Genomic DNA, 144179 nt, shown 5'->3' with positions numbered 1-144179 from the left:
GTTTCACACAATAGAAAGAGAAGAAACATTGTCAAACTCTTTTTTTATAAGGCTACAAACCCTGATATCCAAATCACACAAAAACATTACTAAGAAAGAGAACTACAGACCAATCTCCATTGTGAACACTGATGCAAAAACACTCAACAAAATACTGGCAAAGTGAATCCAAGAACACATCAGAAAAGTCACGCACCACAATCAAGTCTGTTTCATCTCAAAGATGCAGGGATGGTTCAACATACAAAAACCTGTCAATGTAATTCACCATATAAGCAAACTGAAAAAAAAAAAACCCACATGATCATCTCATGAGATGCTGAAAAGCCTTTGACAAAATACAACATCCTTTTATGATAAAGGTCTTGGAGAGAGCAAGGATACAAGGAACATATCTAAACATAATAAAGGCAATATACAGCAAGCCAACAGCCAACATCAAGCTAAATGAAGAGAAACTCAAAGTGATCCAACTGAAATCAGAAACAAGACAAGGTTGTCCACTCTCTCCATATCTATCAGTGTAGTACTTGTTCTAGTTAGAGCAATAGTACAACAAAAAAAGATCAAGGGGATAAAAATCAGAAGAGAAGAAGTCAAACTCTTACTATTTGCTGATGATAGGCTAGTTTACATAAGGGACCACAAGAATTCTACCAAGGAACTTCTACAGCTCATAAACACCTTCAGTAATGTAGCAGGATACAAGATTAACTCAAAAAATCAGGAGCCCTCCTTTACACAGATGATAAATAGGCTGAGAAGGAAATCAGAGAAATATCACCCTTCACAATAGCCACAAATAGAGTAAAATATCTTGGAGTAACTCTAAACAAACAAGTAGAAGACCTATATGACAAGAACTTTAAATCTTTGATGGAAAAAATTGAAGAAGACACCAGAAAATGGAAAAATCTCCCATGCTCTTGGGTAGGTAGAATTAACATAGTAAAATGACAATCTTACTAAAAGCAATCTACCGAGTCAATGCAAAGCCCATCAAAATCCCAGTAAAATTCTTCACAGATTTTGAAAGAACAATACTCAACTTCATATAGAAAAGCAAAAAACTCAGGATAGCCAAATCAATCCTGTACAATAAAAGAACTTCTGGAGGTATCACAATCCATGACTTCAAACTCTACTATAGAGCTACAGTACTGAAAACAGTCTGGTATTGACATAAAAACAGACAGGAGGACCAATGGGACTGAAGAGCCAGATATCAATCCACACACCTATGAACACCTGATCTTTTACAAAGAAGTAAAAAATATGAAATGGAAAAAAGACAGAATATTCAACACATGGTGCTGGCATAACTGGATATCAACATGTAGAGGAATGAAAACAGATCCATATCTGTTGCCATGCACAAAACTCAAGTTCTAATGTATCAAAGACCTCAACATAAAGCCAGCCACACTGAACCTCATAGAAGAGAAAGTGGGAAGTACACTTGAATGCATAGGTACAGGAGACCATTTCCTAAATATAGCCTCATCAGCACAGACACTAAGAGAAACATTTAACAAATGGAACCTCCTGAAACTGAAAAGCTTCTGTAAAGCCAAGGACACAGTCAACAAGACAAAATGACAGCCTACACAATGGAAAAAGATCTTCACTAACCCCACATTGATCAGAGGGCTGATCTCCAAAATATACAAAGAGCTCAAGAAAATTTTTGGTCATCAAAAGAACAAACAATCAAAAAAAATGGGGTACAGACCTAAACAGAGAACTCGTAAACAGAAAAATCTAAAATGGCTGAAAGAACCTTAAGGAAGTGTTCTACAACCTTTGCCATCAGAGAAATGCAAATCAAAACAACTCTGAGATTCCATTTTACACCTGTCAGAATGGCCAAGATCAAAAACATGCTGGAGAAGAGGTGGGGTAAAGGGAACACTCCCCCACTGCTGGTGGGAGTGCAAATTGGTACAGCCCCTTTGGATATCAGTATGGCAATTTCTGAGGAAACTAGGAAACAATTCTCTTCAACATCCAGCAAAACCCAAAGGATGCTCAATCGTACCACAGGGATATTTGCTCAGCTATGTTAATGGCAGCATTATTCATAATAGCCAGAACCTGGAAACAACTTAGATGCCCCTCAACCTAAGAATGGATAAAGAAAATGTGGTACATTTACACAATGGAGTACTACACAGCAGAAAAAATAATGACATCTTGAATTTTTGTGAACAAATGGATGGATCTTGAAAACATTATATTTGTGGTATCCGGACTCAGAAAGACAAATATCATATTATTCACTCATAAGTGGCTTTTAGGCACACAAAAAAAATCAGCCTATAATTCACAATCCCAGAGAACCTAGACAACAAAGAGGACCCTAAGAGACACATACATGGATCTAATGTGCATGGGAAGTAGTAAAAGACAAGAGCTCCTGAGTAAATTGGGAGCATGGGGACCATGGGAAGAGTATGAGGGGAGGGGAGAGGAAGGGAGCAAAGAAAAATATATAGCTCAATAAAAACAATTAAAAAAACAAAAACAAAACAAAAAGAATATTTGTTGGCAAATACATGGGAAGTTTTTCACTCACTGTAAAAGAAAAAAAGATCCTTCATCTGATGAGCCATATGGCTGATCAGTTTTTGTGTCTAATTCATCAATTTTCAAATAAGAGTCTGTGATGGAGAAGCATAAATAAAAATAAAGTAAAAAACAAAAATCTGGAACTCCTGGTTCCCTTTAATAATTCATACTGATGGGACCCTGAAGGGTCTTCCTGCCTGCCTTGGAAGCCATATTGGGCAGGCCTTGGAGCCCATTTCAGTACCAGCCACAGCTCTTCTCAGGGCTCAGCAACACTGTGTTCTCTTCTCAGGTCAGCTTGCTATCCTACTGCAAGGGAAGCTAAATGTGGGTGGATTTCAGAACTCACTAGAATTCCCTCCCAATACTATTCTATATGTTTCTCCATTTCATTATTTTCTTTTTTATTATTTATTTATTTATTAAAGATTTCTGTCTCCTCCCCACCACCGCCTCCCATTCCCCCCCTCCTCCAATCAACTCCCCCTTCTGCCTCAGCCAGAAGAGGAGTCAGGGTTCCCTGCCTTGTGGGGAGTCCAAGGACCTCCCACCTCCTTCCAGGTCTAGTAAGCAGAACATCCAAACAGCCTAGGCTCCCACAAAGCCAGTACATGCAGTAGGATCAAAACCCAGTGCCATTGTTCTTGACTTCTCAGCAGTCCTCATTGTCCACTATGTTCAGCGAGTCCGGTTTTATCTTTCACATCTTCATAGTCTTTACTAATATTTTCTAAATCCCCACACCTCTACCCTGGCAAGAGTAATTTTGATGAGGCTGATCCCTAACAAATGGCATTTAATTTCCAACTGCTTAAAATATCCCTGACCCCAAAATATGGTAGGAGTAAGACAAAAAGCCTACATTAACATGATACAAGGAAATGAACAGACCAGTTGAAGGGTGCAGGCTACATTCATAGTTTAACATTTTGCTGCCAGAACAAGTCATGCCTACACTCTAGACCAAAACATTCTGTAGGCAAACCACTCCCTGGGTGGAATCCAAAGTTATCCCCTTAAGGGAACTGGACCCTTAGTTGGATCCTTAGACTTGTTTGGAGTAGAAAAGACCTACTTCTCTATTCCTGGAGTGTAAGGTCAGGATATTAGCCATACCTATTGACAATAATCTTGAGAGAGCAAAATTCTCTGGTCTACATCTAGGTGGGACCTTTGTGGTAAAAGCACAAGGAACTAGAGGTAAGTTCCAACTCTTTGACCTTTGGTCAATGTGGAAATAGGTTCATATTTTAGGGCCTCCACACAATGGACTATTCAGAAAAGTTCTTCCAAGATCAAATCTTGCTTTTCTCTTTCCAAAGCAGTCTCTAATGTCTAAGAGGGACAAGATCGATCTGGCTCCTGGTACAGGGATTGTTCCTTCCTCCTGTCTCACTCCTAGCTCCAGAGAGGCCTCTAGAGAGGAGCCTGCTTGGTCCCCAAGTGTCTCATTTCACCTGAACAATGGGGGAGAGAAGCAGTGTTGACTAGAATCTCTGGGAGCTCTTGGCTATGAAACAAAGCCCTTGTCATTCATGGGCAGGCCATTTCCAGAGCCTTAGGTTTCAGAGGGCTTCAGGACCGGTGAGTAGCATGGGACATGTAGGCCAGGCAGAGTTCTCTTTGGGCTGTAATGTCATGGTCTTCAGAGTCAGAAAGCTACCAGGTGAGGAGGAGGCTGGGTGCGTGAGGAGAGAGAAGCTCTGACATATTGGCATTGCTTCTAGGCCTCAGTGTTGAAATAGGAGCAGCGGGGCTGCGTCCCAGGCACCCGGCCGCCCACATGGCTAGCTTATGCCCGAAATAATTACACAGAAACTGTATTCTTTTAAACATTGCCTGGCCCATTAGTTTTAGCCTCTTAACCCATTTTTAATAATCTATGTAGCACCATGAGGTGCGCTTACCAGGAATGATCTTAACCTGCATCTGTCTGGAGTGGGAGAACCATAGCGACTCCCTGACTCAGCTTCCTTCTCCCAGCATTCTGTTCTGTTTACTCCGCCTACCTAATTTTATGTCCTATTAAAGGGCCAAGGCAGTCTCTTTATTTAACCAATGAAATTAACACAAGCCAGAAGACTCTCCCCCATTACCTCAGTCCACGGACAATCAAAGCAGGCTCTCATGTCATCGCTTCCAGAAATGAAAGACAGAAAAGTTCCACCTCAGTTTATAATCCCAAGTTCTTCTACTCTCTCTTCTTCCCTCGCCTTCCCACACAAAGCTTCCTACAACTTCAGAGCCGAGGTACACCTTTGAAAGGCTTTGGTCTACCAACCCTCCTCATTCTATGTATAGAATACTCATCACACAAACTGCTAGGGTGGTTTGCCCTGTGCCATGCACTGGCAAGTGTCGGGACAATGACAGAAACTGGGTGCCTTGTGTTTCTTTCTCCTTACAATTTCAGGGGCTCCTAACATCAATCCTGAGCATCCAGCTTTCCTTGTCCTTGGCACATCTACAAACACCCATGCTATTACCTAATACTCTCTCTTCAGCCAAGGCCACGTTCAAGCCTAATATATTTTTATAGGGAACCATACAGCGGCAGCGGAAAAAACCACATCACTTGTTCTGAATATCAAAGACTAGAAGTCCCGTGTGAAATGGATTAATAAAAAAAAAATGCTGCGGATCCCCAGAAACGCTGCAGCGGCAGAAATGCTGAAGGTCTCCAGGTGGCAGCAGTGGGCAGCGAGTCCTGAGAGTTCTAGGTAGGGACTGGAGCAGGTCCCCGAGCGGCATCAGTGGGCCATGTGGCAGCAGGCAACAAACAGCAGGTCCCGAGAGCACCCAACCCCAGGCAGGGATGGCACAGTTCTCCGAGTGGCTGCAGCAGGTTACAAGGAGAGACAGACAGATGGGCATGCCATGAGATCATGCTACAGGTCTCCGCAGAAGGTGCCTGGTCCTAGGTAGGGAGACATGTGGCGGGCAAGAGACAGAGACATGGATAGGCATGCCATCCAGACTGAGGTTGGATATTTATAGGTTATGGAGGGGGGAGGGAGAAGGGGAAAAGAGCAGAGAGGCAGAGAGAGAGAGAGAGAGAGAGAGAGAGAGAGAGAGAGAGAGGAGAGAGACCGAAGCTGCCTGTCAGAGAGAGAGACAGAAAAGGAAGAGATTCAGGCTGCAAGCAGGAGGAAGATCTGCCTGCCTCAGTGCAGTGGGGGAGGGAGTGGGAGAGGCTTGTCTTTTAAAGGGACAGAACAGATCACAGTGTACCTAGTTGACAATGACTCAATGACATCATCTAGGTCTTGGGATCTTCTGAGTACTGACGTTTGAGAAGAGAGTGAGGGTTTGAGAACAACGGAAAAGGCATCCCCTGGAAGGAAGAAAAGGAGAAGAAACAGAGCCCCTTTCCCCCCCAAATGTCACTGTCTCTCCACACAGCATTGCTTTTCTGCACACTGTGTGTCTGCTCCTCCTGCTGGGATCATCATCTTTTTTTACACTGCAGGGACACATGTGGCCTGGCCTTGCTCACTACCCTCTTAGGTCTGCAGAAGCTGAAGCTAGAACCCGAAGTTCCCACAGTATGGGTGTGCTTCCTCTGGATGGACAGGGTTTGAATGTTGGCTTTTCTGTCTCTTGGGGAAGGCTTTTTGGTTGAGGACATCCCAGTGAGGAAGGCAGGGTAGTGGACAGGGAATGAGAAGACCCCTGAAGAATAGCTGGGTGAGTTTGTACACTGGATATCTTCCCCTCCACCCCAGCGGGAAACGCAACGCTTCCTATCGATGATGACGGGATAAGCAGAATCTCTGTGGGGGAATATCAAGGTTTACTGCTAGTGTCACCTAGATCTCAGGGCTCTGGGTGAATGCTACTTCAAGGGTGGCCTTGAAACATCCCTGCTTGTGGGATAGCGTGCAAGCGCTTACCCTGGTCACAGAACTAGTGTATTGCAAAGGCTTCTATCCCATCTGCCCTCATAGCAAGTTCATGAAATATTGCAATACAATTCATTCATTAAAAAGGCTAACAAGGACATGCATGATGTATGTACACTAGTTGGTAGTCTGCTGAATGTTCTGGAAACCCAGAGGAGGAGGGAGATGGGATAGCTCGAGGAGGTAAGGCTTTTGTGTGAAGCCCCTTTCTCTGTTTCTTCTCACCCTCCCTCCTCCTCCCTTACCTTCTTCGAGCGCAGGGTTTGCCCTGGTGCAGGGCTGGGGGTTTGGCTCTCGTTCCTGGCTGTGGGCTGATAAACATCCCGGAAGCCTGCGGTGGTGGGAGGATGACCAGGTGGACCGTACCCACGCAACTGCCCTTGAGATCCTTGAAGACAGATTTACCACTTGTCAAATTCTCCTTGTAGCCCACTCTCCCCATTGAGGCGGTGCCCACAGTGTGTGAGGACCCATGCGGGTGGGGAGACAGCTTTGAGGAGGGAGATGGCGCAGTGCTGGAGGCAGGCACTGCTCTGCAGGCTGTGAGGACCCCAGAACCATAGCAGGCATGCCCCGCTCAGGGTCCGCCCTTGGACCAGAGAGAGGTCACCGGCTGACAGACTGGCACTCTCTCTCCATTGAAATCTTCTTACTCTCCACGGTTGTTATCTCGGAGCGCTGGGGTGAATGACATGGTGAAGCCTGGAGGGCCTTGGCCTTGGGACAGCCCAGACTCAGGACTAAGGGAGCAGGTGATTTTCAAACCAGCCAGAAAATTCTAAAGAAAAGCTTTGTGTAGAGACAGAGGGCTCTGTGAGCTGAGACCCCAGGATGCCAGCCACTGGAAGAACAAGTAAAGGCCACTCTCAATACAGAGATGCGGAAGACCCCATGATTGCTCCCACCTACTGGTTGACACCTAAGACACCAGGATGAGCTCTTACTTCACACCAGGTAGACAAAAGGACCTGGCGATGTGGCCCAACATGGTACAGAAAGTTGATACAACCCAAAACTTGAGCCAGATCTTGCTGTGATTTGCAGTTTGCCCAGGGTGCCTTTAGTAAAGGGGAGAGGAGGGAGGGGAAGAAGACAGAAAGGAGGAAACATTCCAAAGCGAGGGAGGAGGTGACAATGTGTGTGTGTGGGGGGGGGGCAGGAATCAGCAGCTGTGAAAGTTTGGAGATGTCTATAAATGTTAAACAAGGGGGAGCACACCTGCTGGGGCTGACCTTTTCCTCTTTGTCTCCTTACTTACCTGGCCCTCTCAACACATTCCAGTCCGACCTCAATCGGCCCTGTCAGCCATTACCTGAGAAACTTATATGTCCAACACAATGCTTGGATCACCAGGGATGTATCCAGGCTGAGCTAGGTTAAACGCTTCTACAGTTTTACGAAAGGCTGCAAAACTGCATGAGGATTTAAATACAGATACAGAAGAAGCATATTTAATTATAACAAAAAAGAAGTAAAACCTTAAAGGAGAGACAGCTCAACAGTTTAGAGTGCTTGGTGCTGCTACAGAGGACCCAGGCTTGGTTCCCAGCACCCATAGCCGGTGGCTCACAACCACCTGTAGCTGTAACTTAAACGGGATGCAGCACTGTTTTCTGGCCTGCTTGCATGCAAACACACAAAACACACAGACACATACCTTAAATAAAGAAGTCTTAAAATGTTTTTAAAGTACTTAGATATCTACAGCAAACACCCCTCAAACAGGAAACTAAGTTAGTCCTCAGTTAACTTTACACACGCTGCTTCCCCTACCTTCTCTTTAATCTCCTCTTCCTGGTACGACACATTTACAAACTTATTTCCCATAGACAGAATGAAAGACATGTATTTTTGTCGCATCTTGTATGCCTGATGGAAATCTGTTTTCAAGGGCAGTGATTAGGGTGTACACACCACATGACTCCACACAGCAAGAGGACCCCCTACATGCCAGGGCCATAAGCAGGAGGAATTCCCAGAGGCTTTATTTTCAACTAACGCTAACCAAAAATGGACAGACACATGGTGTATTGTGGCTGTGTATTTGGCAAGGCTGAGCGTGGCTTTTAGGAGAAAGAATTTCTATTTTGACAAGGGATTGATGAGAATAGACTCTTGACTGACAGCTTCTTACATTTGATAATCAGAGTAGTGGTTCCCAGTTTAGTTTTTGGCTCTTTTAGTGTTTTTTTTTTTTTTTGTATGTGTGTGTGTGTGATTTTTTTTTGTTTGTTTTTGTTTGTTCATTTGTTTTTGTTTGGGGAAGTTCTTTGAGGGTATTTTTGTTTGTTTGTTTGTTTGTCTTTTTTTTTTGTGGGGACAGGATCTGTGCATACTGCATATTGACTTCTGATCCTGCAAGTCTGATCTCAGTACAGGGAGTGTCACGTGGGTTCGGGGTGGGGTTTACACCGGATGTCACGTGGGTTCGGGGTGGGGTTTACACCGGAGAAGTTGAGAACCCTCTAAACTGGTTGCGAGACCTCTTTACTCTATACTGGAATGTCTACAGCCACACCAACATCTGTCCACACACATCAAAGTGCAATGGAAGAGATTTAATGAGACTATCCTCCCACGTGAGAGCATGGTGGAGCCTTTCCTTGACTGGGTCATAGGTGGGCCAGTACAACTGAGAACACTTGAACTCAAGATTGCACGGGTTTGTTGGACATTCTGGCCCTGAGTGTAAGGGGTAGATGATGTCCGAAGTGAATATGTTTTATTCACATGAACATGGTCGTGCCAAGGAACCCTGTGCCTCAGACCCATTGGACTTGAAACCTCCCACTGAGACTAGCTAACCCCTCCCCTGTGCTGGGTATGCCCCGGGTTCCTTGGTTACTGTGTAGTCGATACTCTATCAGGCTGATTACAAATTCTCCCCAAACCCGGCTTTTATGAATAGACATAAAAGCTGGCTGACTTCCGCTTGGACCAACTAAGGGTGGGGACCTCAACTTCTTTTTGCTCAAATTCTTCCTTGTGGGGTTCAGAATGACTTTACTGCTTAGAAGGTCAGGAGGAGGGCAGCAGAAATTGTGAGACAAAGATCTTATGCACCTTTTACCCCGTGTAACCTTAGGTTATCCAGCAGGCTGCTGGGTGTCCCCAGATGATTGTCCTGGTCTCATGTGCCAGAGAGGCGGATCACCTGGATTGTGCTCCAGAGATGTGACTTGGGAGACAGTGACTCCTGTCAAGGCCAAAAACTCTCACCTCTGGGCTTCATAGATGGGTCATCAGTTAAGAGTCCATATTGCTCTTGCAAAGACCTGGAGTTTGCTTTCCAGAGCCCACATCATGTGGTTTACAACCTCCTGTTATTCCAAGGGATACAGTGTCCTCTTCTGCCCTCAGAGGGTACCTGCACTGCACACACACACACACACACACACACACACACACACACAAAATTAATATCTATGTATCTTAGTCTTCAGTCCTGCCTTTTTCCACCTGACTTTCCAGGATCGATCTGCAATCGAAGCATTCAAGGATCTATCAAAAGGATCTGTTATCCATTTTCACACCCATGGACTACAAATTCACTTCAAATTTCCTCCACTAAATGCTGCTCAACCCACAGCTCTCCAACTTCACCTGCTCGTACTTGAACTTATGCCCTTGAAGGGTCTATGTTGCCCCAGCTAAGCTGCCTTCTTGCAGGGGACATCCTGTGAGATATATGTAGGAATTAGGTATGTGGACGATCTGTAAAGGCAAACTCTTGCTGACATTATTAGATGGCACATTACTTTTCTCATTGTATGACGAAAGAATCTGCCGAGAGCCAACATAAAGGGGGGGTGGGACTTTGGCTCATGGCTTGAGGAGGTACAATCTGCTATGCTGGGATAAGAGAGGCAGAGGCAGCTTGTGGCTGTGGCGGTGGGAGATTGCTTACATTTGAGTAGGTAAGGACATAGAGCGAAAGAATAGGCTGGAATCCAGGTTAACAGACCCTCCCTAAGAGCCCATCTGAAGTGACACACACACACTCTGCCTTCTGGACATTCTACAGCCCTCCCCAGCTGAACCATCAGCTGTGGACCAAGTGTGCACACAGACCGAGCACACAGACTTTGAATTTGACTTTAATTCATTCATTTTGTAAATCTGCATACATCTTACCTAGCCTACCTACCTATAGACAATGGCAACCTCTGTCAACATTGTTAACATGGTCTTCAATAAGCTAGTGTAATTTTGTAAACGTGTAGTAGTGTTAGATTAAAATTAGATTCCCCTGCATGTTAAATAACTGAAAAATATATAAGCATATGGTCTAATTTTAATTAAAATTACATATATAAACACATATCATCTCCACAGGAAAAAATTAAACAGTGTCAGCAATTTAGAGAGAAGGAGGTGAGCTTGTCTAGTCTTTTATTTCCGTTTTTTTCTCTAACAGTTGTGTTGCAATTACACTGCAATAAAAATGATCATACTCAAACTGTATGATTAAGAACAATTTTTCAAGTAGCAGCTTTCTTTCACAAGTCAACCAGGTAGAGGATGAGAAAAGAGGCCTGGGATTGGCAGCTGAGAAGCAATGACTTACAAATAAGAGAAGACATGTATCTTTCTGGGGTCATCTCACTTGGTATAATGTTTTTTAGCACTGTCCATTTACCTGTAAATTTCATTTTTCTCCCTGAATCTTTACATGTGGCTATATAACCTGGAGTAACTACAGAAACCTGGAAAGAAAAAAAGGGACTGTGGGTGGCATCTGGGGCGAAGGAGTTTTAGAGAGGGGTCTAGTAAGACATGCGTGCTAGGAAGGGGCATGGGAAAACAGGGGGGCCTCTTAGGAAGGTAGGAAGGAAGGATAAATAACAATAAAAACATTTGAAAAAAAGCCATAAGGAAAAATATTATTTTTACTTAAAATAGCACACACATACACACACATGCACTTGGGGTGATAGTTTTTACTCCAGAGTCATTGGTTAAGAGAGTCCAAGAGACTCCCCAAACAGTATATATTGTTGACATTTCCCTTGGTTGCTCCCAGAACTTGATGTTAAGACCCTAATGCTGGAGACAACACTTACTTTGGATACAGAACTTGGAGGACTGGAGTTAGAACAGATCTGGAAACCTCCCTTCTGTGAATGGACTCGAATAGTATCTGAAGGCACTAGGCAAGCTAGGACAAGAGGAATCCATAGTCCTAATCAGCTGCCAAGCTTTTGAAGCACAACAATGGCCAGGTCAGTAAGAGATTCCCAAGAGTGCAATAGTGGTACTTACATCTCGGGGGTAACCAACAGCTGTCTAGTTGACATAAAGTCTGAGAAATAGGAGGAAATTCATGCCTGTAATATAAACCTAGCCAACTCCCTGTGTAGGGGAAAGTCACAGACCCTAGAAGAGAAGCTATTGCTGCTACTTTCCTAAAGCAGTATTTCTAAACGCTTTCTGAGTACAGACTCTTAAACCTGCAGACGGGCATAGCTCTCACCCTTCCTATTGCAGCATATAAAGACCATTACAGAAATCCATTACTGGTAAAATTGCAGAGAACAGATGAACATGGGTGCCTAAGACTGATCATCTACAACACAATGCCTACATCTAAGGCTCAGGAAATATCACAGAAGAGGAAGCTGAGTGATTATAAGAGACAGAGGGCTAGCGTGTCTGTTGTTAGATGGTTTCTTCTATACATCACGGGGAAGTTGTACCCACAAAGTCCCAGCAATGAGGTCTCCTAACCAAGACCTGCACAATGATAGCATCACTTGACATGCCAGTGTGCATGTGGAAAATCTCACAAGGCCTTTTTCCTAGATGACGAGTTACAGGCCATTAATGGTTGCTGAGAGAGGGAGAATTTATCTTTTCTAGGGATGAGCTACCTGATAGATTATCCAATCCCGATGATCAGCACTAAACATTATACAAATGGGCAACACTAAATGGACTCAGTAGTATGTATTTATGTATGCATATGCATTTCTGTACATAGACATGCTTATCTACTATCTATCTATCTGTCTGTCTGTCTGTCTGTCTATCTATCTATCTATGCATCAATCCATCCATCTATCTCTCCATCCATGTATGATAATAATTAAAGAACAGGTCCTGAATTTCAGAGGGAGTAGTGGGGAAACACAGGGAGATAGTACTCACCTATGAAATTCTAAAATAACAGCAACAACAACAACAATAATAAAAGTTAAAAATGAAACTGACTCAAAACTGGGCTAAAAAGCATGTGTGAAGGAAAGAAAGAGACTCTGTACATATCAACATGGGTGCTAGTATGTGCATGAGAGGTGGGGAGGAGGTGTTCACGGGCATTCTGTCTAGAGGATATTGATATCTAGTTCTTATTATTAATTTATCTGTCCTGTCAGTCACATAAAACCATAAGAAAGGTCTAGTTTGCCTCTTAGTCTGTTTTACAAGTATATTAACCAGCTTTTCTTACTGTAAGAAATGCCCAAGATAAATTCATTTCAAGGGAAGGAGTTTGTTTTATATTGACTAACAGTTTTGGAGGGATTCGGCTTTTTCCCACTGCTTTCTGTACTGTAGGGAAGCAGTGCATCATGGCAGGACAGTATGACAAAGGAGGCTCCTCCCCTCAGAAGGCCAGAAATCAGAGAGAAAAGAAGGGGCCAGAGTCTCAATGTCCTTTGAAGGCCACACCCTCAGAGACCTGCCATCTTCCCATGATTCCACCTTCTGAAGATTTTATCACTGTGCAATATCTCCAAGGGCTGCGGACCTTTGGAGAGCAAACAGTTATAAATTACAGTTCATGGAGAAAAAAGAGAGGTATTTCTCTGAGTGAAAGGGGTTCTTTTCTCCCTATCCTCTCTGAGGGTCTTTCAGGACAGGGTGAATGACAAGATAACACCCTAAAAGAAGATGCAGTTGGGTCTACAGCACCAAAATGAAAGAAAGGCAATGTCTTGAATACCTCAAGCTTTCCCTCTACTCCCCAGTCCACTGCCCCAAATTTAACATAGCCTGAGTGCTGTGGAACAATGGTCTTTTATCCTGTCACTTGGATTATTTTTAATAAAACACGGATTGACCAGTAGCCAGGCAGGAAGTATAGGCAGGGTGACCAGGCAGGAAGTAGAGGTGGGGCAACTAGAATTCTGGGAAGAGGGAAGTTTCAGTCAGCAGTTGTCACCCAGAGAGGAAGCCAGACATAGAGCAAGCAAGATGTGACTGCCTCACCGAAAAAGGTACCAAGTCACGTGGCTAACAAAGACAAGAATTATGGGCTGATATAACTTATAAGAATTAACTAATAAGAAGCCTGAGCTACTGGGCCAACCAATTTATAATTAGTGCAGACCTTGGTGTAATTCTTTGAGACTAAACAGCTGCAGGACTGGGAGGGACAGAAACCTCAGTCAACACCAGAGTGCCTTCCACAGTCCAGGGAAAACATTAGACACTTACATCCCAAGCCTTAGGAACCAGCACCCTGCACACATGTGCGCATACCATCTATCTCAAGTCTAGAAGACCCCCTTCTGGAGGGTAAACTGTCGCCAGACCACAGGGCTGTGGTGTGTAATGAGGATGCCCTCCACCCCTTTCCCGAAATGTTTGGTGTCTGACAGGACCCTTAGAGAAAGGGGAGAAACTGAAAACCCATCTGTATTTGAGGTCAGCAGGGCTTTGAGCTCTATAATGGCCATTTTTGTTAGCCCAAGACAACATTAGGACCAAAGCTGGGTCCACCAGCCCACTTGACATGTTGGCCAGGACAGTCTCACCTAGCCACTGGAGACCAAGGGTTTTTTTTTTCTGCCTTTGAGGTGCTATCAATTGTGACAGGGACAATGGTCTAAGTACAAAGTTCACACAGCTACCTGCTAAGGGTTGTGCTCCTTTGGCATCACTGTGACAGTAACTGAAGCAGCTGGAAGAAAGGCCTATTGAGCTCCTGGTTCCAATGTTATGTTAGGAAAAGCACAGCAGAATTCAAGATGTGAGCATGTGATGGTGGGGTCCTCCTATGACACTGGAGTGGGAAGCTGAGAGCTTAGCACCAGCCAGAGGCTGGACAATAACCTTCAGATGCCAGCCATTACTGAGATGTTTCTGCAGACTTGGCCTCAGCTCCTGAACGCCCCACCTCCTGAAGGCCTCACCTCCTGAAAGCTGCATGGCCTCCCCAAATAGCGGCACTTGCTGGGGACATGTCACGCTAGAACCACAGCCGCTGGGTGTGGCTGGCTAGGTTCAGTGCTGGGAGAGCATCCAATCTGATCAGTCTTTTCTCCGTCAGAGGTGGGCAGAGTTAGCCCATCCATCAACCAATCGGTTTGTACACTTTAGGTAGAAAAACTGTTACCACATTCCTAACCCAGACCAGAATCTGTGCTTGGTTCTGGATGAATCGCAGAAAACAAACATCAGACAGGGTCTACCCAACATCCCTAGGATCTTTATTAGCTCCGTGTGTGGAGGGACACGTGCAGGATGCCCTCGTCCCCAAGTAACCGATGAGTACAAAGTCAGAAGGTTCTCCTGATCACCAACACTCTGGCATGGATGAGGCTGTTTTTGAAAACCACCATTATCTCACTCTTCACCTTGTGCTCCACTGTTCTAGTGTCCAGAAGAGCGCAGGGAGAAAGCCAAGGTTCCTTTCCCAGCATGGGTTACTTGCATGTGGACCTTCTGCAGTTTGACACAGGTAGGTATTTTAAAAGTCCTTTGGTCAGAGATGAAGCCCAGGGCGCTGGAACTGAGTGGGAACAGTGTTGTCCCTTCAGTCTGATTATTTTGAAACCTGTTTTCTCTGGATTGTTAGATTTTGTATCATCTGTAAACTCATTTGTAAAGTTCTACTCCATGAAGAAAAAAGTCTGGGACTATAGTCAGAAAGGAATGTCACTCGCTAATGTTACTTGGGGTACTCTTCCTTCCTGTGTTTGTGACTGAGGTCATTTTCTCAACCTCCCTGCCCTATGGCAAAGGACCCCTCTCACCTCCCCTCTTCATGGCTGAGGTTCTTTCTCATCCTCCTGTCCTTGTGGCTGAGACCTTCTCATCCTCCCATCCTTGTGACTAAGACCTTCTTATCCTCCCTGACTTGTAGATGAGGTCCTATCTCATCCTCCCATCCCTGTAAGTGAGGCCCCTCCTCATCCTCCTTTTCAGTCTCTGGACATGCTGTGGGCTCTTTTGTTTGACTCTATGTGAGCAGGGCAGGTGCTGCTTTGTTCTCCTTCACCCCGTACTCTCCTCCTACTGCAAACCCAAGTCACATTCAGTGGGACATTTATCCAGGGCACCCATCCTTGTGACTAAGACACATTATTTTCCAATATTCAAAGGGAACTGAACGTTTGGATGCTTTTTCCTTCTCTCTCTCTCTCTCTCTCTCTCTCTCTCTCTCTCTCTCTCACACACACACACACACACACACACACACACACACACATACACACACACACACACACACACACACACACACACACACACACAAAACAGGTGGTAAGATATATGGCAACCCTGTTAAGCCATGTGCTTAAGATACTGCATAACCAATATATATTGACTTTGAATAAGTCAGTCTTTAGTTCTCTTTAAATTTCTTTAAAAACGTGTCATTTGTGCATTGTAAAATTCTGGAAACTTCCAGAGCACAAATATGCATAAACACCTGCCACAACAGAACCAACCTGAGGCAGTCACTGTCCCTGTATTCATGAATATGTATGGCTCTTTCGTCCATGCAACATGTGTGTGCAGGAATTCACCAACTGCCTGAATCCCTGCCACCCACTCCCCTGGCTCTCCTTCTGAGCAGAAGTTCTGTTGCTGTCCCCTCCCTCTGGAGACACATGGGGAACACTCACAAAGCTGAGATGACACTAGAGTAATGACGCTGTAGGGTATGTCTTCTTTAAGGGCGAGTTAACAACAAAACCCTGGCCTTTCCAGTAAGTCCATTGGCAGCATGATTGTCCCGACTACCTAGTACATCATCACTCAGTTATATTGTAACTGATTGGTCAATTACTGCCTCTTGCTCACTTAGGTTGGCTTCCAATGGGACTCTGACCACTACTGTAAGGATGATCAACACCAAACTTAGAAACAAATCACTACAATCATTTTTATTGATATTGAATTGGGGGAGGGACAGAAATCTTAGTAGCTACACACATAAGCACGCACATGCATACAACACAGTCAAGTTCCACGATGCCCTCCTTGCATGGAATGGCAGCAAGAATGACAGTTCTTGATCCTAGTGGGCAAAAGCAAAGCCAAGAGACCCTGATTTTGACAGCTATTGCCAGCCACGTGGTCAGTGCCAAGTGCGAAGATGGGGGCATGTGGAGACAGAGTAAGCCTCAGAGCCCAGATGATCAGAGGCTTTCTCTTAATGTCCGTGTTTGAATCAACAGGAAAATGCTCTGCAGGATCTTAAACTTGTGGATTGGACAGGGTTACCGTGTACCTGACCATCTGCCAAACTCTATCAACCAGAGAGACTCTACTTAGGCTCAGAGAAGCCAGAAAATTCAGGTCTTTAGCCCATAGCTCTGGCTTACTCACCCCAGGAATCAGTTTGGGGGAGGCATGTAGCTCCCCATGTCCCCTCTCTCAACCTTCAAACCCTGTGTCTTCTGATTGCTTTACACAACAATGTGTGTGGGATGGGATGATGTCAACTGTATGCCAGGACAGAACAGCACCATAGGGTTACAAAGACATAAGAAACCACTGCTTATATATCTAAGTCTATCAGTCAGCATTAACACGTGAATTGATCTGCAAATGCCTCAGGTATAGTGATACATTCTGCTTTCCTCTCATATGCATCCTTAGAATAGCGCCTGAATATTGTAGGCAGTTGAAAATCATTAGGTCAATAAACACAGGGACTCAGAGAATTGTGTTTCTCAAGGACAGAGTCACCCAGGATGCTCTTTAAAAAGTTCCATTCTAAGATACAACACATTATAAAGCATGCTTAAGTCTGTAATCAAGTGAGCTTCCACGGAACTGCTAAGGCCCACTATCACTGCATCTAATTCTAGAACTTTTTTCTCCTCTCCCAAAGAAACCTTGTTCTCATTGGCAGTCACTCCCAACTCCACTGACCCCAGACTTCGGCTAGCATTCGGCTGCTTCCGGAGCCACGTGGCTTTACCTATCTTGCTTGTTTATATACAAGCAGTCATACAATAGTGCTTTTCTGATCTGTCCCCACGCCCCCACTGAACATAACATTTCTGAAGTTTATCTGTATTGTGGTGTATAGCAGTATTCCATCCCTTTTCATGTGAGTAGAATTCCATGGTATAGATGACCCATGTGGCTTGCCAGCTGTTGGCCTTTTGGGTTGTTTCTGCTTTTTGGTTTTGTGAATAGCGAGGCAGTAAACATCTGGGCACTAGTCTTTCTGTGACATATGTTTTTGTTTCTCTTGGAATCGTCGGGTCACACTGGGGTGCTCTTTCATCCAAGATACAAGAAGCCCTTGGTCAGCTACATGATGCTAAAAAAATATCTACACTTTGGAAGCTTTTGAGGGGAGGATGGGAACCAAAGTGAGAGGAAGGAGGGGGAAGGGACTGTGACAGTCAGGGGCTGAATAGGAGAAAAATAAATGGTCTATTTGCCTAAAATGATATAAAGACATCATTTATTTTCTACACTTACTTATTATCTAAAAGAGAAGCTTAAACATTTTAAAAAGAATATCTAAGGTATATAAATATTCCATGACTATGACCCTCTTCCAATGGGAGACAACACCATGAAGTAGGCAGCCTTTCCCCAGACTCCCTCTAAGGGATAGGCATTGATTATGCCATCTGGATCACCTTTTTTTCACTTTTGATATTGTGAGCATTTTACCTCTGTATTCTGTGGATGGACCACCAATGCTTGTGTGGGGTACTTGTCTATGAAGGCGTTGATGTGTGTGGGTACAGGTATATGTGGTGTGTGTGTGTGTGTGTGTGTGTGTGTGTGTGTAGGAGGTTTAAGTGTTTGGGGTAGTTTTGTACATGTCTGGGGGCCAAAGATCACCCTCATATGTACTTGAACATCATCCACCTTGCCCAGCCATCCTAGGGTCCCACCTGTCTCCACTTCTCACACGCATCACCAAGGCCAGATTTTTACATGTGTTCTGGAGGTCCAACCCATGTCTTCATGCCTGTGTGACAAACAGTTTACCAATTGACCTAAACCTTCAGCAACCTCTGTATTCTCTGTACTTAATGTCTGCATAATTTTGCACAATTTCTATGAACTTCACCTGACTAAACCAACGCCGTTGGGCATGTATCTTGTTCTGGAGAATCTTTGTAGTTAAAAGCAGTGGAGAGAACACATCCTAAATTGATGTTTACACAAATTGTTGGGTATTTTTGCAGACAATGTGAAAATTGATTGATCCTGACAACTGTTTTCCAGAAAGTTCAATCTGGTTCACTAACCATAGAAGGAATTGTTTATTCTCCACATTTCCAGTAAAACCAAATCATCTCAGAAAAACAAAAAGGTACTAACAGTTAGGAAGTAGCATCTTTTAGATGGAGACTCTGCTCTTCAATAATCATGGCTGTTTGTAACTTCTCTTCCAGCCACCTGCTGCTTAAATTTCCTTTGCAAGATACTCATGAGAAGCACTAGGGTCTTCCTTCTCGTCACCCACTCGGCCCATCTTGCCCTGACCAGAAGATCCTATAGTAGCCTATCCCCTCTCTCTGCTCACATCTGGTGTAGTGGGAATGACATGTGGGTTGGTACCACCTGCCTCCATGGTCAGCCCTGGAAGAATAACCTCCAACTGCCCCCAGACAGCCATGGACCCATGAGGCTTACTGTACTGACATCAAGACTCCAGGTCTCCCAACTGCGTCGGGTGGAGTATCACGACCGGATGAAAGCTTAGAGTCTGGGAACTCTATGTTTCCTTCATCAGCAGGACCAGCGTGTGGATGGTGATGAGAAGCTGTTCTTTTTTCTCCTTGGAGTCAGAGGAAAGGAGGTGAGATCAAACTGTCACAGAAATGCCAGTTAGACAAAGAAGGCCATGACTTCCAGCAAACATTGCAGAACACCACACCTAAGAGGACCTTCCGGAGAGGGCATTCTCTCTGGGAGTCAATCAGCTCTGATCTTACCAGAGGCGAAACTTTCTGGCTATTTCATGAGCATCCCAGCTTCTGATGTGTCTGTGACAACCGGGCAGTGTGAGATTCTCTCTTAAAGTTCTACCATAGCAATAATACCCTTTGGGTCTTTTCCCAAATCACGTCTTAGAATGTGATTGTATAATCTGGGTGGGTTTCTAGAACCCATGTTACCAAGAAATGGAGTTAGATTGAAATTGTACCATTAAAGGCTGGCTAGCTGTCAGGTTCTAGACTGGGAGCTTACATTCTTTACAATCTCAAATGAGGAAACTGAGGCACAGAGTGATGTGAGTGGTCCAGGAACACACATTAAAATGGCGGACACGGTAATCACAACTGGATGTGTTTTCATTCCAAGGCTGCTGCCCACCACTGCACTGCTGGCATCCTGCGAGGGCAATTTCATGGCCTTACGGGAGGAGCCATCAACGGACTCACAGCCGGCACTGCACAAATGCCAGGCAATGGCCTTGACTATCTTGTTTGGTTGTTGTTTCCCTAGCCTTCCTGTGCTTTTGTTCCTTCATTTATGAAATGGGACACATGTTTCTTCCTTGCAGTTGAGGTACGAGAATTAAATAATTCACTAAACACTTGAAATAATAAAATCCAAAATAACATTAGCTTCTAGCATTTCAGTGGAAATCGAAACTTGTAGCTGATAGAAAAATACGATGGCTCACCTCAGTTGGTGTTCCTGTTCGAACCTGTTCCTCTCCCAGTGGTCTGATATCTTTCACTTCCTCTCTCCTTCCTCTCTTTCCCTTTCTACCCTTTTTCTTTCAGTTCTCCTGTTCTTCTCTCTTCTCCTTCCCTTCTTTCTTACACTGTTTCCCCCACTTACTAAACATTTACTGGTGTCTCCTTACACACTGGACATTATTCTAACCATGTAGACAAAACTATAGTACTATGAAGATACCTTTCCCTAGAGCCAGGCAAGGCTGGTGTACCCGTGTGAACCCAGAATAGCTCCTCATTTGCCATGATATAAAGTCATCAAGCAGGAGAGATTTGTTAGCATGTCAGAAATACAAGGGATCATAGCTCTGTCTATTCTAAGCCTCTCTTACCCTCACAGATGAGAAAGCCGTGCCCTGAGGTGAATGACTTCAAAATGTTTCACAGCCAGTTAATTAGAGGATCGGAGTGCAAACCTGCGGTTTCCCAGTATAGCACAGTTGCTTTCCATAAACACTGACCAGCAGCTGCACAGATGCTTCAGTGAGCAAGCCCCCCGCCCCCCTGCAGACCGTGCATCTCAGCATCTCATAGGATGTGGTGCTCATAAGCGTCTCCATGCTTGCCTTCCTTCAACATCCCTCTCACACAGCTGTATCCACTAATCATGCTGGCAGGGGTGAGGCATGGGATGCTTGATGCCTGACACCAATGGAATCCTACCTCCAACCTACCTAGTTTCCCCAGTACCTTCAGAGATACGGCCTTGTGTGGGAATGGCAACTTCTCTCAAGTGGGCTCTGGTGTTTCCTGGGACGCTGGCCATCTATTGTCTGTTCTTAGCATCTCAAATCTCACAGGTGAGAAAAGGGTACTCTGAGATGAGTGATTTCAAAATGAAGCTAATGAGAATGGCCAGGGATGGTGATGTACTAGGAAGCCAGAGACGTGCATCCTTATCTTTGGTTAACTCAGCCTTCGATCTTAGCTGTCCCCACTCTGGCTCTTATCAAAGCCATTTTTGCCCAGTCATCATAGTATACTTTCTGTGACAGGTGTGCCTCAGGATATCCCAGTGTGGAAACATCAAACAAGCCCCCTTCTGTGACTCTTAGCACTCCCTTTGGAGCCATAATGGCCAGGTTCTTACAGCCTTAGCATTATATCAGTACCTGGGCCCGACCCAGCCCTGGGGCACACAAGTTGAGCAACTCTCCACCAGATGCTCATTTCTCTAGCCTGTGGCCCTGTTTACAACATCTGGATAGCTCTGCCAGCCTCTCCAGCTCAAAGACAGGCAGTTTGACCTTTTAACATTGAACTCATTGTCAGGTGTTGATTTCCATCTCCATGTGTCTGTCCATGCACTGCCAGATGTGTGAGCAGGACTTTCAGAAATTCTTTGTTGTGGGATACGTGATGTGGCTTATGAGTTTATTGCTTTTCTCTTTGCAACGACCAAGTTCCCTACAAGAAATAGCCTAAATGAGAAAGGGTTTATCCTGCTCATGATTCAGTGCAGGGAAGATACAACTGGGAGGAGCTTGTGACTGTGGCTGTAGGACTAAGAGATTGCTTGTTCACATCTTGGTGGTACAGGAATCAGAAAAGAGACAGGAAGCAGGGATTGCCCACAAAATAGCAAGGCCACCCCTGACCCCCGGCCACCTTCTTCCTCTAGCAAGACTCCTAAAGGATCTCCTAAATGTCAAGACTATGACCAGTCACAGATTAAAAACCCAATGGGCAGCTCATGATCATAGAGAACCTTCCTGTTTTCCTCACCAGTGATATAATAATAAGGGCGGCAGAGGGGCTGCGTCCCCAACACCCCAGCCGCCTGCCCGGCTAGCTTATGCCCCGAAATAATTACACGGACACTGTATTCTTTCAAACACTGCTTGGCCCATTCTCTTCTAGGCTAATTCTCACATATTAATTTAGCCCATTTCTAATCATCTGTATGTCGCACCCCAAGGTGCGCTTACCAGGGAGATTCTAGCCTATGTCCATCCTGGGTCAGAGCTTCATCCCGGGAGCGGGGCATGGCGTCTCTCTCAGGTGTCTGCTCCCCAGAGGAGAGCTGTCGAGACTGACCTCACTTCCTCTTCCTCCCAGCGTTCTGTTCTGTTTTCTCCTCCCACCTATCTTCTAACCAATAAAATGGGCCAAGGCAGTTCCTTTATTAGCCAATGACCTTCCTCCATCACAGTGAGTCACACGGGCTCCTACCAGTGCGTGAACCATGGCAGGAGCATCACAAATGACACCCTAATGAAGACCCAAGGGTTTCCTCACCAACTTCCAGGTTGGAAAACATAGGACTCAGGAGCTGGTGTGACAGGTCACTCAGGTAGAGGTAGAAGAGGCCATGAAATGTTATTAGACACCATGGGGCAAGCAGAACACTCTGCACAAACGTAATGAGAAGGAGATTACATTTACAAAAGATCAGGGAAGCACCTTGACCTCTTGAGGACATCTGGTGAGGATTTCTTGGGCAAGGAGCCGATGACCCCCATCCCACCCCCATTGGAACTGCAGTGGGTAGGTAGGTGCTATCCAGGTGAAGGAGGGGATCAGGAGACAGTTGGGCACAAGCCATTTCAATTCCTGTTTCTCAGGTGAAGGAGGACTCCTCAGGGCTGTTCTCTCAGGAAGAATGGCCTCCACTGAAGGGGAGTCTGTTTTTCTTAGTGATGGCCTGCCTCAGCCCTGCATCCCTTCAATGACCAGAGCTTTACTTCCCATCTGCCTCCCAGAAGCCAGGAGGGTTGGACTGGGCCAGAGAAGGCCTCATTTTATCAGGTGATTTATAGGATCTAATACATGTATTGAGAAGAGCTTTTAACTTGGACACACTTATGCTTTTCTCTGAGTTTTTTAAATTTATTTTTTAAATTCTCCTCTCTCCTCCTTTGGCTTGAGACTGCAATAAAAGGCAAGATTACCTGCAGTAAATACCAGACTGGCTCTGTGCTCAGTGAGAGCGATCCAGGAAAAGATAAAATAGGAGCCAAAACTGAAAACGAGGTGCGAGAGAAGAGAAGGCCACTATCTTGCCTTCACCCGTGCTACGGTCTTTCTTGTCTTTCATCAGGCATACTTCCTCTGGGTGTTCCAACCCTATCTCTTCTTCCTCAGTTTCCTTGGCTCTCTGCTCATTTCTGATCAGAGATGGAGAGCATGCCCTTTAGGGAGCTGAGTACTGCCCACAGCGTGGAACTCTGATCGGGGGCATCTTCCCAAGGCTGGGGATTTGCTTCATTCTCCAGAAACCCTGACAATGGCCCAATGCCAGTGCCCTGTGTGGAATGTGGCTTCTTCTACTTTGGAGCAGGTTAGCTGCTCTCTCCCCCACAGCAGCAGGGTTCTAGGAATGATCGGAGAGAGAGATGGGTTTAAGGACTTCTCAGGGGTCCAGTGCTATTTCACAGTTAATTACTGGGCACTAAGTCTTCCCACTCTATGTCCTACAACTTTGAAAGGTAACTGTCATTGTCTCCATTTTACAGATGATTTTGGACTTGATGGTGAAAACATGCATAAAATACACTCTATACTAAATGCATAAAATTTAGTATGAAACTCCACAGCTTGATTCCCGAAGTTCTACAGCTTATGTTCTGAATGCATATTCAAACTGTATAAAAGTTCACTGAGCTGTATAACCTTTGGGTTTGGTTAATTTTTGTGTGTGATTTTTTTTTATAGTAAAGTTAATAAAATTAAAAAAAATACAGGCGAGGAGACCGAAACTCAGAGAGGTGTGTGACGTTGCATGCAACTCACCAACCAACGTCACAGAGTGGTAGCACCAGGACCGTCTAGTGCAGAAGCCTGTGTTCTTCTTTTATGCCAGAGAGAGCGGGTAGAAAACGATCTGGAGTCCACAGCCATCCTCCAATGGTTCTTGACCCCTTAAGGAAATTGCTGGACCCACAGCTGGGCACCATTCCATCCCAGCATAGACCATCCCATCCCAGCATGGACCATCCATTCCAGTAGCATCACTGAGTAAGGGACATAGTTACGGGTCTGTGACTTGTGCACATGGGAAGGACCTCCATAGCAGAGAACCAGGTTAAGGATGCTTCAGCCAGCAGAAGCCAGAGCAGTCCTGCAAAAGTCTATTTAGGACAGAATGAGTGGGGTGCATCTCCCTTTCTGGGATGCTTGTGAAGCATAAACAGTACAGTTCTGGGAATCGAGCTGGAGGCAATGCAGAGAGAAATGTTCTTTTTAAAGACACAAGACTGTGGAATTCTGAGTACATTTAAGAACAGATTGGAACTGAGGGCAGGATAGGCAAAGTTGTGTTTTGCACAGAATGAAGTCGCTATGCATTCTTCCAATGGCAGCAGGTGACCAGACATGGAAGCAATAACCGGACAGGAATGTTTGTGTAAACAAAAGAAATATAAATAGACAGGAAAGAGTAAACCAAATATAACACACCCCCCTCGAGTTCAAAGTCACAGCACTATTTTCTGAGGGGGTGTGGAAGATCAGGCAAGCACTATTTATAGACAAGAGACTGTATGTAAACTCTGACAGGCCATGACTGCTTTCAGCATTGTGGTACATGGTTCAGCTCGCACTGAGATGGCCCATTGATATTCATCCTCACAGGGAAGATAACAAGAAGGAAGAAAGACCAGGGGTGCTTTTTCTCCCACACACGTGCTTGGCTCTGTACACTCTCTTACTCCAACTCCTTTCTTCTCCACGCTGCCTGTCTGACATGCCTTCTTCAAGGCTCAATTGGCATGACTTTCTAGATCCTAATGTAGGGCCCAGCCCATGGTCCCAGCCGCTCCATAAATGTATACAGCAGGCCATATGATTTTTTTTCTGATGCATTTCTGTCCCTGTAAGGATTACCACCAGCCACTTGATGCTCAAGCTAAGGAAGCACACAGTAGGTGAGCAGATGGGGTTTGCTCACCGCCATAGCTGGATTGTGCAATGTCTTCTATTTGTGAAAGACGACTGCTATTCACTTAATTTCTCACTGACCTAGAGGAAACGTGAGTTTGCATTGCACATGGAGACGTGTTTTTGTTTGACCATTAGGGTGCTCAGGCTCAGTGTCATGCTATGACTTCTTGCTCACAGGCAGGGGCATAACCGGAACACCTCTTAACACCTTCTTGTTTTTTTCCATCTTATAGTAAAGGTGTCCATAATTATGATTATGAATTTTATCCATATTTCCTCTGTTTCCAAATGGCTTCATGTTAAGAATTAGCCTAACCATTCCACAAACATGGATATTGCATTTTTCTCCATCATGAGATTTAACAACCATGTTAATTTAGGAAATCCCTGTTCTTTGAGCCTTCTTTTTTCTCTCTTTTTTCTTTTTTCTGGCTTTGGATGTCTTCCAGCCAGAAGGGGGCAGCAGTCCCTCAATATTTCTTTCCTCTGGTTGTGAAATCCTTTGTAACACTGGAAAGAAACAGAATAGGGGTCTGTGATCCACTGGGGAAGAGGGCCACATGACGAGTATGCTAGAGAACAATGTCTTTGGGGTGTCATTTGTCCGCAGGGCCCAAGAATCTGATTTTATCAGATGACGTTAGAAAGCTCAGGTCTTTGATATGTGAGGACCCACTCAGCATTGGGGGCCCTGAAGCTGGCGAGGTACTAGGCCTGTAGACAAAGGGTTGTCTGGTAGGACAGGCTGTAATGCTCCCTCTGTCTGCCTGGGAACCGGATCTGAAGAAGATCCCGAGGGGAGAGGTGAGATGCTGGTCCGTGTTTTAGAGCTAGGACTGGCACCGAGCTCCACCTGTCTGGGTCCTTCAAGAGCTTTCCCTGGCATTCAGGGAACGGTGATGCCAGGTGACAGATTACAACTGAATTCCCACCCATAGCTAGTTCCACAGGTGACACATTTTCGCCAATTAGTGAACTGTTTAGGTTCTCACCGTTGACTTCGTCCCATCAAACAGCCAGCGGGAAAGGGCGGGTGCCTCATGGAGGGACAGGAGCTGCCCCTTATTCTGGGTCAAACAGGAAGCAGGCAGAGAACAATGGGCTTAAGGTCCCTGGGGTGTGGGGTAGGAGACAAGGGCCTGTGCAATCCCCACTTCCTTCTCTAATTCTACCCAGTTTGAGTCTTTATTCTATAGGGTGGCTTCTCCCCGAAGCAATTGATAGAAAACAAAGGAGCAGGGAGACAGTGGCCTGCAGGGCAAACTCTGTTCCTCTTCTCCGAAGAGACTGAAGTTGGTCAACGAAAGGACGGGGAACAGTACACCAATCTAGACTGGGTGTGTTCAGATACGGGGATAAAATGGGCGGGTAAAATCGCTCCACATGACTAAAGGCCCTAATGGTGACTGCGTCACGTACCGTGCTCATCCAGACTCCGGCTCTGTTCTAGTTCCCTGAGAAATGAAGGCTAATTCAAGGGAGTGCCAGAAATGGCCCTGGTCTAAGCTTAGCCTTAGGTCAACCTCACTGCACACTCTACCCGCGTGGTGCAATGGCCGTGGCTGTTGGGCAAGTGGGCAAAGCTCTTCATTTTTTTTTTCTTCCTTCTCCGGGCACCTTCAAGCTGGAGGCCTCTCTGTGTGCTGGGAAACCATAGGAATTGCTTTCAAGCGCTATGTCCTAAGTCCAGCCCGCATTCCCAGATCGCCTTTTGATAAGCATTTACCTCCTATTGCTCTTCCGATCAGCACTCGCTCTGCATTTCCTGGTCTTTGTGGTTTGTCAGCTCCTTAACATTGCTTGAGCTTAGCTGGCGTGTGTTCGGGTGAATTATGGGAGTTAAAAGCCTCCAGACCTCTGGCATGCTGGAACAGTTCCCTGAATGCGGGTCTATTACGAACTGCTGTCATCGCTGTTTATATCAAAAACATCTCTTGCCCCCGGGACACGACTATGTTTTCAAAGCATTTCTGTCCAAAGTTGCTGGTGCAGATATTTGGGAGAGTGTTTCATCCATTTCTGCCTGGTTTTCAGAGAAGGATTTTTAGCAAGATTTTGAGGTGTATGAACTTCACTCTCTAGCCTGATTCTGAAAAAGAAACTGGAGCTTTCATGGTCTAAACTCTCATTCTAGACTAATAGTCTCGGTAACCTTGATCAGTCACCAAATCTCTCTCACCTCTGGTTTACTTCTAGGAAGCCTAGAAAAGCTTGCACAGAATAGTACAGACTGGATCGGCCTGGAGAATCAGAGATACAAGCTCTGCAGGGTGAGGGAGCCCATAGAGAGTTGTTGCCATTTTGGATGCGAATCTAACTGCCTTTGCTTAAATCTTCACCCAAGAAAGGAATGAAGTATTGGAAAGCGTTTGAAATCTGCCAAGATAGTGAATGAGATAATAGCCAGGATAGCAGGGTAGAGCATACCGTGGCTGGCCATCAAGAGAGCAGCTGCTCTCCAGAATATGCTGTGGGCCTCAACCTGGCGATAGGGCCCCTGACCCTTGTACCCAGCAAGGACCCTGGAAATACCAGGGAAGTGAGTGGACAAGGGATGTCTCTCTCTGGATCAGGCTGGTGCCAAGAGTGGGCATCCAGGGTGCACAGGGGCAAGGGACATGAACAGGAGGGACATTGCTGCTGGTAGTTGATGCTGTGATTGACAGTTTGGCATGCCTGATGCTTGAGCCCGGCAGGAACGCTTCCACTGAGGAGTGCCTGCTCTGGTAGTAGGGAGGGAAACACAGGCCTAAGGAGGCAGCCAAAGGTGTCGAATGGGTGTAGCTTCCACAGGCTTCTTTTAAAAGAGAATCGAGACTCATCTCACACAGCCAGCTGATAAACTGGGAAAATTCTGCCTCTGCCTCTTCTCCCGGGTGTTCTTTGGCTACATGTGTTTTGTTTTTCTCCCTTGAAATAGCTGCGTCCACCTTGTTTCACAATGAAAATGCAGCGAAATGCACATTTGTGGCTGCTGCAGATCTATGAATTCAGCACACCCAGGATCAGCCCACCCCAGCTCTGATCAGAACAGGTCAGTTCTGACTCCACACCTCCCATGCCAGCTGCCATAGTCATTCCGATCTCCAGCCTGTAGAACTACCAGTGTTTTCTATCCACACAGTTTGTTGACTTGGAGATGGGTATATGAATGAAGTCACACAGTGTGTAACTTTCTAAACTTAGTTTCTGTGGCTCAGCATAAAGCCTCCGAGACTCTTCCAAACTGTGCCTACTGCCTATTGGTATCCGTTATCATTGTTTCTTATCATAATGCTATTAGGACTGAGGATCACGAGTCACATGACTTCTCTACTCCATTGATGAAGGGCTTTCTGCTTGTGTGATGGTGGCTGGATCGGGGCTTCAGTCATATGATAAATATGTATTGAGTTCTGCAAGAAACTGCACAACTGTCAGCCAAAGAAGCTGCCATAGTCTGTGTTCCTACCAGCAAGGTGTGAGTCCCAGGTGTATCACATGACAGTGTCAATATAGAAAATACTGAAGCTGGGCATGGCAGTGCACATCTTAAATCCCAGCATTCAGGAAGCCGAGATGAGCGAACTCTGAGGTTGAGGTCAACCTAGTCTACATAGCAAGATCCAAAACAGCCAGGGCTACATGGAGAAATCCTGTCTCAAACAAACACACAGGCAAACAAGCATATAGAAAATACTGGGCCACCCAGGCTCAAGTGGCGACAGTTTATTGTGTTTCATTTTGAATTCCCTTTAACTTCCAACCACAGTGGATATCTTTTCCCATGGTGGGTATCTTTTCCCTTGCTGTCTGATTTGCTCTGTGGAGAATCTGCCACTTCCAGGCTGATAGTCTGAGTGTCGAATGCTCTTTTCAGAAGCCTTATATTAGATTGGGGGGGGGGGGGGGTAAATTTCCTCTTTTAATTTGTCTCATTAGTTTTTCGAAGCATAGAAGCACAAAGTGAAAAAGCTCAAATTCCTGATATTCTGTTTCAGGGGTCTTACCTTCAGTAGCCATCAGAAAAATCCCCAGATCAAAAAAATATTCTTTTCTGCTTCCTTCCAGAATTTTTGTTGTTTTAAATGTTTTCCTTTAGGTCTGTGAATCACTTTGAGTTCACGGAGTTGCCTTGGGTGTGAGCGTGTGGCAAAGTTCCTCTCCTTGGACATTCATGTCCTATTGTCTCAGGACGGCTTGTTAAAAATACCATTCTTTTACCATCAAATTGCTTTAGCACCTTGGCTGAAAATCAGTGGGTCATAGTTGTGTGGGAGTGTTTCTAAACTTCCATTCCGTTCCATTGATCTATTTCTGTGTGCTACCGTAAATACCTATCTCGGTTACTATAGCTCTATTACAGTCTGAGGTAAGGGGGTCAGCACGCCCACATCGCTCTCCTCGCACACATTGTTTTGCCTGTTCTCATTGCATTCTCTTTCCATATGTGTTTTAGAATTAGCTTCTCGGTTTCTATTTTGAAAAACCGCCTCCTGGAATTTGGAGCAAGAGTGACATCTCTACATGATGACGGCATCTCTTCAGCCTCTGAAGTCTGCTGTCTTCCCATCAGCATTCTGGAACACGCCCATTCTTTACATGTGTGTTGGGTTCAGATGTTGTACATACAGGTTAAAGCTATGACAGATAACACCCTTTCTCTTAGACTCGTTTCCCGTTGTTCATGGCGTATATCTAGAAGTGTTGTAGGCAGAAGGCTGTGCTTTCATTTCCCGGCCACCCAGACCCAAATAATCACACAGAAACTGTATTAAGTACAACACCGTTTAGCCCATGTCTCAGGCATATTTCGAACTAGCCCTTACATCTTAAATTAACCCATTTCTATTACTTTATGTATCGTCATGTGGCTGCAGCACTACCTCATTTTCTACACGTCTTGCTTTCTCGGCGGCTGGCTGGCGTCTTACCTAACTCTGCCTTCTTTTTCTCCGTATCTCTGCTCAGATTTCCTGTCTGGCTTTACTCTGCTAAACCATTGACCGAAACAGCTTTATTCATTAGCAATAAAAGCAACACATACACAGAAGGACATCCCACATCAAAGTGTCGTTACGCTTTGACTGTGTATCCTGTAACTTTGAAAAGTTTGCTCAGTAGTTCAAAGACGTTTGTGCAGATGTCTTCCGATTAATCCTTAGAATATAGCAAAACTGGAATTGTTTCCTTTCTTTTAATTCGAATGGCTTTCATTCCTCTTTCTTGCATTACTGAGCTAAGACTTCCAGTACAATGCTGAACAGGACCGATGAGACCAGGCATAGCCTCCTAGTCTGATAAGAGAGAGGAAGTGTTCTGTCTTTCATCATTAAACATTAAATGACTCACAAGGTTTGTGCAGATGCCTTATATCAGCAGAGAGATTTCCTTTGCATTCTCAACTCGCTGAGAGTTTATATCACCAATGGATATTTAATTTTGTCAAATGCTTCTTGGCATTAGTAGACAATGTATCTTGTGGGTTTTCCCCTTTCATTTTAATGTGATGGATTTTACTGACTGGTTTTGAATATTGCATTCTTGGAATAAGCCCCACTTTGTCAGGCTGGGTTTTTCATTTTAAGTCTGTGTTCTTTTTTAACTGCATTTTGGCTGCTGTAAACTATGTGACCTACCTAGAAGGTTAACATGTCCCTTATCTTCATGGGTTCCTTTGTTAGACACAGTCTTCTGAATTCACTATTGAAGGGCAAAGGTAGTCTGCAGTCCACAAGGCCAGACTTCTTGCAGTGTACCAGGGTATCTGAAATGAAGACTCAGACGGTATTGGCTCATACTATTCCCATTCCCTCCTGGAAGGATCTCCTCTCCCTGAAATTCCTTGGAGCAGAGTTAGTGATGTTCATTCTATCATTTACTCAACAGATACTGACAATGTATTATCATGCGTAAGGCATTCTGCTCAACCCCGGAGGCACTAGGGTAAATAAAAATGTAGTGCCCAACTCCAATACTTGAGTATTGGTAGAGGAACCAAATGTCAATCAAACAAACACCCAGATGTTGAGTGGGAGTGCTGGCAATAATTTTACAGTATCCTTGCTGTATGTCAGAGTCCTAAAGTCAAAAATCATATTGTTGGGGCTGGAGAGAGGGATCCCTAGCTGAAGTTCTTGCCTTGTGAGCCCAGGGCCCTGAGTTTGATCCCTAAAATCCATAATAAAACAAAATAAAACAAAGTGTGGTAATATGTGATGCTAATTCCAGCAGCAGGGAAGCAGAGAGAGACAGATCTCCTGGGCTCACTGGCCATCCAACCTAGCCTACTTGGCTGGCGAATTTCTGTCCAATGAGAGACTATATCTCAATAAATAAATACATAAGTAGGTGGAGAGGGAGGGATGGAGAGAGAAAGGAAGGGGGGGAAAGAAAGGAAGGAAGGAAAGAAAAAAGAAAGAAAGAAAGAACCCAAAAAATGACTGACATCTGGGGCTATCTATGATCCTTTAGCACAGACACACACATACACACACATACCTGCAGTAACATGCCATACACAATATACAAGAAGAAGGTATATAAACTTTCACACACAAATATGTACTCATGCCTACACACACAAATACCTACACATTTCCCCATACCTGAATAATACACACACACACACATACACACACACACACACACACACAGAATCATGTCATGTTCTAATTTCATATGAACCCTGATAAGGTCTTATAGACACGCAGACTGCATGTGATATTAGGATTTGAAGTTTCTCTCTGACCTGATGTTAAACTAAGGGACAGGTGATGGCTCCGTGAATTCATGAGATAAACCCTTCACGTGACATCTCATTCAAAAATGAGAATATGTTCCAGAGATGAAAAGTCTAGAGACTGAAGGAAACACAGGGGTGGCCTAGGAAAGAGGACAGAGACATTTTTCAGGGTGCTTAGTCCCTGGAAATTTTATTTCCTCCCCCTCCCTGGGACCCCAAGTTGCTAAGTGACAGAGAAGAAGAACAGTGGGAGGCAGGAAGTGTGTTGAAAATGCAACTTGAGAAAGGAGAATTGGTGACATGCCTCTGGAACTCAGCACAAAATAGATGCCGAGCTAAGTCACCTAAGGTGAACCCCAAGTTACCATGGAGGTCCTAGTTGTATTAAGCACTGTGACTCAGAAGCAGCTACTCTTCCAAGAGGCTCATCAAAATGAGCAACTTGCGATTCCATGGGAGACTATGCTGTAACCATCACAGTAGTTGGGAGTGGAACAGAACCCTGCCTCCCAGAGAAGCCTTTGCAACTCTGTCCTTCACTGATGAAGGTTGAGATCTCCTCATGGGGCCAGAGTTATGGAATCATAGGTGTGGCATAGTCTCTGGGTGCTGACGAAGAAAGGAGGATGCTGGGAAAGATAGCCTTCTCCAGTCGAAACTGAAAATTCAAACTGCTCACATTCCATTGGCAGGATGACAGCTATAATCAAGGCTGGCTGAGTCCTTACTCTGTGTCAGGAACTGAGTTACATACATACATCAACTGACATGGTCTTCTTTTCTGTGAATTAGACGCATTGGTTCAACTTTATAAATAAAGAAACCAAGGAGACAGACTAACAAAACCACAGAGCTACCTAAGTTTTTACAAAGCTGGTGTTCTTAATTTCAGACCCAGACAATTAACTGCGCAGACTAAAACATGTCACAGTGGAGAGAGCCAGTTAATTCCTTCTGACCGTAGTCCTCCCTAAAAGTGAGCCCCAGTTGCTAGCATCCACTTGTTACCATCTCTAGCAACCTAGTGACTACACATTAGAAAATCCAGCATGCTGGTGTGTTAGAGAAAGGCTTTGGAACAAAAGCTTGTGGTTATCTTAGGAAGGAAAAGGCCTGACTTTTCTAAAAACCTGCTCGTGCTGAAAAGGCTGACCACTGACCCCAATTAACAGTTTTCCTTCCCCCACTTACTCTACTGCCCTGGGCAGTGTGCCAGAGTCCAAAAAGCAACCTCATTCCCAAATCTCTTACAATTCTGGTCCGTCATTGTCAGCCTTCTGAGTATTACGCAGTGCCCATAAAGCAAATTAAATTAATTTCCTCTGCCTCACTTGACATTTATATTTGAGAGATAACACTATGATCAGGCAGGGAGGTGCCTGATAAAAATGCAAACTTCATATCAAGTGAAGGGCTAGGTTCTGGCTTCTTTCGGTCACACTGCACAGCGTGCATGCTCATTAGCTTGTCTGATTGGAACTCTTTATGGTCAGTAGGGTTGCAAGCTAACTGCTGGTGCTGGTTAGTTTTTCCCACTTAAACTAGAGTCATCGGGGAAGGGTGTTCTTCGATCAAGGAATTATGGCCATTCGATTGGTCCATGGGTGTGTCTGTGGAGCATTTTCTTCATGAATAATGATGAATGCGAAAGGACCCAGCCCACGTTGGGTAGTGCCACACCTGGGCGGATGTTTCTGGATTATGCTGAGTTAACCATAGAACAATATTTCATCTTGGTTCCTGCTTTGACTTCCCTCAGTGGTCGACTGTGATCAAGACTTTTAAGCCAAATAAACTCTTTCTTCCAAGAGTTGCTTTTGGTCAAGGCATTTATTACAGAAATACAACACAAACTGCAACACTTCCCCTTCTGGTGTCTAAAAGAGGATGTGCCAGAGGAGATAAGCTTGGAGATTTTCAATCCTCATCTCCATGCCCCTATTCCTACTGAACTCTGGCAGGTGGGAATTCTTCACACTGCCTCCCACCAAGTTCGAAGGAAACAGAAGAGAAGCCATGTCAGTCATTAATTGTGCCATGTAGCTTTTGTGTTTTGCTTCACAGAACTGCCACTTTGACTTTATTTCATGGAGACTGTGGTGGTTTGGTAAGAATGCCCACATAGGCTCAAATATTTAAATGCCCAATGCCCAGCAGTTGGAATTGTGTGGGAAGGTTTAGAAGCAATAGCCTTATTAGAGAAGGTGTGTCACTGAGGGTGGGCCTTGAGGTTTCAAAAAGCCCATACCATTGCAGTTAGTAGCTCTGATTTGTGCTTGTGGATTAAGATGTACACTCTCAGCTACTGCTTCAGTGCCCGTTCTACTTGCTGCCATGCTCTTCATCATAATGGTTGTGAAACTATAAGCTCCCAATAACGTCTTTCTTCTATAAACTGCCTTGGCCATAGTGTTTTCTCCCAGTGTAGGAAGAGGCACCTTGTTCATTCTAGCCACCCAGAACCAAAATAACCACACAGAAACCACATTATTTAAATCACTGCTTGACCCGTTAGCTCTAGCTTCTTATTGTCTAACTCCTACATATTAATTTAACCCATTTCTAGTAATCTGTGTGTCACCACATGGCTGTGGCTTACCTGCTAAAGTTCCATCTGGCTCTGGTGGGGCTGCATGGCTTCACTCTGATTCCACCTTTTCTCTCCTAGCATTCAATTTAGTTTTCCCTGCCTAGCTCTGTTCCACTATAGCTCTGCTATAGGCCCAAAGCAGTTCCTTTATTAACCAATGATATTCACAGCATACAGAGAGGAATCTCACAGCATCCCAGCAATAGAAAAATTATTAAGACAGAGACTGTGTTGTTGGCTTCATCCTTCTGAATTTTTCCCATGAGGCTGTGCAAAAGAAAGAGCTCATGAGGCCTATACTGGAATATGACTGCAGATGGTGAAAATAGCTATAAGAATTCCAATTTCTTATTTTTTTCCTAAATTTCAAAGTATTTTTAAATTTACCATGTATTGGGTTTATAGCAGCAATACAAATGAACAAAGGAGTTTTGGTCTCAGGAGCCTGGTGGTGAAAAGTTGTCTCAGGTGCTTCTCATCAGCAACCATTGGGGAGACTAGAACAAAACCACCAGTCTCTTTTCATGGTCAAGATGAAGAACCCATAGTTGACAGATGTTTGCCTGAGTGTGCAGGGAGGGAGAGCAGCAGAGCCCTGGAGGATGTAGGCACCCATGTCCTTGCTCAACATTCTCTCTGCAGTACCATATTGCCTTGAGACTGCACAGTGAAGACTGGGTAGAAGCATGACGTCATCTCACTCTTCAACCTTTTTTCTCCGTCCTCTGACTCAATCCTTGTACAGGAATCCCAGGTCAAGACAAGCAGGTTCCACCTGCTCTTAAGCCATGCACACATTCATTCCAATGAGCCACAGATCCGACTGTCCTGTTATGTCTCTAATTTTCATCCCTGTGTTATATGTTTAACTCTTCAATCTTCTTCTTTCTCCCAGGACATGACGTGATGCATCTTCTATGGTTCTTATCAGCAGTTTGCCCTAGAACCATGGACACATTTCTGAGTTGAGTTCCGAACTCTCTGGTCTCACCCAATGAACAACAAAGGGGTTTAGTCATCATCTTTCCTTTAGTTATGTATCATTAAAAAAAAAACTGCTTTACCTGTGGGACTCAAAGGCAATATCCAAAACAAGATTTAAGAAGTGACAAGGTTCAGGGTTGGGGGTAGGGCTTCATGATGTGCAGTCAGAACAAGATTTTGGCAGGCTTCAGCTCACTAAAACGGTCCTTGAAGAGAGAAAATGGACTTAGAAATGTTCAGTGAAGGTTTACCATAATGGAACCAGTCTGAGATTTGAGTAAACATCAGAATCCATCTCGGCTCTGCTGTTTAATCAGTCCATATCTCGGGCCAGTCATGGCCTCTCTGAACATTCATCATCTTCACCCATTAAAGGGCGCACTAATGCCCTGAAAGGCTTTTGTTAAAGGAAATGGTGGGGTGTTTGTAAATGGGATTTCTCAGCTGCGGAGTGCCATGCATATGTTAGTTATTACCGTTCCGCCCACTATCGTACGGGGCTGGAGAACAAGGGCCCTACAGATGCTGTTCTGTTACATGTCTCCTACCAATGATTCTGCTACAGTCTCTGGGCCGGGCTATGTTTGTCTTCCACCTCCAGAGCGCTGAAGTTGGTCTCCCAGTCCTAATGCGAGAGCTGACACCTGGCCCATTTTTCACGCAGGGAGGTCTGAAAACGCCACTAGACTTCTCCATGACAACAGAGATTGTTTTGTTTGCCCGGTATCCCTGGTACTGGGAACAGTGTCATTCTTATAGCAGGCACCCAAAAATATGTGTGTGGGGGGGGCGGAGAAAAAGATGGAATAGCTGAGCAGATTTAGTATAAGGCAAATAACTTTCTTTTTGGTGGAGTAGTGGTGCCGAGGTCAGGCTGGCAAACCATAAAGGGCGGCCCCGTGGACCAGAGGAGCCACGAGGCAGATTGGTCCCTCGGTTCTCACAATAGCTGGGACCTCGTACCATCTTGCTGTATGATCCTTTGACCCCAACCCGGTTGATCCTCAGCTGTGGAAAAGACAAGGGTAAGGCCAGAAATGGATGACAGTGAAGAAGACCAGCAACCGGATTCTATGCTTCTAGATTCCAAAGGAGACGCTCCTTGAAAAATATTTGACTTATTTTTTTTTTCTTTTTGGCTTGATTATTTGACTTTCCATTGCCTTGCTTAGTTATGGGGAGAAAACGCATTTCTCTGGAAAGGTAGTAGTGGCCTTGGATTTTAGGAAAATGCCTGATCACTTCGACATAGACTTCTGCACTCGCTGGCTCCGCTACCCATGTCACGTCATTAACTGCCGCTGACAGTCAGACTCCTCACCCAGCCCATGTGTGGTTCTCATTCCCTCTTGAAATTGTCAACGTGACATAATTGACTAAGCTGTTAGCTAAATACATCACTGGATCCCAGGGAGAATTTTTACTGAGACGTCAGTGCCCCCGCATGGCACCGCATGAAGGACTGTCAACACCACACGAGAGATGCATGGCAAAAGATTCTGTCTGGAAGACAGATCTCTCTCTCTCTCTCTCTCCTTCCCTCAGCATCAAAAATGGCTGTCAGGCAAAAGAACAGATGCCAAGGAGTGTATGTGAGAAAACCGTTAATTCTTTGGAGTCGTTCAGTCGCACATGGTTTATGGAGTCTGAAACGGTTCTGTAAACAGGAGGTGGGGAGGTCAGGAGTGGACTCAGAGAGAGCAGCATTGGCCTCCAGCAACTCTGCTAGCGTAACAGACATATTAGCAGATACACATGCCCTGAGGCAGGCAGAGTCAGTGCCTGCAAGAGTGTCAACCTTTTCCTCACTCCAAGGTAGGTGGACACACTGTCACCATTTTGCTCTTATTTTTAAAAAGACATTATTGATTTTTAAAAAGATTTTATGTGTATGTGTGTTTTCTCTGCATGTGTGTCTGTATACCACATTTATGCTTGGTATGTGAGGAGGCTAGACTCAAGCACTGGATCCCCTGGAACTGGAGTAGCAGATGGTTGTGAGCTGCCATTGGGTGCTGGCAATTGAACCCAGGTCTTGTGCTCCTCACTGTTGAGCCTGTTCTCCTGTCCCTGTTCTTATTAAGAATATACTTGTAACTTTTAAAAGTGGACACGGGCTTACTCCATTGTCTTTGTTTGTTTGTTTTTTGTTTTGGTCTCACTGGTCCATGACTGGGTCACTGGATAATAGACAGCAAGTACAGCAGGCATCCTTCTGCTCTCCATCCGCGATGCTCTGGATTCTAGCAGAATGAAGATAAAGATAGACAGGGGCTGTGGAGGAGAGCGCAAGTGACACCGTCTGTGAGCTTCGTCAGATTGCAACACTGAAAGTAAACATTAAGCCTGGGGTGGTCAGCCCGCCAGGGGAATCCAAGGCTGCTTCTCCACAGCGGGAAATGACCGGCTGCTCCCACCTGCAGTTCAATTAGGAGTGTGGCTAAGGGCCAGAAACTTGAAAGAGAGATTATAGATTCATTAATTAAGGTCATGTTTACACCTCAGTTGTCAACTGTAATGATTTGTTTAACCCAAGGTCTCCTTAGTTTATTATGATCATTACTGCCTGGCTCAGGTCTCATGGTGAAGAATGATGAAGCCATACATGAGCCTGTGCTTTCTGACAAGAAACATGGGCCCAGTCTGCCACTATATTTTCATTGCAAAAATTTCCCCCTAAATATTGCTTTATTCATCGGTCTTCTTTTATTTCAGAGCCAGTGGACTTGTTCTTGTTGTACTTGTTTACTGATGTTATCCTCCTCATCAAGGGCATTGACAATGGCCACCCCCTCCCCCATCTCTTTCTCTCTCTCTCTCCCTCTAGCTTTCTCTGCAGGGCTGGGCTCCCCAGTGCCTTAAGCAGATCTTCTTCCTGTGATGAACTTGGATTCCTTACATCTTGTCACCAGAGCTGCTGCTCCGAAATCCTTGGAAAATCAGAAAGTGAGTGTGCGTGTGCGTGTGAGTGAGAGAGAGAGAGAGAGAGAGAGAGAGAGAGAGAGGAGAGAGGAGAGAGAGACAGGAGAAAGAGAGAGAGAGAGAGAGAGAGAAAGAAGAGAGAGGAGAGAGAGAAAGGAGAAAGAAAGAGAGAGAGAGAGAGAGAGAGAGAGAGAGAGAGAGGTTCTGGGGACAAGCCTAGAGGTAACATGTACTTCAGGTTCTGTTCTGAGAGCTTCATTTTTGATGTGAACACACTATGTTGCAAGCTCCTGCTGCCAACAAGTTGAGCTGTTCCAGCCATTGGGCCTTCCATACCATAAGAACTGATAAACTTTTAAAGCTCCGATGTAAAATAAACCCTCCTTTCTTAAGTCACTTCTGTTTGGAATGAGAAAGCAATCAATTCACTTATCCCTGTGCATGTCCTAAAGAAGGAACTGTAGAAATTACCCCCTTTGTAGCATTCAAAACTGTGTTCACCCCCTACCAAGAGCAACACTCAGGAGAGCAGGCCCTCCACCTCAGCGGGGCAGCACGATGGAGCCCACCTTGTTAGTGCAGGTGTGGTGAGCCAGCCCTAAAGATGTAAGCATGGGAGAGCTGTCCCCATTTTACATCTGGCAGGCCAACCCTACAGACCAGACCCAGACCTGACGTTATGACTTGCCCGGCCCCCTGATCCACCCCGTCTATGATCTGCTGGAGCATGTGAAGGGACCTCCCCTGCAGACCCAAAGCTGCAGAATCTCCACAACACAGGGCAACAACAGGACATCCAGGGGGAGCCCTAGCAATACTGTAGTTCAAACCAGAGGCTTTGAACCAGACCAGCGACTCTTAGCAATGAACACTTGTACGTAAGCTATATGGACAAAGGGTTTACGGCGTGGCTCGCTGTGTCATGCTGCAACTTCCCTTAAGTTTTCCCTTTTATTCTCTTTCCTTTTTTTCTCTTAAATTTTGTTTTATTTGGGAAATGTGCAGGGGTGGAGGGCAGTTGTAAAGGGGCAGGGAAATGAGTGGGATCAAGACATGTGATGTAAAAGACACACTGAATAAATAAATACATTTACAAGAACTTGGGTCCACAGTTCTAATTGCTGAAGTTCATTCTGGGGTATGATGCTGTGACTGACCCAGTATTCTCATGAGGAAATGGAGCACCCAGCACTGCCATTTGGCTTTTTCTCTGACTTAATGGTTCCTATAATAAAAATGCTCATTTCATGGTTTGGGCATGGAACCACTACTGAAGACAGGTTGTTGTCATCTCAGAAACCAGCAATAAATATAGTCACGTATCACAGCGTGACACTTCAGCCAGTGATGGGCCACATACACAATGGTGCCCCACAAGATCACATTGCCTAGTGATAGGGTAGCCAGCTTAGTTTGTTTAAGTACATTCTATTATGTTTGCACAATGGCACGCTTGCCCAAGGATGCATCTCTCAGAACACACCCCCATCATTAAGTGAAACATGACTATACTGGATCCTACTAAGACAACCAGGAGTCTATTAAAAGAACATGAGTTGAATCTATTTATTGTGGCAAAGCTGTGCATGTTATAAAATTGCCATTTGAACAGTCTAAGTATGAAGTGTAGTGGCCTTTATTACATTCATATGATTTTACATCTATCACCGAGTAGTCTTTCTTAGAACATTTTTATCTTCCAAAACTGAAATTCCCTACCAATTAAATAATACCTAGCCACTGCCCTCACTCCAAGGACCAGGAACCTCCATGTTAGCTTTTCTCCCTATGAATTTTCCTGTTCTTAGTGCATCATAGAGTGGAGTCATGTAGAAGTTGGTGCTTTGTGACTGGCTTATTTTACTTAGTAAAATGTCCAATGCTCATCCATGTTGTAGATGTGTTCAAGTGCCTTTTCAAAGACTAAATGCACATAATACTTTATAATTATAGTTATATGCGCACACAGTATCTATCTACCTCAAATTCTGTTGACTCATCTGGAGAGGATAGATTGTGTTGCTTCTATTTTTTTTTAAACCTCTGTGGCTAAGTCTATTACAAACAGGGATTCACTCGTGATCTGTTTGAATCCCTGATTTCAATTCTTCTGGTTTACATGCAGAAACGGAATTGTAGAGTTTAAGATAGGTCTCTTTTCAAGTTCTTGATGAGCTGCTTTGTCTTCTCATAAAATGGCTGCACCATTTTACTTCCTACTTGAAAAGCTAGGTTAATCTCACTGACAAAGGGGAATCTTAGTTTTCCTATTACAATTTCAAAAAAAAAATGAATGAGAGAGAGAGAAAAAAGGAAGGATGCAGGAGAAAAGAAAGAAGGAAAAAACATAGGAAGAGAAGGAGAAAGAAAGAATGCAGTTTCCACAAAGATGGTTTCTTAGGGTTCAATCTCTGGAAGAACATTCCGTCTATTAAAAATTCATTTTTATAATGTTATAGTTCTTAGTTCTTGCATTGCTTGCTTAGCAAATAGATAAAAGATAGGTAGGTAAAAGACAGGTAGGTAGATGATAGATAGATAGATAGATAGATAGATAGATAGATAGATAATGATAGATAGGTATAATCCTGAAGATTTCTCATTAGATAATTATGGCTCCTTTCTAGGTAGAATATCTTCCCTCTTTTTGTCTCCTGAACAAATGAAAAAAATTAAACAATAGCTAAGACTTAAGGAAGAAAATTATAACTTAGATATAAGTCAATTTTCATAGGTAACAGAAAAAATGTAACTAGAAATTAGTGTTTCACCTTTCAGTGATTTGACTTCTTTAAATGTGGGGTCGCAGAGTCACAGGGGACTATATACTCATCTTTGCTTTCCTAGTGTTCAGCAAAGCACTAAGCTCAAAATATGTCATGAATAAATGGATGTCTTCAAGATGTGTCTGCTGTTCCTCACAACCTCCCCTTCTTGCTTTCCTTGTAGTAGCCCAAGTTAGCCCAGAACTAGACAACACTATAGTATACCAGACAAGCAATTAGTCCCCACATGGCTCGATTTGATGAGGGTCCTGCTAGATATCTTGGGACATCAAGGGGACTGAAATTTTTCCCCAAGGAGTGTATCTATACCAACCAGCTTGTTAACCTAAGAGTAATTGCATAGGACCCAAGACAGGTGAGTTTTGGAACAAAGGCCAGAGGAGATCTGCAGGCTGTTTGTACTGGTCTGTTCACGAAGGCACAGCAGTCACCACCTGGGAGGCTTCCACCATGGGATCCACGTGGTTTCTGAAGTTCTGGAAGCAACAAACCCAAAATCAGAGAATCAGAAGGGCCACTTTCTATGAAGACATTCTTTCTTGCCAATGATGATCTTCTCATTGTGTGTGTGTGTGTGTGTGTGTGTGTGTGTGTGTGTTAATGATGCATGTGTTTGTGCATGTGTGTGTGGGTACATGTTTGCACTAATGTGCACAGATCAGGGATTGGTGTTGTTCTTTGTCTTTCTTTATCACCTTCTAGCTTCTTTTATGAGGTGGAATTGCTGGACTTGGAGCTCACTGATTGGCTAGGCTGGCAGGGCAGCAAGCTCCAGGAAGCTGCCAGGCTCTTCAGTGCTGAGGTTACAGCACACACATCCACACTGGCTTTTACATGGGTTCTGCGGATCCCAGTTCAGGTCCTCATACTTTTCTAGCAGTACATTCTTGGCTTTTTCCTGATGTGTGTGGAAAGAGAGGCAAGAAAGGCAAGAGAAAAGGAGAGAGAGAGAGACAGGCAGACAAAGGACAGAGGAACAGGGGAGGAAGAGGGGAGAAAAGGACAGACAGGAGGAGGGGAGCATAGAGAGGGGAAAGAATTGGAGGAGAGAGAAAAACACAAATAAGTTCATTTTCTGGTGCCTCTTATTAGGAATTCCAGATCAAGGCATTATCCATGACCTCTTTTATCCTTACTTTCTCCGAGGTCCCATTTTTAATACAACCACACTAGAGGGTAGTACTTACTTCAGCTCCCCTGAGCTCTAGAAATCTTTCTGGTGGGGGTAAAAGCTTCCCTGATCTGGAAGGAGCTATAGATATTTTCCAGTTTTCAGTGCTAAATGCTCAACTTGTTAATCACTGACGCCCGCCCTTGGAAACCAAACATTTAGCAAACAGGAAGAGGTGATGCCTAAGACCTCAGGCCTCATACATGACTTTTCTTGTCAGCTTGTCTTAGCTTTTCTACCTGCCCTGGGAGGGAACGGGATTTCCAGAGCTAGAACAAAACTTCCAGCTACCTTTCCGTGGCTCAGAGGGCTGCCCCTGCCCACACCCCAGGAGACTGGAGCAGGAGCACAGTCTCCAAAACAGGACCAGCAGGCCACTGGTACGGGTCTTTCACTTCTTCACAGGTAAAGCCTTGGAATGCTATCCTTCTTCTCTATCCTCTTCTATTCTGGTCACCCAGTGTCCCATAACAACACCGTCCATCACCAATCACGCATGCTCTTTGTTTCAATGTCCATCTTAAAATAAGAGGTGTTTTGCTCTCTCAAAGTTGGGCTATGGAATCTGCAACCAAACTGGATGACGTTAACAATGCCTAGAGAGTCATAAAGCTTTTAAAGTGCAAACCCCAAACAAACGCAGGACGTGGAGATAGTCCCAAGCCCTCTGCCTCAAGCTGGCTCCATTCTCCCACAGTGTACACTGTGGTCTGGAGTAAGAGGCAATGCAATCCCTCCATGACATACCGCAGTGGCCACCAAGGCAGCCAGAGGGATGGTCTCTTGAGGCCTCTGAGGGCAGCAGCGTGGTTTAGAGTTCCTACCCCAGACCTCTGCAAGGGAGCTGGCGTCATTGGGAGCACCGGTCACCTTGGCATTAATCCTCTTTGTCCAATGTCAGATGAGTGAGCACTCGAGGCCTGCAGGGAACAGAGAACTAAAGCGACTGTGCAGGCAAGCACAGAAAGGAGCATCAGAGCATCCACTTGGCTGGTTCCATGGGCCCTGATGTTAGACGCTATTAATGAGGACCCCACTGGCACTGAACCAGATGATAACAGGAGGAGTGGAGAAATGCCTGAGACACTTGAGAAATGGAGGGAAAGCAGAACCAGCAAGAGACGTGTCGCGCTGAGACGGGGGCCAGGCTGAGCCAGGATAATAGAACCTTATGGGGCCTTGTGTGACAGTTGGAAATTTACTCCAGGCAAAGGAAATGGGAAAAAGTCAGGTCTTAGCATGCCAAGGTATAACTTCGACCTCCTGCTAGAGAGGTGGAAGAATAGAAGTAGGAACAGCAGCTGTAAGGACAGTGGCTTAACAGAGATGAGAGATGACAATGAGTTTGAGGAAGTGCGATGACGGCAGGAAGCAAATACATCTAAAGTGTGTTCTGAGTACAAAACCAACAGGTCTTTTTAAATTTTTAAACCTAAATCAATACTGTTTTATGCATGGTGGTGTTTTGCCTGTATGTTCCTATGTACCACACGCATGTCTGGTGTCCGTGGAGGCCAGAACGGGGGGGGGGGGGGTTAGATCTCCCGAAACTAGAGTTAGAGACAGTTGTGAGCCACCGTATGGGTGTTAGGAATCAAACCCAGGTCCTCTGGAAGCTCTTCCAGGGCTAACTCCTGAATTGTCTCTCCAAGTCTCTCAAGGATGGATGAGATATCACAAAGGAGAAAAGGCGAACACTCAAAAACCTCCCCTCGGGTAAGAGGGTAGGTAGCTGATAGTAACATTCACTGAGATGGGATTAGAGCAGTCGAAGCAGAAAATTCAACAGTTCATTGTTGAAAGAGCGAAGCGTAATCGGCGTGTGGAACAGCCTCAGGAGGTGTCAAGAAGAGAGTCAGAAACACATCTCAGGAAGTCGGGGGTGAGGGGGCAGGAGGTGGGAAAGCCATCAGCAGCCTGCAGAGGATCTTCCGAGCCAAGGCACACATGGAGTGACCCCAGGGCAAGAACTGCAAGAGTAGAATGCACACCTAAACGGCAACAGATTGAATATTTAAATGGAAAGCACAGCAAAAAGACGGCACAGGTACTGCTATTTTCTTGCCCTCGTCTAGACCAATGCTTCTGATGCACTGTGGCCTCTTCCTCCGCACCGAAGCACAGTTTGAGTCATTCCCAACACCACACTGGTGAAACTGCTGCCAATAAACCAGCGCTGGCAAAGGGGCTGGAGCCTGATTGGCTTTCTGGCTTTTGTTCAAGGATTACTAAAATCTTCTAAGAGTGAGGATTTCTTTTCAACATCAAAATATTTAAACAAGCCCACATAATGATAGTTTTACTTGTATTTATCCAGCCAATAGACTATACTCATTGCTCATAAAACACCACAGCAGCCGAGAGGCCCCACGTCCCCCAGTTAGGATTTGCTTGCCCAGAAAGGGGGATGCTCCCAGTGTTAGCCCTGAACATCTGTATCAGCATTCCCCAGAACTAGTTAGAAATGCAAGTGCCCAGTATTCACCCCGGGGCCTTCCAAGGAAGAATCTCTCCTATAACAAGCTCGGCAGGTGATTCTTGACACAGGAACCAATGTTTGAGAACCCCATGCTCTAGGTTTCTAGAATTAACTACTGCATCTTGTCAGAGTCGGTTGAATTCTTCAATTTTACTGAGTTGTTTCTTTTCCTTCCTTTTTTTCCCGTTTTCCTTTCTTTTCATTTTTTTAAAAAATATTTTGTAAGACTAAGGGAGACCCAGGCAAGCACTGTACCCTACCCCAGCTTTATCCTCAACCCTAAGACATTCTTAGTTTAAAAATTCTTATTATCCATTTCTTTACTTATTTACTTACTTGCTTATTTAAGTGTGTGTGTGTGTGTGTGTGTGTATGCGTGTGTGCATGCATGCGTGTGTGCCTCCTGCCTATGCCGTGGCTCACATATGCTAGTCATTGAACAATGCCTGGGAGTTGGTTTTTCCTCTCACCCTGAGACCCAGGTATCAAATACAGGATATCAGGCTTGCGCAGCAGGAGCTTTTGCCTCCTGAGTCATCTTGTTAGACCTGGATCTGGGTTTTCAAAAGTGTACTGAGTGGACTAGGGAGGCATCTCGGTCTGGAAACTGCTTATCTTACAGGCGTAATGACTGAAGGCCAAGCCCAGATCACCCATGAAGAAACCTAGGGCTGTTTTTTTTTTTTTTTTTTTTTTTTTTTTTTTTTTTTTTTTTTTTATCTTTCCTAGTACTGGGCAGACTGGAACAGGTGGATCCATGGAGTTCGCTTACCAAGTAGACTACTTGACAAATTCCAAGTTGGTGAGAGATTTTGTTTTTTTTAAAAAAAAATGTGCACAGTGACTGAAGATGACTGAAGAGCAGTGTTGTACTCTGGCCTTCCCTAGAGGAACAGAGCCAAGGGGATGAATATATATATTCATCAATTCATACCTGAGAAGCAAAGAAAGCAAAGAACCTGGTAGTCACTTAGTCATATAGACTGAGTACCTCAATAGTCAGCATAGTCCTACATAGTCAATCTCTCTCTCTCTCTCTCTCTCTCTCTCTCTCTCTTTCTCTCTCTCTCTCTCTCTCTGTGTGTGTGTGTGTGTGTGTGTGTGTGTGTGTGTGTGTGTGTGAACAACCAGTAGTTACTCAATACGAGAGGTAGGATGCTTCCATAGTACTTTTCTTGGGCTGGAATCCTGGAAGTTTCCTGGAGAGCCCCTGGGCCCTATTTCATGATGAAGTCTTGGAGACGCTGAGTCTGTGCTCCACGAAGGAGGAGTCGGCCACAAGTAGCAGCAATGGAACAGATCTCAGCTGGAGATCCTGAGCATTCACTGCTGTGCCCTGTGCAGAGTAACCAAATAGGGTTGAAAATAACACATTGGATGTGTGAGACCAGGTCTACTATTGGCCCAGCATTCCCTGCCTAGGCTAAGCTGGTTAGTCAGAAAGCCCAGCCTTTGCCTGCTGGGTTCTGGGGTGGCAAGCATGCACCAGAATTCCTAGTTTTTACATGGGTTCCGTAGTTAGGGCTCTGGTCTTCATGTTTGTTTGCATGATGAGTGCTCTGTTGACTAAGTCATGTTCCTAGCCCCTGTCTAAAACAATGTCTTAAATTCTCAGGGTCCACAGTTTGGCTTTTGTAGGGTTCTGTGTCTTATTTCTTCACTATGTTTGTTCCCTTTAAAAACGTTTCCTTTCCTATTCCTGAGGGCAGAAAGTATTCCTCCATGGATTACAATTCTCATCCTCCCTTCCTCGGAGAGGGTCCATGACTCCTACTAGGTCAACCAGATTGGAGGATCTCTCTCTCATCTCGGAGTCGTCACTCTGTAAATAGCAGCTTTTCATGCTCCTCACCTCCTTTAAGGAACGAAAGCAATTGGGCGACTGGAGAGATGACGTCTCAGTTTGGGTTTCTGTTGCTGCAACGAAACACTATGACCAAAAAGCAAGCTGGGGAGGAAAGGGTTTATTTGTTTACACTTCCACATCGCTGTTCATCACTGAAGGAAGTCAGAACAGGAACTCAAACAAACAAGGTAGGATCCTGGAGGCAGAATCTGATGCAGAGACCACGGAGGGATGCTGATTACTGACTTGCTTATCATGGCCTGCTCAACCTGCTTTCTTAGAGAACCCAGGACCACCAGCCAAGGGATAGAACTACCCACCGTGGACTGAGTCTTCCTCCGCTGAGTGCTGACAAAATACTCCACAGCTGAATCTCATGGAGACATTTCTCAATGAGCTTCCAACTAATCTCAACGTCTCAAATGAGGCTCCTTTCTCGCTGATGACTCTAGCTTGGGTCAAGTTGACACACTAAAACAGCCAGCACAGATGGCTCAGCACACAGAGGACCCAGGTTCAGTTTCCAGCATCCCGACCCAGGGGCTCACTTGATCATTCCAGTTCTAGGGGGTTAGACATAATCTTCTGCCATTCTAAGAGTACCTGAGTTAATTTACATATGCACATGCAGGCACATACACATAAAATAAATAAATATTTGTAAAAGAAAGCAATCAGAGGAACTGGAGAAATATAGATCCCCAGGTCTTCTTGTAACTTCCCAGAGCATAGGAGAACCTGCTTGCCATTTTATAATCTTCTCCATCTGGAATTCAATTGTTTTGTATTTTTGGTGATTTGGTGACCATACTTCCGGTGGTCTTCTTACTGCTCTTGATGCGTTCTGCCTTTAAATCTGCCAGTTGGGGCTGCCCTCCACACTTTGTGTGGTGTTCAGGTCCTGAGTAGCCCAGTCACCAATACTCTACCTTTTGTTCCCTTCCCCGACTCTCCTCCACGCTCCCCATTTTTCTTCCATTCCCATTCTCTCCTTGTTTCTCCTATCAGCCCAGTAGGTTTGCCTTGGTGGTTCTTAGCTCAGTCAGGCCACAGTCTCTTTCCTTTCCTTCGGATAGTTAAGTGGGAGCTTAGCCCAATGTCTTAGTAAATAATCGAGACAGAGTTAAAATTCCTTATCCAAGACTATTAAATGAAGATCAAGAACAGAATTCCAAGAATTTGCATGAGCCATTGTATTATTTCTTTGGTTAGGAACACTAGGGTTCAAAGTCTACATTAAGCAAAGGTATGCTTACAATTTTTAGATCAAAGACATCATCAGCTCTATTGAAGACTTCCAACTGCCTGTCCCATACCTCGTCTTCAGCATGCTGTAGGAACATGTCCTACGTAGCAACTCTGTCTCTTTTCCAGTGGAATAAAAGATGGTGTCACCTCCGCTCAGCTTTTTCATTTCCAGTCATAGCATCCACTCATCTCAAAGGACGGCCATACGTACGGCAAACAGTTGCCAGCAGTGCAGGCTGAGGACGAGGTGTTTGGAGGTATTCAATGTCTGGGAGTCAACGACTATTTTCTCTTCTTGTTGAGTCACATGAACAGCTGGGTGGCTACAGGTGTGGATAAGGGAGCTAGGAGGGATGGTTCGCAAGGTCACACAGTGGACTGAGGATAGTCTCCAACGCAGGGCCTTAGGATAGTATGCTGATCATTGGGAGGCCATGAAGATTGTTCGCTCTGTCTAGATAAAACTGTATATACCACAGCCAAAAGCTTAAATGAACAGCTGCTTCTTTTCTTTTCTTTTCTTTTTTTTCTTTTAACAGACAATAAAGGAAACACTATGGTACTCTTGCTGGTTCAAACCAACTTCCAACAGGTCTGCTAGAAAACGTCTTTACGCGACTTTCCTAAATTTCTCTTGCTATAAGATAACCCTTCTATATTGTTCTCTGGGGAGGTAGAACCGGCTGGTTCTGGGCCAGCTTTTAAAGGCAGCTGTAAATACCTTTTGCCCTGCCCTGCTTTATCGTCTCTGTGATGGAAAAACCACAAGGTATTCCCATTGTCCCGCGACCTCTCACACCCCCAGCATGTTTTCCCCAGCAGATTGAGCTCTTTGGAGAGGATTTCCATCCACTGTTTTTGGAAGCTGATTTTGCTCCATCACTGCTAACATTCGCTAGCCTGGTAGCCCCAAGCGGAGCTTTGCTTTGATATCTGACTACACGCTTCCTGGCCCCTGGCCTTTCCTCTCCCCACCCCTCTTTTTTTTTTTTCATCACAGTGTTTAGCAATGGTTGCTAGGCAGTCATTCGTGTTCTCTTCAGCATCTACCAGAGCTGGATCTCTCAGTCCCTTGTTAGGTGGTTATGGACGAGATTGCTATTCCCTAAGATCTACCTGGGTTGTGGCTGTTGGGCTTGCCATGTCACTGTGGCCCCGAATAATTTACAATCTTTCCGAACTCCTTAGCCCACACACTTCATAATAGGAATGCCTGCTGTACTAGTTGTGCCTCCACATATTCCAGGCCAGAGCAAAGAAAACAAACAGGGTTATTTTGTTTTGTTTTGCTTTGTTTTTTTAATCCTGGACCAGCGCTGTATAACTAGTAGGCACTGCATAAAATGCTAAGATGAGAAGGTTCTGAGGCCCGCATCTCAAATAAGAGACAGTGCGTCACATTCTGCTTAAGGAATCTGCTGGAAGGACAAGAAGGTATAAAGGGGGGATATGGACTGGGCATTTTCCACCCATGTTTTGAGGTCTTTCGACTAGATTCTATGGAAGGCACCAGAATGAATGTCTTTTGGAGCTTCCCGTGTTAAGCTTAAGCAGGTTCTTGATAAATATGGATGTACTGTCTAGTTGACATTTATGTATGGGTGAACACTGTCATTTAATGTCAAGAGAATATGGACCAGTCGAGTGACAGCAAAGAGCTTTGCCAAACTATTCTGTCCCCGTGGAGAAGAGGGTTTCCTTCTGTGAGATGGGAAGGGGGCTGGTTGTGAAACGCATCTCCCCAGTCTCTACCGCAAGCATATGGGGACCGCAAAGCAAGGCCTTCATTCTTGCCCCAGATTTCTTGTGTGCTACGTTTTGATTCTTTTGCCTAGATTCAGAGCCAAGTTGTTGTAAGCTTAAGTTATCCAAACAAAATGTCAGAAGTCTGCGTATCAGAGAACTTCAAGTGCCATCCTTACAAACATACTATCATGAGAGTCCTCTCTGAGCCTCTTATCGACCGGTGCCTCTGTCTGTTCTGCTACCTTCTCACTCCCACGGTCTCTTTCCTCCTCCTGTCTTTTGAGGACTCCCTCTCTTACTATTTTCCTCTCCTTTAACAACTCAGTCTTAGCTCTCGTCTCTTCAATATTATTATCTATCGGGGAGAAATAATTATCAACACACAGTCCTGTTTCCAAACCCCCTTTAGCATTTTAACAGCCATAAGTGCCAGTTGAGGGTGAGGCAGAACTGCGAACAGTTGGCAAAGATGGCAAGAGATAAAAGTGAACTATTGGCCACGTTCCTCCACCGAACAGAGGGGGCGATTGAAGTTAGCTTGTTCTGTGCACAGTTCCATGTTGAGTATTTGGAGGGTAAAGGGAAGAAAATGAGAAGCTAATTTCTAACTATGGGAAGACTATTATACTGGCCTAATCAGATCCATGGAGTGAGGGAGCCATGGTTTCTCCCAGAACTGCGATTAAGGTCTCTAGTTGGCAAAGATTGGAGTAACTGAAAGGTTAGGAATCATGCTCTGTTCTGCAGTCTATCTGACTTTGAAGTTTGCTGTGTGTGACCCTGTAAATTATACAACCTCTCTGAGCCTCGATAGGAAAGGGAAGTATTATTAGTACTTTCCTTAAGGAAATCTCATGAAGATTAAGGAAGATGTATTGTGGTGTTGTGTGCAATGACTAAAGAGTTGTAGTTGGGTTTTTTACTCTTTACTCTTTGGGGGCCACCACCCAGCTCCCAAATAAATACACAGAAACTTATTCTTTCTTATGAATGCCTGACCTTAGCTTGCCTTATTTGTAACCAGCTTTTCTTAACTTACATTATCCTGTCTACCTTTCTCTATTTCTGTATATCTTGTCTTTCCTTCTTATTCCTTGTCTGGCTGTGTGGCTGGCCCCTGGAATCCTCCCTCCTTCTCTTCTTCTCTCACCTCTCTCTCTCCTATTTATTCTCTCTGCCTGAGAGCCCCACTCATTTCTCTCTCCTGCCTAGCTATTGGCCATTCAACTCTTTATTATTAGACCAATCAGGTATTTTAGACAGGCAAAGTAAGAAGCTCCACGGAGTTAAACAAATTCATAATAGAAGAATGTAACTCATCTTTGCATCATTAAACAAATATTTCACAGCATAAGCAAATGTAACATATCTTAAACTAATATTCCACGACAAAGAGGAGTTAGCCTTTGTTATGGCTGTTCAAATGACTGATGGTGACTTGTGAATCTGTAGTCAGACATCAGTGACATTAGCAGCTCGTGTCGATATTAGCAACTGAATCAAGGTGCCTTATACTGGAAGTTCGCTGTTGAATATGGTCACTGTTAGCCTGAGCTCGACATCCATCTTCGGTGAGGTGCAGAACTGGCTCAGAACTCCTCCCCACTTCCACAAGGGTTTCCAACATGTTTCAAAGTAAAGTTAGTGCTAGGTGCCAAGTCTTCACCTTCTCTGCAGATCTCCTTTATTCCACCCTGAGAAGAGTTTCCCTTGGTCTCTCAAATCAGACATCTGTGCCCTGAAAGACAGGCTTTGTCTCACTTGGAGGTGTGACTTGGCCGGGAAGCTCTTGGATGGAATGTGTGGGCTCAGGTGCCTCCATTTCCCTAAAGCAACTGTGTCTGTCACCCTCACATACACACACCTCTCTCAGTATTCTAGGTGACACCGCTGCATTTTTAAGCAAATGGAAGACGTGGTGCTTCCAAGTAACCCTCAAGGCCCTCTGACCACGAAAAGACATGCTGCACCACAAGGAAGGAGGAAATTAGTCAGAAACCACAGAGCAATTAATGCCTGGATGAACCTGAATAAAATGCTGCCTAGTAGACACTTTGCTTTACTGTAGCTCGGTAGGAGTGTGCAGAGAAGAAAGTGTACTGTAGTTTCCTTATTTAGCCAAAATGAACAAAGTCCATTGAGAGAGAGAGAGAGAGAGAGAGAGAGAGAGAGAGAATATGTGTGTGAGAGAGAGACAGAGAGGAGAGAGAGAGAGACAGAGAGAGACAGAGGGAAGGGGAGAGAGGGAGAGAGAGACACAGAGAGAGAATGTGTCAGAGAGACAGAGGGACACACACACAGAGAAACAGGGAGTCAGATAGATGCACAGAAAGAAAACAAGTTTCTATTATTATATGTGGCACTGATTTTTCTCTAGTGAGGAAAATACACACAACGCCCTAGAATAAGTGACAAAGGATATCATTTTCATAGTAAAAAAGAAAAACCTACGTAAATATTTGTCATCTGTAAATGGCTGGTTTAAGCATCTGCTCATGTGAGGACAGGGGTCATGGTCAATCCATCCTCAGTTGGCGGTTCTCTCTGCCTGCAGTGCCCATGCATTTACCACCCATGGAAAGAATCCACTCACAGGACCCATTGGAACTGTCAGAGTCTCCTCCGATGAAGCCTATTCCTCCCTCCAGGCAGGAGAGACTGAGTGAGGCGAGATGCATGAAGGCACATGCCACTGGAATGTGGGTCTTCCTCTGGGCAAATATCTTGGTAAACCCCAAGCAGCAAGCTCTACAGTATGTCTTCAGCTTCTGAGGGGACGTATCCAGCAACCCCACCCCTTTCCTCCACCCTCAGCTTCCAGGGTGTCCCTCAGCACGGTGTCTGCTCTGATCTGAATCTGCTTGGCTCCAGAGAGCGCCACATATTCCCTTAATTTTAACAACAATGCTTTTGGCTCCTTCCAGCCCTGTGCATGCACTTGCGTTCGAACCGACAGGAGAGAATTACGTAAGTTTGATGAAGTTCTCAACAAGCCATACTGTCTCCATTTGTCAACCCTCAAATCTCTGCTACGGAAAGTACACGTGATAAGGCCACCCACCTATTTTGTACATCACTTATTCTTCAATGGGCCAGAACACAGAGTCTTGGCATCCTGACATTTCCAACCTCAAACCCAAAGTCTGAAAGAATTCACCAGGCCGTGTGACAGCAGCCTTCAAGGACGTTTTCTTTTCTCTTTTTTTCCTTTTCCTTTCTTTTCTTTTCTTTTCTTCTTTTCTTTTCCTTCCCTTCCCCTTCCTTCCTTTCTTCCTTCCTTCCTTCCTTCCTTCCTTCCTTCCTTCCTTCCTCTCTCCCTTTCTCTCTCTCTTTCTGAGAGAATCAGTTACTTCTCTCCATATTCACCTTTCTGTGCAGCATCTTGAAATGGCCATTGAAAGATTATCACAGTATCCTCACTCAGCATCCTACTGTAGGTGCTATAGGAAGACTTGACCAGGCCCAGGACCACAACTCAGGTTTGTGACTTTTTTCCTGAAGCAATTATTTAATTAATCCTGTGAACCCAAAGGCCATTTTCCATGTTACACCTGGCATATCGGATGCGGCCTTGTCAGGAAGAAAACCGAGAGCTTTTAAGTGAGGTCGACCAACCTCACTGAAAAGCTCTCGGTTTGGTTCAGTGTGGTGTAGGCTCTGCAACTTAACAGAACTAGAAACATGGGAGAATTGGGCTCTCACAAGTGGTCTGAAATACAGGGCTTCCCAAGTTCACAGTAGGTAGGAGCCTGGTTGGACCTGTGTCTCCTGGTTGTCAGGATCCAATACAAAGCCATCCTTTGCCTTAGCCATTGAAGATTGGAGAAAATAGAACATACGACCCCCCCCCCCGCCGCCGCCGCCAAATTATCAGGGAGAATGAAAGCTTGCTTCCAGGAAGGTGTCAGTCACGCTTCCTCCAGCTGACTTCTATTTTCTGTACATGCCAAGAAAAATACACCTTGTTCTTCCTCCCCCACTTCTCCATCCATAGCAGAGCACATGCCTAAGTATTTTCCTTGTTACTCATATGCACTAAGCCACTATATTCTTTAACTGATCTGCATAGACAAAATGGTGGGGTATTCTTAGGAAAAAATCTCCTACCTAAAAGGTCCATAAATGTTTCTCCAAAATTTGTGTTTCCAGACAAAGCTAAAGTTTGAAAGAATGAATGGTTTTGCTCGGATAAGAGTTCACATCTGAGTAGGGAGATTAGAATTGAATCATGATACCAAAGATGTCAAAGCGGCTGTTTCTAAAGAGTGTTCCTTTGTAGCGACAGAACTCCGGTGTGGACATTGAGGTCACATGGACACAACACTAGAGTTGTGTCCTAACACAGGGTGTTAGGGTGGAAGTTATAGACCAGATTTTTGCTCTACGTTTGTCATAGAATGGGTAGGTTTTCAACTGACACTAAATGGTTTGGACCCCATGAGTTTGTGGGGCTCCTATCTGCCTTTTGAATCTGTGATGAGCTCCACACGTGCCTCCAGGGACAGGTAAACACACAGGCAGTTGAAATAAAGTTAGTCGATGCTATTCCAACACTTGCACCAACACAAGTGACCCTCTGCCAGCCCGATGGTACAGGGAGGATTCAGAATGAGGATACTCTGGGGGAGGACCCAGAGAGAGCAGGAGAGAGCAGGAAAGAGCAGGAGAGAGCCCGGGGAAGGATGAGGGAGGTTTCAGGTGTGGCACCAAGAAGATGAGAGGCATCTCCGCTCCTCAGGGATGTTCTTGTAACTCAGCTGCAGAGATCTGGGAACAAGAAGGCAGTAGAAGGAGATGGAGACTGGATGGCCCGTTCTCCCTGTTGGAACGGAGCTGAGTGGGCACAGTAACCTCACCGGATAGAGGCAGTGGGCAACTCAAGGTGCAAACCCAAACCATTATGAGTTTGCTTTTAGGCTCACATGCCTCAGGGAATTCTGCAGATTCTTTGCCCAGTTAGTTACAGCCTAGAAGCTAGGGGAGGGTGCAGGAGCAAGGAGCGATTTTTCATCAATGCTCAGGAACAACTTTTAAAAAATCCCCTTAAGACCTTCCCTCCCTGCAGCCCGCTCAAAGTGAGGTGACACGGCACTGGCTGTGTCCTTGTGACTTGGCCTTGCTCCAGATCAAGAGAGCTTTAAGAGAATGAGGTTTGTATCCTACTGGCTACCAGTACATTGGGAAGAAAGAAAGTAGAAGGAACCTTTGGAAAATAGAAGCAGACTCTGGCAGCAGAATTACTTTTGTTTTTTCCTCTAAGAGAACCTGGGACCCGGAAGAAGCAATTATCAGCTAACCTCTGCCCTTAGTGTGGACACAGCTTTAGGGGAATGAGAAGCAATTTGATAACACCCTTTGTGGATGGAAAACGAAGAAAAGAGAGATGGGGATAATGCAGATATTCTTTTTTTTTCTTTAAAGTTCTAGGTTCTGGATTTAACCCCAGCCCCTAAAAATTACCTTATTCTCTACAACAACCTGTCTGATAGGGGGAGGGAAGCTGAAAACGCTGACCACTAGAGGGGGCTCGACCTCCACCCTATGCGAGTGTTGTGTTTGGGGGGGTGTCTATACATGAACTACCCAGTAACACTGAAATTGACTATCGAAGCTTCCTGATGTGAGCCATCACAAAGGGCAGAGTGCCAGGAAAAGAAGGGGGCATCAGACCTCAGAGACCTTTGAGAAACCTCCATGCACAAGTAACGGGCTGTTCAGAAGTTCCCCCAGCCTCCCCCAGCACCCCCAGAGTGCCAGGTTTAGGTAGGAATCCCCAAAGAAGGGTGCACAATTCTTATTTTAAATGGTTCCCTCTAGTATAAATGTATACCACCAAGTCAGCTCAGAAGCGCTGCGCCTCTGTGAATCTCTGCAGGACACTCTGCATCCTCCTTCCCCACATGCAAAGACACTGTCCTTGGGACAGCGGCTAAGAGGTAGCTGGAGGCAGGCGATGATTGCCCCACCATGAGTGCCTCTGCGGAGTTACAGGGCTTATTCCTCTAGGCAAAAGATGACTCGCTGGTGCATGGCAGTCAGAGCCTTGCCTGGTCTCCTGCGCAGGCTCTAAACAGCCTTCTGACTTCAGTTCACCGGAAATGAACATAACCTGATTCCTTAAAAGCGGTCTAAGTTTCATCTCCACTAGAAAATAACAAGGACCATTGGATCTCACTCTGTGGCCAATGACCCCTACCAGAAACTCTCTGTGTTCTTAATTACGGAGAAGAAATACTGGGCTAAGGCATGGAAGGTGTCACCTGCCTCTTCTCTGTGCCCCCATGTGCCCCCATATGTGAGCCACCATCAAGTCTCCACAGGAAAGTGAAAGGGGCTGGTTATTTACTGACACCCAGGGGGTCTGAAGGATCCTGGTGGTCCTTGGCTGCCACTCAGAGGCAATGGTATTGCTTCTGTGTATCCTAGGCAAGGAGCTTTTTTGATGACAGGCCACTGCTTCATGCCCAAGATAAATTGCTTTGAGGAGGGGCCTGCAGTTGTGGTTTTCGCTTCTCCCCGAGGTTCATCCCCAGGTCTCCTGGCACTTTAGAAAATGAGCTGCTGCAATTCCATTCTGCTCACACAGCCTTCCACCGCCTAGCCCGGTTTCATTCTAATATGGCTCTGTCACTCAGCAGGCCAGCCAAGGGGAGCCTCCGAAGTTCCTCCTTCCAGAACCGTGAGGACATTCTGCCTTTCCACCTTCTAAGAAAGAAAAGCTGATGGTGTGGGGTGACACTCACACGCTTGGCGACATCACAGGGACAGAGCTCTGAGCCCTGGGGAGTGTGGGTAAAGAGTGATGCTGTCTACAGTCAGGATAACGAAGAGATACTGCAGGATCTGAGCCTGAAGACCTGTACTTTCCTGGGTGTGGTGCTGGTGGTGGCGGTGGCAGTGTGTGTGTATGTGTGTGAGTGTGTATGTGTGTGTGAGTGTGTATGTGTGTGTAGGTATATTTGAGTGTGTATGTGTGTGTGAGTGTATATGTGTGTGTGAGTGTGTATGTGTGTGTAGGTATATATGAGTGTGTATGTGTGTGTGAGTGTATATGTGTGTGTGAGTGTGTATATGTGAGTGTGTGTGTGTGTGGGTGTATATGTGTGTGAGTGTGTATGTGTGTGTATATGAGTGTGTGTGTATGTGTGTAAGTGTGTATATGTGTATGGGTATATATGTGTGTATGTGTGTGTAAGTGTGTATATGAGTGTGTATGTGTGTGGGTGTATATGTGTGTATGTGTGTGTAAGTGTGTATATGAGTGTGTATGTGTGTGTGGGTGTATATGTGTGTATGTGTGTGTAAGTGTGTATATGAGTGTGTATGTGTGTGGGTGTATATGTGTGTGTGAGTATGTATGTGTGTGTAAGTGTGTATATGTGTGTGTGAGTGTGTATGTGTGTGTAAGTGTGTATATGTGTGTGTATGTGTATATGAGTGTGTATGTGTGTGAGTGTATATGTGTGTGTGAGTGTGTATGTGTGTGTAGGTATATATGAGTGTGTATGTGTGTGTGAGTGTATATGTGTGTGTGAGTGTGTATATGTGAGTGTGTGTGTGTGTGGGTGTATATGTGTGTGAGTGTGTATATGTGTGTGTATATGAGTGTGTGAGTGTGTATGTGTGTAAGTGTGTATATGTGTATGGGTATATATGTGTGTATGTGTGTGTAAGTGTGTATATGAGTGTGTATGTGTGTGTGGGTGTATATGTGTGTATGTGTGTGTAAGTGTGTATATGAGTGTGTATGTGTGTGGGTGTATATGTGTGTGTGAGTATGTATGTGTGTGTGAGTGTATATGTGTGTGAGTGTATATGTGTGTGTAAGTGTGTATATGTGTGTGTATGTGTATATGAGTGTGTATGTGTGTGAGTGTATATGTGTGTGTGAGTGTGTATGTGTGTGTAGGTATATATGAGTGTGTATGTGTGTGTGAGTGTATATGTGTGTGTGAGTGTGTATGTGTGTGGGTGTATATGTGTGTGTGTGAGTGTGTATGTGTGTAGGTATATATGAGTGTGTAAGTGTGTATATGAGTGTATATGTGTGTGTGAGTGTGTATATGTGAGTGTGTGTGCGTGCTGCTGGTGATCAAACCCAGAGCCTTCAGCAACTAGACACATGCTATACTACTGACCCTACATCCCTAGCACTTGGTATTTTGAAACAGGAGCTTTCTCGACCCTCTAGGCTGGCTTCACACTTACCATCCTTGTGCCACAGCCTGAGCCCTGGGATTGTAACCATACAACACCACCCTCCACTGAGTGCCCAAATTTCCTGCTGAAGTCACTTGTTCCCCCACATCCCAACATTTTCAAGGTACCTGCATGTGGTCACTCTAACAATGTAGCTGGACCCTTCCCATGGTGGCTTGGGGTCCAGAGACTAAGCAAGGACTATCAGCGCACAAAGTAGCCCTGCACCACTTCCAACATTGCCTATCACTCTAAATGGTCACAGGCCACCCACTTAAGGGAGAAAGAGATGCATGCCTTTCAGCATAGCTAGGGTTTCTATTGCTGTGAAGAGAAACCGTGACCATGGCCACTGTTATAAAGGCAAACATTTCATTGGGGTGGCTTACAGTTGAGAGGTCCAGGCCATTATCATCATGGTGGGAAGCAAGGCAGCACTCAGGCAGACACGGTGCTGGAGAAGGAGCAGAGAGTTCTTAGTCTTGACCCACAAGCGACAAGGAGTAGTCTGTCTCACTGGGCATGGCTTTAGCATGGATTGGATTTCAAAGCCCACTTCCACAGTGATTCACTTCCTCCAACAAGGCCACACCTCCTAATACTACCACTCCCTTTGGGGGCCATTTTCTTTCAAACCACTGCTCCATTGCCCAGTTGCAGGAGAACTGTGTGATTTGTAGCCATCCCCAATCTGCTATCAGGTCAGTTTATTGACGAAATGATCCATCTCTGAGAATGAGGGTTATTTGTCTTGTTCTAGGCACAACTCCAACACTCCTAACACACACCTTCTCTCGACAGGCCCAAGTACGGGGGACCAATGCATCAAGAGCTGTTTTAAAGCCATCTAAGGAGATGCATGCAGCGATGGGGCATAAATGTAACAAAAATAAAACCACACTGTCTTTAGTATCCATCAGTAATTAGAGTTATGAACACGCTGCCCTGACCCCTATCTGGGGTAGCCAGATGTCCTTATCATAGTTTTACAGTTCGGGTCTTCAGCTAGGTAAGTTGCTTCTGTTATTTGCTTTGCCTGCTTCGTGCCAAGAGTTCTTTTCTGGAGCGAGCCATCTACTTTAGTCATTGATGGGAGAGGCCAATTTCTAGATCGGATACTCAGTTTTTCCTGCTGCTCGGCAGATGCTGAGTGAGTACGTACAATGTGGGTGAGGTTTGAATGTGAAATGGTTCCTTCAGGCGCTCACATTTGAACACTTACCTGCCAGTCCTTGGAAGCATTTTGGGAGGCTGTGGCATCTTTAGGAGAAGGGGCCTATGGATGGAAGTAGGCCTCTAAGGACTGACTGGCCTTTGAAAGCCCTAGGTCTGGCTGGTCTCTGCCCGCCCCACAATGGGAGCAGCTGCTGTCCCAAGCTCCTACCGCCATGAGTGCCACCATGCTTTCCCCACATCTGGTTATGGGGCGGGGGGTCTTCAGAGGGACCGAGATGCTCAGAAAAGCAGATCTTTTCTTCTTTGGGTTGTCTGCACTGCGTGTTTTGGCCACACCGGTAGAAAAGTAACTTTGAAGCATGTGGTGGTCCTGGTGCAAGCTTTTCTTCAGACTGACACATGCCGCTGCCACTCCTGGCTTCAAACTTGGGCTACCGCAGGTGGACCCAGATTTTGCGCACCGAGGGAGCATACTGTGGTAGAACATGTTCCCTTAAAATGTGAACCTCCGAAGCTGAACAACCAACCCTGGGCAGATGGCAAAGGGAGAGAGTATGCCTCCTAATTCAAGTACCAGAAAATACCACCGAGGAGCGGGAGCACCTGGGGAAGCATGCCGCCAGGTGTAGCTCACCAGCCCCGGCAACAGCGAAGCTCTCCAGCAGGCTGCGGGATGTCTCATTGGGGGTACTTGGGCTGGTGTCAAGCTGTCGAGTGACATGGCCCGTGGGTATCCTTGGCAGTTCCATCATAAGTACTTCCAAAGTTCTCTGACAAGGCTAAAAACTCCTCATTCAACCGAAGATTCTTACACATTATTCAAATAGGATGCAAATGCCTGGTCTGCTCTGAGCCCTGGCAGCTCTCAATTTGTATATTTTCAGAACCGTGAGGCCTGCCATCAGTTCACTTGAAGTTCAATCCAAGATGTGCCTTCCCTGACATTTGTTCATTCTTTATGCAGGTAACATTTTGGAGAACTTAAAAAGAAGTCTTCTCTGTGCTCCGTTCCCTGCCGTCCTCCAAAACAACTTCAGAAACTATTTCAGACGTTCGCTGCATGCATAATGGCTAGAGCACGGCTTGTTCCCTACTGCCTGGATTTCCAAGTTGGATTCTACCACCCCTCTCTTTGGCATCCATTTTCTAGTTTTTAAAATGGTATTTCAGTGGCAGGAGCTGCCTGTGTGACCCAAGGGATTAGGCTCATCTGAGCATGAACAGATTCTGTCAGATGGTCAGACCGGGTTGCTGTGGGGATGAATAGAAGGGATCAAGCCCCTCATACAACAAAGGAGGGAGTGTAGACCCAGGCTGCCTCTTCCCTTGGAGAGTTTTTCTTCCTCAGAGTGAGCCTATTCCCTCAGAAGCTGAGCAGGACACTTGGAGCTGATGGAGTCCCTCCTTTGCACCTAGGGCCTGTGGGGAAGAGGAGCCTGTGGGAAAAACAAAGCCACAGTCCAAGAAGCAGAAAAGAAAAGCAGCTCACAAGGAGGCCAATGTGGGCCATGTGCCCCCTCCACAGGATACAGGTACAGCGTAAGTTCAGCTCAGCCTGTATTAGTATCAGTGTATTCTGGTGTGTATACTTGGGTATCCATATAGAGAAAAGTATATATATATATATATATATATATATATATATATATCACATATATATGATAAATATATCACATGCTATCATATAGGTTCTGTGGTATGTATATGCACACAGTGTATACATATATGTGTATGCCTATGTGCAGATATGTATTCTCCCCTTACATATATTCTATGATACACACATTCCTTTTCTATATACTCATACTTTATATACACACCCTTTCCACTCTATGGATAGTTTAGGCAGAAAGAAAATGCATTACAGGCGTGAAGAAGAAGTAGAAAGAAAGACAAAGATGGGGCAGGGACTTAGAACACATGGGATCATTGTCCCTTCGAAGGCTTCTGGACTCATCTACTCGCCACTGTGAACCAGACTCCCAGGTGTCCTGGTGACGAGGCATTGGCCTGAGGTCTAGGTTATCACCAGTGGAGTGTGGCTGAGATTGAGGTGTGTCATCCTTGTCTTAATAAAACGGTCCCTACCCTGTATGCTAGAATACCAACTCAGTGCCATCTCGCTTGTGGTCAGGGAGTGGTGTAAAAGGGAAGGGAGCTGAGTCTCTGTGGGAGCTTGTGGAGCAAGGGGGTCCAGACTGCTGTGGAAAGAACAAACCATGGTGGTTGCAGTCTCTGTAGTCGGTAGTACAGGGTAGCACTTAGAGCCACAGCTTCTAAAGAAGGGACCAGAGGAGGAACTGAACAGCTATGGAAAAGGACTTCATTCATCTTAGTGACATATAATTCAACACAGCAGCCAGGCCATTTCCTATTATGCTTTTAAGCAAAATGGTCACAGTCTCTTCAGTACTTACCTGGATGAATTAAAAATGGTAAGAATTACTAAATTGGAGGAGTGGGTCCTGGTACAAGTAACAGCTCGATTAATCTGCTATCCTGATTGACAGTGGAGTGGGTGGTTCATGAAACACTGAGTGTGCGCCCTTGTGAGTGGGACCTAGAGAGATGGAGTGGACGGGTCCCATAGACATCAGAAAAGGGTTCTTATTTTGGCTCCTATGCCTTTTAGTTCATTTGCTATAGGATCATTTCTAAGATCTTATTTCACTTAAATATTTCCCTAGAAAAAAAGCTTAGAGAAGGAAAGTTGAGCAACAATTTAAGTGATATGTCAGCCATTTTCATTTTGTTTCACTTTCAATACTTGAGTCTTAGCATTGCCAGTAACTAGCTCTGACTTTATTCCCCCGGAGAATCAGAAGCTCATCTCGAGGCTCTGGTCCCCTCCCCCGACAGCTAAAGCAGATGCTGTATGGCACTAACTTCAGTGGAGACTTCAGGTATGCTTCCCGACAGGTTCAGGCTAGCTGAGCGCTTTGTGCTTCCAGACTTGGGAGGTCCCCATTCATGAAAAGCTATTTCTCACTGACATAATCCCAGATGCCTGGCATGCCTAAGGTTCAACCACTAGTGTTCATTCTTTTGTATTTTCCATGGTCCTTTCTCAGTGGCTCTTTGTGAAGATGCTACCACCCTTTGGCAGGCAACAAATTAAATGTTTAAGAGGCACAGAGGGGAGGATTTATAGAGGAAGTTGGCAGTGAAAAAAAAATAAGATCTTGATGGCATAGCTCTATGTTTGCAGCTAACGTCCAAGAGGAGCACAAGGCAGCCCCCAAGAGCTCTTTTTCCCCTTCACCCCATGACTTCAAAACACATTCATCTACAGACCACTCCATAGAAGAGAGCTCATGGTAAGACACGGCCAAGAGAGCCAGCTGGCTGCTTGGCTTGGCCAGACCTCCCTCTCCTTACCTCGAGCAGAGCTGGATCTTGGAGCCCCCACAAATAATCTTTTATCTCTCGGTGTTTGACCAGTTGGCCAGGCTAGCTCGCTCCACTCTTCCTGTGCACAGGTCATCTGAGGAGAAAAGGGACTTGGGACAGGTAGATTTTACTAGGAAGTCGAAGGTTGATTTGGGTGTGGAATGAGCATTCATCTGAAGGGCCAGGCATGAATGGGAGCCTAGAAGGATGTACAATAATAGAAAGACACCAGAGAATGGGCAGAGGGTGAGAATCAGAAACTACATGAAGGACGGAAGTGATCATAAGTGAGCTGTGGTACTCTGGCATTTTGCCACTAGCCTCCACCAAGGAAATTCAAATGTAGAAAAGGTTTATTTGTATATTTCCATGGCACTTTGGACTTCCTGTCATTTTTCTGAGTCTTAGTCTCTGATACTACCAGAGAGAGAGAGAGAGATTTGGTGTAATTCTTAGTCCATCATATTCTAGGATGATTTGGTTCATTAGGCTGCTGCCAGCTGTACTATGCCAGGCGTACACTCGAGAAAGGGAATATAGCTGTAGAATAAAGGAAGGGAGGAGATGACGAGGACTCAGAACAGGAACTGGGACATGTATCCCATGGCAGGGGAATTCAGGTTTGAGATCAGAAACCCACTATAAAAATGCAACTGAGGGTCACCAATGTGGGACCCTTATGATCCTGGCTCTGAAACAAACTTCACTGGAGAAAGCGTCATTAGTAGGATGATGGCTGTGTGTGAGAAGCCCAGAGAATATTCTGCCTTACAGTGTCTTACGGACGTTACTAAACTCACCGCCCAATTGACTGAAAGGTCCTTGGGGAAGAAGTTGAAGGACGTATTCATTGATTCTATACTTAATTCAATATCTTTACCAAAGAGAATGGCAGTGCTGCTTTAGAAACACTTGACCATAGCCCCCTTCATTTCCCAGCTCCTATAATGGTGGTGCTACCTCAATGATCCAATCATTGAGCTGGGAGGTAGGTATAATGTGTAGAGCCTCTGTCGAAACATAGAGGAGTCGGTGGGATACCTTCCAACTACTGCTTTCTCTGCAACCAAAGGTCCTGTGCTCTAAAAAGGTGAGGAGGCAGAATTTCCCTCAGGTCATATGGACAATTGCCACTCATTAACCCAAGCTAGAGATGTAGCTTAAATGAGCTTTGTTTTAAATTTGAGGTTTGGAATGATTTGTTACTTCAGCATAGTGTAGCTGATCCTGATTGCCAGAATATTCAATACATTTTGTGTAAAAAAAAAATTAATGAGTGAATGAGTAGATAATGAATGAATAAATAAATGAAATGACTAAGCTGAACAATGAGAGTAGAATTAACAACACGGGTTCTTGTTCGTATTAACTGCCTCACTTCTCACAGCTTTTTGTCTGTTTTTCCTGGCAAGGTCTCGGTGTTTTGGACCTGTGTCTATTAGCAGTTATCCCCATTCTGTCTTCCCTAAGAATGCTATGGAGCTTTTCAGGGAAAGAGCTAAATCCTGAGCATAATAAAGTATGGCAAACTATACTGAGCGCCTGTCATGTTCCAGGCATTGCACCAGAACTGGAACTACACAACTAGATTAAAATATGTCCCCGGCTCTTGGATGGTTATCATCACAGCAAGAGAGTTTGAATCAACATGCAATTACTTTTTAATAATTACGGTGACTATTGTTAAGCCCAGAGTTCTGATCCAATCAAGAAGAGAGAAAAGGAACAATTTTTTTTTTGATTGGGAATGCCAAGTCATGGAGTACATGAGAAAGAATGAGGTGAGAAAGAACAGGACATACTCAAGAAACAGATAGAGAGGACTACAGAAAAGGGATTATGGAAGATGATTCCAGAAGGGGGAGCAGAGGCCAGGTAATGGAGGTCTGTAGTGCTTCATTTAGGGGGCTGATTTGTACCAGATTTGAAAAGTCATGGAAAGCATGGTCAGAGACTCAGGGAAGAAAGCCATTTGACATGGATGTGAAGGTGACACAGGGCTATAGAAGCATTTGTATGAGGTACCTCTCATCAAAGGCCCATTCTGGCAGTAGCATGGAGCATGAATGGAAGCACAGAATACAGAAGCAGCTGTTAGTTAGCTGATTGTTGTGAAACACTGACTGGTGGTCGGGGACTGCCTTCTACACTCGGGGCCCCTGCGTCTGAAACTCTGGTGGTTCCACCATCTCCGTCTTCCATCTTTCTGGGGCTCAGTTCCTAGGACCACAAACTTTGTGCAATCAGAATCAGTTCCACATCTGCTTCTGTTTCTTGATTGCCAAACTCTTGGCATTTTGGCCTTTCCCTATGAGACTGGCAGAGATACTCATAGGGGCTTCAGATGGTCCCAAGACCCCTTCTATGCCTTCCTCATATCAAGCACTAGAAGAAATAAATGTTGGTAGTTTTCAAACCCCACTCTTCCCTACTTTCTATCTTCTGTGCACAATACAAAACACACAAGCCTCTTAACAGACAGCAGAACTCAATGCACAATATTACACTTCAGTAAGCAATGTTTAAGGAGTTTCAAACCTGGGGAGAAACTGGTATTATATACTTACATACAATTTTCTTGTTTGTTCCAGAACAGGATAAAGGTATCCTTCTATGGTAAGTTGGGTAGCTTTCTAACTTTTCTATATTTGTGCTGCATAGCAAATGCAAAAGTAAATTCCAGATGGATTAAGTAATTAAAAAGTTGTTTTCCTAAGATAAACACAAAGAGCTGGATTCTTCTTTTGACCCACTACCTGTCCAAAGTAGAGCTATAAGAGAACCAGGGTGTGTGTGTGTGTGTGTGTGTGTGTGTGTGTGTGTGTGAGAGAGAGAGAGAGAGAGAGAGAGAGAGAGAGAGAGAGAGAGATAATGCCCTGAAGTTCTGTAGTACTTCAGTGGGTATGTATCTTAGAGGCAGGAAATACCATTATTAGTCATGTAAAAAGAGGGAATGTAAAAGCAGAATGGTCCAGGGATGCTGGGGATAGATTCCGCTCGCTTCACAAATTAGACTCTAAGGGAAAAGCCCAAGGGAAGAGCCCATGTCCCTAGCCTTTCTACTCAGCCCTTGGGCTAGACCTAGCACACTTGTGAGAACATGCCCCTTCTCCTTTCCCAGAGATGGCGAATGTGACTGGCTGGAGTTGAGGTTGGCAGACGCCCTTATTCCTAGCATCATGCCCTGGCAGCCTGGCCCTGTTCTGCAGCCATTGCCATGGAAAGACATAGATCAGGCCCTTTGGAGAGGCAGGGCTCAGGGCCAAGGCATTTACGCCCCCCAGGGCTCCCTTCTGCCATCCCTCCTGTTCTGCACAGCAACAACAGGGAGCAGCGCCTGCTGCCCCTAATTTGACATTGGGGGCTCCACTGGTTGTTCTCTTGTGGGGCTGGGATAGACACCAGGTTGTGTCTGAGGAGATGCTGATGCTGGAAGACGGGAGGGATGCAGGAGGTGGGGTAGGATTCACAGCCTCTCTGCAGGTCCGCAGCTTGGCCAACAGCAGCCACGTGAAAAAACCCCAACAGAAAGACAGGAGGTGGGCTGGCAGGGACAGAGGGAACAGCTCTATATAACAGTCACGGCTCTTGGTGCACCTTCTACACTTCACAATGCTTTTTCATATTTGCTGTCCAATTCCATCCCTGAGACAACCCTGGGAGGCAGGCAAGTGAGGTAGGCATAATTAATCTCATTTTATAGATGATGAAATTGAGGCTCAAAAGGAACCGTAGATAACTGAGAGACTAGGTTCCTAATCGGAGTCAAATATTCATTCTCGATCATGCAAAGTTCATTCCCTACTTTTCCAACACTTTCCTTAAGCAGCCTCCTTTTACCTTGAAATTCGCATTTCCCCAACAAGAGGACTTAGGGCTTTCCTGTCTTGCCCCCAGCCCAGGACACATACTGAATTGTGTGTGGTTTGGCAATGCTACGCTGTTTGGGAGGATTTGTATCGCAACCAGCAGAGAGCAAGCCCTCCTGAAAGGGATTACAGCACTCACGAGAGCTCCACTTGTTTTGAAATCAGGCTTCTGAGGACACGGGGTTGCTTGCTTCCTCCCACACCATGCCCAGAAGTAAATGCTGACCCAGAGTGTGGTTACCATGACAATGACAATGGGGAGCAGCTTCTCTCCATCTTCATCAGAACCAAACAAAAGGTATCACCAAAAACCTTTTAGTTGAAAGACTTAAGCCTGCACAATGAAACTGCCCAGTATCTTAGGAGAGACTTCGGGATGCTTTAGGTAAAGTCTAAGTATTAAAGTCCAGCTGAAGATCACAGCAAGCCTGCACTCTGCCCTGTCTCCTTACCTCAAAAGCCAGGTTTTAGAGAAAGCTTCCCTAAGACTCCTGTCATTCTGGCAAGAGGGATGAGTGGCCAGTGCTAAGCTCAGCTCTGCATGGATGTCCATCGCCTCCTGCAGCTTTGTTCCCTGATGCTCCAGCCTGTCTCTCACCCTGTGCACACTGCTTTAGAGAGCAGAGTTGGGAACTGAGAAAGGGAAATTCCACAGGGTATGAAGGCATTGGGGATGCTTCCTGGTCCTGGTGATAATGGTGAGGGATCTTTTTGCAAAACTTGATTGCTTGGAAAATGACTGCAACTTGGTTTGTTGAAAACTGCCCCTTCTGTTTGTGACTTGGGTTTCCTTTCAACGTGGCATCAAAAAGGTACTGACGATGCAATGCCAAGGCAACCTGCTGGGCCTCCCTGAGTGGGTAGTCTGTGGGTGACCCTGCCAGGTTCCTGCCAGGTGGTAGGCTATCCTGCCTGCACTGTGACATGTGCCATTCAAGAAGGGGTATACCAAATATATTCTGGACAGCAAGTCACAAATGCCTCAGGGTTTTCCAAATGCAGGGCTTCTGGGAAGACTTGTGTTTTAGGATGTGAAGCTATTTATTATGGGCTTGTGCTATGGGTCAATCATTTCCTGCTGTAAAATAACAGAGTGGGTTTGACCCAGGCATCTTGATCTGCAGCCAGGAACAGCAAACAAGACCTTGATGGGGAAACCAACAGTGAGCAGATATTTCGGGGTCCTCTAAGGCATTGCCAACTCTCCAGTTTTTATCCTCCTGAAAAACCCATTTCCTTCCAATCTCCCAAAGCTCCACAGATGCTACGGATGGGGCAACATCTATCCCTGCACAATGCTGTCCTTACCCAGACATCATCGTTCTCGTGCCTTCATTTCTACAAGGAATCTCAACATTTGGGTGAAAGTAGCCTTTGGTGCAAAAGGCAAAAGGAAAGCTCAAGTGTCACTCATGTCCTCTGTCGTCTAGAGCACTTCCCTGCACGGTTGATTGACAGGTATAGTCTGCACAAGCACAAGGTTTTCATTATTATTATTTATTATTACTATTATTTTTACAGAAAACTCTAAGTTAATTGTGGTTAATCACACAGCCAAGGGAGCTTTGGCTTTTCTGATGTCAAATCCTACAATCTAACCATTTCCTGGGAGTCGCAAACTTTATTTCTAACACGTGGCAAGGCCATGAACAGGGGCAAATTGGCTTAGGGCACAGGGAAAACAAGGAGGAACACCTGGGTGAGGTGAAAGACTCCCAAGTCAGATTTAGTGTGGAATGTATAAGGCCTCTGAAACACATGCACTGAGGTTTCTAAGTAGGTTTTGCTTGAGGTTCCTAAGTTTGAATTTAACAGCGGGTATATGTTTTAATTAGGTGCCCTATTGCTGGGACAAATGCTGTCTAAAGGTAGCTTGTGGAAGAAGGAGTTTATTTGGGCTTATGGTTCCAATGGTGTAAGGGTAATGGGAGGAAGTCACATCACATGACAGAAGCTGAGTGCTCACATCCTCAGCTTCAAGCACGAAGCAAAGAGAATGAACGAGTCAGTGAGATGAGGCCATACACACTCAAAGTCTGCCTCAGTGTGTACTTCCTCCAGCAAGGGTCCACTTCGCAGAGGTTCCACAAAACCCCCAAACAGCACCACCAGCTAGGGACCAAATGCTCAAATATCTGAGCCCATGGATGACATTTTCCATGCAAACCACTGTAGCATATAGAGTTTCGCCATCAGTCTGTGGGCTCTGCCATCAGTGTGCCCTGCTACCTTGAGTAAGTTGCCCAAAGACCCCATTGTCTGGGCTTGGGTAGAGGTCAGAAATGACCTGTGAGGCCACTGACCCCTGAATGTCCATAAATCTCTGAGCTGTTGGCTGAGAAGAGGCTTTGGGAGCAGGAATTGGCTCCTAAGCTCCAAAAAGGACAGAGGAAAAAAAGTAAGTAAGTCTCCCTGGTTGCTTTGATGCTCAAGTCCTGGCCTTGGGAGAGACAACCGGAGGCTGTAAATAGCCCCGTGGGTCTCGAGGGATCAGCAAGGACTCCTCCACAGGATCTCTAAATCAAGCAACTGTGGGAGGTCCTGACTCGGGCCCTGCTGGCAGGATGAGACCAGCCTTCAGGCTGGGGAAGGCCCTGTGTCGTCCTTTGGAGGACCATAAGCTCAGATCAGCATCCTTGGTGGCAGGAGGATAGTGACTTTCTACCATGTTTTAAGTGATCTGGTACAGGGAAACCCTCACGGACAGGGAGAGACAGGGGTGGCCCAACACCCTCTCCTGATATCTTGGCTGTTCATTCTCACATGCCTGCACCTCATGTATGTGTTGTAAGAGTTTAGCTGCTTTGCAGGTGGGGGGCTTTTTGGGTAGTGAGACTAACAGTTACCTTCATTCCTTGCAACCCACCTGAAGAAGAGACAAGGGTGTGTCTCGAGATGCCAAAGGCTCCTGCCTGTCTAGCTCCAGATAGTCGGGGAAATCCTCAAAGGCAGTTTTATGAATGTTTTGAACTTATTGAGTTTGCCAAAAGCTTATGAGTACTAGGCACCCTTGTTCTCTCCCTAACTTCTGCAGCTCCCCCAGAAAGTGGCTATTTGTCAGTTAAAGTGTCATAGTTAGCACTTTGTCCTGATGTAGTCACAGAAGGAGTCTTCTTTGTCCAGTCTCGCCCTCCCTATCCCCAGCCTTTTCTCTCTACAACCTCTCCCTTAGACACAGCAGAGCTGAGTACAGCCTCTCCCTTAGACACAACAAAGCTGAGCATGTTGACTTCCCTAATGAAGTGGGCAACTTCACCCTGTCCCTCCCAGTCTGTGAGGTTTACCCTATAACCTCTCATTTAAAATACGGTAGAAGATCACTATCCTCCTGCCTCCATGGTTGCTGATCTGAAAAATCCAAGGAGATGAGGTAGAAATAAGAAACAGACAAACACAGGAGATTATGACCCCCCCCCCTAAAGAATGACACGGGGCCTTATTCACTGTGTTTGCTTTTCCTCTAGAGGAAGGACAGTAGAAGAAGGACCTAACTTCTTGGGGACTATGTTGGTGACTGTAATTGTGATAATATAGAAACAGAATGAGGTAAATATGGTACCCCCGAATGAGTGCTTCCCCCAGCTCTTGGGATCTAGGTTTGGACCCAGAGGAGATATGCCATATCTGCAGTCACTTTCAAAAGTGGGTCCTCTGGTTTCTAGTGTTTACTTTGTCCTCTTTTGTCTTCCTACTCCCCCCCAAACCTGTCACAAGAAGCCAAGGAACATATTCTGACTCTTAGGGCAAACTATGTCTTGGCTCCCCAAAGGCTTCCTAAGGACATCAATTTATAAGTTCTGGGTAATTCCTCCCAACCCATTAAGGAGGAGAGTTGGAACAGTCACTGCTAGAGGTCATGTCCTCTCCAGGTAACCCTCTGATTTCCAACTGAGCAGCAAGTCAGGGCTGGCACAGGATAGCTTAGAGCACTGCACAAGGGAGAGCTTCTTCAGGTCCTTCGCTATGCTCACCCTCACAGCACACACTGCACTCCTCTGAATGAAAGTAGAACAGATGAAGAAGGGTGAGAAGAATAAGCATGGCCAGCGAAGGCAATGAGATCGCACAAGTCCCTAATGCCTCCAAGGAAGCTTCAGAGTAAAAAGTAGCATCTCAGTCACCAGTCTCCAGACCAGAGGAGAATCCTACAGAGAACAGCTATTCCTTAGATCGAGTGTCATGAAGTGTCTTTGTCCTCATGTGCCTCTTGAACAGAAAAGGACATAGGAGGAGTGTTGAAGTTGAGTAGCTTGGGATCCTAAAATGGCCCCTCTCCCTCTTTTGAAAGCTACACTTCTGTTGTATTCATTAGTTTCTATTACTGTGGTACAAGGAAGAATTTATTTGGATTTAAGGTTCCAGAGGGTTAGATTTCATGATGGCAGAGCAGTGATAGCTGGCAGCAGGCAAATCTTGAGCTCTCATCTCAATTCACAAACAGGAAACAGAGAGAGTCAACTCTAATTGGTACAAGTCTTATGATACCTCTAGGCCTGCAGCCAAGAGACATACCTCCTTCAGGAAGGCTATACCCTAAATGCTCTCCAAACAGCTTCCAACTGGGGACCAAGTCTTCAAAGATCTATGACAGATATGTCACTCAAACAACCACTTTCTACTTCCTGACCCCCACTGTTTTGTGGCCATATCATCATGCAAAATGTATTTAATCCAACTTCAAAAGTCCTCATAGTCTTTCAAATATCAACACTGTTTAGAAGTTCAAAGTCTCCTTGGAGACTCAAGACAGTCTTGAGCCTGGATTCGACTGCCTGTAAACACACATAACGGTTGTCATTAATAACTACTCAATAGTGTCAATATTAGGATGATTGAAATGCCTCCTGCCAAAGAAATTTAGCCCATGACATTTTGATTTAACCTCAGGCAAGTTCTTAGGGCAAGGGTAGAAAGCAGTCACATTTTGCCATAATATCACAGGAATAGTTTCTAGCCCAGTTGCTAATATTATTCCTTATGAAGTCTCTTGAGCCCGGACTCCATCATCCACATAGCCCTCAGCACTACTGTTCTCCAGGATTCCACTAGAACAGCTCACTAAGCTCTGTGTGCAGTGCAATGTTCTAGTCCCAAAGTTCTCCACATCCCTCCCAAAACTCAGCATGGTCAGGTTCTTTGTAGCATTAGTCCCTTCTCTAGTGCCAACTTTCTGTTGCTATTATGTAACATCATGACCAAGGGAACTTTAAAAGGTAGAGTTTATTTAGGGCTTCTAGTTCCTGAGGGTTAGAGTCCATGATGGCAGAGTGGAGGTAGTAGGCAGCAGGTAGCTGGGGTAGCAGAGGAGAGCTCAAAACATAAACAGGAAAAAGAGAGAACTAACACCAGATGGCTTGAGTCTTTTGAAACCTCAAAGTCTGTCCCTAGAGGCATACTTCTTTGGGCACAGTCACATCTAATCTTCTCCACACAGTCACCAAATAAGGACCAAGCATTCTAATGCCCCAAAATTATGGACACATCTTATTGAGATCATCATAGCTGGTGTGCTGTCTGCTGCTGCATTACCTACCTAGATAAACATACCCAACTAGGTGTCAGCATAGAAGATGGGAACTCAGAACTGAAGACATAGAAATACCAGGCTCCTTGAATAAGCGTGAGACATTTAAAATGTTCCTATCCTCCTGGGGTAGTACCAGGACAGCTTCTTAGAAGAGTGGCTCAGTAGTCTTAGTTTTAATGATCAAAGTGTCCGTACAAATGCCACAGCAGTGAGGGATGGTGTGCGGGGGAGGAAGGGAGCCTTCCATGGAGTGGGATGGGAAGGAGAAGCTCAAGGATAGAACGGAGGAGATAGAAACACATGGGGAAGACTTTGCTTTCGTGGCTACTGACCTATAGAAGGCCCTGTGTGCAGACATGTTCTGTGACAGGAAATGCGCATCAAAATACTTCAGTTAAAAAGTGGGGACCCGCCCAGCAGTGGTGGCACACACCTTTAATCCCAGCACTCGGGAGGCAGAGGCAGGCGGATTTCTGTGAGTTTGAGGCCAGCCTGGTCTACAAAAGCTAGTTCCAGGACAGTAACCAAAAGCTACGGAGAAACCCTGTCTTGAAAAATAAAAAAAATAAAAATAAAAAAAAAGTGGGGACCCTGAGGATATGGGTGATATGTTAGCCTGGTATGGGTTTTTGGTGATGTCATCAGATGCCACAGTGTCTCACCATATCTCTCCCAGGATCTATCTTAATATTCTTTCTTGGACAGTTGAGATTTTCCCCAATCTCCATCTGGGGTTGATGGTAATTGTGCCAACGTCTAGCAGGGAAGGTGTGATTGTCCTTCCGATTTTTGTTTGGTATCTGCTGTGGTTGTTTGACAGGGATAAGGAAGATGAGAAAAGGAAGGCCGACAAAGGCTAGAAACAGAAACAAGGCACTGGGAAGTAAGACTTTTGTCCTTCTCTGTCTGAGAATGTACTTATTTCTCTTCAGCAGAGGAAAGATATGTGTCTGTTGTACGTACAAGCGGAATGTGTGAACTTTGGGCTTAATGATCTGCAGGCGAATAGCCATCCCTGAGATAATGTTCTTTTCATTTCCCATTTCAAAACTTTCATTGGTCCTAAAGGTCACTGTCACCTCAGTGCAGATCCTTCTCTTCACGTAAGTCTCAGGAAAGCACTTGAAGACATCCCAGTCCAGAACTGGGTTCTTTCAACACATTCCACACTATCCGACTTTTCCCGCATGGGTGGGGTGGACCAGCTGGCTCCATGTAATCGAGATGTGCCAATCACTGAGGAGGGAGGGCCCTCCTGCTGGCAACACCCACACTTGACAGCTGGGCAGAGCCCAGGAGCACAGTCAGGGGCTCCTCCCACATATGGCCTCCTGGGGGGACCCCATCTTGCCATTCTGGTTCCCCAGCCTGCACATTGGCCTCCCTTGGGATGCTTAGACCTTATTAGGACTTACATCTGGGGTTTCCTCTTGGATTATAAACTGGTTGTTAGGGAATAGCCCTTTATTTTATACCCTAGTGATCTAGCTAAGATTTCCAAACATTTTACAGAGATTTTTCCACTGCAGAAAGCTCACGTTTCAAAAGGTCCTTGGAGATGAAAGTCCTCAGTTGTCAAAAGTAAGACCTGGCATCTGAGAACCCCTGGATTTTCAGGCCATAAAAACCCATCTACTGGAACTCAGGTATGGGAGCCCCACTCCATGCCTTGAATTGCACCCACTGAAATTCAGCTCTCCACAGAGAAAGAATTAGAACCACTCTGAGGGTGATCCCTGGATCCTGGAGAATTCTCAGAGCTGCAATAGCTCAATAATGGAGCTCCACCTGCAGATTGTTAGGCAGAAAGTCTACACACCCTGTCTGCAGCCAAGCAGACACAACTCTTGTCTCTGTGGAAGGGAAAGAGACAAGTGCCATGCTGCTTGAGGAAGAAGACAGAAAGCTTGCTTCCTTCCTACTGCTTCTGTTATACCTTTCCTACTAGACATGATATTTGGACAATTGACATCAGCCTCCCTAAGCACCGAGGGCTGGACCAGTCAGCAGGCAGGCTGTCCTCTCTCTTGTTCCTCATTTGTACTGATCAAGGAGCATCGCTGCAGATTGGAGAGTGTCTTTGCCAACTGCCCAGCAGGAACAATCTGAGCTCCACCCCCCTTCACTCCTTGCACCCCTCAACAACCCCTGGCCCTGTCAAGCATGCTGAGTAGTGGCTCAGGGCTGCCAAATGGCCTTGGCTCGGGGCCACCAAGGCTTCCTCTTACAGAGTTTGAAGAGGCTGGCTCTATCCATGACTTCAACACTCACCCTCTCCAAAGAAGGTTTGCTGAATTCTAATCTCATAAGGTGCCCAAAGAATAAGGTTGATATCTAAATTGCAGCATGGGCTCTACCCATTTAAAAATGAGCAAGAATCCTTTATAAATACATCAAGCTACATTTTCATGTGTATGCACACATGTGTATAATGAAGTTAAAAGAAGGCTAGCACAGTAGCAGAAAGTAGTGTGTGGTGAGGAAAGAGGACAAGACAACAGGATGGAATACGAGGGGATGGATGTGGTCAAGGCCTGACTCTGTGAATCCCAATACCGAGGAGGGCGAATACATGACATTAAAAACAGAACAAAAAGAGTGGGGAAGACGGCTCAGGTGGTAAAGCATCACCGCACAAGCATGGGAAACTGAGTTCAGAACCCCAGAACACACTTAAATAGTCAGATGCAATGGCTCTTGCCTGCAATCTTAGCACTGGGGAAACCGTGATAGGCAGACAGACCCCTGGGGTTCAGTAGACAGTCAGCCTAGACTAATCAGTGAGCTCCAGGCTCAACAGAGACTCTCTCTCTCTCTCTCTCTCTCTCTCTCTCTCTCTCTCTCTCTTTCTCTCTGAAAATAAGATAGAGATTTTCTGTTGAAGAGACACCCCAGCCTCTCCCTCTGGTTCCCACAGGCGCATACCCATGCTCAAACCCATGAGCACACAGGATGGTAAAAATGGCTCCCTGGGAGCAGGAAGGAGGCGATTTCCTCTCCCCATGAAAAGTAGGGATTAAAGAAAGATTCAACAGGGCTACTTCCCTAAGCCTGGTATTCCTGTGTTCTCTGTAAATTCAGGAGTATTCGCTGTGTGAATTAATCAATGTGAACTAACTGTCTCTGTGGCAGTCATACAATCTTATATATACTTAGAATTCAAATATGAGGCACATACATCACCTACATGTTTCTATTACATTTTCCCACAGGATTCTATGTCATGCCTCCTTCTTTACGGCTCCCGTCTACAGAGGACAGCGGGAGACAATAATCAAATGAAGTCAACCATCACCATTCAGTTCATACAGAAAGAAGCCTGCTTAAGACCTGGGATGGGAATATACTAGTAACACACTTGTTATTTTTGAAAAGGGAACTTATCCCCTTGTTCAATGTGCGTGAATGCTTGTCCTTCATATTTACAATTGAATTTATGATGAGGAAAGAAGCCAATTAACATACCTATTATTCAGAGTCAGGTTAGAATTGCTCTGACAACTGGAATTTTGTTTTGATTAAAGGTATCAATGCCTGCAGGTACTAATTAAAGACATTATGTTCTACTTTCCTAAGTGTGAATGAACTTGCAAAGGCTTTCACTGTCTTTCCCCTGGTGGTGTAGCTATTCCTCCAGTTTCTATGAAATGTCTCCTCCACCCCTCGGGATAGGACTATACCACCTGGTCCACCTAGATTTGCTTCTTATGGCTTCCCTAGCAACATTCTCATTTCTTTCTTAAATGGCTATGCTGTATTAACCATGCCTTTTATTTTATGCATTTCAATGCATGAACATCTATGGTCTTGTTGTCCTTAGAAAAACAATGCTTCCAAATCCCTATTGTCAACCCAACCATAGCCCACACCCCAACCACCTCACTGGTGGTCTTTTTTTTTCCTGGTAGGCTAATATCCAAATACTCTAATCCCACGAAACTAGCTTCCAGGTGACGGAAGAAAATCACAAGCCCAAGAGCCTGACAAAGTAGCTCAGGCTTGATCTTCCTTGTTTGCCTTGTGTACTCCTTCCCTGGGACATCACAATAAAATGTCTGTCCACCCTCCCTCCTGCTCTGCCTCAGCCTCTGGACTGACCACAAACTTGGTACCCTATTCCTCCTGGGAAGTGTAGGTAAGTGAGTTCCTTTTTGGACAGCAGCCATCTCCCAATCTGTCTATCCTGCCTCGGGTTTTTTACCACTATACTTTGTGTAGGGTACACACCAGAGACCACAGAATGCTGGTCTCGTTTCTCCACCTCTTTTCATCTTCTGACCTCTGCATGCTCCATGCTAGCAGCTCTCACTTCCTAGGCATTCGCTCACTCATCTGTTGTGCAGTTGCCTCTTGGGGCATTGCTTCTAAAGATCTTGTGCAGATACAAAATGCATAGATGCTTAAGTTCCCTATAGAAAATGGTGTGAGTTTTTTATTTTAGCCATTCTGACAGGTGTAAGATGATATCTCAAAGTTGTTTTGATTTGCATTTTCCTGATCGCTAAGGAGGTTGAGCATGACCTTAAGTGTCTTTTGGCCATTTGAACTTCCTCTGCTGAGAATTCTCTGTTTAGTTCAGTACCCCATTTTTTAATTGGGTTAATTAGCATTTTAAAGTCTAGTTTCCTGAGTTCTCTATATATTTTGGAGATCAGACCTTTGTCTGTTGCGGGGTTGGTGAAGATCTTCTCCCAGTCAGTAGGTTGCCTTTTTGTCTTGGTGACAGTGTCTTTTGCTTTATAGAAGCTTCTCAGTTTTAGTAGGTCCCATTTATTCAATGTTGCCCTTAATGTCTGTGCTGTTGGGGTTACACATAGGAAGTGATCTCCTGTGCCCATCTGTTGTAGGGTACTTCCCACTTTCTCTTCTATTAGGTTCAATGAGGGCTGATGAGAAGCCAAGGACAATGGCACGGGGTTTTGATCCTACGCAATGTGCTGGCTTTGTGGGAGCCTAGCCAGTTTGGATGTTCACCTTCCTAGATATAGACAGAGGGGGGAGGACCTAGGACTTACCACAGGTCAGGGAACACTGACTGCTCTTTGGACTGGAGAGGGAGGGGGAGAGGACTGGGAGGAGGGGGAGAGGGATGGGAAGAGGGGGAGAAGGGTGGGAAGAGGGGGAGGGAAATGTGAGGCTGGGAGGAGGTGGAAACTTGTTTTTTTTTCTTCCTTTTCTCAATAAAAAAACATGAAAAAAAAAGAAAATGGTGTGATGTTGGCCTATGTACTTTTACATATTTTAAAAACATTTTTATTGGTGCATACTCATTGTATGCAGTGATAGGCTTTATAAACACAATTTCTTTCAAGTGTATCATATATGTCAGCCATCTTTACCTCGGCTCCCTTTCCCTTTCTTTTTTCTTTCTCTTCCTTGTTCCCTACTAGTCTCCTTCCTGCATCTCCTTTGTCATATATAGAAACAAACATAGAAAGATATAGATATACATGAGTGTAAATATGGTTTTAATCAATCTATATAAAAACTAGGTTTTACAAATGAGGGAAATACGTGACATTTGTCTTTTTGAGTCTGGTTTGTTTCAATTAACATGATCTCCAAGTTGCATATATTTCCCAGCAACTGACATGACTTCCTTCTTTTTATGATAAAATACACACAGAGAGAGACACACACACAAATACCCACTCCGTTGTGTATATGTACCATGTTTTCTTGGTACGTTCATCTGTTGACTGACACCTAGGCCAATTCCACATTTTGTTGTGAATAATGCTGCAATTAACATGGATATACAAGAAACTCTGGTGTAAACTATTAGTATGTCTTCCAGTTATTTGAAGATTACCTGTAATACCCAATACAATGTAAACATTTTAACGATAAAAGAATCTGAATGTAATCAGTATAGACACAGTTTAAACAAAAATTTCAGCCTTCAGTTGGTTGAATCCACTGTGTAGAACCTGCCTATATGGATGTCTGGCTCGAGTCTGTGTAAATAAGAGCCCAGTTCTCCCGTTTAGACTTCATTCATTGACAGGCTGTGGCCAGGCCAGCTTCTAAGTCTTTAGCACAAGACAAAACCTTATAACTAACTACAGTTTGTGGCAGGAACTGAAAGATCGTAAGGACTGCAGTAGGTGCTGAGGCATCGTGCCAGGGAGGAAGGTGTGGGAAGAGAGGCAGGAAGCACACACACGGTTCCTCCTGGCTGGTGGACATGGAGTATATGGTCACGCAGCGGTTGCAGGATGCTGGAAGGGAAAGTTGGGGAGGAGGCAGGAAAGGAAGGAAGCTCTCAGGCTCCCAAGGCCAGCAGGTGGACAGGATGGCCTTTGAACAGAGACCCTTGACATGCATGTAGGGTGATTCTTCTGTTCATCACATGACCTGAGAAGGTAGCTAAAACAAAAGAGAGACTGACGAAGGGGACAACAGAAGCCTACAGCAGCTTTCTAGAAAAGACTATCTGAGTGTTCGTGTTTGGAGCTAGAGCTGGGGTGGGTGAAAGGCTGCAGCACCCTGGGATCAACTACAACTTTGGCACAACTAAGCCCACTCACAAGTGGCTTTATTTCAGGGGGTTTCCCAATTCCTGTCTTAGAGGAAGGTACCTATTGATATGGGATAATGGTGCCAGGAAAAAGAGAGAAGGGCCTCTGTCCTGTTGCCAGACCCCTGCTGGGAAGCAAAGCTGTCAGGCAGAGGGGGCATGTTGGCTGCCAGCCAGCTCAAAAGGTTTGTAATCCCCCACCACCCCGGGAGGAGACCTGACTTTAGCATCCTCCGGTGTCTCAGCCAAGGAGACTCCTCAGGCTCCTTTGTTCTTCTCTAACTCCTCCTGTCCTTTGACCTTGTCCTCTCTCAGTTCACCAGAGCCACTTTCCCTGCTCTTGCTCCCAGTTCTTGACATTTTAGGAAACTGAGCTAGTCTATGTGGCCTTACCTGGGGACATAGACCTCCCTTTGCCTCCACTGCCATCCAAGACTCATCCTCATCCATGTGAGCACGGGGAGACCCCATTGATAGGAGAGATATACCATTGAATGGTCTGCTTCAAAGGGAGCTGGATTTGTGAGTAGAGTTGTTTCTTGGGCTGTGAGTTCAGCAAGGATGGGCCACGCATGATTTTCTGAAGAGCACTGGTGTAGTAGGAGCTGTGGGCTTGCATTCCTGCCACCCAGCTCCCAGCCACCTGGCTAGCTTATGCCCCAAAATAACAACACACAAACTGTATTCATTTAAACACTGCTGGGCCCACTAGCTCTAGCCTCTTAAGGGCTAATTTTCATATTTTGCCTAACCCATTTTTAGTAATCTGTGTAGCACCAGTCTTACCGGGAAAGATTCAGCATGTCTGACCTGGCGGCTTTCTTCATTGTGTCTGCCCGGGAGAGGGGAGCATGGCATCTGAGCTCACTTCCTCTTCCTCCCAGCATTCTGTTCTGTTTACTCCACCCACCTATGTCCTAACCTATCAGGGCCAAGCAGTTTCTTAATTAATTAGCCAATGACCTTCCTCCATCGCACTGGAAACTGAAAAATAATTCAGTGGCTAAGTCTCCAAGCATGAATTTCCTAGAGAGCGCCAGCTAACCAATCTGGTGTCTCCTTTAGTGAGTCGGTCCGTTAGCCTTCTCTACATTAGCCAAGGTAGTGGGTCATTTCTCCTTTCTGTCCACAGTGCACTCCAGGCACATAGGTGAACAGCTCAGCAATGGACAGATTCTCAAGTAATATACAGAATATTAATTGTCCCCTATGGGCCTAGACTTACTGCTGTGGCAACCAGGTTCTTGGAAATATAAGCTAGGTGTGACGAGAATTCCTATTCAGAATTCAGTGACTAAGGCATGGCTGTCCCCCAAGATGGTGGAAAGGAGGAAAACAGACAATCCTCTCCTGTTTGATTCTCAGGTGGACAATTCCAATGGGAAGGTCCTAGCAGGACAAAGCCATGAGCCCTCCTACTGCTTGCTCTCTCAGCCCTGCATACAAATCATTGCTCTCGGTGCTGTTGTTCTGAGTCTGTATTAGAAGAAGAAAAACGGGATATATAGATATTTTCAAAATTCCCACGGAGCCGGATTATGCACTTGAGTTTGCTCAAGGGCACATTCTGACTCTGAAACTCCCCATGGGATGAAAAGTGCTTTTACTTTCATTTCTAGTTGTCTGTCCTGGTTTCTTCATACATTGCCCAGTGATTACAATGTCAAGTGGTTGTGAGTGTTACCTCTCCGTGGTATCTAGGAATATAGGGAAGAAGGGGATCAGGGAAATGGAAACAGCCGAGACATACCACTTTTGCTGGATGGGCAGGCAGTTTGGGGAAAAAGGAACCATAATTAGAGTCATGCTCAACATCAAACTTTGCATCCATATTTAGAAGTCCAAGTCCGTATCACATAGTTCTGTATCACCATCTCCCAGCTTCTGGTCACTTTGACACTGATGTTTTATTCTCTCCTCTACAGGATCATCATTGTGTGGTAGGAGCAGGGAAGGCCTGTGTCCTGACTGGTTTTGTGTGTCAACTTGACACAAGCTAGAGTCATCAGTGGAAGGAGCCTCAGTTGAAGAAATACCTTGATGAGACCCAGGTATAAGGAAATTTCTCATTTAGTGATAAATAAGGCAGGGCCCAGCCCTTGGTGGGTGAAGCCATCCCTGGGCTGCTGGTCCTGGGTTCTATAAGAAGGTTTACTGAGCAAGCCAAGGGAAACAAGTCAATAAGCAGCTCCCCTCTATGGCCTCCATATCAGCTCCTGCCTCCAGGATACTGCCCTGTTTGAGTTCCTGTACTGACTTCCTTCAGTGATGAACAGCAACGTGGAAGTGTAAACCAAATAAACCCTTAGCTTGCTTTTCGGTCATGGTATTTTGTTTCAGTAGTAGAAACCCTAAGACAGACTGGTACCAGTGTAGTGGGGTACTGCTGTGACAGACCTGACCATGTTTTTGGGGGAATTGTAGAAGGACTTTGAAATTTGGGGCTAGAAGAACCATTGAGTGTTAAGATCTCAATGGGATGGTCTTTGGGAGTTTGGAAGAAGAGAATGTTAAAAGCAGCGCAGAAGATGGAGGTCTGGCTTATACAGTTTCAGGGGAAGATTAAAGACTCTATCAGAGTCATTTGTTTTTTTGAATTAAGATTCTGTGGTGCTGGTCAGCTGGGGCTGAAGGATCAGCTGGGATTAACAAGATACCAGAACTAGGGAGGCAAAACTCGTTTTACTGGGGTACTTGTTACTGGTCGACCAGAGCTAAGAAATTAGCAGTGATTAAGAAGAGACCAATATCACTGAGATGAAATCTTCTGGGAAGTGTTTCCTGAGAGCACAAAGCAGTTATGTTCCAGAGGTGGCCAAGGTTGTACCTCATGCTGGCTGCCGGACTTGATAATGTATAAGAGTTACCCAAACGAGCTGGACGGTGGTGGCACACGCCTTTAATCCCAGCACTCGGGAGGCAGAGGCAGGCGGATCTCTGGGAGTTCTAGGCCAGCCTGGTCTACAAGAGCTAGTTCCAGGATGGGCACCAAAGCTACAGAGAAACCCTGTCTCGAAAAACAAAAACAAAACAAAACAAAAAAAAAGAGTTACCCAAACGATGCTGGTTTTGAAGGCATGAAGGGGTCATAGACAGCAACTGAGACTTGGCAGTGTGAGAGACCAGGAGAGGCCATTGGTGAAGGTGCAGCCTCAGTGGCAATTGAAGGCCCAAAACTAAAGGGACCAGTCATGCAAACAAGTTGAAGCTCAGCACCATGAAAAGAGCCTATGAGAGGCTATTGGTGAAAATGCAGCCCAGTTGCAGCAGAAGACCCCAGCATTTTGGAGATGCCAGTACCACGGGATGACCACCAAGAACAGCGGCAGCAATGGAGTGTGGCCAGCCGGAGCCTAGAATACAAGCTGTGTGTACTACAGAGGGCAGAGCCAGAGAAGTGAACCAAGCACTTTGGAGGAGTCCAGTAAATCATGAGTGAATCCCAGGTAAGTGGACATTGAGTTATTTATACTGTTGAAGTTTAATTTTGCTTGGTTCAGATTGTGATGATGCCCTGGTTCTTCCCTTTTAAAGGAGACACTTAATTTTGATTTTTAAAACAATCTGCAGTGAAAGACTTGGACTTTAAAAAGAAACTGGATATTTTAAAGAGATCAAAATTTTAATGTCTTTGAATTTGTAGAGACTGTGGGACTTTTAAAACTGTGATTTTAATGTGAGATCTTGGGGATGATATGAAGAGAAAGGATGTGGCTTAATTGTGATGTGTGTGTTGACAAGGGGTCAGTTTACTGACTGGTTTTGTGTGTCAACTTGACACAAGCTAGAGTCATCAGAGAATAAAGTCTCATTAAGGAATGCCTTGATGAGATCCTGTAGCCAGAGACAGCTTGTTCATTTCCTGGCTGCCTGGACCTGAATAATCACACAGAAACTGTATTAATTACAACACTGTTTGACCAATAGCTTAGGCGTATTGCTAGCCAGTCCTTACATCTTAAATTAACTAATTTCTATTAATCTGTGTATTGCTACTAAGCTGTGGCTTACCAGTGTCCACATGTTCCTCCTTTGGCAGCTACATGGTGTCTCTTTGACTCTGCCTACTCTCTCTCTATGTATCTCTGTTTGGATTTCCTACCTGGCTTTACTCTGCTAAGCCATTGGCTGAAACAGCTTTATTTATCGTCCAATAAAAGCAACCCATATACAGAAGGCAATTCCACATCATGATCCAGCTATTGTTGTGTGATATTTTGATTGTGCTCTGATAAATAAAGCTTGCCTGAAGTTCAAGGGCAGGGCTAGCCACTAGCTGACCATACTCAACCATTGAGGTTTAAAGGACTGAAGACAGAGAGAAGACAGGAAGTAGTATGGCTGGGTGGAGAGGATCTCTGCCCTTTTGGATGGAGGAACTGCAGAGATAGGAAGCCACTGTGACTGCTCCCCTGCTTCTCTGACATTACAGGTTTTTACCCAAATATCTGACTCCTGATTTTTATTAAGATTAATTAAATTAACTCTGCAAACTATAAGGCAATTTCTCAATTAGTAATCAGTGGGGGAGGACCCAGCCTATGGGATTCAAGGTATGCACTATCACTGCCCAGCTCCCAACTTGCCTTTTGGTCATGGTGTTTTGTCACGCAATAGAAACACTGACTAAAACAACCTGAAAGTTTAAAATTCTGTCCCATCTTGACCCAAGAACAGCTTGTAGCTCCTTTCACTTTAGGGAGAGGGAATTATGGGTTACAATGTACACTCCAAATACCTTTTTCTTTTACATGATCTGATTAATGTTGACTGACTAATGCCTACTTGTCTTCCTCTGTTATCAGAATTCCCCAAGAATCCTCTTTTAAATCATCGGCACACTGGTCTTTCTCTCAGATCTGTCTCTTCAGAGCCTTGTACTTGCTACATGTGTGCCCCCATCCTGGCTAAGTGCCAGGGTTCAGTGGCTTTAGATGGCTCACTGTCTGGCAGGCCAAAGAGAAGCAAATAAGCAATTCTAAGGTCTAATGCATGCTGGGACAGAGGCACACATAGAGCAAGTACAAGAGATAGGCTTTGGGCCTATCTCCCCGTGGTCTCAAGAACTGGATCAGGAGTACAAGCGCAGGAGGCAGAGTCAACAAGGCTGCTGTCTGCATTCAGCCTTCATCTTTTATGTGTGGGGTGCTCTGAGTCAAACTGCTTCTGTGAGGTTGTCTCTCCTTTGTAGAATGGGTAGAACACCCAGTAACTGGGCTGTTGCAAGGATGAGATCATAAGTTTTACATTCTTGGTCTAGTTCCAAGCTCATAATTAGTATTCTGTATCAAAAGTTCCTTCAATATAATGTCACACCAGTCGGTGAAGTGGTTCTGAAGGCATACACACACAAACACACACATACATACATGCATGCATGCATGCATGCAGCCTGCATGTATGATGTCATCCCATCTGTTCTCAGAACCATGAACTCTTCAAAATTGACCCCAGCAGGGGGTTCTTCCTTCCCATGCTTTTGCCCATCCTTTGCACCTGAAGGACTGGAGTCCACAGCTCATTTTCCCAAGCTTCCCTGTCAGCAGAGCTTTCCTTAGGCCATCTCCATCATTCTTCTTTACTTGGAATGTTTCTCTGAGAAAGAAAACCCTCTGAGTTTCCCCATATCTTTGCTGCCCCGGGCTCATGAAAAACTAAATCCGGTCTTGGCTCTCCAAAAAAGAATAAATTTCAGCCTGCCCCCAAAGAAGCTGCTGTTGTAATTACATCTCCGTTTGGAAGTAATTTTGACTTAATCGCATTACAGCGAGATTGTACCATTTCCTTGGCCAAAGTTGGTTCCAAATTGGCTTGCTGTTTCCCTCCCGGTCCATAGATACATCTATCTCCTTTTTTTTGGTCATTGTTTGCAAGGAAAATATCTGGCAGTTTGGAAAGGAGATCAAATGCAGTGGCAAAGAGTGGCTCTGACTCCTTCAACAAGGAAAGCATGGTGACTGAGTTGTCATCTGCAGGTACCCTCTGGGGTTGTGTCCCTGGTGCCACTGGAGCTTCTGCAAGGGCTAGAACTGGCTCAGCCACTGCCTCCCAATGGATGGTGTAAGGATTGCAGCTCAACTCAGTACTGCTGTGGTCTCCGAGTTGTCTCCTCTTTTGTATTTGCCTCTCCCATGCCACCAACAGAGTTTTTCAGTGAGCTGCCCTTTGTGTTGTATCTTAAGGACAGCCAACGTGTGCCACAGTACTGATCTTGACATAGCAATGTGTTGGAATATAAAGAGAAGGCACTGCGGCCCTGCTAACTCAAAACAGCACTCCATTCATGCTATAGGAACTCATTCAAAGGAAGGATGTAAGCTGGATTCAGGGTGAAGGCTCCTCAAAGAAGATGGAGGGGCTTCTGGTTGTCCTGAGACAGGAGGGATGAAAGAGAACCATCCCAAGACAGAAATACCCAAGTGTGGGCTTGGCAGCAACCTCTTCACAAAACCCAGGCTGAAGTGATATGAGGTGATCGGAAAGCTTCAAATGCCAAGGCGATACCTGAATCTGATTGCAACTTGTAAGTCCCTTCCGGGGGCATGCAGGATTTAATTAATCAAGAACAGTTTTTAAGAATGTTTCTCCTTCATCCCAACTTCCATCACTAGCACGCAGAAAAGCCTTTGGAACCAGGCAAATGAGCTAGAAATCCATTGTGGGGAGCAAAGGGCTTCCCTGTGCAATGGTGGAGACACCGGCAGACAGTAACCAGACAAAGTATTTAAATTGGAAGAGCATGGAGAACGGGGAAGGTTTCATTATTACTTGTTGACATTCTCTGAAATGTTCCAACAGGCTCTGTCATGCCTAGAATCATCCACGAGTAGCAGGTTAATCCCCCTGCTGGGACCCTTCACTACGTGTTGTTATTTGAGCCTCCCTATTCTTGCAAGGCAAAGCATCAACAAGGCAGAGCTTGCTCCATCTCCATCCTTTTCTTCTTCCTTAACCTGATCCAAAGAACTGACAACACCTTTCGAAGTGATGGCCAGTCTCCAAAATATGAATCCTCTTACGGATCTGTCTCTTTTAACAATTCACCCAATAATAGAAGTTGATGGAAGACCTTTGATATAAAGGAAACTGCACGTGTCCTGTGCTTCATAAGCCACCAAGTAGCAGTTTTCCTTTTAGGACAAAAAATGTCCCCCTTTTCACCCTGGCCAGAGTCTTGCTCTGATCTGTAAAGATGACCCAAGGAAAGGTTCTGGAAGGGTTTGGAAGTGGTTGTTAATGAAGGACAGAGCAGCGATCATACAGATGAGGAAGTAAATGTGCTGAGGGTGCTGAAATGGAGAAGGCCTGTTAATAGCACGAGTGACAGCTCATAGATCACTTAGGGATAGACTGCACCTCGAGCTGGCAGAAGGGATGCAGACTGCATGCTAATCACCCCAGAGGAGCCAAGCATGGCAGAACCAACTCTTCTGGCTACTCACTCCTCAGAGATAGCAGCACACAGCTTTTGTTTTTTAGTTGGTTTTTTTCCCTATCCCAAAGCACTGCTACAGAGAAGAGCTTGCAGAAAAATGAACTACTTTGTATCACCAGTGAGACTCGGAACTATGGTCAAATGAAAAGACCCAATGGACATTGCAAATCATAGACTCTGCAGTGGGCACTGTGGCAGAACTTTTCTGAGAGAGGCTGGCTTCAGACTTCAAAGAAATTGGTGTCAGATACAGTAAGACAATTGAGACATGGAATTGGTGGCAAATAGAGTCGCCCCTCCTCTCTTCCTCTAGGCCTCTGAGTTTTCTTTTTGTTTTAAGAGATGTGTCTGGGATGATGGCTTGGTTGGCAAAGTTCTTGCCCTGTATGTACAAGGCCCTAGGTTCAATCCCTAGAACCCACATAGAAAGTTGTGCACAGCAGTATGTGCTTTTAATTCTAGAGTTAGGGAGGTGGAACCGAGCTGACCCCTGATGCTTTCTGGCCATTCAATCTAGCATAACCAGCAAACCCTAGGCCAGTGAGAGACTGTGTCCCCCTAAATAAGGCAGATGGCACCTGAGAAACAAGGACTGGGGTTGACCTCTGCCCTCCATACACATGACATTTGCACACATACACACAGAGAGTGGGGGAAGGACTTTAGGGGTTTGGTTTGCCCATCAATGGCTTCTGTTTGGGATCCTCTCTGCTGATTCCAAAGGCTTTTCCTCAGGTTCTAGCTTGTACCTGCACCTGACAGGATGGCCTGGTTCCCCTGATGCTCAGTTGTAACATGAGGGTCCTGCTAATTGAGGTTTCTGTTCTGCCCGATACCCCACAGCCAACAAGCCCCAAAGAAAATTACACAGAGATCTCTTTAAGTTATAAAGCTGATTGGCCCATTAGCTCAGGCTACATATTAGCTCTTGTAGCTTATATTAACCCATTATTCTGATCTATGTTAGCCATGTGGCTCAGTACCTTTTTCAGCAGGGCAGAGCACATCCTGCTGCTTCTGTGATCTAGGCAGGAGTGGGAGGAATCAACTTCCTCCTTCCCAGAATTCTCCTGTTCTCATTGCATTATTTCTACTTCCTGTCTGGTTTTCCCACCTATACTTCCTGCCTGGCCAATCAGCGTTTATTTAAAACATGATTGACAGATTTCGAACAATTCTCCCGCACCACTCACTTGACTGACAAAGGGTTGAGGAGTGTCACATAAGCTTGTCTGGGGAAGCCAGAGTCTAAACATGAACTTGAAACAGAAGTTCTAGTTATATGCCAAAAGAAACACCAAATAGATAGCAGAGCTTTGTAGTCCGGCTGCACCAACTCTCTTACTTTCTGAAACCTTCTAATGCCCTTCTAATGATCCTCATAATGAATGTTTTTGATATGGCATCATTGGTATTTTAAAATGAGAAAAATCAAGGGTGCTCCAGAAGATTTTTTTTCATGACTACTTGGGGTTGAAAGGGTGGTAATATTGGGGTGAAGGCATACCCACTCAGTCCCCTCCCATTGTCCCTGGCCTACCCAACATTCTCCTGTAGCTTTGGAGGATTACTGGAATGCCTGCTGTCCAGCTCTTCCAGATCTCCATCCTTTGAAAGGCAGAGTTGTGGATATAGAGGCAGCACCCTGTCTTATGGGTCATTGAACAGGGATCTTTTTTTGGAAAAGGCTTGACACTACCTCTCAACTATGCAGGGATGAGACCTTCATGTGACTGGTCCTCATTCAGCCCTTCTTACCTAGTCCCTTTCCTGTCACTTCTTGGGAAGATGCCCAGCCCTATATCTGTGGGAATCTAGTTTCCTAAAGTGCTGAATATGAAATATGGATGGTAACACAATTCAAGATCAACTTGCAAGTGGATTTTCTGAGCAACTGAGTCAGGGAAGAGTAGGCATATTCAACATTTCTTATGGCTTACCAGACATGGGGGTGGAGAATCTACTGGTATTGATGGACCTGGGGTCCCATCACAAAACCCCACGCATGGAGTAACCTAGAGTCAGCAGAGGTCCATTCCTTACATTCTGGAGCCTGGGAATTCCCTAACCAAAGTGCCATCAGGTTCAGTGTCTGGTGAGGGCCCACTTCCTAGTTCATAGATGGTTGTTTCCAATTGTGTCTTCATGTGGTGGAAGGGGCATGTGACAATTTTGGGGTCTTTTTAGGTCAGAGCACTACTTCCATCATTTAGACCCCCGGATTTAGTTTGTAAAGGCCCCATCTCCAAACGCTGTCACAGCGACCAGTGGAGTTTAACGTGAATTTGGGGCAGCAACATCAATGTTTTCTCTATGACAGAGTCTAAAATATTTTACCTACTTTCATCATGAACCCTGTTGGGTTGGTGTGTCATGGTATCTCACAAAGGAAATGAAGAGTTGCATAGCTTAGCTGATTTTCCCAGAATGCCAGATCCTCCCAGGACCCCAGTCTCTGTGTCCTTTTCACTATCACACTCTGGGATGCATCTTTTTCCTGCCTGCTTTCTTGAAGGAATCCTCAACATTAATGTGTTCTCTATTCCAGTTCAGGGGTGACCACAAACATTGCGTCTGACCTTGAGTGTGTTCATCCAATGATTCCAGAGGGAAGCTTTAGAAGAATAAGGAAGGAATAACCTGGTTTGCACAAGGGCACAAAGTGTCCAGAGAGGAGACATCAGGGGTGCACAGGTCTGCGACTTTCTGGTCCATCGCTTTCCAGAAGAACTGAGGAAGGCACTCTCTTATTTTAGGTCATCAGTCCTGTTCACTTGGGGTGTTCTGCACTGTTGTGGATGTTTCCCAGGTGTCAGATACTCCTCAGGGTCAGGGCAGTGGATGAGCAACTCCCCAAACTACTGTCTCTGAAAACGTAATTCTGTCTCTGCTTTATGGCCCCTGCAGTCAGCATGGGGGATGCCACAAGCTGGGTGACAGATTTGCTGCATGCTCAATGCCCAAGAAACCTCTTAGTGGCTTTGAGTAGCTAAGAGGAAGAATCTTTTCAGGCCTAAAGGGGATGTTACCTGCTGAACCATACGGGAGGATCATTATGGAGTCCTCTTTCCCCTTCCTTTTCAAGACCAGGATGAGCATAAAATTAGGGAGAAAAACTTTCTGGTTAGGATTGACGTTGACATCCTGAAACAGGTTAAGAACTTGTTGCCTGCACTTAAGTACTGGGGACAAGTGGCAGCCTGCCTCTGGGAAGAGTGGCCTGTCCCAAGCTGGGCAGGTAGTATGCCATAACTCTTAATAACATTTAATCATGTCTTTTACAAACAAACACAAAAACTTTCATTCAATGGAAGGTTGTGTTTCTCCTCCTTGGGGGCTTGGCTAGGGCCAAAGACTGTTGCCTTTTAACACTGTGGGATCTTGTCTAGGCAGGAAATCAAGTGAAAGAAAGAAAGTCATGCCACTGAGGCAATCTCTCCAGTCCCCAGGGTGATTGTCCCTGTTGCCATGGGGCTCCTGGCCTCACACTTAGAGAGAGGGCAGACATCCTCAATTAACCTAGCAGTGAAGAATGCCCAGGGTTGGGTTGTGATTCCTTACATCATCTAAAATGGGAAGAGTCACAGACAATATAAACCTGAGTTCCCTTCCTGGTCCTCCCTCTGAGCCTTCCAGCTCTAATGTAGAAGGGTTCAGCCCTCTGCCGGGCATTGGGAGTAGCCACTGAGATCTGGAAGTATATCCATCCATAGGGGTAGCTAGGAATGCCAGGCTGACTGCTGCTTGCCTGCCTGGGCACCTTTGTCTGATAGGTGACCCTGACCATTACTGACCAGTTGGATGGCAGTGCCTAATGCTCTCACTTGGTGCCTCCATTTTCTCTCCTTTTAATAAGAAGAAACGTTAGCCCCGTCTCAACTCTTCCATGTGAATGCCTTTTTGTCCCCCCTACCCTCTTTCCTGGTTAGTTTCATCTGTAGTTTGCAGGATTGTCCTGTGGCTGCTGCCTTGTTTAACAGATCCCTGACCCATGAGGCCAAACTGCAAGGCACTGATGCTGTCCAGTCCTGGTGCCTCCAGCTGCCTCATGATCTATAGACAGGAACACAAATATCAGATGTAGTCATATTCAGGCCTCGGACTGGTCCATCTGCATTTTCTATAATCCTCACTCAGGACAGAAATGTCTGATACTTCCAATCTACCACTCCAGGCTTTGGGCTATCCCTGCCTGAGAAACAAACAAACCCAAACAACAAAATCCATTTCCAATCTAGCCACCCTTCATTTAAGTCCCACCTCTAATATAGTCTCCACTGAGAAGCTTGTCCTTTCAAGGCTGGGAGGGCTCTTATCTCCCTCTTCCTCCAACTGTATAACTCTGCTCATGCGGAGTGGGAGACCTTGTCTCTTTTCTTACCATCTCATCAACTCTGTGAGGACTGTCCAGAAACGGGCATTTTAGCATTACTGTTTGGGAGCCCTTGGTGGAGAGGCCCCCAATACTCATTAGTATTGAGGGGGATGATGAAGAAGAGGCAGGAATGCGGGTCATAGGACCATGAACTACAATTGTTAATGAAAATAGTTTAAAATCTTAATATAGAGTAGAATCCAGAGTCTTTAAGAAAGCACCACAATCAGGAGATCAAAGCCAAAGCGTCCCCAGCTTTGTGTTACTTCATCAAGTGGGGAAGTGGAAGGCACTTACACAGGGTGCTTTCTCAGCTCACGCTGCCCCATAGCACAAAGACAGTAGCCAGGGAGTGTTGATGGAGTCAGGAGGAGATGTGGAGAAGGCAGCAAGGTGAAAAGGAAATAGAGGGTAGGGGAGGACTCGCTCAGGATCCCAGGCAGCCACGTAAAACCTAGGTGTGGCAGCGCACATCTGTGTCCCCGGAGCTGGAAGGTAGAGACCCAAGGAGCACTGGCCAGCCAGTCTATCTAAAAGAGAGAGAGCTTCAGATTCAGTGAGAGAGCCTATCTAAAATGATAATATTAACAATTAAAAGTAATACTAATAAAATAAATAAAAATAAGGAGAGAGTATAAGGAGGATATCTGAGATGAGCTTCTAACCTCCACATGTGGACACACAGGCGAGCCCACAACACATGCACGCATGCATGCAGGGAAAAGTGCACAGAGGCAGAAATCCTACCCAAATGTCCCTGCACAGATCGGTCCCTGTCTGCCCAGAGCATGTTGGCTCAAGGGTTTTACCAGAGCTTATACATTCCGCTCTCCATTTGGCAACCCTTCCCATCCCCCGCCCTGCCCTGCAGCCCCTTCTCTTGCCCACCCTCCTCCTTCCCTTGCTGCCTCCAAAATCAATTTTCAGCAAAAGCAGCAGGTTCTGAGCCATCTGGGGTTGCTGGCAGCCTCACCAGCCCGTAAGCAGCTCAGTCTGTTTGCCATAAACCAGCCCCCGAGTTTCTCTGCCATCCGCAGCCGGCCCTCTCCCCAGCCCCCCATCGTGCAAGAGGTAGGAGGAAGGCTTGGTTCTGGACCAAAAGGGATCTTCTCTTGAGGAGTCACCCGCTCCCAAAGTGTGTCCCTGAGTGGGGTAGCAGGGTCGGGCCTTGCTGGCCCCAGGCAACCAGACGTCAGTCATGGGCCTCTTCCCCACCTGTGGGGAAGGACGGATGCGCTAATTAGCAGGCAGAGCACCGTGAAGGGGAGGCTGGAGCAGAGCCACATTCACAGAGAGACACTTCTCCTTACCTCTGCCACCGGTTCCATCTTGGTGGCAGGGCCACTCCTTGTCTGAAGACAAGGACCGGGGTGAGAGACCTCCCTGTCCCTACGGTTCATTGAAGAACTCGGAGAAGGAAGATTCAGAAGAAGTCCGAGTTGGGCTAGAAGCTCCCTAGTGGGGTACACTCTGCATATGAGGACAACAGCCTCGGAGTTTTTGTTAGACTGAGAATCCAGTCCGTACCACACGGGTGTAGGCATCCTATAAGTCTGTCTTCAATGATCACTTCTCCAAGTATTTCATTGTCTTCTATTCAGAAGGGCATTTTAGACGATGCCAGTGTAAAGACCCTCCACGGGGTCTTTTCATTTTCTCCCCAACACGCGCCCTTAGACCCCATTGTTTACAGTATCTTTGACTGTAGTTTGTAGCTAGCTTCTCTTTTAGAGGCCATTAGCACAGAGAGTGTTCTCGGACTAAGTCGACCCCAGGTAAACAAAGGGAAAGGGACATTGGGAATATGGCATTTCCTCCTAGAACATCCAGGGTCTAAGTGCCAAGAACTCACCCATATCACTTGTCTAATACCCTCCTCATTCTTTTCCAGTGCACTCAAGAGGACTGGGAGGAGAGCAGTCGTAAATGAGCTAGACCCCGGGGGTTGGACGTGACTTTGCCACTACCTGTGACATTGGATAACCTCCCACCTTGAGCTGTGACAGCCTCTGCTGTGAATCAATAGGGTAGCATCAATGGGATTGTGTTGATTTCCTCAGCATCAGGACTCCTCAGCTGAGACGCTAGAATGGCGAAGACTCTCACTTGGGTGCGCACTGTGAAGTGGAGTCTCCAGAGGCAGACCTCTGCACAGTCAGCTTTCACAAGGTTCGGGAAATCCTACTGCATCTCACAAATTGTTTCAGATTCTTTGGGTGATGTGGGGAGACAGAGTCCAAGAAGAGGATCTGTAGGTAACCTACATGAAGGGCCCTACATGGCTGGACCTCCAGAGGTCGCCCAACGAGAAGAAGACCAGGCTGCTCCACACCCTGATCTCCATTTTCAGCCACATGTCAGTCTGTAACAAACACTCGCTGCCTGAGGCGTGGAGACACAGCATTGTGGCCCTGAGGGCTAAGACATCACCAACCATTTTTAGTTTAAGATGGGAATTCCCTTCTGTAGTCATAGCTGTCTCTCTGTAACCAATGCTGCAGGAGAAACAGCGGATGGACCTGATAAAAGCCCCCAAGCTTGCCAGCACAGCCAGGCAGGGCATTCTCTTTGTGCTAGCTGGGTTAGCATGAGAATCTAATGCCTGTTACAGGCAAGTTCCTGGAGTGACTGAGGGAACATTCGGGAACCCCTGTCCATGAAAACATGGCAGTTGTTTGAGAAAGTCCTTAAAGGAGGCGGTACTTGTCTATGGGGAGGAAACAACGCAGGTAGAAAGGATTGGCCAGATGATCCAGAGCAGGGTCTGAAGCCCCTTGGACAGGTTGTGTCCCCAGCACCACTAGCAGCAGAACTCCCATGGAGGTCAGGGTGTGCTGTGACTGGCACCTTCCAGGGGATCAGTAACCAAGCATCTACTTTGGCTTCCCTCTCTCCCTCAGATCAGTATTATATTTGTGATTTTACATTCATGATTAAGAAGTCTTTCTGGCATTCAGTGCTGGTGAGAGACTCATACAACACCCCGAGTTGAGCAGTGAAGAGGAAAAAGCAGGTCAGTGCTGCCAGGGAAGGGCTACTGTGGCTGCTTTGCTGGGCAGACTTGGTGTCAGATGGTCTTCTGATGATGCTTGGTGGCCAGTGCTGCTCTCAGCCTCCCCAGAGAAGCTTCTAGTTGCAGTGTGTGATGGTTAGAGACTCACAGCTGGCCACAGTGTCCAGAATAAGTGACTGTGGAGTCCTCAACCTTCAATAAGACACCTGCATCACCCCCACTGAGGCTCACAGAAGAGGGGGCAGGAGGAATGGAAGGACAGAAGCTGGGGAGGAGTCCTGTGAAACCGTGTCTTCCAGACATGGCCTAGCAGCTGCACTCGCTCATGAACTCTGATGTCACCTGCAGAAGCCCTACACAAGACTGGGCCCATTGCCACTTCATCAGACATGAGGGAGAGGCTTGTGAGGTCCTAGCCCTCACTGGGGGACAATGAGCAGGCTGTGGATGCCTGGGAGGAGGTGTCATTTTCTTTAGTGACATTGCCACTAGTAATGTGTATTCTAATAGGTGGCCCTCCACTCATGCCCATGCAAGCAGCCTTAACTGTGTGGGTGGAAAATAAAACCATCAGAGAGGAGGCTTGTTGAGGAGAAGAGTTTCAGTGGAGGAGAGAAGAGGATGAGAGAGGGCAATGGGAGATGAAAATGATGGTATTTCTCTCTCTGTGTCTCTCTCTGTTTCTGTCTCTCTGTGTGTGTGTCTCTGTGTGTATAAATATATTTGTCAAAGAATTAAAAAAATAAAGTGATGGGCTGTGGAGAGTGGACATTAAAAAGCCAAAACCTAAAAATCACAAAGCTCCATCCCGTCAGAGCCCTTGGACATGTAGACTGGTGTTTGCCCCTCATAGATTCCCTATGTGCAGCAGACAAAAAACTGTCCACATACAAGGGAACTGAGAAAGACATGATTAGTCCAGGTTAGCCCACTAGACAGTGGAGAAGCAAGGGCAAGACCAATCCCGCACCTTTCAGCTTTTATACCTTCCTGATTTGTGTCATGTGATCCTGTTCTCTATAACAATCTTTGCAGTTCTTTGTTTCATGGACCGTATTTATCCATATGCCATGGGATAGAGTTGCTGATAGCTGGTAAGGCTTTCTAATTGTCCCCACACATTTTAACCAATACAGTCTTCCCAGGAGACAGGCTAGATAAAGCTTTCTAAGCTAACCCATGCCAGGTCATGAGGGTACACAGAAGAGAAAATTCTCAGAGCCTGCCCCCTCTCCTGCTTCTATCCAAATGCCACGCTGAAGAGCCTTGGGGATTTGAGTGTCCTGCACTGCCATGCCACCTGATCTTATCAGGGGTTTGCAAGATCCATTCTCGTAGACCCTTTTACATTGTATTCTACTCCCTGGGCTCGGTCCCATGTTAGATGACTGATCGATAACCCTCCTCACTGTGACATTCCTCTATGGACTAGACAGCTTTGGCGATGTGACCAGACTATACAGACATGGCCACTCACCTTTCTGCTTTAGCAGGCTGAGTATTAGAACAGTGGGGGAGCTCTATACCACTTCCCACTTCACTCATGACAGCGTGAGGAGGTTGCATGTCTAAAGTTCCTCATCCCAGGCCAACGGCCCCCTGTGTGCAGTCTGATGCTCAGCCTCTGTCTTAGAGGAAGGTGAATAGGGTGCCAGTACCAGGGCAAAATGGCTGCCTTGCCTTGGTAGACCAATTCATGTGCGAACAGAGTGAATGCCCTGTGGAGGTGGTTAGGATTTGGGCATGGCTCTTCTTCCCAGGGATGCAGAGGAGAAGGCAAGGGCTCCTTCAACTACCCAAGTTCAACAGCTAATTCCCCTGTTAGAAAAGAGACTAAAAGAAGTCTTTGCTTGATTAACTAAGAAAGAATTGAAAGCTATTCCCAGAAGATAGCTTCTGCAAAGGCTATACAGCCAACAAAAAGCACTACCGAAGGGCGTGAATTTCCCTCTCCTTTCCTCATTCTCATTGTTCCACTGTGACTCTTAGGTGTCCCTCATGGACCAAGTGGTAAACGTTTGGTCCACAACCTAGTGCTGTTGAAGACATCAGAACCTTAAGAAGTGCACCCTACCAGGAGATCTTTGGATCGCCAAAAGTGAAAGTGAGATTCAGAGCTAGTCCTTTCCTCTTTCTTTTTCATCCCAGCCATGGGGAGAGCAGTTTTCTTTTGCCACAAGCTCCTGGCATGAAATGGTCATTTCAATACTCAGCTATTTATCCCAGCACGGGAAGGCTTACTAACATCCCCACCTACTCGCTGAGCAACAAGGAAGTCCCTCCAGGGAGCTGAACCAATTCTGGTGACTGCTTTGGGAAGTGGAGAATGGCTCATACTTTGGGATCTTAAGGAAGGAGGTCAGACTTTCCATCAAAGGGGAACATTTGCGACAATAGTGCAGGATCACCTTTAGCCATTTAAAACACCCTGTGGGTTAGCATCACCTCGCTGGTTTCTGAATGAGTCCCTTGAGCTCAGGGGCGGTCTCTCAGACTCCCTCTGTCACTCATCTCATTGGCGCCCATGACTCTTGTGCCGACAGCGCCACACAGATGCTGTAGGATAACAGCCCAGGCACGATGGCCTTCAGGAAGTCTCCTGACCTCATTTCTCCCCTCTGGATATTGCTATCTGGCCATGACTCTCCTGGTTTGGATACTCTTCTTCTCCAGAGAAAGGACAACTCAGCCAGAGAAAAGGAGATTTGTACTGGGAATCCCAGGGGCCATGTGATTTTTGCTTGCTTACTTGCTTGCTTGCTTGCTTGGTTTTTGGGACAGGGTCTCATTCTGAAGTCCAGGCTGTCCATAAATACACTGTGTCTTCCAGGGTGGTCTCAAACTCATGGTAATCCCCTCTTCTCGGCCACTCAAGCACCGTGATTGTAAGCATAAAGCATCATGCCTGGCTTGGGCTCTCTGACTTCTTACAGCATCACCCACAGGCAAGACTTGCTGTGCTGTAGTCTCTTCGCTTGTAAATTAATGGTGGCATCTGTCTTCCAGATTCCAGTGGGATTTATAAAGCACCATTCACATAGAGAATATGAACTAAGAAACTTCTGCAAGCCACGGAACTTAGCTCATGGAGCAATAGCCATCCGCAGTAAGGAACGAGTCCAATGGAGTTTGTATGCGGAGGATCCCACAAAGTTAAAGAACTGCACCCACCAGTTATAAAAGGTAACAGTTTCAGATGGTATGACGTGGGAACGGGCAAGAAACACTCTCCATGTAAACAATGCAAGATTTAGACTCCTTGGCTGCTAATTACACGAAGAGACCAAGACACTTGTAAACCCATCTGCTGCGCTGAGGATAATTCCATACGGTAGGAATCTGACTCTCGCTCTCTGAGAGTGGGTTAAGTAGATGCGGGAGGCCTGGCTGGGGGTGCTCACTGGGCGCATCCTTCACCAGTTCCCAAGCATTTCTGCAAGCATTATCCCACTTAACTTTCATGCCAGGGTGAAGTGGGTATTAGGTTCCTATTCTTCACAAAAAGAAAACAATTGTTCAAAAATCATACAATTAATAAATAATTACACCCAGCACAATTGTTCAGGTTCCAAATTTTCTGCTTCATCCAGACATGAAGAGGAGAAATCCCATCTTGGGCATTTCACTGACTCCACTGGAGGGAAAAACCAGCGCTGTTAGCTTACTGGCAAAAAGGCAGTTTCTAAGCCCTGTTGCATTTAGCAGTAAACTTTGCTGCCTAAACACCAACTTGAAAGACATTTTAAATTTGATCATTCATCATCCCATAGATTGTAACATGGACTGAATGGTGCCTGAATTAGTGCATTAATGTTTCCCCCTCTGGTTCTAGGGTGGTAGAACCAAGGGCCAGCTAAGCAAGGGTTATAGATATGCTCTAACCTGAGTGGAGACTATTGGAATCTAGAGTCCTCTGTGGAAATGAAGTATGTGTTCCAGGATGTTGATCTTGGCCCACAGCAATCTCACTGTCTAAGATGACCAGACAGTACATTGATTACCAACCTGAGATTGTGCCTACTTACTGTGAACACATTTGAGGAAAGGCCTTATCCAAGCCTCAGAAGGGCTATCTGTGTTCTGGGAAACAGGGAGGAATAAATCAGTACTCAGATGAACATCAAAACTTCAGGTCAGGAATTTAAACCAAGCCTCGGGCCTCCTCTTCTTCTCTTTGCCTTACCCTACTGCTGTAGCTCTCGGGGCTGATCTGTGATGGTGGTGGTGGTGGCATTTATGGTTTGTCCACTTTAATTACAGGAACGGCCTAAGAGATCTATTGGTGCATGTTTTATAGCTGTTTCTCCTTAGATCTAGAGAACCCAGTCAAAGTCAAGACAAATTTCATCAAAATATTTTTAAGGACATTTACAAATTTATTTGCCAACCATGGGACACTTTCCATGTTTCTGGGAAGTTTGTCCCTAGCAGAGATTTTTCTAGTCCTTAACACTCTCTGTTGAACCACTTATACTCTCTGATCTGGATCACAAATCTTTTGATCCCCAAATATCTGGAGAATGGCACCATGCCAACTGTCCACTGGGTGACAAACAGGACTGGAGCATGAAATCATATTCTCAGTCACTATTTTTAATTGGCTGTTTTAATTAGGGGGAGAGATCAGGTGTTCAAGCTAAGAAAATGCCCTCCCAGAAACAGTTGTAGGAGCAGCCAATCCACAAGGTGTGTGTAGTTTAGATTCAAGGCAAGACATAGTGTGATGCACAAAAGACATATAAGATATGGCTTGTACACTAAAGCGTTTATGGCAAACCTGTGACGGTGTTCACTCACTGGGCATCTGCAGAGGAATAGCACTAGTTAGCTTTCCTTTGTTTCCTGTCAAGCCCACACTTGACCACTGACGTGAGATTCTACCTTAGGCTAATTCTATCATAGGGTTAATTTACTTCTTCTTCCGTTGCGTCTCTTGTGTCCATCCTGCCTAGTGTCCTCCTTAGTCTGATGACAGGTAGATGATTCTGATTGGCTCTAGCCTGCAGCGGAGAGAATCCTACCCCTACATCCATGGCAAAGAATATGGCTGAAGGTCAGATCCCAAAGCTCGGGTTATCAGCTTCTTGATTCTGAAAGGAACACCTGGCTGCTTGGAAGTATCAGGTGGTCTGGGAGGGAAACGGCAGAATGGAAAGGGTTGGTTTCAGGGGACAATGGACACAGAAGACCAAAGAGCCTGGGAGGCCCCAGCAGGCATGAGAGTAGGCCAACCTCTGTGACACACACCTGGTGTCGTTTTCTACTGGAGATCCCTGATTAGTGGAAGGAGTCACCAGACAGTTGGCAGATGTGGCCTAGGAAGCACTGAGTCTTTCTTTGCGAACTCTTGAACCAGTAACCTCCAATTTGCCGTTTCACGGGTGTTCCCCAGATCTTTTTCTCTTTTCTTTCTTTTTTCTTTTTGTAGGTGGACAAACTGGCTGGGATCTGAGATGTGGTGACTGTACATTTTGCTGATAATATGCATCCTTCTTCCTCCCTTTATTTTTTTTCCAGGAAAGCCCATTCTTTAGAGATGTGTCTGCTCAAATTTCAAGGAAGTCCAATCGACTCTTGATTCCCACTTTGGATAACTGCCTGGTTAAGTTTTCATGTTAGACTACACTGTGTTCAATCCAGTGGCCCATATATTTATAGGACAGCTACCCTGCAAAGAGATAGGCAAGCACCCTGGAAGAAACCACTGTGAATAATGCATGGTGCTGATGGGGTTTGGGGACATGGCTTTCGCAGTAGAAAACAAAGGATTTTGCAATGAGTAGCACAAGGTAGGTTGTATTAAATGCATGTGGCCAGCTCAAATGGCTATGCTGTTCCAGACTGAGGGAGACCTTATAGGCAGAACAATGAGTTGAGCTGGGAATTTGTCAGAGGAGGCAACCTCTAGAAATCTTGAACAGTTTATACATTTTTTCCCAAATAGGGATGGCTTGGTGGCCTTTCAGGTGGTGTAGAAACAGGAGATGTACTTCTATGGGAACCTGGACTACAATATGGAATAAAAGAAAATAAAAGCATTGAGTATGGGATTGGTGGGTCAGGTGGGCGTGGTGGAGATTCTGAATATCAGGCTGAAGCTCTCCTATGAGGAGTTTGAGGGGAGGGTTGGCCTAACAAAAATCTCAAGCCATTCAACTAGAGGCAGGGGCATAATCAGTGTTGGATCTTGACAAAAATACACTGAAATGAGGACTTAAGTTAAAGCAGAGAGCAACAGAAGACCCTTGCAGTGTCAACATGAGAGAGTACGCTGGCTCCTGGGCCAGGATGGTAGCCACTCATTGAGGAAGGAGGTATTAAAAGCAGAGAGTTCTCCATTTGCAGGGCAATCCCTGGGCTTAATGACTCTGGAGTCGGTGCTTAGAAGAGCAAAATGGAATGGGCCAGGCCGTGTCTTTCTGTTGCTGATTATCTGCCTCGCGCACTGGGATGACAAAATTCCATCAAATGCCCGACTTAGGGCAAGTCCTACACTCCCATCAGAGACATCTGGCTCCTGAAGCTGCCTGTCTTGCCAGGCTGCAATCATGGGCATCTTCTTTTATAAATTGCTGAATGAGCATCACACTGGAAGACAGCAACACAGTTAGTGATTTGACTTCAGAGATGAGAGGTAGAGGTAAAGATAAGGAAAAGGAGGGTGGGTAGGAACAAACAGACCTGCTATATGAAAAAGCAATTGCTCTGTTAGTGCAAATAGAAACGTAGGACCATTAAACCTTTGTCTTTGGCCATTTAGGAATACAGACATGATCTGCTTCTGCCAAGGAATGCGCTCATGCCAGCCAGCTCTTTCTGTTGGATAATTTCCCAGTGATGGACACACCTGACAAGACTACTACGTGGAGGGCTTGCATGTTGTACACACATGCACATTGCGTGCGTGTTTGCCTACTTGAAATTATTGGCAAATTCAATTGTCCTTTGGCCCACCATTGCTGATTGTCTAGACCTCTCAAGAACATGTGAGAGGCTCTCCAAATATCCCCTGCCCCTACTTCCCATAGGGGGACTAAATTGCCCTAAGGTAATGATGTAGGGACCTGCTTATCTCCACCATTCAGCCTTTTTTTTTTTTATTTTATTTTATTTTATTTTTTTTAGTTTTTTCGAGACAGGGTTTCTCTGTAGCTTTGGAGCCTGACCTGGCACTAGCTCTTGTAGACCAGGCTGGCCTCGAACTCACAGAGATCCGCCTGCCTCTGCCTCCCGAGTGCTGGGATTAAAGGCGTGCGCCACCACCGCCCGGCACCATTCATCCTTTGTAATGTTTCCTCCATGCTGTGGGTCAAGGCAGTCCTGATATGTGCATGAGTGGGTCAGGAATGAAAAGAGATTATTGAACATAATGATGAATGTATTTTTTCTTTTGCTGAATATGGATCTCAGTGCCCAGTGCCAGTGTTCTAAGGGGCTTGTGTCATTGATATAAACAAAAGGATGCTTGGGCTGGGGAACCTATACCTTAGGTTGTTACCTACATGCACACTCTTATCTACACAGAGAAAGGGGGGGGGTAGGGAAACAAAGAAAAGACATTATGGCCTTATTTGACAGAATCAAACATGAAGTGGATTCACAATATTAAAACCATCTCTTTCTTGCTTACGGCAAAGCCTGCTAACTTCTCTGTTAGGGGGCTTCTCCATAGTGTACCTGCCCCACTCGGTATATACACCATAAGCCGATTTGGCTGAAGAAGACTTGAGGATTACGTAGTGCAGTTCTAAGAGCAAACCTCAAGTGGTTTAGACCATTGCCTGCACTTTACTATCCAGGAATAGATAACTTGAGGCTGCATCCTAATTAATACAAGGGATGCTGGGTAATGAGAACAAGCTCTTGGATCCTTGCGGACATAGACCTTTTGTTTAAACTCTTCCCAGCAGTCAAAGGACAGTCATCTGACCTGTGTGTGGTAGTCCTTGGCATTACCTGCTGTGACCTCTGGATCCCCAGCACTTGTTTTCCCAGTGGGTTCAGAAAGGAAAGTAAGGCGAGTATATTATTAAAGCACTTGATGGGAGAAAAATGTTTACAAATCCTAGTCAGGAATGAAGCTGTCCACACCATGGGGTCTGTGCTTTTAACTTGTGTGCTGGGGGGAGGGGAGCAGAGAGAAAACCCTGGGAGGTGTGGAATGCCAGTGCAGCTGAACCATTGCCTCATTGTGTCCCAGATTCCACATGGCCTCTTTAGCTTCCAGAAGGCCTGTGTGACCTCACTGGATTCCAGGCTCTATATAGGTTCACCACCAGTGTCTACTACTGTAAATAATTGAAAGGAATATAATAGGGTGAGAATTACTGTGGCCTCCCCCCTTCAACTTTGCCTTTCATAAAATCTTTTTATATCAGAGGGGTCTGGCCCCAGCCACTCCTAGCTCTATAATTAGTTCTGGGAGCTGTGAGGACCACGATTTAACTAATGACATTTCATGGTTCAATTTGGGGGACGGGGTCCCTCAGGCCCTTTCATCTTTCTTGGAACAAAGAGCTGGGGTTCCAGGTGACTGGGTAATTTGCACTAATCACATGCCGGTCTGTCGGTGGGTTCCTAAACATCACAAATGAGCAAGTGGACCCCCAAGGCCAGGGTGCCAATTAGAGAGCCCGTCTCAGCCTTCTAGCTCTCAAGCAGACGAGCGCAGTTGAGGACTCATTCTTCACAACTGGCAGGCTTTCGTTACTGTCCCCAAACAGGTATCGCCTCGGCCATTATTCTGCCACCCACATTTTTGAAAGCAGAGGTTAGTCAGCCTAGATAGAGATAGCAGCAAGATTTCTGAGACGCCCTACACAGCAGGCAAACTTGAGGTTCTCCCATGCTGCAGGACACTGACTTCTGAGAATACATCAGGATATCCGGTGGACAATGTTGCCTGACAATCACTTAAGGGACTGGTGAGAATCTTATCCTTGGAATCACTAAGTGACCTAGAAGTCCCTCTCCACCCTGGGCACCTCTGGCCTGGGAACTTCAGTTGCCTTTCACTTATTTTCAGGTTGCTTTGTGCCGGGTGGTTCTCATTCGGCTCATTGTTCCAGGGAGCACAGTCAATCACGGTGGCAGGGGTGGGAGAACCATGATGGAGTGGATCTCTGGAAGAGGAGGTATATGGGTGCTCACATTGTACCCACACCAGAAAGCTGACTAAAGCCAATAACGGGTATGCTACAGCTTTCAAAACCAACATCCACCAGCCACACCGCTGGAGAGTTCTACAATCTCCCAAGAAACACCACCAACTGCAGGAGCCTATGAGGGCGATTTTAGACTCAAATCACAGGACCCAGCAACCTAAGCTTCGTCTTCCTGCCATCAGACTTGCCCTTCACTCTGTGTTGCTCTTCCCTGCCTGCCTGGCTAAACCGTATTTCCCCAAGACTCACGCAGTTCTGTCTCCTCTTTGACGTCTTGGTGAGTTTGCCCCTTAGAGACTGAGCTGATGGTCTTGCCTCTTGCCTGGTTATCGCCCTTCTGCTTAGCCTGGTAACAGAAGTAACCAGACATTCTCCACAAAGCTCTGAGCTCCAGGGAATGAACTTTGTATCATCATCTTAGCATTATCAGAGGCTTGAAGGTTCAGGCACATGGCAATACCACAAGTATTGCAAGTGAATAAATGCATTAAAAATGTTTAGCCTTTATGCTCAGATAACTAAGCATAAGAACAACAAATGCAGAATGCTTGGGATACTTAGAGAAGAAAGAGGGGGCACTAAAAAAATAATATTTGAGACTCCAAGCATCCATATGCGCTTATCTCCAGTAAGAGTGGTGGGGGGAGACGATTACAATCCTATGTGCCCTTCCCTCCCTTCTACCTTCTACACTGGATCAGAAGGTGGGGCAAGAGGCTTACTACAAGGGTGTCAGTAAGGCTGCTGTAAAATAACACCATCTCTGTGGCTGAGAAGACTTGCGGCCAGGATATAAGCCACATTGCACCTCGTTCTGAAGCTATTGTGCTTGGATATTAATAGCTCAGGCAGTACTGTCTGTGTAGGCAAGTGTTGCTCTTTCTGGGCTCTGTAAGCCCCCATCTCCCAGAAACAAAAGGCTCCGTAAATAACCTCGGCATGTTCTAAATTCCTTTGGGGAGGGTGCTTGGAGATAATTAACAGGGCAAAGAGGGTGGGACTCAGGACAGAGAACCCTGCAGGACAGTTCACAGCAGCCTTAGGCTCAGGGTGGGAGAAGCTCTTTGGAGGGTGTTCAAAGCAGGTCAACCCTCCTGGACTTCAGACCTCGTTCGAAAAGAAGTCAGCTGTGGCCCCCCAAAAAAATCAGTGAACATTTTTATAGTCTGTTTTTGTTTGTTTATTTCAGCCTGGATTAAAGTTCTTTCATAGTGTTTTGAAGGTTAATCAAATCTTGAGAAAAACATTTAATCAATTGTAACACAACATTGCAATGCAAGAGGAAGTGATGGAGTAGCAATCCTGGTGGTAGCAATGACATCTTAGGCTGCGGCAAAGCCAGCCACGTAACAGTGGGCCATCTCTGTGGTGACCAGATTGGAAATCAGGAAAGCACGGAAGCTGGGTATGTTATCTGACATCAGCTTCTTGTCACCCTCTCTCCAGGAAAAATGTCAGATTTTCTCAAACTGATACCCTAACTCCCACCCGAAAGACCCTCAGTCACCCCAAGCGTATGTTCTTTCACCACAGCCATTTGTGCCTAGAAACCTTCTCTTTTTGCCAAGAATTAGTTTGAAAGCTTTTGTAAGTGGGCCCCTATTTTACATGCCATTTTCTCAGTGCCATATAATTCTGCCTGACATTTGCTTCACTGTCTAAGGGGTGGTAACTTTGTATATAATATTTTACCCTTTCTGTGACTCAATTTATGAAATATCCACTTAAAACCTAAAATCTACATCAAGGTGAAGTTTAGTGACACTGACGGGTCACATCTTCCCAGTGACATTGACAGGTCACAGCTTCCCCGTGATGTTGACAGGCCACAGCTTCCCAGGGATGTTGACAGGTCATATCTTCCCAGTCACGTTGACAGGTCATATCTTCCCAGTCACGTTGACAAGTCATATCTTCCCAGGGATGTTGACAGGTCATATCTTCCCAGGGATGTTGACAGGTCATATCTTCCCAGTGATGTTGACAAGTCATATCTTCCCAGTGATGTTGACAGGTCATATCTTCCCAGTGATGTTGACAGGTCATATCTTCCCAGTGATGTTGACAGCTCATATCTTCCCAATGATGTTGACAGCTCATATCTTCCCAGTCACGTTGACAGGTCACAGCTTCCCAGTCACGTTGACAGGGTATATCTTGAAGACGGATGCTTAAAAGAAATCCCACAGCAGCTCAGAATTGAGTATAATAGAGGGTTAGTTATTTAGGAGTAGACTCACAGATTACAATTCTCTGCATGAATGGTGAACAGGAACCAAATCACGCCTCCGGAAGAGAGAGGATGGCCACGTGCTTTACATGGGCATATATAGTATAAGAGGCCACGCCCAAGTGGATGAGTAACTTAAAGTCTACTGGCTGTAGAACATTGTAAAAAGTGCACCATTTCAGCCAACCAAGTTGGAACCATCTTGAGCAGCTTGTACCCCAAAATAGGTCTTATAGTAGCACTATCAGCATCATGACATCAACCAGGTGGAGTTGTTGTGGGGCCCCATCTTCTTCCTGGAAACTTCAAAGATTACTGCAGGAAAATTCATCGTTCATTGTGGAAAACTTAAACATTATTTATACAGACACATATATTCAATGAAAGGTACAATAGAGACAAAAATAGGTATGAAGAAACGAAAATTTTTTTCTAAATTCTTTTTTCTTTCTATCCCATATCATGTGTCCTGACATGAGAAACTGAATTTTTATTTTAACAACATACTTGGATATTTAAAAAGGACAGAGACAGTGTCCAACTCCAAAGCCAGCTTTGATTTTTAAGTGAGTCATGATTATTATTTTATTTAGTATTCAGAGATTCTTACCCTCAGATTACAAGTCCTCAGAAGTGATCATTTCTTTGCTTGGTTATCCTATCTGGATAATTATCTTTTCCTCTTTAGGCATCTAGATGTCCAGGGTCTTTAGGTTTTCTGAAGATGAGTATATTCCTGCAAAGACAAGAACAGAACCCTTCCCCAACCCTTATGAGGTTTCCTTACCACCTGATTGGTTGTCACCTCTGTGGATGAACCATCATTTCTCAAGAGGTTTCCCTTTTTCAAACTGAATCTTTATTAATTTTGATGGTATCCATAACTTTCTAGCACATATGGCTTCCATTGTGAGATCAACACATCCTTGAAATACACTGGCTGATTTAATTCAGAAGACTTTTCTATTATCCAGTGTTTCTCTGCTGTTTGTATAAAATATCCTTTATAGTTTGATTTGATCTTTCTATAACTGCCTGACCTGTAAGATTGTGTGGTATACCTGTAATATGGTTTATATTATAATAAGCAAAAAACTGTTTCATTTTCGTGAAGACATATGCTGGATCATTATCTGTCTTTATTTGTGCAGGTATATCCACTATGGCCATAACTTCTAATAAATGTGTGATTACTTAATCAGCCTTTCCTGAGCTTAAAGCAGTTGCCCATTGAAAACCTGAATAAGTGTCAATGGTGTGGTGTACATATTTTAATTTTCCAAATTCTACAAAGTGGAACACATCCATCTGCCAGATTTCATTCCTTTGAGTACCTTTTGCGCTAGTCCCTGCAGGCAATGGTGTTTGATTATAGAAAGAGCAAGTAGGACATCTTTGTATAATCTCGTTAGTTTATTGCCATGTATTAGAAAACTTTTTCTTTAAACCTTTGCTATTGACATGATGTTTCTTTATGAAATTCTGAGGCCTTCAACATGCTTCCAATCAATAATTAATCAATTTCTGCATTACCTTGTGCTAGAGGACCTGGCAGACACATATGAGATCAGATGTATGTTATGTATATAGGACAAAGCCTATTCTTTTTTTTTTATTTGTTCAAGACAGGGTTTCTCCGTAGCTTTAGGTTCCTGTCCTGGAACTAGCTCTTGTAGACCAGGCTGGCCTCGAGCTCACAGAGATCCACCTGCCTCTGCCTCCCAAGTACTGGGATTAAAGGCATGCGCCACCACCGCCCTGCTACAAAGCCTATTCTTGATTATATCTTGTACCTGGATAAATAATGAAGTCAATTCTGTATTATCTGGTATAAATTCCATGGTTTCAATATGCAAGACAACCCTTTCTGCATATTGTGAATCAATAACTATATTAAGAGGTTCATTAAAATCCCTTAGCACCGTGAAAATAGCATATAATTCTGCCTTTTGGACAGAATTATAAGGGCTTTGTTTCACCTTACTTAAATCTTCTGATTTGTAACCTGCCTTTCCTGATTTATTTGCATCAGTATAAAATATAAGCTCTCCAGTTATTGGAGTGTCCCGTATAATGCAGAGAAGGATCCAAATAGTTCTCTTTATAAAGTTAATTTAATCACATTTGGAATGATTGCTATTAATATTGTCTAAAAAATTAGCACAATCTCTTTGCCAAGATTCATTGTCTTCCCATAATTTTTTAATTTCATCAGTAGTAAAAGGCATTATAATCTCTGCTAGTTGACAAAGTCTCAATTTTCCTTTTATAATTAATTCAGAGACTTTTTCCACATAAGTTTTTAATTTTTACTTGGTTTATGTGGTAAAAATATCCGTTCTAAGATAATAGCTTCTCTTTGCATTAAAATTCCTTTAGGGGAAATTCTGGAAGGCGATATGACTAAAATTCAATTAAGATTTGGATTCACATGTGCCTCCTGTAATTTTTCTTCAACAACAATCAATTCCTTTTCTGCTTCAGCTGTTAATTCTCTGGGACTATTTAAGTCTTTGTTACCATCGAAGGTTTTGTTTAAATGAACTATTAGATCAGGTGTTATCCCAACAGCTGGTTGTAGACTGGAAATGTCTCCTAACAATCTATGAAAGTCATTCAGAGTCCACAATTGGTCTCTCCTAATTTGTGCTTTTTGTGTTCTAATTTTCTGCAAACCTATTTTATAACCTAGGTAATTGGCAGAATCTCTGCTCTGTATTTTTTCAGGAGCAATTTGTAACCTCCATTTTGCCAAAACCTTCTTTACTTCTTCAAACATTCTTCCTAAAGTATCTATGTTTGAATCAGATAGCAAAATGTCATCCAAGTAAATGGTAAATTATAGATTTGGGAAAAATTTTTATGTGTTATTTCCAATGGCTGACTTACAAAGTGTTGGCACAGAGTGGCACCATTGAGCATTCCCTGTGGAAGGATGGTCCACTGGTATCCCCTAGTAGGTTGAGAATTATTAAGTAGGCACTGTGAAGGTAAATTTTTCTCTGTATAGTGAAGAAACAACCTTTCAAATCAATAGCTACAAGAAGCCATCCTTTGGTGATAGAGAAGGCAGAGGAATTTCAGATTGTAGAGGGCCCATAGGTTGAATTACCTTATTGACAGTTCTGAGCTCTGTCACCATTCTCCATGTACCAGATTTCTTTATAACAACAAATACAGGAGAATTCCAAGGGCTAGTTGATTCTTCAATATGGTGAGTATCTAGTTACTCCTGTATCAGCTGTTCTAAAGTCTGCAGTTTGTTTTCTGTTAACAGCCACTGTTTAACCCATATTGGTCTTTTTAGTTAGCCATTTTAAAGGTAGGGCTGTTGGTACCTCTAAAGGTTTGTTAGTTGCTTTATGTTCTTGTACAGCCTGCATGGCTGGTGACCTTTGTGTATAGTACCTTATAATATCCTTCCCAGATATAAGTTTCTGGGACTGCAGGAATGTTAATCTGGGTATTCCATTCCTGTAGCAGGTCAGGATTCCATAAATTCACTGCAATATTAGCTGCATATGGCCTCAGCCTTCCCCTCTGTCCTTCTAGTCCTAAGCATTCAACCCATCTTGTGCTTTGCTTCACTTGAGATTGGGTTCCAATTCCTAGTAATTGAACATCTTCCTCTTGAAGAGGCCAATTTGGATGCCAAAATTCTGGAGTAATGATACTCACATCTGTACTCATGTCTATCAAATCAGCAATTACAATGTCATTTATATGCACTCTTTGCTTTGGTCTTTGATCATTTATAGAAGTCTGTCAGAACATACGTTTCTTATTTCCTATTGGAATTTTTGACTTATTCTCCATACTTATTCCATCATCCAGAATAGTATGATTTTTTACAGAAGGCTCTAGATTTTTTAAATTTTCCTGATGATACATGTCCTTCACAGTGACTGTGAATGACTGGACCGCTTTTGACTTGGGGGCCTGTGAGAGGCACCCCCAAGGAGTTTCCTGATGGTATCAGGTTGCCTTGTCTGTGTTTTGTTGATTTGCATTTATTGATCTAATGTCAGCCTTTGCCACACCATCTAAATATACCTTAAGGCTGAGTCCTCCTATTCTTGCCATTCCCAGAGGAGATATTATTCCTAGGAATTCATTGTCTACAGTCCTTTCTCAGATGTCCTATTCTACCACAATTAAAATATTTGGCATGTTCATGTTTCCCCATTCCTTTGGAAATTGTTTCTCCTACCCAATATTCAGTATTATAGTCAAATGTCTCAATGTTCATTATATGTAGAATTCATTTATCCATAGGTGCTGATCTAACCTTTAAAGGCCCAAGTATCTTTTTGCATTCTAAATTGGCATTTTCAAAAGCCAGAGATTCAATAAGCATTCATCTAGCATCTAGTTCTGTTACTCCTATTTGTACAACCTTAGTTAATCTTTGTAAAAAGTCACTAAAGTCTTCTCTCTGGCCCTGTTTAACCCTGGTATATGATTCAATTTATTTTCTTGGTTCATGAATCCTGTCCCAACAATTAAGGCTGCTTTATGTATAGGGACAAGATTTGTTCATCATAAAGAGCTTGAGCCAATGGATCAGCATAAGTGCCCTCACCAAGAATTTTATCTTAAGAAGTCCCAAGTCTTTTTGCTTTTCCCTGTTGTTCTAAAATTTTTGCCTTTTCTTGCAAATAACCTTTAAACATCAGTTGGGGCCCATCATCCAGGACTGCTGAAACTAACTGAAGCCAGTTGTGTTGTGTTGGTTTAATGCTAGAATCCCATGTCTTTACCATCTCCCTAACAAATGTGGAATGCAAGCCACATGCTACAATTGCTTGCTTAATTGCTTTTAGATTATTCATTCCTATAGGTATCCATCTACCTTCTTTATAACCTTTGGGCTTTTAGAACTTGATTCTTTGACAGAATAGATTACAGGGTAGGAAGATAAAACTCTGGTAAGACATCTCTGACAGCTACTGGTGATGTTAAATTCTATACTTGTACCTTCTTTCCCTGCTCATCAACTCTAATAATTTCCTCAATCAGTTTAAATCTTTTTCTACTGTCTTTTGTAAAGCCTGAATCTCCTGGCCTGTATATATTTCTAGTAATTTCATAGAGGCACCTAGCCTCTTGTCCTCATTCTATACATATGATTCCAAGGTCTGAAGTCTTTCCTTTAAAGCTAACACCTCATCCTTGGACATTATTTAGATAGCATGCAGATTGCCTTCCTGGAGAGATACTCTATCTGCTAATCTATCATAACTTTTTAACAAATTTTGGTTGTCAAATTCAACAGTGTGAGTTCTTTCAGGTAATTTCTCAATATCCTTTGACATGGATTGAATTTTGTCTGTCAAATTAATGTTATCCTTTTCAGTAGTATTAATTTTTTCAGGTAACTTTTGATTTTCAATGGTATTAATTCTGTCAGCTAGCTGTTCATTATTAGTCTATAAAGACTGTATCATTTCTAAAAGTGCCTCATTCTTGTCTCTGTTATCAAGCCATTTTCTTAAGGATATAATATGAAGAGAAAACTGAGTCCCAATATCCAATAAATGGATGTATCTCAATAATCCATATAAGTCTTCCAGAATATAATCCATAGTATTAGCAAAAAGTTACTAAAATTTTCCATGGTAACGTTGTCTACCATTACATAACTTTCAAGGTTATTTATTAATTACCTGTTATGAGGTTCAATAAATTGTGTTAGATGTAAAAATCTTAATTGTCCAGCAGATGTCATGGTTGCAGAGTCGCAACTAGAGGTGCAACATGAACAGTCCTGAGCCGCTTTGGTTTTTTCGCCTTGGTGCTAGTTAAATTCTGAGAAATATGCTTTGCTTGACAAATTAAAATCAATTAAATCAAGTCTGTGAATGGAGCAAGAAGCCCAGAACTCAGGAGGAGGGAGTACAAACCAGAAGCTGTGCAAGTTACCATGCTGCAGATAAAGCGGCCATGGGAGGTGTGTGTGTGCATGAGCTTGGGAAATTTCCAAGTCGCTGAATGTAGTTTGAAGGCGTAAGTCACAAACAATGCCACACCAATTCGGGGTTATGATTATTAGGGTGGTATTTATTTAAAGGGGAAAAAACTTACAGATCACTGTCCCAGGCAACAGCCCTCTACGCAACCAGGAAAGGAGTCTAGTCACAGGCGGAGCAGGAAGTGAAGAGAGAGAGGAGAGGGAAGTGGCCGCTTTTTTAAAGGGAGAGAAACCACGCCCCAGTGGGCTGGTACCTCAGCGGTGATAGGCTGGAGGAGTGGGAGGACCTCCCGCAACACCTCCCCCTTTTGTTTAAATAAGAGAGTTCTAAACCTACTATGAAATTATATACAATAAGTACAAATATCCTATTCTAACTAGCTTAGGTCTTGTATAATAAATAACTTGGCCAAGTCATGAGAGAAAGTAACTACATTTATATAGTCTTCAACCCCATCGAAGATCTGAGAAGGGAAATAATGTTACCTGGGTAATTAGGAAGTTCAGTAAAACAACTTCCAAAACATGCAACAAATTACAGAGACAACTAGCTACCTGGGCAATCACCCAAAGTCACATTAGCAGCGTTGAAGCAACCAACTTTGGCTAAGGCCTAACATAACTGACATACCATTTTCAAAGGCAAGCAACTTTTCAAAACTATCTTACCCTGTCTAGGCAGGATATGACAGCCCTGTTTTATCCACTGATGCACGCTCTGTATCTTTGTCAGTCGTTGAGGTATGGGCATTTCTTTGCCCAAAGGCCAGTTCTGCCAAAAAGAAGGCTCCAGGTGGAGTGTCTTTGGTGCTCAACATTCTCTCGGGAATAGAGTGGTGTTGCCAGGAGCAATTGTGTCTCACTACCATAAAACTCTGAGTTAGATTAAAGGCCATTTTCTACAGCTATTTGAAGAAGTTGAAGATTATCTATCTATACTGAGTATAATCTCTATATATCTAAAGAACCTGATTAGTCTATTATAAATGACAAACTTAGATGACTATTAGTCTATATAATTCTCAATATCTATCTAACTTAAAGACTAAGACAATAAACGACTGTGAAACAAATGAGGACAATGACCTCCAAATATAAACAATGTACAAATATACATTGCAGTAGGTAAATATATATCAATACACAGTCATTATATAAGTATCTTAATCAGAGGTAGAAATGTACACTGCAATATGGTAAATATACACAATATATATATATATATCAATACAATATATGTCAATACATAAAAAATGTTTTAAACAGAGGTAGAAACATGCGTACAATAGTCAATATAATTTAACTTTGTATCAATATACAAGAATCTATACCAATGTATTTGTCTAAAAACAGTAACTCACAATTACAAATCTATTATCCCATCATCCCTCTTTTTTTTTTCAAAATGATCCCTGAGCGTATAAAATTCCTCCCCCAACCCTCAATCGTATACTAATTATAATCAACCCCTAAATGATGTCCCTAAACCCAAGGGCAAGTTTTACTGGGAAAGGGGACGTCATCCTCTAGAATTACTTCCAGCTGTCATGGGGGCGACGTTCTTTCTGGGGGATCCTGTGAAAGTGAAATGATGGTTAAATTTCAAGATCAATGTCTTTTAAAATTGCCAATAGTCTCTGAGTATTTTGTGCAGGTCTGGCCAAAATGTTGTTTAAGATGTGCACCATTTCAGCTAACCAAGTTGGAACTGTCTTCTGCAGCTGGTAACAAAAGCAGGTCTTGTAGTAGCGCTATCAGTATCATGATGTCATATCAACCAGGTGGAGTTGTTGTTATGGGGCTCCATCTTCTTCCTGGAAACTTCAAATGTCACTTCAGGAAAAACTCATTGTTCATTATGAAAAACTTAAACATTAATCATATAGACATATATATATATATATATATATATATATATATATATATATATATTCAATGAAAGACATGATAGATATATTCAATGAAAAGTATGATAGATATGAAGAAAAGCAAAGATGTTTTCTAAACTCATATTTCTTTCTGTCCCATATCATGGCTCTTGACATGAGACAGAAACTCCAGAAACTCTGGGTTTTTCTCTTACTAACAGGCGTGGAATTGGAGAGGGACTGAGCCAGAGTCCAACTTCAAAACCAGCTTTATAAATTTAGAAATATGGTTTAATATTACTTACACAACCCATTCAGTTGTCTTGATATTTCCTATTGGGCAGGTATTTTTCCATCTGTTAGTATCCAAACATCCAGGGTCCCTTGAATTTCTCAAAGATGTGTGTTTTCCTGTGGAGATAAGAACAGAACCCTGCCCCAATTCTATATGTTTTTCTTACCACCTGTATGAATATCATCGTTGTGGATGAGTTGTCATTTCTCCTTTCCAAGAGGTTTCTCCTCTTCAAATCGAAACTTTATTAATTTTGATGGTATCCACAATTTTTCTTCTCCTGTGGAAACAAGAGCAAAACCCCTTCCCCAACGTAGCACATCTCCTGGCTTCCACTGAGAGGTCAGCACATCTTTGAAATAAATCGGTTGATTTAGTTCAGCAGACTTTTCCATTATCCAATGTCTTTCTGCTGCTGTCGTTCCTTTCTCATTAGCGTTAAGAAAATTCAAGGTTAATAAAGCATTATGTAATCTATTTCTGGGGGTATTTTCAGTCCCTTTCTGTTTGTTCAGCATATCCTTTATAGTACGATTTGATCTTTCTATAACTGCCTGACCTGTAAGATTATTTGGTATACCTGTAATGTGTTTTATATTATAATAATCAAAAAAGCGTTTCATTTTCTTAGATACATATGCTGGACCATTATCTGTCTTTATTTGCGCAGGTATACCCATGATGGCCATAACTTCCAATAAATGTGTGATTACTGAATCAGCCTTTTCTGAGCTCGGGGCAGTAGCCCATTGAAAACCTGAATACGTGTCTATGGTGTGGTGTACATATTTTAATTTACCAAATTCCATAAAGTGGAACACATCCATCTGCCAGATTTCATTTCTCTTAGTACCCTTTGGGTTACTCCCTGCAGGCAACGGTGTTTGATTATAGAAAGAACAAGTAGGGCATCTCTTTATAATGTCCTTAGCTTGTTGCCAAGTAATGGAAAATTCTTTCTTTAGGCCTTTACTATTGATATGATGCTTCTTATGAAATTCCGAGGCCTGCAACACACTTCCAATCAATAATTGATCAATCTCAGCATTGCCTTGGGCTAGAGGACCAGGCAGACCTGTATGGGACCGGATGTGTGTTATGTACATCGGACAAAGCCTGTTCCTGATTATGTCTTGTACCTGGATAAACAATGAAGTCAACTCTGTGTCATCTGGTATAAATTCAGCGGTTTCAATATGCAAGATAACTCTTTCTGTATATTGTGAATCTGTAACTATATTAAGAGGTTCTTTAAAAATCCCTTAGCACCATAAGAATGGCATATAATTCTGCCTTCTGGACAGAATTATAAGGGCTTTGTTCCACCTTACTCAATTCATCTGACTTGTAACCTGCTTTCCCTGATTTATTTGCATCAGTATAGAACGTACAGGCTCCAGTTATTGGAGCATCACGTACAATTCTAGGAAGAATCCAAGAAGTTCTTTTTATGAGATTAAGTCTATCACTTTTGGGATAGTTGCTATTAATTTCTCCCAAAAAGTTAGCACAAGCTCTTTGCCACGGTTCATTGTCTTCCCATAACTTTTTTATTTCTTCAGTAGTAAAAGGCACTATAATTTCTGCTGGGTCTATACCTGCTAGTTGACGAAGTCTCAGCTTACCTTTTATAATTAATTCAGAGACCTTTTCCACATAAGTTTTTAATTTTTTACTTGGTTTATTAGGTATAAATATCCACTCTAAAATAATATCTTCCCTCTGCATTAGAATCCCTGTAGGAGAAATTCTGGAAGGCAATATGACTAGGATGCAGCTAAGATTTGGGTTCACCCTATCCACATGTGCCTCCTGTAATTTTTCCTCAATCATTGTCAGTTCCTTTTCTGCTTCATCTGTCAGTTCTCTTGGACTATTCAAATCTTTATCACCATCTAAGGTTTTGTTTAAATGAACTATTAGATCAGGTGTTATCCCAACAGCTGGTCGTAGACTGGAAATGTCTCCTAACAATCTTTGGAAGTCATTAAGAGTCTTTAACCGGTCTCTCCTAATTTGTGCCTTTTGCGTTTTAATTTTCTCTAACCCTATTCTGTAACCTAGGTAATTAATAGAATTTCCTCTTTGAATCTTTTCAGGGGCAATTTGTAATCCCCACCTAGGCAAGACTTTCTTTACTTCTTCAAACATCCTTTCTAAAGTATCTTTATTTGAATCAGATAATAAGATGTCATCCATGTAATGATAAATGATGGACTTGGGGAATTGTTTACAAATTATTTCCAATGGCTTACTTACAAAATATTGGCACAGTGTAGGACTATTGAGCATACCCTGTGGGAGGACAGTCCATTGATATCTCCTATTAGGCTGAGAATTATTATAAGTAGGCACTGTGAAGGCAAATTTTCTCTATCCTTTTCTTGTAACGGTATAGTGAAAAAACAATCTTTCAAATCAATAACTATAAGAGGCCATCCTTTTCGTAACAGAGAAGGCAAAGGAATTCCAGATTGTAGTGGGCCCATAGGTTGAATTACTTTGTTGACAGCTCTTAGATCTGTCACCATTCTCCATTTACCAGATTTCTTTTTTACAACAAACACGGGAGAATTCCAAGGGCTGGTTGATTCTTCAATATGGTGAGCATCTAGTTGCTCTTGCACCAGCTGTTCCAATGCCTGTAGTTTATCTTCAGCTAGAGGCCATTGTTTGGTCCATATTGGCTTCTCAGTTAGCCATTTTAAAGGTAGGGCCGTTGGTACCTCTAAAGGTTTGGTATTTGCTGTATGTTCTTGTACAGCCTGAATGGCTGGTGACCTTTTTCCATAATACCTCATCATATCCTTCCCAGAATTATGAGTTCCTGGAAATACAGGAATGTTAATCTGGGTATTCCATTGCTGTAGCAGGTCACGGCCCCATAAATTTATGGCAATATTGGCTATATATGGCCTTAGTCTTCCTATTTGCCCTTCGGGCCCTATGCATTCAACCCATCTTGTGCTTTGTTTTACACGAGATAGGGTTCCAATTCCCAGGAACTGAACATCTACCTCTTGAAGAGGCCAATTCGGATGCCAAGATTCTGGGGTAATGATACTTACATCCGCACCTGTGTCTAATAAGCCTTCAATAAAAGTGCCATTTATACAGACTCTTAGCTTTGGTCTTTGATCATTAATAGAAGTCTGCCAAAATATACGTTTATTCTGTCCTATTGGGTTTTTTGACTCATCCTCCACACGTAATTCTTCATTTAGACCAGTATTACTTTTTACAGCAGAAATTGGAGCTTTTAATTTTCTTGGTGAGGCACATTCTCCACTGTGACTGGGAATGACTGGGCCACTGTTGGCTTGGGGGCCTGCGAGAGGCCCCCCAAGGAGTTTCCCGATGATATCGGATTGCCCCGTCTGTCTGTTGTTGACCTACATTCGTTGGACCAATGCCTGCCTTTACCGCATCTCCTACATATACCTGAAGGCCGAGGTCTCCTATTTTTGTCATTCCCAGAAGAGATATTATTCCTAGAAATTCTTTGCCTGCAATTCCTTTGCAAATATCCTAATTTACCACAATTAAAACACCTGGCAGTTTGATGTCTCCTCATTGCTTTGGAAATCACTTCTCCTACCCATTATAGCTAAATGTCTCAACATTCATCGTATGCTGAATCCATTCATCCATAGGTGCTGATTTAGACTTTAAAGGCCCAATTATCTTTTTGCATTCTATGTTTGCATTCTCAAAAGCTAGAGATTCAAGAAGTATTCGTCTAGCTTCTGGGTCTGTTACCCCTATGTCCAGAGCCTTTATTAATCTTTGCAAAAAGTCAATAAAGGGTTCTCTCTGTCCCTGCCTAATTCTGGTATATGATTCAACCCTTTTTGCTGGATCTTGTATCCTATTCCAAGCATTTAAAGCTGCTTGGTGACATAGACACAGTACTTCATCGTCATAAAGAGCTTGGACCTGTGGATCAGCATATTCTCCTGCACCAAGAATTTGATCTTGGGAAACCTCAATACCTTTTGCTCTTCCTTGCTGTTCCATATGTTTGGATTCTTCTCTGAAATAAATTCTGAACATCAAGGAAGGTCCATTATCTAAAACTGCAGACACTAACTGATGGAAATCATGGGGAGTAGCTCTAGCATTAGAAGCCCAAGCCTTATCATTTCCTTTACATATGCATTGTGCAAGCCAAAATTAACAACAGCTTGCTTAATTTCTTTCGGATCATTCATTGCTATTGGTGTCCATCTAGCTTCTCTGACTCCCTTTGAGCCTTTAGAAGTTGACGCTTTGTCAGAATTAAGTATAGGGTATGTCGCTAGAACCCTGGGTAAGCCAGTTCTAATAGCTGGTGGAGGCATTGTATCCTGTCCTTGTGCCTCCTTACTCTGTTCACCAGCTGCAATAATTTCCCCAATCTTTTCAAATCTTTTTATCATTGTCTCTCTTAAATCCTGAATCTCTTGACCTGTATATATTTCCAGTGATTTCACTGAGGTATCAATTTTTTGGTCCCCATTCTGCACCTGTGATTCCAAAGCTTTAATTTTTTCCTTCAAAGATAACATGTCCTCCTTAAACTTTTCTTGTATATCATGTAGATTCCCATCTTGGAGGTACATTTTGTCTGTTACCTTATCAAAACTTTGTGATAAAGTCTGAACATCAAATTCAACAGCCTGAACCCTTTCAGGTAACTTTCTAATACCCTTGGATATGGAATTAATTTTGTCTGTCATAGTATCCACTTGTTCAGATAACCTCTGATTTTCAATAATTTTAATCCTGTCAATTAGTTGTTCATTATTAGTTCGTAAAGATTCTATCATTCTTAGGAGTGCCATATTCTTCTGTTCATTATTAGTTTGTAAAGATTCTATCGTTTTTAGGAGTGCCATATTCTTCTGTTCATTATTAGTACGTAAAGATTCAATCGTTCTTAGGAGTGCCATATTCTTCTGTTCATTATTAGTACGTAAAGATTCAATCGTTCTTAGGAGTGCCATATTCTTCCTTAATGATAGAATATGGAAAAGAAAACTGAAGCCTAGTAACAAGCAAATTAAGGTATCCCCATAATCATATAAACCTTGTATGATGTAATTCATTGTATTAGTAAATATAAATTTACTAATCCATTGTATTAGTGAAAACAAAGCAGTAAAATTTGCGTTAGAAACAAAAACTGCAATATTACCTATTATCCAGCAGGTGGCGCTGTTGCAGAGTCGCGGTGAAAACATGGTCCTGTTTCAGTGCCTTAGTAGATGTTAAAAACTGGAAAATGCAAGTTTCTCAACAAAATAAATGTAATTAAATCAATTCCGGAGAGGGAACAAGTCACCCTGAGGGGTTGCAGCTTTCAGCAACCACGTGCTCTGGTTCGTGCCACTTAAGAGCTGTACTTGCAAGGGAGATTTAAAAATGACTCAGAAAAGAGCAAACCAGGCGGCCAGAGACTACGCGGGCCTGTGGAGTTTAAATCCACGTGGGGAGTCCAAGGCCGCTGGCGGCTGAGGAAGGGAGGGCTCCCGCCAAGCCGAACTAGAGCCCGCCAAGCCAGTGGCCGCCAAGCTGAACTTGCGCCCGCCAAGCCCGCAGCCGCCAAGCCGAACTTGGGGCTGTGAGTGGGGAAAGGAGAGGTTCTAAAACCAAACGTTGGGTGCCAAAATGAAGGCGTAAGTCACAAACAATGCCACACCAATTCGGGGTTATGATTATTAGGGTGGTATTTATTTAAAGCGGAAAAAACTTACAGATCACTGTCCCAGGCAACAGCCCTCTACGCAACCAGGAAAGGAGTCTAGTCGCAGGTGGAGCAGGAAGTGAAGAGAGAGAGGAGAGGGAAGTGGCCGCTTTTTTAAAGGGAGAGAAACCACGCCCCAGTGGGCTGGTACCTCAGCGGTGATAGGCTGGAGGAGTGGGAGGACCTCCCACAACAGTAGTTAGCTTTTCTGTCGTGGGGTTTTTATAAAACAACCACTTAGGTAAAATCATGTCAGGTGGGATGGGGGGGGGGTGAGAAACTTTCTGGGCTGTGGACCAGTTAGGCTTTTATGCCGGTCCACACAGTAGGTGTGGAGTTCAGATCTACGCAGGGCACCAGATGAAGACGGAGGCTTAAAAGAAATTCCACACTAGCTCAGAATTGAGTATATTAGAGAGTTATTTATTTGGGGGTAGACTACACACAGATTACAGTCCTCTGCATGAACAGGGAACTAGAACCAAATCACGCTGCCGGAAGAGAGAGGCTGGCCTCGAGCTTCACATTGGCATATATAGTATAAGAGGCCAGGTCCAAGTGGGCGGGTAACTTAAAAGCTACTGGCTGTAGAAATTCCTACAACAATATCTTTCCAGTGACATTGACAGGTTACATCTTCCCAGTGATGTTGACAGCTCATATCTTCCCAGAGATGTTGACAGCTCATTATCTTCCCAGTGATGTTGACAGCTCATATCTTCCCAGAGATGTTGACAGCTCATATCTTCCCAGGGATGTTGACAGCTCATATCTTCCCAGGGATGTTGACAGGTTACATATTTCCAGTGATGTTGACAGGTCACATCTTCCCAGTGACATTGACAGGTCATATCTTACCAGTGATGTTGACAGATCACAGCTTCCCAGACTCCTGCTGTGATGCCTCTTACCTCAGATCTGCTGCTGCTGTACATGGATAAATAACTCAGAGCAACATAGGTCCCCTGATGGCCTCTATTCTGAGGAATCAAAACAAACAAAAAGACTGGGGGGGGGGAGGCAAGAAGCCCTCCGGCAACTTCTGATAGCAGATCTCCACACCGCTTGGATTGGCATGGAGGGATTAATCTCTGATCTCTTTTTTATTGAAGCAGTCTGTTGGCTGCTTGGTTGCATTTGGCTCCAAACAAGACTCCACAGCCCAACTCAACGTCACAGGGAGGAAAATTCATCAGGCCCACATGTGTGCTCCAAGAGAACAGGCTTTGTCCTGGGTCTGACAGGACACAGGGACACAAACCAGGAGACTTCAGCAACAGAGATTCACCATCTCTCAGACCTGGGTGCTGGATCCTGGGTCACCTGTTCAATGCCCCTCTCCTGGTTTCTGGGACTCTTGACTTACAATAGCTAAGCATGCTCTCTCTATGATCGTGTCTACTTGAACCCAATTCCCACTTTCTTTTTTATAGGATATTGGTTCTATTGAACTAATTCTTACCCTACTGACCTCATTTTAAGTTGATCGCCTCTGCAAATACTGTGCTGATCAACATTGTCACATCCAAGTTCTTGAGGCTTAACATTCTGTTCTTAACATTTGTTCTTTTTATTAGCATCTATTAGTTATCCATAGTAATGGGTTCTATTGTGACATTTCATATAGTGGTGTTTCATTTGTATTTTTATAAATAAAACTTGCCTGAAGATCAGAGAGTAAAATAGCCCCACTGGTTAGCCTTATAGACCAGTGGTAACACACACCTTTAATCCCAGTAGCCATGCTAGTTTGTCATAGAAACCAACCCGGCAGAGCATGCCTTTAATCCCATTGATGCATGCTTTTAATCCCAGCCCTAGAAAAGATTATAAAATGGGAGGAAACAGCTCTCAAGGCTCTGGATCATTCTGCAATTCCTGAAGGCAAGATCTCCATTTTTGAACTGAGGTCGAGGTAAGAGTCTGTGGCTGACTGCTTTGCTTTTCTGGTCTTCAGGTTGAACCCCAATTTCTGCCTCTGAGTTTTTATTAATTAAAGTTGAGTATGCATCAATTTTGTGCATACTCACACTATCCTATTCTTCTCTCCTACACCCAGACCTCTATTTCCCTTCTAATCTACTTTACTACTTCTGAGCTCTGTTTTTCCTCCCTGACCCCTGGTGCTTTCTTCATCTTCTGCACAGGATCTTGGGAGAGGAGTTGTTTACAGGAACATGGACTCCTTAGTAGTCCTTATACCACTGAAGAAAATGATTATCCCTCCCAAGTGTCTATTTATTACCCATAGATACTCAGGTACTCTTTCAGGACCAGGATATAAAAGTCAATCCATAGCATGCATGTCATTCCCAGGATAAATGGAACTACAGGAAAAGAATGGCTCTCTCTCATTCTATAGACAAAAGACATCAAACCCTAGGGAGAACACAGAAGGAGAAAAAGAGCATGGAATCTCAGCTCTCCAGGATGGATTTCCTAAGTAGATAGACCCACGTATACATTCAATTGGGGCCACACTGTGGGGCCCACATCTATATCTAAGCCTCTGGAAAAGTGGGTGGAGTTCAGATTTCTCCATTTCTCCTCTCCTGGTGATTCTCTGGATGGGATTTCAGCAAGTTGTCATACAGACACAACGGTAACTTGCTGATCACCAAAGTCTGAGAAGTTTCATCGAGTACGAAGACAGTGGCTCTGAGAGAAGTGGGTCAGAGTGCATCAGGAGCAGAGGTTTACAATCCGAGTGGAACTGGGATGGGATAATGGGAGGCACCGAGTCACTTGCTCCCAGCATCTGGTTGCGTGAGAAGCTGTGTTCAGGTCTGAAGCAAAGCCCAGATATTTTCCATCACTGCAATTTTCCTGGTGGCTTATGAATGACAACTGTGTGCAGTGGCTGTGACCACAGGCTCGAACTGGGGTTGGAAGAGTGAGGGATTTGGGAGGACTGGATACAATGCTTATGAATCTCTTTAACCCTCAGATTCTGGGATTACCTCCAGAGCACAAGATAGATGTTAGGATCCTGAGATGTAGTAGGGGAAGCTACTGTTCCAACACTAGGTTTTATCTTTATAAAGATTCTTTTGTGTTCATATTAGCACCTGTGAAATGAATATAAGATAGGTTTTTTTGTTTGTTTGTTTTTGTTTTTTTGGCAGGATGGGCGATAGCTCTTTGGGTAAAAGGCTTGCTGTACAATCATGAGAATCTGAAATAGCCTCCCAGAGCCCATGTAAAAGTGGGCTATGCACCACAAGTGTACATCATCTCATTGCTCTGGCAGAGAGATGAGAATTCATGGATGCTTGCAGGCCAGCTAGCCCAGTACACATAGCGAGAAAGCCAACAATAATGAAAAATGAGAAACAAAATCAAATGGAGTTACCCTATCTTAAACAGGGTAGACAATGAGGAACACAACCAAACATTACCCTTCCAACCTCCCTCCACTAATGTGCCAAGGTATACATGCACACACACACACACACACACACACACACACACACACGCTGTGTTCCTATAATTATTTCATTTTTTCATCTTAAGAACAACCCATTCTAACTGGTACTTTGTGAAAAAGAGATGATCACATTCACACATGAAAGTGTGAGGAAAGAAAGTGGTAATGATTATTATTTGGGTATAAGTGTGTTCAGCCTGAAGCCTGTCCACAACCTAGGACAGCTGAGATGAGGCCTCATACAAAGACACACACTTACTTAAAACATAAAAACAGTTTGCTGACTTTTTTTCTTTTTGGTAATCCCATTGCATGGCTCCTGAGAATGGATTTGAGGTGACAATAACCTGTCACAATGTCAAAAGGTTGGCTATGCCTGAATTTAAATGAAATAGGACAAAGACTAGCTGTTGGTCCCTGGCATTGCAGATATGGTTCTGATAGGCTCCTCTGCCATTTGACTCTTAGTTCACATGAGGCTTCCATATTTCAGGATCAAATCCCAAGAGAACATCACCTAATATAGTGAACAACACTACATTTTTCTGTTCCTCACAAGGAGGTTAGCTCTATTAAACTGAGAGGAAAAAAAAACACCCTGCTATTCAGAAACACTGTAAATTGATATCCTGTAACTGATAAAATCAGATGGAACTCCTTGAAATATTCAGAATGTTGTGTAGACACCCAAGACACATGATAAAATAAAGAGAAACCACCATGGAAACTGGGCACGAATACAACCCTTTGCTTCCATGTGGGTGTTTCTTTTATCTGAAGTAAGGGTAAACAATGATAGTAAGTTTCGCGATGATAGGTGAGTTTTTAATGTGGCAGTAGTAGGAAGAAATAAGTTGGGAACTCAAAGCTTTCCTGGAAAGGAGGGAATGCCCCTCACATGAGTGGTGTGGGGGTGGCTATGTGTTTGCATCTTTGGCTGTGGTGGTTAGGACAACATCTTTGAAGAAGCTGCCTCCTCAGATCTCTGGGTTTGTATGTTTCGTGGTACAAGATGCTCACAGGCTTTCTCTTGCCTTCAGAGGGTGTGAACCGCAAAATCTACTTAGGATCACTTTCATTTAAGTTTGACGAGTCCATTTGACTCCAGACACCAATGGTTGTCAGAGATTTCCCTAAAAATACCAGAAGAAAGACCGAATAATCTTTGTCTTACAAATAGATAGCAGTTTACTCAAAGACACATCATAGATTTCCCACATAAGTTCCACTGTAACAAAATAACAAGGAAAGAGATGAGACAATATTATCTTGTCTCATAGGCCTAAAGATCAAGGTCTCATTGTTATTGGTTAGATCCACAGAGATGCCAACAGAGCTGTGCACTCAAGCATCTATGCCCTTCAAGTGTACAGGCCCCAGTGATTGAATCAACTATGTCAGGAGATTAGTTACAATCCTTTTTCAAACCCTAAGTAGGTAAACATTGTTGAGTTATCAAAAGTAAGGCTGTTCTTGTATGGTAGACTGTAGAGGTGGATTGTTGTAGACTGAAGAGATGAGTTGTGGATATACTAAAAATATGAGTGTGTTTAGACCAGAGTAGTGGATTATAGGAAGACTGCAGTGGTGGATTGTGGGTAAACTGAACAAGTGGACTGTGGATAGAGTAAAGAGGTGGGTTGTAGGTAGACAAAGAGGTTGGTTTATGAAGATGGCAGTTCTGGGTTGTGGGAAGACCACAGTGGCAGGTTGGTAGAATGAAGAGGTGGGTTGTGGGTAGAATGAAGAGGTGGGTTGTGGGTAGAATGAAGAGGTAGGTTGTGGGTAGGCTTGGAGGCAGATTTTGAGAAGGCTACAGGGGTGGTTGAGGGTAGACTCCAGAGCTGTGGATAGGCTGCAGAGGAGGTTTCTGGGAAGACTACCATTGTGGGCTATGGGAGATTGAAGAGGTGGATTGTGGGTAGAATGATGAGGTTGGTAGGAAGACTGCAGCAGTTAGGTTATAACTAGACTGTAGTGGTAGGTTGTATTTAGACTAAAGTGGTAGGTTGTAGCTAGACTGCAGTGGTAGGTTGTATTTAGACTAAAGTGGTAGGTTGTAGCTAGACTGCAGTGGTAGGTTGTAGCTAGAATGCAGCAGTAGGTTGTATCTAGACTGTAGTGGTAGGTTGTAGCTGGACTGCAGTGGTAGGTTGTATCTAGACTGTAGTGGTAGGTTGTAGCTAGACTGTAGTGGTAGGTTGTAGGTGGACTGTAGTGGTAGGTTGTAGCTAGACTGCAGCGGTAGGTTGTAGCTAGAATGTAGCAGTAGGTTGTATCTAGACTGTAGTGGTAGGTTGTAGCTGGACTGTAGTGGTAGGTTGTAGCTGGCCTGTAGTGGTAGGTTGTATCTAGACTGTAGTGGTAGGTTGTAGCTAGACTGCAGTGGTAGGTTGTAGCTAGAATGTAGCAGTAGGTTGTATCTAGACTGTAGTGGTAGGTTGTAGCTGGACTGTAGTGGTAGGTTGTAGCTGGCCTGTAGTGGTAGGTTGTATCTAGACTGTAGTGGTAGGTTGTAGCTAGACTGTAGTGGTAGGTTGTAGGTGGACTGCCAGGGTGGGTTGGAGGAAGACTGAACTGGTGGGTTGGAGGCGAGGGTAGCATTGAATGATCTTCAGCAGCCCTTAGATTCTGCTACTCCAGCAGACTATGAAGTCCTTCTGGGCAAGGCCTCCTTACACTGGCCATTCTTCCCACTGAGCGGTGAGAATGCTTGCAGTCTTGTTTAGACTGGGGCCAAGCAAGGTGATTGATCGTGATCATTATCGGCGGCACTACTTGCAATTAGTAGTAATTGCATGCTTGTTCGGGATCTTTCAGAGATAATTGAATCACACTACTTAGGCATTCAGTCCCTTCTGTTTCTCTTCCTCTTTCCCTTTCTGCCCCACCCTTACCCCCATGCCTGGAAAGGAAAGAGAAGGCAATTAATATTAATCAGCTCATTATGTCCGATTGAGATTTATTGAACCAGGCATTCAAATACATTGCCACATGTTGGCTCTGTGGCTTCCCTGCTGTTCAATGGCACGCATATATTTAACTCTCTGGAACAATGCTTAGTCAGTCATTAACTTCTTCCACCTAAGAACACATTAGGTCTTCAACAAAGAACCATTAGCACAAGAGGCTTTGAGACCACTTAGCCATGAAGGGACCTCACTTAGAGTCACAGAGTTACGTGTTTGCCTAAGCCAGACCTCAACCCCCAAAACTCTGGGCTGTTAGGCTGGTGTTCTTCCTGGGGCAGATGACTACTTTTGCAAGATAACGCTCTGAGTTGCATGTAAGGCTTCCTTTCAGTACTAGGTGTTCTTCTGTCACAGGTGTTGGTGAGGGTAGAGCAACATCGGAGTGCCTCACTGTAGTAACAGCTCAGATGTCTTCCTATCTGTTAGTGTTTGCTTTGAGGTACAAACTCTTCATTTCGAATTCACACATTAGCAAGCATTTATCAAACACCCACTGTTTGCTTCAGTCTCCAAACATGCTCGGCATGCCCACAAAACACCAACTATCCGGCTGAATCCTGGGGCTGAGGGGTTAGGAAGCCCTGGGCTCTGCTCGTGGCGAGAGATATTCATATAGGCAAGCGCAAAGATGAGGGTGGCATCCAGAGATGTGTCTGAAGGTGAACTGTTTTGAACACTATGACATTGGGATCAACTGTGCTTCCAGAAGCAGACAGCTATGGTCGTTCAGACTACCAACAAGTATAAGTGCCAGCTATGCCCCAACTCTGTGATGGCTTCCTGGTGGTGACAAAGGTAGTCTCTACTTGTCCTCACATACCTTATATTGTACTGAAAGAGGCTGATCCTGTGGGAGCTACCTAAGCGATCCATCTACACAGCCAATGGCTTATCTAGTGCCCACCCTCCAGGGCTCTCCTTCTCAATAGGGCTTTTAAATGTGTCTGGGGGTCTGAAGCGGTGGGGACTCAGGAGATTAGTGCATGGATGCATTTGTAACAAAAGCCATGTCTGTCTGTCTGTCTTCCTTGAGGTTTTTTGTCTAGGTCTCTAGAGACAGACAGCAAACACGGAGGTAAATCTGGTGGTGTGCTTGCTGCATGTTGCAAGAACCTGTGAAGGCCAGAGGAGGGCGTGGGAGCTCCTGTAGGTGAAGCTTCAGGCAGGAGGAAACCACCCTGCCTCAGTATTCGGAAGGGAACTCCAAGCCTCTAGAATACCAACAAGTGCTCTTAACTGCTGAGCCATCTTTCTAGCTCCCAGAGCTATGTTTCCCAAACTGTGGGTTGTGGCCCTAAGTAGGAGATGGGTAAAAGTTGTGATGACAGTAAAAGGTGTCTGAGCACCAAACAATCAAACACCAAAGATCTAATGAATCAGAGGGGCACTGGCAGGGTTTGTCCCTGTGGCACCAGCAACTTCACAGGGATGGGTATTTGAAGGATAGGGCCAATAGCATGAAGATGATTCAGTTCCCAGAACAAGAAGGAGAGGAGTCAAAGATAATTTCCCCAAGTCTCTTCTGGGGCACAGGGGGAATGGAGAAGGAGAGAAGCAAGATTTACAAGAAAGCAAGCACATTTGCAAGAGAGAAAACCAAGTCAGCTTTGAATATAGTGAGTTCCAGATTCCGATGAGATCTGCAAGTGACGAGCAGGAGAGAGAATGTGGCTAGCACAGCCACACACACGGGCCTTGAGAGAGAGATGAGGGCTCGGGACTGACAGAAGGGAGATGATCGTGGCTTATGGAGTAAGTAAAAGCAGGAAGTGGGGGATAAAGCAAGAGCAGCCTGCCTGTTGGTTTCATGGAGACAGAAAAAAGGTAGTTTACGTGACTTATTTAGACTTCATTCACAGATGCCAGGTTGTCCAGCCTGTGGTTCACAGGCCAAGTGTATTCTAGATTATCATGAATGTGGCTAAACATATGTGTAGCCATTACAATGTCAAAAGATGGAGGGTGGCCTCTCTAAGAGTCCTTCTCTCTGGAGGAAGGGGGAGACAGGACATTCTCAGCAAGAGACAGCATTCCAGGTAGACTCTATTGTTCTTCCTACTATGCTAAAAGTCAGGTTAGGTCTCGGCATGTTATCTCCATGTCTGTCTTTTTCTGCTACAAGTACATGAAGGCTTCTAAAGGCTGCTCAGTGGGCAAAGTTAGGAAGGAGTATCCTCCACTCTAAACCACCATCTTCTTCTGTAACACTCCTCAATCTCTGAGCCACAGGCTATGCCCTAAGGCAGCTACAGGGCCTCCTCGAGTGAAAACGGAGGTGACTCGCTATGTCCTGGTCTTCGTCTTACCCCAGGTGGAGCAGAATGATCAAAACAGCTGAATTTCCCAGCCAGTAGTGCTTTAAGATGACTTTCGCCTGCCCTTTCCTTTAGGTTTTAATGGTACACTAATGTTGAATTAAAATGGAATTCCTATGGAGATGTACCATGTCTAAATCAATACTTGCTGATTACTGTCAGAAGGATGAATATCAAAAGATATAATAGCAATGGTGAGGCCCAGACCATGGTGAATAAAGCCGCCTGTGTCCATTAACTCAAGCCTGACTAATGCTAAATTACAATAAAATATCTAGGAAATTCTGGCCAGAGCCACTTTAAAGCTCACAAAATGTAGCCTAATTAGCGGGATGATGACAAATGCAGGAAGAATTCATTACGCTCAAAGGCCTCTCATAAATGAGGAGTCTTTTACAAACTCCCCACCCCCTTTTTCCCTAACCGACACAATCCTAGAACACTGTGAGTGGCTGATGTACCACACTGTGACTGCTTCTCCAGGTACAGAGCTATGCCAGGCTTTCTGTGGGCATCAGAGAATGAGAGCAGGGTCCTATTCAGCTCTCCCTTCTCTATAAGGCTTGCCTTTAGTGCTTAGGTCTGGATTTCCATGCTCTGTAGTGTGATGGCTGTGAGCACACACCCTCACGTCAGACACTCTGGGTTTTGATTCTCTCTCTTCCTTTGTTCTTTCCTGCTCATATCACATGCATACCTCAATTGTTTTACACTTAAGATGAGATCAACCACTTATAGTGAAGATAGGATTATCAGTGTGTTAGTATATTCAATGGGTGTTCAATAGAATTTGTACTAATGGTATGTGATAGTATAAACTGGTTTTTCTTCCATTTTTGTGGTACTGGGCATTGAGCATGTGGCCTCTTGGATGTTGGACATTTATTCTACCACTGGGATATATCTCCAGCCCTCCTTTTACTTTTTGTTCTGATATGAGTTCTTACCAAGTTGCCTCGTCTGGCCTTGAGCTCACTTCATAGGCTAGGTGTAATCTGAACTGAGATCCTCATGTTTCAGCCTTTGGAGTAACAAGACAGTAGAATAATAAAGCAACAACAAGAAATGGCAATATTGGGACAAATCTGACATGCCAGAAATGCACAGAAGGGCTCTTATGGAGGGAAAAACCTTTCTAATAAGAAACATGTATAGCCTTGCTTATTTGTAAGTGAAAACCAAGACCTAGGCAGGTAACAGTGATTTTCTGAGGTCATCAGGCATTTCTATTCCTGGTTATTAAGAGCCTTTTGCGACTAGTTTTCATTCTTCTTACTAGGCCACTTGATGAGTTCATCCCTGTGATTAAAAAACTGGCCATGTTGCCAGACAGATGAAGTTTTAACACAACAGACATAGTTATTATTGTTGGGCAATAAGGGTTAGTGAGAGAGAGGTAGCAACCAAATGCAGAGGTTGTGGGAGCAGGGGAGTGACACTAAGTTCAATCTGGAGATTTGAAGACTGAGTTAGGCAGTGAAAAGGAAGACTACATGTTCATGAGCAAAGGCATGCAAGGACAAGGCAAGCACAAGACACCACCAGCAGATTGAGACTATGGGACATGAGACACCAGGACACTGGTGGCAGAGGGTGAGATTAGGTAGACCTTCTACTCCTTGGCAAGGGGAGTTGATTGATCTTTATAGGTAATACATATTCATGGAAGGGTTATGCAGAAGAATGACAGGTGTACATCAACAGGAAATGGTCTCATTTCATCTGGAGAGAGGATTTTGGATATGACTATGAATATTATGGAAGGATGTTCCAAGGTGAACAGGGTAGGAATGAACAAAGATCTGAACAAGGGGTACAGATGCAGAGAGGGGAGATTGAAAGGGAAAGCCTTTTAATGAACAAAATCAGATGAAGTTGATGATATGTTCAATGAAGGAGAAGAAGAGAAAATAAAGAGTATGGGAGGATGATTTCATATTTCTTAGGTATGGGCATAGAGGCATGGTGTTCCTCAACATTCATGGAATGCTCCACTCAGTGAGTATTTGAGTCCTTCCAAAACAGATACAGGAAGGGTGTGATCAGGTCATGATCTGATTCCTAAGGACAGGTTATTTAAGGAGATGCCAGAAGGGATTGCTCTGAATAGGTTAAAGACGATCACCAGTGATGTAGGATCTTCTGTCTATCTGTTGTTTTCATTGGTTAATTAATAAAGAAAACTGCTTGGCCTGATAAGTCAGAACATAGCGGGGAAGACAGAACAGAATTGTGGGAGGAAGAAAACAGAGTCAGGCAGATGCCATGAAGCTCTGGCCCGAGATAGACGAGGGTTAGAATCTTCCCAGTAAGCCACAACCCTGTGATGATACACAGATTACTACATATGGGTTAAAGCAAGATATAAGAGTTAGCCAAGAAGAGGCTAGATATAATGGGCCAGGCAGTGTTTAAATGAATACAGTTTGTGTGTTGTTATTTTGGGTGTAAAGTTAGCCGTGCGGGAGCTGGGTGGGATGAAAAGCAGGCCTGCTCACCTCATCACTACACACCAGAGATATGCAAGCTGAACCAAAAGGCAAATATCTTGACCAAGTAAGAAGCCCATGTTTTCAACATTAAAGGAAGAAGGGATTTCCAATCCTTGGAGGCCTGAAAACACCAAGGTGGGAGGTCAGAATGAGCCTTGCTGCATATTGACCTTGACTAGAACATGTCAAGTATGCCCTGGAAGGATCTTAGGTTGTGAGCAGTTGATATAAGGAGTCTCTTTAATGCTCATTTTCCTCTTGAAGTAATTGGTGCTTCCAGGATCAGATGTGTCTCACTGTGATGAAAAGTTCTAAGTTCTTAAACGTTTTAAATGCCATATCTTGTGGTCTTTGAAAGGTTTAATCTATATCGAGATTGTGTGTTTGCAATACTGTTTATAATACAGATTTCCAATCTTATAGGCAGGCACTCACTTTAGACTCTGTACCAATATAAAATCAGTTGACCACTCAACACAGCTACTTCTTCAATCTGATGGCAAGTCTGGGTGCCTTCACTTCACTCTTTTACCCCCTCTATTGCCACAAAATAAGTACCATCATGTTTAACCAGAAACATTTCTGGCTTTCAGTGACCTGGTCCCAGAACCTCATAGTTGGTTTCTTACAAGAAATTACAGAGGCTAAGACTCATTGAAAATTCATTTGTGAACACAGAGCTGTAATGGTGACCTTTCCGAAATCCAGGAGATACTTGATGGTTTTATATTTTTCACGGTAAGAGGAAAACCTCAACAACTCCCTGCAAAGAGAAATAGACAGGACACCAATAATTGCAATCAGAACAAAGGGCATTAGCTGGAGTGGAAGAGGATGATGGGAGACTAGCAGTGAATCCTCCAGAATCTCTAAGATTTGACCTGATGAAGGGTAGAGGTGCAATCTTAACTCGCCAGTATGTACCTCTGACTTCCATGCCTGTCTGAGCTTAGTGTCAGCTGTAATCTGACTTTTTGTCTTGTCGGTGTCCATTTTGTCAGTGACATTAAGGGTATCCTTTAGCATCTTTGTGCCTATCTGATATTTATGATACTATTTCAGCAGTGGAGTGGCCAAAGTTCTGCTTTGACATTGCGGATTTAGATGTGCTTTTCCAAAATATTAGGGAAAAGTATGGATACAAGAAAAGGTATTTGTGAAGACAGGATGTGTTCTAGTGTTGTCTGATTTATAATAATCAACTGTTCTAAAATAATCATTGAATTTGTTCATGATTGTATGTTTCTGTAATCGTGTAAGGCCCAGCAGAGAAGATCTACTTTATGCATGTCCAATCTGGTGCTGACTAGGTCTCACTAGGAAAACATCTGCAATACCTTTCATGACAACACATGGGTCTGCTGGAATGTCTAGATGTCCTTCCACATCATCTCTCTTTCCATTAGGCAGGGCTTTTCACACAAAGAGTTTCAAAATAGAGCATTTTGTGATTTCCAACATGTTTCAAAGAGGATGAGATTCCTATAAACCTCTTAAGGTGAAAAGTCATAGTTCTCTCTAAACTGCTTCCTGCTTTTAGTTGGGCAAAGTAATTTGGGGGGGGGTAGTCACGGCAAACTTTCGGGGGGATCTAGGTCCTTTAAACCATACTAGTCTGGAATTTATCCACAGGTTCTCATCTTCTATGGAAACAAAAGAACAACTGATTTTCCAAAGCAACATATCCTTAGATCCATATTTTAAAATCAAGACACCTTTACATTATATATGTTGGTTTAGCTTAGTAGTCCATATAATAAATGTCTCTTTGTACTTAGTTCATTCACAGTCAAAAAATTCAAAGAAAACACAATAATATACATAATCCAGACTTTCTGTGTGTTCTCCATCTTTACATGGCTTTATTTGTTTTAAATCTATTATTTTTCAATATTTATTTTATTATCTTTACTCCTTTAATCTATGACTGTACTCTGTCTCTTTAAAGACTTCGTTTTATTTTTTAAAAAAACATTTACTTCTTTTTATAATTCTTTATACTCGTTTTCCTCTTTCTCCCAAGCCTATGTACATTTTTAAACACACTGTGACTCATTTAGAGTCCTTTTATGTCTGAATCTGTCCTATTGTGTATCTCTAATTCTTTTCTGTACCGGAGTGCTTCTTAAAATGCTAAGCAGCAACTAAGGCTGCTTTGTCTTTTGGCTCTGCCCAGTCCAACATGGTGGGGTGGAGGTCTGCTTAGCACTAGTCATGCTCACAGCCCCATTTTCAGGCACACAGTGGGTCTGTGTTGCCATTAAGCAAGTTGTAGCAGTCTGTTCATAAACCCCATTTAAATATTCGACCTCCTGAAAGAATCAGAGTTCGCGCTAACAGCATGGCCCACGGCCAAGAAGCCACCATTTCCATTCTCTGTGGCTGCTTATCTGCTCCCGCTGAACCAGAAAGACCGCTCTTAAAGGAGTCATAGCTGCTTATCTGCTCCCGCTGAACCAGAAAGACCGCTCTTAAAGGAGTTGTAGCTGCTTATCTGCTCCTGCTGAACCAGAAAGACCGCTCTTAAAGGAGTTGTAGCATGTCACCAGCAAGCAAAGTCCATTTGGGGAAAAATGTTGCTAAACTTTGTTTTTTAGTGTCTAGAATTCCTTTTAAAGCCCTCTCAGGTTTTACGTTGATATGGCCAACCGTGTTGGAGTGCCAATTTGTTGTAAGATGGCTGCTTGTTTGTTTCCTGGCTACCTAGACTCCCAAAATAATCACACAGAAACTGTATTAACTAAATCACTGCTTGGCCAGTTACTTAAGTGTATTTCCTACATCTAGAATTAACCCATCTCCATTATTTTATATTTTACCATGAGGCTCATGGTCTACTGGCAAGGTGTCAGCGTGTAGGTCTCTGACGGGGCTCCATGGCTTCTCCCTGACTCCACCTTCCTTCTCCCAGCATTCAGTTTCGTTTTCCTCTCCTAGCTCTATTCTTTTGCCCTATCACAGGCCCCAAACAGCTTTTTTTTAATCAACCAATGGTGTTCACAGCATACAGAGGGAATCACACATCTGATTCTCAAATGTATTATTTTCCTTAGCTCTTGAATGCTTTCTGAGCTTCACCCTTTGAAACATCTTTCATTGTTTTTATTTAAAAAATGGATTGCTTTTAGCAGAGCAGAGTTAGCCCATTTTTTCACTCTTAAGAATCTTGGAGTAGGAAGACATGGTATCTAAAACTGCAATTCCAGCACTTGGGAAGCTGAAGCAACAGGATTTCTAATTGGTTAAGCTCAGCCTGGTTACACAGTGACTCCCTGGTTTTCTTATGTTGGTGTTGGATATCCAAACTAAGGTTCTCAAGCTTCTGTGGCAAAGGCTTTACCAATGAGCCATCTTCCCAGTAATTTAACATTCTTTTTTTTCCCATAAAGATTTAGAGTACATTTTACCCTTCACTAAATCATAATGCTAAACCTTAAGAGATATAGAAAAGCCTTTATTTCTGTGCTCTTGGAGACTTCCATTTAGTAGAAGACACATAGAGTGTTGGGCAGGAGAAAGAAGCCAAGTGGGGGAATCACTGAGTCACCCCAGCCTCCTGGCAGGCACCCAATTCCAGGGATGAAAATCACAGATGAGTAACCCCAGCAACACTTTGTGCACTCATTGAGACCGGCCAGAATTTCTGACCTGTAGAACTGTGAGCAGCAAAGTGACTGCTGATTTAGCCCACCACACTTCAAACAGTGGGCTACAAAACACATGGAATATCACAAAAACAAGCATTAGAAAGCAAAAAGGCAGAAATTTCCTAGAGGCTTCAAATGTCTGTTTTAATATTTTGTTAAATTGTGAATGCTTCACTGTTCAGTCTCACCAAGACCCTAGAATATACTTGACTATAATGACATATCTCAGGCTCACAAAGAATGAAAGATAACATGCATTATCTAGTCATCCCCACCAACAGATAGTGCCTCCAGGTAGACCAGATGTTCCATAGAAGGGCATCAAGCCTCCTTTTGTAGAAAAGTGACTTGGAGAACAATTGATAATTAAAAGATTTCTTTGTGAATTGGCCCTAGAACAAGTGAACTTAAGGAGTAAAGTATCTCAAAGGTTCTAGCTATGGTTAGCCCCTAAAGATGCTATTAAACATCCTAAAAGGAACAGAGCTGTCTTCATAGCTCCCTCCCTCCTTACCATGTCCTCCAGTGTCAATGTTGTTGAAGAACCTGGCTTGTGTTCATTATTTCTAATGATTGATACCAAATTCTTATAGCACAGTCTCATTTTAACTTCTTCAAGTAAATGTAGTATGGTTCACCTATACTCCTGCATATAGGGAATGTCTTGCTCAGTGTTAGTCATTGGCAAGCATTCTTTAAAAATGATTTATTATTTTTAACATCTAATCTGTTATCTGAGTCAGTAATTCATACCCTAGAACACAGAAACAAATTACTTAGCCTAAATTTACATGTCAATGTTTTTCTTGCATCAAAAAATTATGTATATGATATTTTTGTACCTTATATAATAACTATGTGTCACACTTTGCAAATATTTATAAACACAAAGCATCACATTTTCCTATTTGTAATGACAAGAGTTTCAACATTGACTTAAACAATTTTTTGTGTAGAACAATATCTAAGGTTTTTTAAAACAAAGGTTTTATTTTCTTACTATCTTCAAATCTGTCAGCCTTTTATATGGCAAGCACAAATCATGCTGTTGTATGATGACTCTTGGCTTCTCGGGGACCAGAGTGACTGTCCATGATACAGTTAATGCATAAAATTCCAAGGAAAGAATTCTAGATCCTCCAGATTGGATGAGAAGATGAACCCCAACTTTATCTCTCCTCCCGCATTGAGGTAATCTGCAGCATAACCATCCAAGACGCATTAATCGTGACACTTCACAAAATACCCAAAGCACAGGTCAGAATTCAGGGTAATTTTCCAAAAGTTCAGAACTTCATTTGTTCTTCCTCTTCCTCAACAATCAGTATCTCTACCAGGTTCACCCCCTTACATACAATTTTAGAGACTTAGCAATCAAAAAAAAATATGTTTCTCTTTGGCCAGGAATGTACATCAAGTAAATCAGCCCTTTTAAGGTAGATGGCTCGAGGCTAAGTCATGGTTAGTCACCAAGGGAGTATATGGCAATCGGAAAATCATTGAGGCTTTTCTGGAGTGTTTCTCCCTTGAAATGAGAAGAGTAATGTTTTATGTCTAGGGTTTCCACTCCTCAAATGAGATAATACAAGAACGTTCAGTGTGAGCTGTAAAATGCTCTTTAACTCCCCAAGGCAGTTTTACTATTGCTGAGATTCTGTTTGAGTACCGGACCATCTGGTCCACCCAGAATTCACTGTAAGTCATTACACTACGATGACCTGAGCCAAAGAGGTTGACTTCTTCCATCAAACCCTGCTGATGTATTCTTGGACCAGCCCCATTGAAAAGGCAGAAATTTCTCCCTCATCATTAACTCACTGTCAGAGGAGCTCATAGCTCAAAACCACATCTTAGGGATGCTACTGGAGGGTTCTAATTAAGTGTTCTTCTGGAAGGAGGCCTTAAGACTTCTCTTGCTACTTTCTCTCCAGGCTCCTGGAAGAAAAGTAAACAAGTCAGCCAAGGCCTCACCCGACTCATGCTGGAAGGCACACTCTCCAGGAGGTTAACTGTGATGGGAAGCATGGAAGATCCACTGTGTTTTCAGCCATAAGGGCAAGATCACTTTGTTTCATGTGCTAGGTAAAGAGAGGCCCAATCCTAGCCATGATGGGGCAAACTGTGAAGTATTATTCTTTTCTTAAGTACAAAGTCCTATATACCATTTGATCCCTAGAAGCTCAATTAACTGACACAGTTTGACTTTGATGATAGACAGGTGGCCAGGGGTAGAGAAAATTACTGCTGCCTCATAAGACCTCAGCAGAGTACAGTGTGGATTCATCACACCCTTCCCCTGGCACCAGTTTCACAAAGCATGCCACAGGCAGACATGGCTAATCAACTGCAGATGACAGCCAAGAAAAGTATCTGTCATACCAGCCATGTGTGGAGCTTCCTCTAGCTATGACAGCACTTACCACACAATACAACGAGGCCCAGAGATGTATGGCACAAGATACCTAAACTCGCCAGGGAGTGGTGGCACACACCTTTAATCCCAGCACTCAGGGGATAAAGTCAGACAGATGTTCATGAGTTCGAGGCCAGCCTGGTCTACAGAGCTAGTTCTAGGACAGCCAGGACTACTGCACAGAGAAACCCTGTCTTGAAACCCCTCCCCCCAAATGATACCTAAACTCAACACCAGAACTAAAGGCACAATGAGAAATTGGCAGAGTTACGAGTCAAGAACCGTTACTGAATTTACCAGATCTGGCTACATAGCCAAAGCAGACCTGTAGAAAGATCTATCCTCAAAGTTAATCACAGAGAGAATGCCAAGGCAAGTGATGTTCTAGGCATGCCTGGGCTTGGTTTAGGTGGGTTCTGGGAATACCATCTTGTGGTGCTGGTGCCAGTCTGATCCGCATGAACACTCATAGGTTGGTCTACAGCATCCTCTGATCAGAACTGGATGGGAACCTCTCTTACCCATTTTTATACTATCTCCTGCAACTCCATCCACTGATTGATATAATGTTTATGCCCAGGAAATTTTGAGTGGATGGATGAAAAGGAACCAGGAGATGGGAACTCTGTTTTCTAGGTCTCCTCTTCCAACTTCAGAGGGATTATCTTCATTGCTTCTTCTCACCTCCACACAGCGGGGCGAACATAAAAATCACCTGAAGGTATTTTGCCTCAAATGAGTGAACCCTGTGATAATATTAAAGGAAAGTTATTCAAAGAATTATTTTTTCTCTTAATATATCATGGTGCATTATATATCTATGTTTCTGTTCTGTGTCCATGACACATACTTTAAAAAATGTGTTTGTCATAACTACACAATTACAGAAACCAAGTATCACATTACCCCAGGACCTAACATAATGCCTTTAAAATATTTATTGGAAGTTATAGTTCAGCAATCACTGTAAACATGGTCTCTGCTATGCATTGCTGTCTTACTGAGGCACAGACATAGGTTTGTGGCTTCTGTGTTTTTAAACCCCAAACCTATATTCTTCTGCAAGCTGTACCTTGGAAGATCCCTGTGCTTTCTTCACTGAAGACTGCTGCCAAGAACAATATGACTGCCCTCGTCTCATCTTTAGAATGTCACTGTGTACTATCAGAGAGTTAGAAGTCCTCATGTAACCTGTCATGAAAATAGAACCTCACACTATAGCTCCAGAGTTAGATAGGGCACCGAGTTTCATGACCATAAAGTTCATAACTGCACTATTTGGAAAGTGAGCAACTCTCATGGTCATTGGCATATTATAGAAACCAACACATTAACACTGACGTTCAAAGGTACCGTGTGGACATTCATGAACCTTGAGTGAGTGTGTTTGCAGAGCTGCACATGGATGTGTGTACAGGAGCACAGGCTCACAATTGTGTGCATGTTTAGATCAAGATTTTTCCCATCGAGTCAAGAGAGTACATATCTTTAGATCAGTGAATCTCAAAACTAAGCCAGACATTTATGGAGACCTTGACAAAACTTTTTGAATTAAATTAGGACACATTCATGGTGTCCCCTACTGCAGGATGGAAAGCAGACACCTTTTAATGATGACAAAAGGCAACGCGACACAGTGCTGACTGTCGATTTGACAACGGTTTTTCCATTCAAAAGCCACCTTTCCTTAGGAAACATGTAACAGAAACCAGAGGACTGAGTTCCAGAGAAATGCTCTCTCGGACATGTAGTTTAGGCTCAGAAACAGAAGAGAATGGAACCAAGGGTATCCTCTCTCCTACAAGCAGGTCTCTTTTGCCTTCCTGGGGGACCCAGAACTTACTAGAAAGCCAAGAACTCAATGGTTGTTTTTCCATCAAATGGTCAGTTTCTAGGTCACCTAGATTCCTCATTCTCTCTTCAATAAGCGGAACGCTTCTTGCTTCGTCTTGCTTAAGAAAGGTGGAGGCAGTCCCCAGGGCAGGCAGCTGAGCCAGGCTATTGGAGTTGTTCCTGTGACTGATGGAAGACTCTTCAGGATGCTTTTAAGAATCTGTCAAAGTGCTTAAGGCATGAAGACCTGAAGAACCCAAGGGTTTAGTTATTTTAATGAGTGACAGATGCTGCTGATTCCTTTGAATATATTGACTAAAGATGATACTTTTGTCGATGAGATGGTGATATAGGAGCACACAGTTCGGCAATGAGATGCTACAGCTAGCAGAATCCGTAGAAATTTCTTAAAGATTTTCTTATTTCACAGAAGAGAAAGTCGCGGCTCCAACAGAGAGCACTGATTTTCCCTGGGCTACCAGAAGGAGTGGCATAGTCAGGACCCACTGTCACACTGGGTACTTCACAGTGGGAATCTGGGGGTGATGCTAAGAGTTTGGTAGAGATCTCTCTCCTTTTCCTGGTGACCTGTTGTACTAGCAGCCAAAAAAGCTAAATAGGTAGTTTTATATTAAAAAATAAAGTGCAGCCGGGCGGTGGTGGCGCACGCCTTTAATCCCAGCACTCGGGAGGCAGAGGCAGGCGGATCTCTGTGAGTTCGAGGCCAGCCTGGTCGACAAGAGCTAGTACCAGGACAGGAACCAAAAGCTACGGAAAAACCCTGTCTTGAAAATCCAAAAAATAAAATAAAATAAAGTGCAAAGAAGTAAATACAAGCTTTGGCTTGGGTGGGGCTCCGTGATCGCCATTTGTTCTAGGTGACAGAAAGCTGTTTGCCTACAGACCAGGAATGCAACAAGTGTAGACTGACAAAGAGCACACAAAGTAGCAGCCCTTGCCCCGATGGTTGCCTGCTTCTTTGCTGAATGGATTCACGGTCCTCTCAGTTACCCTAAGAGGCAGATGGGAAGATTATGAGTTCATATGTGGCAGAGCTGAGGTTCAGCAGGTTCAGGTCATCCGAACAACAGGTGCCCTCCATGTCACATAGCTGGTAGATGGGAGTATTGGGAAGCAGAGCCAAGTTCCACGAAGTGCAAATAACTTGACCTACAGAAACAGATCCATGCCGCAGAAGCCTCCCAGGGGCCTAGGCCAGCCCGGGGCCCTGATTACATAAGCTAGAAATTCAGTAGCTGAAGAACAAATTGGATGAGCAAAGAGGCATCTGCATTCAGCAGCCTCCTGTGTGGGGTATGTCATATACATCTGTCTGGAGCCCGGATTAATCAGGCCTCAAGACACATAGTTGGCAACCCACGAGTCCTGTTTTACAATGCTCGCTGACTCCTGATGCTTTAGTGTTCCTGGGACTGCAAATCTCAGCACTGTTCAAATACTTCTTTTGTCTTTCTGAAGATCCATTTTGACACATGTCCACATGTTTTCAACGCTCAGCCTGAACACATGTCACTTGTAAGCCCTCAGCTCACACACACACACACCCTGATTTCATTGCCATCACAATATGTGGAGACAAGCCAGAGACGAAGAGTGGCCTCTGCACTAACAATAAATAACTAAATAACAAAATGCAACAGCTCAATAAACAAAGCAGAAAATGTGGGGGTGCCTTTTCAGTCTATTGAAGAACTGGCTGTAAAATCTTCCGGAGATTATTTTACATGTGTTCTGCATTTTCTGTCCTATATTTCCAAATCAAATATTTACTGTCCTGAGTGAATCTAGATGCCCCTGTGAGCTAGCTGAGAAAGCAAAGACCTACTGGCATCAGAAACAGACCGAGGAACGTCAGAAAACACGAGACCAACATAAAGACATCACACCATGTATACACAGTGCTTCACAATGCTCTAAGATCATCTATCTGTAATTGCAAGAGTGAAAATTGTAAAGAACCTATTCCATTCCACTGTGCTTTAAACATTTTTGTTTATTTCACTTGATTCTCACAACCACACTGAGAAGTGTACGTTATTATATCTTCCATACTAGAATGGAAATTGAGGCTCATAAGTTTCAAGTCACTTACACGAGACCACACAGCTAAGACACGAGAAGCTAGGATTCCAACTTACGACCCCAGGGTATGACTCACATCTGTAACAGGCCTGGAACTTGAGTTCTCTGATTTTAGTTCCACAAAAGAGAAAAACAAGCTCAGAACGGTAACATTACTTTTGGTAAGGCCACGAAGCCAACAAGTCGTAGGAATCGAACCCAAAACTTTGACCTCAAGATTACTATCTTCTCCACGCAGACTCTTTAGAGGAGCCCACTGGAGGGTATCAGGAGGGCTTCTTTCTTTTTGTACCAAGGCCATTCAAGTCTACCAATCAGAAGGAACTCCCGCTGGAGTGGTCCCAGCAGTGCAGGGAACTGGCCTCAGGTCATTTGTTGGAGGTAGGCAAGTAAGACACAAAAAGCAGCGATGGAGAAAACCACATTGTCTTTTGTCTGTAGCAGGCAGCTGGCAAAGTGCTGACCTTTACAACTTCAAAGAAGGTATTTGTCCATCCCACATACTCTCCGCCTCCTGGAGATTGGAAAATGTTGATTGCTCCTCTGCCCTACCCTAGCCCTGCTGCGAAGAGTAGCCATAACCGTTGTTGATTTGGCCCAGTCATGCTCCAGAAACTGTGTGAACACCAAGCGACTTTGAGCCCCCACAACTTGTCTGGGAAGAAACAGTTCTACCCTTTGCAGATGAAGAAAGGAGGACCCTGATAGGGGAACTGGCTGGCTCAGCCGTTTAGCTAGGTAGCGGCAGGACTGTGAACCCCTTTTCTGCTGCACACTCCCTCTCAATATTCGTATCCAACTAGGGGAGCCGGTGTTGTGTCTCCCCCCTCCCCAGCCCTCCTGCCTCGGCATTGCAAGGCCGTCCTTCGGCTGCTCAGAATGGACAAGCCGACCTTTCCCTTTCATAGTCCCTATCCAGTCTGGCAGGAGATTCCCGGATGCTGTCTTGACTCATCTCTCAGATTACTGCCTCCCTGGTCAAGGTCTCCATCAGCCCTTCCTAGAGTACCAGAGAAGAATTGTCAGGTCTGTCTGCATTGACATTGCTTCCCAACAGCGTGCTCCCCACCCTCCTCCGCACCGTGTACTCAGCAAAAGGGTCCCATCAGATCGTAAGGCCACTTTCAAGGATTGCTTGTTTTCTCAAAGAGAAAAGCATAGCCAACAACCATCATTCCCAAGGCCTAAAAGGGTGTTCCCCTAAGATCTCTGACCACCTGCTTCAGCTGTTTTTTTTTTTTGCCCTGTTCTTCCTTTCTACCATGCCAACCACTGTACCATTGTCCAAACACACTAGTATGCTCCCAACTTAGAAATACGCCTCCATCTGTTGCCTCTGCCTACAAGGTTGTTAGCCCTGCGTACCTGCAAAGTCTACTTCTCTCCCAGTGTTTAAGTTTTTACCTAAATTCGTCTCTTAGTGAGGCATATCCTAGCTGCGTGCACTTGAAATAACAGTCCTTCTCCCTGAAAGGCTCTGCATCCCTCCAGCCTTGCAGCGTGCAGCATCGTGCAACATTGTATGTGCAGTTAGGATGCTCAGCATCCTCCAGCCTTGTAGCATTCAGTGTCATGCAACATTGTATGTACAATTAGGATGCTCTGTATACCCCCCAGCCTTGCAGTGTTCAGAATCATGCAACATTGTATGTACATTTCTGGAATAACTTAAATGGGAAAACAGGGAACAAAGTGTTCCAGTAGCTAATCCTATGAGGAACATTTTCCATCAAACCACCACATTCCACCCTCTCATCCACATAGGCTCAGGGCCCATCTCATGACACAAAATGCATTTAGTCCAACTTCAGAAGTCTCTGTAGTCTTTAACTGTCTCAGAAGTCTAAAGTCTATTCTGAGAATCAAGGCAGTATCTTAGCTGTGACCCCCCCATAAAATAAAAAGCTTCCAACATTCGGTGGCACAAAGTGTACATTCCAAAAGGGAGGGGTTTGAGCATAGTGTGGAAATACTGTGCCGAAGCAAGGCCTACACCCAGCAGCGCAAACAACTACTGTAGCTCTGCATTTGAAATCAGAGGCCTCAAGATGCTCTGTCCCTCCAACTTTGCTGCCTACTACCGTTTCTTGGTTTTCCTGACTCAGTATTTAGAACCTGAGCATGCCTTAGAAGATACTTGCAGCAGAAGGCAGGTGCCACAAGGGGGAAGGATTTTATCTGCCTAGTTAATTGCTGTCTTTACAAAACTGAGAAATGTTCTTAGCATCTTAAGGACTCCTAAGTAGCAAGATGAGTGACTATAAATCAAATGAGCAAGGAGGAAGGCCCGTACTCTGCTGTGAGGGAGAAAAAGACCTGTTTGAGTGTGTGGAAATGTCCCTGCAAGGAGTCCTCTAAACAAAACCTTTATGTCCTGATACACTGCTGACATCCTGCTCTACCCCAGCCTTTCCAAAAGCCCCATCTAGAGGACCAAGAGTCCAGAGAACATGCTGGAAGTCTGGGGATAGCATAGATCCCTGCGTATAAAAAAGAAACAAAATTAGCTTTTGACAGCACCAGCTGAGGCCAGATTCCCCCCCTCTTTTTTTTTTTTTTGGTTTTTCGAGACAGGGTTTCCCTGTGGTTTTGGAGCCTGTCCTGGAACTAGCTCTTGTAGACCAGGCTGGTCTCGAACTCACAGAAATCCACCTGCCTCTGCCTCCCGAGTGCTGGGATTAAAGGCGTAGATTCCCCCCTCTTATGTGACTCCCAAAGTACTCCTATTTGCACCTGGTGCCATGTCAGAGAAATCGAGGTGGCAGCAAAATACCATTTGTTCCACGGAAAGGGTCTTTCTCAAGGATTGAAGCTTTCTTTAAGATTCTTAAACTGGGATTCACCAGAGGCAGAGTCAGGCCAAGGTGTCTCCCTTAGGATGAGCTAACTACTGGCCAAGTGTAAATCAGGTATCTTTTTGGCAAGGCTGAGGATTGAACCTGTGAACTCGTACTCAAGTGCTCTACCGCTTGAGCTACAACTCAACCCTTGAAGCTTACTTTAATACTGATCTTATTACCTTGCTGATATATGTAAAGCGGGAGATATTTACATTCCACTAGAAATCAAGGAGGGTTCTGTGACAGCAGCCATCTGTAAGGGACTGTAGACCCACCTCCCCTAAGTAACTTCTGGATCTTCAGGTATGATCTGACTGGTAATTTCTTTGCTCAGCTCCACTCAGATATTTTTGATACCCTTGGTGGCTTCACTAGAAACATGGGTACTTCTGTCAGGAAGTCAAAATTCCTTCCATTAGTTTTCAGAGTGACTTTTCCTGGGGACAATCCAGTTGATCTACCTGGGAAGATAAGAGACAAACAGGACTCCTATCATAAACTTGGTCGGAAGGGCACAACTTACCAAAATACTCCAAAACCTTTACCTAGAGAACAAGCAGTGGAAAACCAGGCAAAGACCTGGATCTGTAACCAGAAGGCAAAGGTTTATGTCCAAGTTCTAGATTGCCTGAAAAAAAGGACACAGGGCTCCCCAAGTTGCTAAGAGATGCTATGGGATGTTTTGGACAATAAGGGGGGGGGGCAACCTGAGTAAAGCAGAATTCATTAAGAGTTGACTGAAGTTGTCATTACCTTCAATTTGGTTATAGCACTTTACTGGGACTATGTGGCCAGAAGAGGTGGGTAGAGGTTTCCAGTTCTTTTTACCATAAAGGTCACAGGGCAACTAGAATCCCCTGGGCACAGTCCCGAGCAAAGCCTGTCTTTGTTTGGGTGGCATCTCTCATTTATTTATCAGCTCCCTAGGGAAGGGGCTGGTGTTGTTTGGCACTGATGGGGAGAACAATGCAGCAAGTATTTATAGCTCTGCCTGTGCACCTGCAGGGGCTTAGCTTGGCACCAACCCCTGGCAGGAACAAGAGAATGGTGTTTTCCTTCCTCTGCACCCAGCAGCGAGAAGGTACATTTGCCTGTCATTTAATTCAAAGTATGCAGAGTGAGCCATGGGTTGGATCCTACTGGGATCTGTGCCCTATGGAATACTGGGTCCTACAGGGTCCTGGAGCCCACAGGGCCAAGGGCTCGCACCAAGATGGGAGTGGGGCAGTTCAGCAAGCCTCTAACAAGTAGAAATCCAATCTTGGTTTAGCTTCTGTCTTTGTCCTCACCTTAATAACAGGAACCTCACTCCAAAACTCAATGTCTCCTTTGAAAACCAAATGCCAGGAGTGAGGCCAGCACACAGGGATTTGGGGAGTTTTTTTTACAGCTGTTTGAGGGTACCTGGTGCACAGTACATAATGTGGTCACTGTTTGTTGCTGTCGAGCCTTGTTGGAATGAAAAGACAGGCACATGTCAAACAAGACCAGCACAAGGTATTTCTGCTAAGTACTAAAGTAAGTACCACGAGGTGCTAATCTGTGTGGTGCTGACAGTCTCCCTCATGCCCCAGTCACGCTGGAGGATGCCGGCAATGGAGCATCTGTGAGCATCCAGAACCGAGGGAGGACCCGGCA

This window comes from Microtus oregoni, unplaced genomic scaffold, assembly GCF_018167655.1.
Source record: "Microtus oregoni isolate MIOR12 unplaced genomic scaffold, Mior012 000002F_ref0000024, whole genome shotgun sequence".
In the NCBI taxonomy this organism is placed as follows: Eukaryota; Metazoa; Chordata; class Mammalia; order Rodentia; family Cricetidae; genus Microtus; species Microtus oregoni.
Note: the sequence above shows the minus strand (reverse complement) of the source record.